Source organism: Cryptomeria japonica, chromosome 8 (assembly GCF_030272615.1).
Source record: "Cryptomeria japonica chromosome 8, Sugi_1.0, whole genome shotgun sequence".
Classification (NCBI taxonomy): Eukaryota; Viridiplantae; Streptophyta; class Pinopsida; order Cupressales; family Cupressaceae; genus Cryptomeria; species Cryptomeria japonica.
In genome coordinates this window covers 183,471-327,649 of record NC_081412.1, presented here as the reverse complement: position 1 = coordinate 327,649, position 144,179 = coordinate 183,471, and the positions used below count along the sequence as shown (strand labels likewise).

General features: G+C 38.5%; 1 protein-coding gene across 1 annotated transcript; it reads left to right on the top strand.

Annotated features, from left to right (window-relative positions):
* Nucleotides 1–34,804: 34,804 nt before the first annotated feature.
* On the top strand, nucleotides 34,805–106,591 carry LOC131053013 (homologous-pairing protein 2 homolog). The gene is made up of 6 exons (XM_057987634.2): nucleotides 34,805–34,943; nucleotides 37,610–37,635; nucleotides 104,485–104,752; nucleotides 104,895–104,965; nucleotides 105,503–105,691; nucleotides 105,769–106,591. Exons 1-6 carry the CDS (start codon nucleotides 34,916–34,918, stop codon nucleotides 105,859–105,861), a joined length of 675 nt encoding a protein of 224 aa, XP_057843617.1. The 5' UTR covers nucleotides 34,805–34,915; the 3' UTR covers nucleotides 105,862–106,591.
* Nucleotides 106,592–144,179: the final 37,588 nt, after the last annotated feature.

Sequence of the window (144,179 nt, the reverse complement as noted above, 5' to 3'; positions counted from 1 at the left end):
ATTCCTCTAGGATGCACTCTGGTAACAATCTTAAAAGGTGTTTTCTGGTACTTCTATTCACTGAATTGTTATAGGCAAACTCTGCTTGTGCAAGGATCAAATCCCAACTTCCAATTTTATCTCCCACTAAACATCTCAACAAGCTTCCCAAAGTTAACTACTTCTGTCTAACCATCATTTTGTGGATGAAAAGTATAACTGAAATTCAAATCTATCTTTATCTTCTTCCAAAGTGTTCTCCAAAAATAGCCAACAAACTTAGTGTCTCTTTTCAAAACTATGCTCTTAGGCAATCCATGCAATCTCACCACTTCCTTGAAAAATAGGTTTGCTACATGCAATGCATCTGATGTCTTCTTACAAGGTATGAAATGAGCCATCTTCGAGAATCTATCCACGACCACAAATACAGAATCATTCCCTTTCGATGTCTTAGGCAATCCCAGTACAAAATCCATGCTTATATCCTCCCAAGATCTTACCAGTACAATTAAAGGTTTATACAATCCCACATTCTGACTACTACCTTTTTCAACTTGACAAACTCTACAACTCTACACATCTCTCTTAACATCCTTATGAATCTAGGGCCAAAAGTATTGCTCACTCACCAATGCAACTGTTTTATCGATGCCAAAATATCCAGCTAAACCTCCACTATGCTTCTCTTTGATTGGGTTCTCTCTCATGGAACTCTTGGGTATGCGTAATTGAACTCCCTTGAATAACATCCCATCTTGAATGAAATAATCCAACCATTTACTCCTATCAATCATAACTGGTTCTCTACATGATTTCCAAGATTCAACAAAATCTGGGTCTTCATCATACAAGGCCTTCAAATCTTCAAAGCCTAATACTGTCACTCTCATTTTTGTCAGCAAATTCCTTCTCCTACTCAATGCATCAACAACTTTGTTAGATTTCCCACTTCTATGCTTCAACATAAAGGTGTAACTTTGCAATAATTCTACTATGCATAACTGAACTCCCTTGAATAACATCCCATCCTGAATGAAATAATCTAACCATTTACTCCTATCAACCATAATCGGTTCTCCACATGCTTTCCAAGGTTCAACAAAATCCGGGTCTTCATCATACAAGGCCTTCAAATTTTTAAAACCTAATATCGTCACTCTCATTTCTGTCAGCAAATTCCTTCTCCTACTCAATGCATCAACAACTTTGTTAGATTTCCCACTTCTATGCTTCAACATAAAGGTGTAACTCTACGAGAATTCTACCCATCTCATATGTCTCTGGTTCAACTTACTTTGACTGTTCAAATACTGCAAAGCTTGATGATCTGTATACAATACAAACTCCTTAGGCAACAAGTAGTGTCTCCATTTCTTCAAGGCTTGAACTATGGCATAAAATTCTTGATCATACATTGAATATCTCTTTCGGGCATCATTCAATTTCTCACTAAAATATGCTACCGCTCTCCCTTCTTGACACAAAACTGCTCCTATTGCTATTCCACTTGCATCACAACCCACTTAGAATACCTTATTGAAATCCGATAAAGCTAACACAGGTTGCTGAGTCACTTTATGCTTCAATAATTCAAAACTTTTGTTTGCTCTGGTGGTCCACTTTAATTCCTTCTGATCTCTCCTCACGGTCTCAGTCATAGGGTTACAAAGTGAACTGAAATTCTTGATAAACTTCTGGTAAAAACTAGCCAATCCATGAAATGATCTTACCTCTCCAATGCTTTCCGGTGTAGCCCACTCAACAATTGCTTTCACTTTCTCAGGGTCCATCTTCAAACCATCCTCAGATATCACAGAGCCCAAATAGACTAACTCATCCTTCATGAAAGTACACTTCTTGATATCGGTCAACAACTTTTCTTCTCTCAACCTCTGTAAAATTTGTCTTAGCCACAACAAATGCTCCTCTTTTGTTCTACTAAAAATCAGAATGTCATCCAAATACACAATAACAAACTTACCCAAGAATTTCTTCAATTCCTCATTCATCAACCTCATGAAAGTACTCGGTGCATTAGTCAATCCAAAAGGCATCACCAACCATTTGTCTTAAATGTTGTTTTTCTCGCATCACCTTCTTTGATCCTGATCATATGATATCCACTCTTCAAATCTATCTTTGTAAAGTATTTTGCTCCACTCAAACTGTCCATTATGTCATCCATCGTAGGCAAAGGAAACCAATATTTTATTGTGATCTTTTTTATTGCTCTTGAATCAGTACACATACTCTATTCTCTATTCTTCTTAGGTGTTAATACTGCCCACACTGCACAAGGGCTCAGACTCTCCCTGATCAACTCTTTTCTTAACAACTCCTGCACTTGCCTATTTAGTTCTTCATTCTCTGCCAATGTCAACCGGTGTGCAACTTTGTTAGGCAAACTAGCTTTGGAAACCAAGTCCATGCAATGACTAATACTTCTAACATGTGGCAATCCATCAAGTACATGATCTGAAATGGTGTCCTCGTATTCTGTTAGCAAATCTCTTATCTTTGTCGGGTGTCCTCCTTCCGGTTCCTGTCTCTCAGTCTTCTTAGGAATTATGGCAAAACACACATTCTCATGTCTCAATCCATCCATGAATTTCTTTCCATCCACTAAACAGATTATGGTATTTGTACAGAATTCACCCTTTAAAGGTTCCTCCAAAGGTAACAAGGTTTGCTTCATCCCATTGGCCACAATAGTGCATGTGTTCTTCCTTCCATCACGTACTGCATGTCTACCAAACTGCCAAGGTCTTCCCAAAAAAAGATGACAAATATCCATAGGCATAATATCACACAAAACTTCATTATGATTCCCAATTTTCAATTTTACCAAACACTGTTCACTTACTAACAACTTATGTTCATCCTGAATCCATGCTTTTTGGTAAGGCTTAGGGTGTTTCAATCTCTCCAATTTCAACTTATTCACCATCTCTTCTGAAACAAGATTATTTAAACTACCACTATCAATAACAACTTTACAACACTTACCAGATACCTTACATCTAGTCTTGAACAGGTTCTTCCTCTACAAGGGTTCTTCATCTCTTCTCGTATGACACAAAGCTCTCCTCATCATCAACAGTTCTCCATCTTCCAGTTTATTGTTTGATCCGGTGGGGTTTTCTTCTACCACTGTTGCCCTTATGGTAGCCTTTGTCTTATTACATTCAAATGCGGGGTATCCTTCTCCCCCACACTTAAAGTAAGTTCCTCTAAATTTTCTCTTGTCTTGTCTTCCAAAGTTCTCATTTCGGTAACCATTCAATTCTCTCCTTCGATAGAAGTTTCTATCATCCTTCCGGTATGAATTAGCCTCTCTGCTCACTGCATTGTCCTTGTTCTGATCTATGTTAGTTCCTCTTCCTCTGGTATATCCTCTTCCTCCTTGAAATCTTCCTCCGGTAAACCTTCCACCTCTACCTCTTTGTCTCTGCTCATGTCTTTTGTTCAATTTCTCTTCAAGCTTTAGTGCATATTGGTAAGCCTCTTCAACACTCTCCAATTTGATCATACTAAGCTCATCTTGTATAGACCTCCACAACCGGTTCACATATCTTTCAATTTGTTCAACTTCATCATCAACATGTTCGGATCTGATGTTCAACTTGTAAAATGCTTCGGTGTATTTCTTCACACTAGATTCCTTTTGTCTCAAATTCTGCAACTTTTAGAACAAATCCACTTGATAATTCGTTGGGACAAACTTTGATTTTAACTTAGTAATCATCCTATCCCATGTCTTAATCTTCTCTTTACCTCTTCTTCGTCTATCAACTTGCAAATGCTCCCACCAAAGAGATGCATGACCTTTCAACTGGGTACAGGCAGATTTTACCTTCCTCTCTTCTGTAGTGCTTTCAAAATCAAAATACTTTTGCATCTTTGAGTTACAGTCCATCAATTCACCTGAATCTAACTTCCCATCATATTCTGGTGGGGTAAAACGAGGTTTAGTGTTCACCCTACTCAAAACCCTTAAAAACCTTTCTTCATCTGGATCAACTGCTGATAGGTTCGCTTGTTCTGTTGGGGATTCTTCTCCTTCGTCTTCACTTACATCTTCAATATGTCGGTCTCTTCTCTGGGTTGTCTCCACGGCTTCTAACCGGGCTGCTATTCCTTGCAACATCTGCATCGCAGCAGGGTCTGCATTCCCACGCTCTCCACAATTCCTAGTTTTTTAAGCCATTGATTCGCGCTAATCCTCTGCAATTGCAAGTCATATCCACAATCCATGTTTTCCCCGTAGGGTGTCAGGTTAAGACATTGCATAAATGACAGAAGTACACAGAATATATGGAACTCACAAGTGTTCTATTGATTCATGATAAGCCAGTACATACAATGATAGCAATATGTTCGACTACAATATGTCCAAAGACTGGAAATAGATACAATATAAAGGAGTCTGGTCAGTTACCCGGTACCAATTGACGACAATTGACGGGTTAACTGCCAATGTTAACACAATTTACCTTAATGCTTAATTACCCGACAACATCATCCCCCCCAAAAAGAAACGTCATCTCCGGATGACAGACAACCAAAATGGGAATGATGTACAAGCAAAACTAAAACCCCAAAACAACAAATTACTGGGAAGGAGGTAGAGATGGTGTCCCTGATGGTCCCATGGATGAGGAAGAGGATAACTGCTCCTAGAGCTGCAACACCTGCTCTGTGCAGTGGCGAAGATCCCTCTTAGCCACCAGCTGGCGCTCCTGAGACCGTTGCACTCTGAATATGACCTCCATCAGCTCGGTATGCTTCTTATCCAGGTCTGCCCTCGTACTACTCAAACTGGCCTCCAACAAAGCCCTATCTGCCACCCGTGTGGCTAAGGCTGCTGCTAACTCGGCGCGGACACAAGCCAACTCCTCCTCCATACTCCCTGTTTGAGCTCTCTACTGAGCCAACTCCAACTCTAGTGTCTCCCTAGTGATATCTGCCTCCTGTTGAGCATGACGATGTGCCAAATGACTATCTCATATGGTTTGCTCGATCCTCCTGAGTAGGCTTTCCACCCGACTCTTTCCAGTCTGTCTAGGGTGCTGCCATTCCTCCAACATCACAGGAAGATCCATGCGAGGCCATTATCTATCAACAAAGCACCGCTGAAAATCCTCAACAACTCCTCCGGTAGCAAATGCCAGGAGACCCTCCAACGCTGGTTGTCCTAGGGTCCCTTCCTCCATCAAGGCCAAAAGTCTGTGTGCCTCACTCACTACTGCTGCCAAAAACTGAGTCAAGGCAGTGGGTTGGTTCTCTGTAGAACCAGGCATCAGAATGTCTACCTATGGAACTGTATCCTTCACACCACCCATGTGTTGGAGTAGGTCCATAGGTTCCCCCCATGCACGCATCTCATGAGGAGAGTCATTGCCCTCTAAATCAACCACCTCTTGATGGTGAGGTGTGGCGGGCAGGGGTCCTACTAGGGCTCTTGGTGGCGTTGAGTATTGCTCCAACCATGAGTCTATATCATCTCCCTCAATGTCACCCCTGTCTAACCTGATCTCTCCACCTCCACCATCCATTGGTTGTACCACTGGCTCTGTACTAATAAGGGTTGTATCCCTCAGCTGAACTACACTGCTGCTAGGGACCGATGAAATCTGGCCGAGGGAGGGACGAGGATGCAATTGGCCAAACCCCGACATAGGGATTGCTGATATGGCTCCCACTGTCACTCCTGCTGATGGTAATGGTGTCACGGTCCCATATGTAGTCAACACAGCGGGTGCATATACTAGCCTCCCCGTCTGAACACTTGTAGGTCGAACCACTCTTCCTCCTGGCAGTCCCCGCATCCCCTTCGGTATCTGGTCGAGGGCAACCATACCACCTATGCCTTCTTCCGCACCTAACTTTGGATATGGTACCTCCGTGTGTGAGAGGTGAAATCCGATATCACCACCCTAACATCGAGAAGATGTCTCCTCCGACTCCACTCGTGAACTACTCTCGGTGGCCGAATCCGACTCGCTAGCAGAGACTACCTGAATCTGGGGCTCCTGCTTTCTGCTAGATGGTGCATCCCCTGTGTGTGTATCCAAATGAGTCCAGTAAAAAATGGAGGGCGCGATAGGGTCAGTTGTCCCGCAGCTGCCACCCTCGCCTTTCTTTTGGCACCTGTATACGGATTGCGTCCAGGAATAACCCAATGGCATGGTGGGGCATATAGAATGCCTTGTGCTTTAGTGTGAGGAACTCATGAATGCGGTCTGACAACACAGTAGCCTAGTTGTACACCATCCCATTCCGGAGCCCGTTCATCAATGCAATCATCGACACTGTTGTGTCGGAGGCCCTACTGGCTCCTATGAGATGACTCTTCATCAAGTCGAGCAAGCACTGCCATGCACCAGGTACTATGTAAGATTTTTTTAGTCCTCGCCCCTTGGGTGTCGTAATCATGTCCCACTCTGCTCTGGTCAGGTCATCCTGACATATTTGTTGTAGCAGCTAATTTTTCCTCTCGGCGGACATCTTCATCGCATGCTTGTCCACCTTCTTCCCTTCGTCAGGAATGCCAAAAACCCTAGCAAAGTCATCCAGAGCAAAAGACACGGTGACGTCTGTGTGCTGGTACTTGAATGAGGAGGTGCGCAACTCATCATTGTACGATTTTATCATCATGCGCAAGCAAGGCTCAAAATCCCAAACGGTGAATATCAGCATCTGAATGGCCCAATGCACCTATGCCCTTCCTAACTGTGTTTTCACCAAAATGTAATCTGGGGACTGCACCTCCAACCACCGTTGCCTACACACATTGTTGTTCAACCCCTCAAAAGTGATTGTCTGTTGTGACTTTCGGCTGCCTTTCTTTCTTGCCTGTATCCGGTACAACAACCTTCCCTTTATCCATAGGACAGTCTGTAGACGGTTTCTTGGTTGTCTTCTTTGAATCCTGTAGTCTCCTCCTCCAATCCAGAGTTTTCAACTACCTGGCGCTAGATGCCATCAAATGATTTTTTTTAAAAAAAATTCTACCAAACTTATATCTTTCCTCTCTAGGGCAACTTCACATGTTCTTTCTTCCGATTGCGATCTCTTATTCCCCTTGTCTCAATGGTACTTGTTGCAATCCCCTTGCGTCTGTATGACTTGGCCCTGTGTGCCTTGTATGCTTCGACTTTTAGTTTGCTTCTATGGTTCGTACGACTAGTATTTTACTTCTCGAAAAAATTGTTTTCCTCTGGCACCCCCGAATCCGTATGAACTTTTTCTTGACTATGGCAGCCCCTTGGTTCATACGAAATTTGTCACACCAAATCTGATTACTGGCGAAGGTCGTACAGACTTTGCATCTAAATTTCGTACAGAATTTTGGTTCTCCACTGTCCATACAGAAATCTTTGGCACTGTTGCCAAAAACTTTTGTACGGTTTTGTTCCTCTCCTTGCCACTTTAATTTCATACGGACTTTCCCTTCACTATTTTTGATTTCCTTACGGAAGGGTTGTCTCCCCGTCGTACCAGATTCCATATGCAATTCATTTTTCCTTGATACGTATGGGCCTCTGCCTATAAAATGTATGAATTCTTTCCTTTGTTGGCACTCCTTCCTGTACTCTAATTTCCATACGAATTTTTCCTCTGAGATTCGGGGAGTGTTATTTATTGACCGTACGATATTTCTTTTACTTGTGGAATCCGTACGGATCTCTGTCTTTTAGTTTCGTACGAGCTTACTATGAACGAGTCCCCCTTAATTCTTCGACACTTTAAAAAAACCCTTAAAAAACATTCTTTTAAATTTTTCCAACTTGTAAAATTTCCTTTTTTTTTGCTCGCCACTTGCCAATTTCCCTTCATTTTCACAAAAATAATAAAGACAAGTTCCTACAAAAAATAATGAAAACGGTGTGCGCCATGAAGTTTCGTGTGGTTCTGGAGGTTGTAAATTGGCATTGGCAATGAGGGGTGCTGCCCCTCGACCCCGCAAGGGGCGCTGCCCCTTGACCCTGCTGGGGTGTTGGCATCAAACCTCCGTTTGATTTGGTAGGTACACTACAAGTTGGGCGATTTTTTTTATTTATTTATTGTTTCTTACTTGTGCCTGGCTAAGTCCTTCTCGCTCATGGTACACCTTCAATTTAGAGCCATTCACTGTGTCCTGCACCTCCTGCCCGTCCAGTGTCCACAGCTTGATCGCCCCATTCGCGCCGACCTCGTGAACTTTGAAAGGGCCCAACCACTTTATTGTGATTTTTTCGAGCTTGATCTCGTTGCACCCATTAAACTTTAATACAAGTTGCCCTGGGGTAAACCGCATTCTTCACAAATGCTTGTCGTGCCAACTCTTCTGCCTTTATTGTGTCGTCTCTGTCGCCCATTGAGCCATCATCTATCGCTCGTTCAAAGCGTACGGTCTCTCTCTCAGGCTTTCCATGTCGCCAAGTTGATTATCGATGGCGATTCGGAGACTCGGCACATGAATTCAACTGGCACCACGGGTTCTTGTCCATACATTAGCTAGAAGGGAGTTTGTCCTGTAGTTACCTTATAAGTCGTTCAGTATGCCCAAAGTACCGATGGTAGGCACTCCTCCCAATCATCCTTCTCCACTCCGCAAGACTTATAAATCACCGACATGATTATTTTATTGGTCGCCTCGGCCTGCCCATTCGCCCGTGGATAGTAGGGGCTTGATAAGGAGTGGAAGATTTTGAATTCCGTTGTTAGCAATTGGATTATATGATTTACAAAATGTCCTCCTCTGTCACTCGTCAGTTGGATTGGAATCCCATATCGCATAATGATTTGTTCATAGATAAATTTTGCTGTATTGATTGTCGAGTTGTCCGGCAAAGCTTGTGCCTCGACCCACTTGGTCAAGTATTCTATCGCCACTACAATGTATCTGCACCGTCGGGCTCTACTTGGTTTTAATGGTCCGATGAAATCTAGTCCCCATCTCTCAAACAGTTCCCAGGCATTCGATGGGTTGAGGGGCATAAAACCCCTCTTCAATGGTTGTCCAACCCGTTGGTATGTATCACAGCTCGTCACCCACTCTCTAACGTCATTATGTAATGTCGGCCACCTCAGTCCTGCCAACAAAACTTTCCTGGCCGTGGTGTCGGGCCTCATGTGCCCACCTGCGGGCCCTTCATGTGCTTCCCTTAGGAGACCCTGAATTTCCTCTTCCAAGACGCATCGTCGTAGGACTTGGTCGGGTCCCATTTTGTACAAGAGGCCATTAATGAGTTGGAATGTTCTGCTCCTTAGTACCAGTTTCCTTCTTTCTCCTGGTGGCATCTCCCTCGGAAATCGTGATGTCGACAAGTATTCCCCCACGCTTGTGTACCAAGCGGGGAGAACGACGATGCGAAATAAGTGAGTGTCTAGAAAATCTTCATTCACTCCTTCGGCTGGTTCTCCTGACTGGATTCTCGATAGCTGGTTAGCTATCACATGGCTCTTCTTGGGTCTTACAATAATGTTGAGTGTAAACTCCTGGAGCAGTAGCAGCTATCGACTGATTCGTCCTTGGATAACTAGCTTGTTTACTAGGTACATCAACGCCTGGTGGTCCACATAAAATGTGAACGGGGTGACCAGTAAGTAATGTTGAAATTTCTGGATGGAGTACACCATCCCGAGGCCTTCCCTCTCTATGGTGCTATAATTTTTCTTTGCCTTCAACAGGAGTCTACTTGCAAAGTAGACTGGGTGATCTAGCCCGTGATCGCCAACCTGCGCCAGTGTGGCCTCTATGGCGAAATTGGATGCGTCAATGTGTATGTGGAACTCTTTGTCCCAGTCAGGATATGTCAGGATTGGTGCACCCACCAACCGTGACTTCAGTTCTTGGAAGGCCTCTTCCTGAGTCGTCCCCCATGCGTACTGTTCACCTCTCCTCGTCAGCTTGTCCAGAGGGTAGGATACTTGAGCAAATTTTTTGATAAACCGCCTGTAATACTCTATGTGTCCTAGGAAGGATTTGACTTCCGTGGCATCTGCTGGTGCCTCCATTTCCACTATCACCTGAATCTTGTTTGGGTCAGTCTTGAGTCCATCCTTACACACTGTGTGTCCTAACAGCTTCCCTTGAGGCACCATGAATCTGCATTTTTGGGGATTGAGTGCTAGGCGGGCTTGCCTGCATCTCTCCATGCATTTGCCAAGTGCAACCGGATGTGCATCCTAGTTATTGTAGATGGACCAGTCGTCAAGGAACACCCTGAATTTCCCTACTGACATCTTGTCAAATATGTGAAGGATTATCAGTTGGAATGTCATTGGCGCATTCCATAACCCGAACGACATTCAGTTATATGTGTACACATCATTTTCCACTATGAAGGTCATTTTTAATTTGTCCTCTTTGACAATGGATATCTGGTTATACCCAGAAAATCCATCCATAAATGAATAAATTTCATGACCGACCACTTCCTCCAAGATGTTATTCGTAAATGGTATTGGAAATGGGTCCTTTATGGTGACCACGTTAAGGCATCTGAAATCCACATAGATTTGGATCTGGTTTGCCTCCTTTTTAAGGGATATCACTATGGGCGATACCCACTCGCTGGTCTTCACTTTGAAAATAATCTCGGCTTCGAGCATACACTCGATTTCATCATTCACTCTCGCATCATAGTTTTTATTCATTTTGTACGGCCTCTTTCGTCCATGTATGACCATAGGTACGAGTGAAATTTGGTGTACGCACAGTTCTGGCGACACCCCTTTGAGGTCCTTGTACATCCAGGTGAATACATCCTTGTATTCCATGAATATTTTAAATGCGGTGGCTTTCAGGATTGGATTCCAGTCGTCGCCAACGAGGATGTTCCTTGGCTCTGCTTTCGTGCTGAGGTTTGTAGGTTTTACGGACTCTTCGTATCAGATTGGTTTCGTCATGTCAAACCTATGTGCTGGTGTCTCGTTGACAGGAGCATCCCCTTCCGTGTATTCCCTATACGCTGGCGAAAATTCATTTTTGTCCAGCTCCTCGTGAACCTCCAACATGTTGCACCCATACAACAACTCGTAGTCTTCCATTTGCCAGTGGAAGAGCACATTAAGGGAATCGGTCTCATCTTCCAAACATCCTTGGATTCCCAGGACGCCTTCCTCATCCGGTTCCCTTTCGTACTTTCCTTCGTCAACTCCGCCCTCACCGTCCGATTTCGATTTCGACGCAAGTTCTTCACTCATGAGTTGTGTTTTCAGGTCGATAATAAATTTTCACCCGACTTTCTCCATGGACAATGTGTTACGCTTCGAGTTGTGATTCGCTCTGGCACCAACCACCCTCTGCCAAGAATGGCATTGTATCCTTTCTCGGTGAGCGAAATCACCATGAAGTCGAGGACAAATGGTTGTGTCCCGATGGTCACTTGTTGCGCCATGAGCGTTCTAAGAGGTTTGATACCATGTTGATCCGCTCCCAGTAAGTTGAAGGTTGACAACCATAGTGTTGGCTTGCCAAGCTTCTTCCAGGTTTCTTTCGAAAGCACATTCACTCCCAACCTGTTGTTGATAATGGTGTCAATCAAAATGGTGCCAAGTATTCCCATTTCTACCACCACCGGGTGTCGACCACTATATAGTGTCAACACCAATGGGTCTGTTGGTGTTTTGCCAAGAACGTCTGTATTCTGGGTCACTCGACTCTGTGGGGTTACTTGCACCGTACGTAATTGTAGCATCGTTTCCAAGAGGTCCTTCATCTTCACAGGTACTTCAATCTGCAGCATTTGATTCAGGATATTTTCCTCAGCCTCAGAGCGGAAAGTACTTGTCGCTTTCTGAGTGTTCCATTGTGCCAACATTTCCTTCACCTCCAGCGCCCGCTGCTTCTCTGTGCGGGGGTTTGGGTATGTGGCCTTCTTTGCTTGTGACCGTGTGATTGCCAATACCCATTCCTCCGTCCTATCAATGTTGAGCAAGTTCACTCCCGACTTTGGGCAAGTTCCATCATCGTGGTCTCCAGGCCCACACCATTTGCATAGTTTTTATGGAGTTTCTTCTAAGGTGAATTCTCTGGCAAAGTGGCCCCATTGATTGTAGGCTCGGCACTGGATCATTGGTCATCCCTTCACATCATATTGGATCCAACCCCTATTATTATCATTATTATTGGTCTTCCCCCCTTGCCGGTTGTTCCGGTATCCGCCAGATGATGCATTATTATTGGCGGTTTGCGAAGTTCCAGCGGTCGGCTGCTCTTGCATGAAGAGAAATTGTTGGCTCCTGGTTTTTATATTGTAGGGACATTCCTTTGTCAAATGTCTGACAATCTGACAAATGTCGCAAAAAGCCTTCTTGGGGCAGGACCCCTTAGTGTGTTTGTCACTCCTACAGTCCGTACACCACACGTCGTTTTCTTCAGTCTTACTTGTACTCCCCTTCATGGCTTTGAATTATTTCAGCATTCGTTCCATGTCCTTTTGGAGCACGTGCACATTTTTGCTCGATTCACCACCGTTGCTGCTTTCCCCGTCAGAGTCTTCATCATCGTCGGATGAGTATTTATTACTTTTTTTCTTCTTTGACATTTTGTGTTCGCTCTCGAGGTCCATCACCCTATTATAGGCGTCGTTATATGATGTCGGGGTACAATTTTCATCTTCTTTCGTAGGAAGGATTTCAACCCTTCAACGAACCATCGTTTCTTCAACCCATCTGCAGGTTGGCTTTCCATTTTACCCAGTAGTTCTTTTAGCCTCTGGCTGTATGCCCGTATTGTCTCCTTAGGATCTTGTTTGGTACTGTATATCTCGGCTACAATTTCATTGTCATCACGGAGCAACCGAAACTCCTCCTTGAATTCCTTTTGTAGATTGGCCCATGTGGCCACTTTTTGCTTGTCAACATCGAAGTACCAATCTATGGCAACTCTGTGTAATGTGGCTGGGAACTGTTGTACCCACTCATCCTGGTCCGTCACTCCATTAGCGGACCAAATAGTTTCACATGTATGATAGTGTCGTACGAGGTCTTCCTTGTCGTCCCCTATGAACTTTGGCAATTTTTGTTTACTTGTCATCCCACCGCTGGTTCTTGCTCCTCTAATGCCTTGTGTGCTTGTACCTGGTGATCCTTTGCCTCTGCCTCTTGCACCGAACCCTCCACTCATGGGTCCTCCGGAGAAGGTTGGTGACCCCAAACTGAACAAATTGCCTCCCGTACAATACCCTTGTGTTCCCTTGGCACCTTCGGTCGTACTGTCACCTTCGGTCGTCTCCCTCTGGTTGTCCTCCGAAATGGACAAGTTCTTTAGTAGGTCTCTGGTAGCGTCGATCAGGTTTAGATTTTGCCTTGTTTGTTCCACCAACTCTTCGCGATTTCTTATCCTATGGTGGTATTCTAGCGAACTGTAGAGATCTCCTTCAACACCCTCCGTGACTTCTTCTAGGTTCCCTTCGGGCGACCCTACAACAGTGTAGAGAGTGTAATTATCTGTGTCTATCCCTGCCTCCGCAACCTTCGTGACACCTCTTGGGTTCCCTTCGAGCAACCCCTTGGTCGGTTGTTCGTCGACAAGCTTCCTTAGCCTACGCCTTCATTCTATTTGTTGTTTGAGATTCAATGCTCTTTGTGCCACTTCCCATTCGTCACTTTGTATCTTTTTATTTTTGTCTTTATTTAGTATATTAGGCATAAATCACTTTCGTACACAGCAAGCACATACCATGTACACAACCAAACAAAAAAACTTTTATTACTTCATCCCTCGTACATAATGTATGTCACTGACATACTCATTACAATGGGGGTGTTATTATTTATTCTCACTGACCGTTAGAGTTCATGTATTGTGCTCCTCTTCTTGGCACTCCCTAAATTCTCATAAAATTTGTTGTCGTCGGTTCTCTCGGTATATGTCTTCCCTTCGGTTCTAGATAGCCAAAAATCCTTGTGCCAAAAGGTTAGGCAGTTGGCTCATCAATCGATTCACGGCGGGGCTTACTTCGAGCGAACTCTACGCAGCATCTTCTGGGACATCTTCGGCGGTGGCTTCCCTTCATACGTGTGCTTCGATTGCTGCCTGTAGGATGCAGGAGAAATCCTTCGTGAGTGTCTTTTCCCCCTCGAACAATTCATCGGGTTCTCTCTCAGGGTCACTCGTTCCTTCTGGTAATGGTTGTCCCATTATCCGTGTGCCATGTAGTATGTCCTTTATCCGTGTGCCATGTAGTACGTCCTTTTCCTGTTGCTCCCAGGTTTTTACTTAGGCAACGATGCCAAATATTTTCCCTGTAGGGTGTCAGGTTAAGACATTGCATAAATGACAGAAGTACACAGAATATATGGAACTCACAAGTGTTCTATTGATTCATGATAAGCCAATACATACAATGATAGCAATATGCTCGACTACAATATGTCCAAAGACTGGAAACAGATTCAATATAAAGGAGTCTGGTTAGTTACCCGGTACCAACTGCTGACAACCGACGGGTTAACTGCCGATGTTAACACAATTTACCTTAATGCTTAATTACCCAACAACAATCCGCCACCCTACAACAAAATTTAGGACACACAACCTCTAGAATGAAACTTCACTCCGATACCATTTGAAGTAGTCACCGGTGAGGAGGGACCTCAGGGGGATCAGTTCAAACCGATTAGCAAGAGTAAACACAATGGAAACACACAGATACGATGGAGGCAATGCAAAACAAATATTTTTTATTACATGAAATTAAATTACATCCAACCGGTAACAACCGGGTTACAACATACCACCAGCACACAAGCCTGGTAGAATAGGTCACACCGGGACCTTGAATCGAAAGATCTATCTTCTAGGCACGGTCTATCTATCTAATACTTCTTGATTTTGAATTGATTACATTCTTGAGCATGATTATATATATATATATATATATATATATATATATATATATATATATATATATATATATATATATATATATATATATATATATATATCCAAAGGATCTAGTCGGCCCAAAAAGGGATCAAAGCCCAAAGAACAAGACCTAATGTGCAAAATGAATAAGGTTGGCTTCCGCCAAGAGATTACTTTGAAAAATCCAAAGGATGAAATATAGAAGGTTGGCCACACGCCAAGCAACATCGAGATCAACGCCCAAGGCTCCGCAAGCTTCGAAATGGGTTTCGTTAGATCACCAAAATAGGTCTCAGGCAACCGATAACAAAGGAACAACCGGGAACAAGAAACTATCCAGGAAACTGATAGCGATATCTTGTTGGAAAGTGATCCAAATGAGATGCAGACTGAAGGAAAGAAAGATGATCAAGTCTTCAAGTAGAATCCAACTCCACAAGATCCGGTGAGCCAAAACCAGGACACAAAGAAAGGAAAAATGAAATTGCAAACAAAACATAAAGGAAATGTTTTGGTTGATGCAAGATTGTTGTGAACCGGGGATGCTCCTGCTTCAGCATCTTTGAAAGCACTTTGCATAATGCCCAGCTTAAGAGTAATAAGACTCCTAAGTTCACTAACTCTCCCAATTATTTTCTCTTGGTCATGGTTCAGGCTCCTGATTTTCTCAAGTAGAGATATTACCCGATTCTCATGACTTGGTGCACGAGCACCTAATGCAAAATGGGGTCAATAATGCAAATAAGGGTCTAATAGTGTTTTCAATTTATATCATGTTATAAGTGTTGGATTATTGGGGGAGATTGTTCGATTTAGTTGATCATTGTTACTGCTAGGATATGTTGTTGTCATTGATGTCAACATATGACTGTGATCTATTCTAGTGAGTTTGGGAAGATTTTTTGATCCGGTTTTATAGTCTGGTTTTGTTGATCACTATTTTGCAGAATCAAGTATTTCCTCCAATATATTCCAGCATGATCAGATCTTGTGCTGAGACTTTGGGATATTGTCTTGGATGATTTTGTGAATCTTCATTTTAGACTGTTCATGATTAGGTGCTTCTCAAGTTATCTTTCCTCGTGACAGTTGATGATTGGTTGTGTTCTTAAGTTTCTAGATGTTGATTGATGAAGATTTAAAAAGTGGTGTTGGTGCAATTGTTCCAGACGATTCTAATGTGTTTACTGGTGTTTCCTAGTCATGTCTTATTTGTTTTGGCAATCTGCATTGATCGTTGTGCGAGTTTTGGTGATTTTTATGAACCGGTGATGATTTTCGTGTTATGCGATATTTTTGGTGGTGAAATGTGTTGCGGTTGGTCTTAGCGGGATTTTCAGTGGATGTGATCATTTGGGAATTTGAATTAGGTCCATTCTATGTAATGTAAATCATAATATTGGTCTGGTGGTCGATCTTTGTATTGTGCAATGTAATTTTTGTAATTGTAAGATGAGTGTTGAGGGTTTAGCCGACCTTGTTATCAAGGTTGATGATTTGTATATATAGGTGAGATGCTTATGTAATTTGTGTGTCGGTATTGTGTCTGCATTATCAAAGAGATGAATGTGCGAACAAGGATATATCATTCAGCGAGGTGTTGAGGTGAGTTTGGTGTTGTAGAGCAGACAATTTTGCTTAACCAGAACTATCATCGGGCATTTGTAGATGCTATCATTGAGTTCATTCCTTCCGAATTGTAGTTTGATTCATATTGTAATTCAGTGAGACTTCTCTGAGGGTTGTAGCCTTCTGGGAAAATATAATTTGAGAAGTGAGCTCTAGGCAGTGTGCCTGTATGCATGTACATTCCCCATTGTAATATTTTTACATACTACTACAGAGTATCATCTTACTGTGGGTAGGTTCCTACAATGGTTTTTCCCTTAACTGGGTTTTCCACATAAAAAATATTGGTGTTGTGTGTTGTGATGTTAATTTGGTTATCTGAGTATTGTTGTAGTTTATCAATTCTTGTTTTAAAGTTTAATTTTCTAGATCTGGCGAAGACTGATTCACCCCCTCCCTCTCAGTCTTCCTCCTTGATTGCTGCTAACAATTGGTGTCAGAGCCAAATCCTCTAGTAGAGGTTTAATTGCTTGAGGAGATCTGGGATGGCAACTCAAGGTATTCTTTTCAAGAAGGACAGTCTGAGGTTTGATGGAAGCAACTATACAGTATGGAAGAGCTGGATGGAAGTGCACTTGAAATGTCTTGGAGAGGATTACAGGAAGATCACTAAGAATGTCTATGTTGTTCCTCATAATGGACCATCTACTCCTGATGGGACCAAGGAAGCTAAATTTAACATCAAAGTGAAGGAAGCATTCCTTAGTGCCATGATTGATTCTGAGATGACAAATGTAATGGGAATTCAGACCGCACATGAGATCTGGGAGAAGTTTGAAATACTGTATGAAGGTGATAGTCAAGTGAAAGTTGCAGAGTTTGAAAGGAAAGTATGAAACATTGAAGATGGGAGATGGTGAGAACATACACTCATACATGGCTAAGGTAAATGAACTTGTCCTTGGTATCAGATGTGCCAGTGGAAAGATTAAGGAAGATGAGATTGTTGCTAAGGTGTTGAGATATTTGTCTGGTGCTTACAAACATAAGGTTGCCGCCATTGATGAGATCCAAAGTGTGACCACAATAACAAGAGACACGTTGGTTGGGAAACTTGTTGCATTTGAGTTGAGCGAATTTGGAGAATCACATGGAAAGTCTGAGACAACATTTAAAGCATCAGTATTTGTGTTTGGTATGCAAAAACATGATCTTGATGAGTGTAGGATATCTAGATATGAAAGAGAATTAAGAGAGATAGCAGAGAAAGAAATAGAACTTGATGAGCTTGAAGCATTGATTGCCTAGAGATTGCCTAAAGGTGACAGTAAGTATGATGGAAAGTTGCCTTTGAAATGTTTCTCTTGTAATAAGATAGGACATTTTGCTTCTAGATGCTCGAAGAGAATGGCTAAGTATGACAGACATGATAAATTTGATAAGCATGATAGAAATGATAGATATGAGAAGTATGAAAAGTATGATAAGCCCGAAAAGTCTAATCAGAAGTTTAGGAACCAGAGGAATTGTTATTATGTTGCAGATGAAGGTGTTACAGATGATAAATCAGAAGGAGATGAACTTGCGTTTATTGCCATTAAAGAGGATAGACCTATACCTAGTGATTTCGCTAGCTGTTATATTGAAGAGAGAGCATTGGGTGCTAAGGTAGAAGAGAAAGATGAATGGGTGATTGACACCGGTTGTTCACATCATATGACCAGTGATAAAATAAAATTTGCAAGCTTGGAAAGGTATGATGGTGGAATAGTTAGATTTGGAGATGACAAAGCCTGTGTAATCTATGGGAGAGTTTCTATTTCCTTTGATGGTAAGCATAACACTAATGATGTCTTGTATGTTGAAGGTTTGAAGCATAATATTTTGAGTGTTGGACAGATAGTTGATAAAGGTTATGACTTACAATTCAAGAATGGTAAATGCAAGATCTCAAATGCCTCTGGTATAGATATTGCATCTGGGACTAAGATTGAAGGTAACATTTTTCATTTGAATGTTGGTGATAAAAGTTGTTTGATTGCTAAGATAGATGAGAGTTGGTTGTGGCATAGGAGAATGTGTCATGTAAGCTTTGATTCATTGATCAATATCAGTTCTACGCAAGCTGTTAGAGATTTGCCTAAGATTGTAAAACCTGTTGATCTGGTATGTAAGAAATTTCAGTTGGGTAAGCAAACAAGGATTTATTTCAAGAACAAACAATATACATCTGATGGACTGCTAGATCTTGTGCATATTGACCTGTGTCGACCTACAAATATTAGAAGTGTGCAAGGTGATAGATACTTTATGCTGCTAATTGATGATTATTCCAGGATGATGTGGGTTGTCTTTTTGAAGGAGAAATCAGAATCATTTGAGAAATTCAAGATATTCAAAGCAAAAGTTAAAACTGAGTCCGGATTGAAGCTAAAGTGTCTGAGATCTGATATAAGTGGAGAATTATGTTCAGATGAGTTCAACTCATTTTGTGAGATGCATGGAATCAAAAGACAACTATCTAATCCTAGGACCCCACAACATAATGGAGTTGTTGAAAGGAAGAACCGTACTGTTTTGGATGTAGCAAGAGCCATGTTGATTAAAGGAAATCTTCCGAAGGTCTACTGGAGAGAAGCTATTAGCACTACAGTCTATACATTTAATAGAGCTCATATCAAAGGTGATATCGGTAAGACCCCTTACGAGCTTTGGTTTGCTCATATTCCTACCAGTGTGAAATATTTCAAAGTTTTTGGTGGCAAATGTTATATCAAGAGAGATGAAGATATTGGAAAGTTTGATGCTATAAGTGATGAAGGCATCTTTCTAAGATATTCTACAAAGAGAAAAGCCTACTGATGCTATAATAAGAGACTAAGAAGGATGGTTGAAAGTGCAAAGGTGAGAGTGGATGAGAACCTTGGGAAGGAGATCAGAGCTTATGATGATGGTCAACATGTTGTTTTAGCTCCTATTCAACCTGAAGATCCTAAGTAGAATGATCTGGTAGAGACTTTTAATCCAAATGTTGTTGTTGCTGGTGATGATGTGCAGGAACCTGAAGATCGGAATATTCAGAAGACTGTAAGGTATGTAAGATTGAATCATTCTGAGAATTAGATCATTGGTGAGAAGAATAAAGGTGTGATGACTAGAAGAAGGTTAGTTGCAAAAGAAGTATGTTTAATTTCCAAAGTTGAACCTAAAGATGTTGCTAAATCCTACAAATATGAAAATTGGATGAGAGCTATGGAAGAAGAGTTGGATCAAATTGAAAAGAACGACACTTGGGAACTTGTGCCTAGACCTAAGGTTAAAAATGTTATTGGTACTAAATGGGTATTCAGAAATAAATTGAATGAAGCTAGTGAAGTGGTTAGAAATAAAGCTAGAATGGTTTGCAAAGGATATTCACAACAAGAAGGGATTGATTATGAGGAAAATTTTGCTTTGGTTGCCAGAATTGAAGCTGTTAGACCATGCTTTCTTATGTTGCTTATAAAGATTTCAAGGTATATCAAATGGATGTCAAATATGCATTTTTGAATGGTGATCTAGAAGAAGAAGTTTACATTGAACATCCTGATGGATTTTCATTGTCGGATGATGGATACATGGTATGCAAGTTGAAGAAAGCACTTTATGGATTAAAACAAGCTCCTAGAGGCTAGTATGCTAGATTAGACAAATATTTGTTAAAATTGGGATTTTCTAAAGGTGTTGCTAATAGTAATCTTGTACTTTAAAATTGAAAATGATAACATTTTGATTGTTGAAGTCTTTGTTGATGACATTATTTTTGGCCGTGATGATGATACGAGTATGAAGTTCATCAGTGATATGCGAAAAGAATTTATGATGTCTATGATTGGTGAGATAAAAAAATTATTAGGTTTGCAGATTGCACAGACAAAGAAAGGTATATTCATATCACAAACTAAGTATGTGAAGGAATTGCTGAAGAAGTTTGGATTAGATGACTCCAAACCGGTTGGAACTCCTATGGTGACTGGTTGTAAAATGTCTAAAAATGATGAATCTCCTAAAGCTAATCAGAGCTTGTATATATCTATGGTTGGTGGACTGTTATATCTCACTCAGACTAGGCCTGACATTATGCATGTCATATGTATGGCTTCTAGATATCAAGTCGATCCAAAGGAAAGTCATGTCATTGTTGTTAAAAGGTTATTCAAATATTTAAAGGGAACTGAGGATCATGGTTTATGGTATCTAAATAATGATGATTTCATGTTGTGTGCCTACACTGATGCAGACTGGGTTGGTGATGTAGATGACCGGAAGAGTACTACCGATGGAGCATTCTTTTTAGGTAAGAAGTTGGTCTCATGGGCTAGTAAGAAACAAGATTCAATGTCTCTATCTACTGGTGAAGTTGAGTACATTGTTGCTGCTAGTAATTGCACTCAGATCGTTTGGATGAAGCAAATGTTGAAAGATTTTAGAATTATTTATAATGAACCTACTATCATTTACTATGATAATCCCAGTGCTATAAACATGTCAAAAAATCCGACGCAAAATTCAAAGACTAAGCATATATCAATCAAATATAACTACTTGAGAGAGCAAGTCACTGAACAGAAGGTGAAGCTAGAATATGTATCTACAAAGGAATAACTTGTTGATATTTCTACTAAGCCTTTTCTTGTAGATACATTTGTCTATTTGAGAGACAAGTTAGGGGTATCCACCCCTTCTGATGAGAACTAGATGCATTGAGTTGCATCGATTCGGTGGAATTCCAAGTCTTTTTCTTTTATCTAGGATTGATGAGTTGGTGTTGCTCCTCTGCTGGAGTAGTCTGTTGATTTGGTTGTATGTCAAAGGGGGAGAGAGATTCATGTTTTTGGAGAGAGTCATATCTTTGACATTGTTGTCAAAGGGGGGGAGATATCATGTGAAAAACTGCTTTATCTATATTGATCTTAGGGGGAGTTTGTTGATGATATCTTCTTTCTTTGCATTGACTGTTTTTCACATTCATATGTTGCCATCAATGCCAAAGGGGGAGATTGTTGGATTTAGTTGATCATTGATGTTGCTAGGATAATTTTGTTGTCATTGATGTCAACATATTCATGTGATCTATTCCGATGAGTTTGGGAAGATGTTTTGATCTAGTTTTATAGTTTGGTTTTGTTGATCACTGTTTTGCAGAATCTGATATTTCCTCCGGTATATTCTGGTATGATCAGATCTTGTGGTGATAATTTAGGATATTATCTTGGATGATCTTGTGAATCTTCATTTTAGATGGTTCGTGATTAGGTGCTTCGCAAGTTATCTTTCCTCGTGACAGTTGCTGATTGGTTGTGTTCTTGAGCTTCTAGATGTTGATCGATGAAGATTTGAAAAGTGGTGTTGGTGTAGCTGTTCCAAATGATTCTAACATGTTTGATGGTGTATCCTAGTCATGTCCTATTTGTTTTGGTGACCCACATTGATTGTTGTGCAAGTTTTGGTGATTTTTATGAATTGGTGATGATTTTTCATGTTATGCGATATTTATGGTGTTGAAGCATGTTGCGGTTGGTCTTAGTGGAATTTTCGGTGGATGTGATCATTTGGGAATTTGAATTAGGTCCATTCTATGTAATGTAAATCATAATATTGGTCTGATGGTCGATCTTTGTATCATGCAATGTAATTTTTGTAATTGTAAGATGAGGGTTGAGGGTTTAGCCGACCTTGTTATCAAGGTTGATGACCTGTATATATAGGTGAGATGCTTATGTAATTTGTGTGTCGGTATTGTGTCTGCATTATCAAAGATGTGAATGTGCGAACAAGGATATATTATTCAATGAGGTGTTTGGGTGAGTTTGGTGTTGTAGAGTAGACAATTGTGCTTAACCAAAACTATCATCGGTAATTTGTAGATACTATCATTGTAGTTCATTCCTTCTGGATTGTAGTTTGAATCATATTGTAAGTCAGTGAGACTTCCCTGAGGGTTGTATCCTTCTAGGCAAATATCTTTTGAGCAGTGAGCTCTAGGCAGTGTGCCTAAATGCATGTGCATTCCCCATTGTAATATTTTCACATACCACTGCAGAGTATCATCTTACGGTGGGTAGGTTCCTACCATGGTTTTTCCCTTAACTAGGTTTTCCATGTCAAAAATCTTGGTGTTGTGCTGTTAATTTGGTTATTTGAGTATTGTTGCAGTTTATCAGTTCTTGTTTTAAAGTTTAATTTTCTAGATTCGGGGAAGACTGATTCACCACCCCCCCACCTCTCAGTCTTCCTCCTTGATCAATCCTAAAAATAAGTTAATGTTATGACCATTTTTGGTGATTTTGTGTCATGTAGAGTAAATTTTTATCAAATATTTAAATTTTGTTAAAATGTTGTAAAAAGTTGCTTAAGCAACTTTACAACTTTTGGAAGTTGAAGAGTCACGAGTTGTGAATAGGTGATTGAGTGGTTGGAAGGTGGAAAAATAGTTGGTAAATATTTTAAATAGTATATATAAACCTTGTATGGTCAAATTTTTGGAGGGGGGTTGGAGTTTGAAGATCAAGTCATAAAATAAACTTCATTTTCTTACATTTTTCCAAAATTTACTCTATTGCAACGAATTGTTTGTTATTTTAAGAACTGATAAAGGATTGAATCCAATTGGAGATGATAATTACATTAATATAGTTTCTTTTCCTTTTTTTTTGAGTAATTTTATTGAGATTTGCAAAAGATATGGCCATTTTGGCGAGTGCAGGTCTGAACCCTGTCTAGTGTTCCCAATCTTGGAAAAAATGCCATAACTCTTTATTTAACCATTGGATCTTCACAAAACTTCTAGGAAAGGTATATAAATAAGTTATATAAAACTCCACTGAATCGAGTTTGTTAATTATGGGTTAAGAAAAAGTTACGAGTGATTGTTTGTCTGATTTCTTCATGAATTTCAAAAGTTTAGACCAAATTGCAGAAGTACAGTCATTATTGGAGAGGTTTGGTCCACAAAAACCCTACCTAGTTTTTGGATATGTTTTAAATAAGCCAAATGGGTACTCAAATATTTTTTTACAATTGGTATATGAGGTTTTATTCAAAATTTATGATTGACAGTCTGAAATGGAAGGGTTACAAGCTTCTAGGACAGGTTATGTGAAAATTGTAACAATTAGAGGAATCCATGTTTGTGGGAGTTTATAAGGTGTTGAAATTATTTGTTTTGAAGGACATAAAGTTTTTCTTAAATTATATTGAGTCTTGTGAACATTAAATCCCTCATTTTCTATTTGTAACCTATAGGGAAAGGTGTCTTTGTGAAGAGAAAACATGAAGTTTTGAAGTGTGTCTATTTGCTGAATATTTGAACCCCACCTATCTTACATCAAATTGGTATCAGAGCTCAGAAGTTATGGGAAAGAGATTTTGGTATTTGTTTTTTGTGTTTGTGCAGGTTGAGAAGAGAACCTGGTTGCCAGAAGACCAGGTAGAGAAGAGAAAGATCTAGGCGAGGCAAAGACAAAGTGGAAGCAAGGTTAACGGGACTTGCTTGAAGAAATGTATTTTTTGAGGAGGTTCTTGCAAGGTGAGGATTCATAAGAGGATAAGAAAAAGAAGAGACAAAAAGAAAAAGGGAGGAAGAGGAAAGAGCAAATGATGAGGCAAAAAGAGTTTGAGGAAGAGGAAAGAGGAAATGACGAAGCAAAAAGAGTTTGAGGAAGAGATAAGAGAAATAAGGCAAGCTATGGAGCAAATGAGAAAATACATAGAAGAATTGGACAAAAGAATTGAGATGCAGCAGCAAAGCTGGCATTTGAAATTTTAAAAGAAAGTTGTGTGGCCTATTCAAAGGCTAATTAAACAAAGAAGACAAACAAGGACAACAATAATAAAGGAGGTAAGCAATGGAAGGGTGTATACCGAGAACTAATTTGGAATCATCAAGAATTGAAGAAGTTAGAAAGGATAAGGTAGATATAGTTGTGGATGAATCCCTATGTCATTTTCAGTTGTTCGAGTCTAATGATCAAATTGAACAAGATTTTGTTGTTGAGGTTGATGATCAGGATGTTGATGTTGTTGATAAAGTTGTTGTTGATCAGTTTGGAATAAAAATTACATAGATGTTAATGTTGAAATTGGTATTGATACTCAAGTTGTTGAAGGAGAGTTGTAGACCAAAAGGTTTATGTTAGGTGTTGTTATGTTGCAGGGATCACCAAGGGAGTATGAGAAGCAAAGTAAAGAATGCATTGTTTGTATTGGTACTGAACAATTTGTTTTGGTAAATGAAGTTGTTATTGTCCAAGTGTAGGTATTCAGAGATGCAAATTGGATGAATTTATTTCCATTTGAAAGGCCTAAATATCTTAGCAAGAAGATGGGAAGACCCAAGATCAAGATGAAATCGGTCATGAAGGGCAGCAAGGTAGGTGGGTACCAAGTTTGAATGGATAAGATGAAGCCAAAGGTTAAGATGGACATCAAAGAGGAGCATTCAAAGATGAATACCTATTACTTCATTCACTCCAAGAAGACTTGGAGATTTCATTTGGTCGGGTGTACGGTGCAGAAGTACCTAATGCAAAATTGGGTCAATAATGAAAGTAAGGGCCTAATAGTATGTTTTCAATCCATATCAAACTACATAAGCAGATTTTGAGGAAGATAAAAACTGATTTCATGAGTACAAGACGTAAAGAACTAATTTATCTTGGTAAGAATAATCTCAATTCCTTTTGGATAGAACTCCAACCTAGAAACAAACAAACTAAAAATAAATTTTCAGATGCACAATGGTTTGAATATGCAAGACAACTCTATGAATAGAAACTAGAGGTTGTCCCTCCTCTCGTGGTCAACACAACAACACAACATTTTACCGTGTAAGAGGTGGAGATGGGTATTAAGAAGTTGGGGGCTGGTAAAGCAAAGGATTTGGCTGAACTTCGAGCAAAACATTTAATATGGGGGGTGAGATTTCTTGTACCTCACATAACAAGAATATTCAACAACATGGGTTGAAGAAAATGATAAGCGTGCAAAAGGACAAGCAGGTTTTAGGCCAAAACACTCCATAGTTGACCATGGCATCAGTTTGAGGCATTTTAATTGAAAGGTTTGGGAGAACGGGGAAGAAGCCTTTTGTTGTTTTGTTGACTTCAAGAAGGCATTTGACATGGCCCCTAGGGATAAACTACGATAAAGAATGGAAGAACTTGAGATTCCTTTGTATCTTAAGGCGATTGTCCATAGGCTTTGTGATGAGGTTAAAGTTAAATAAGAACTTCAACTGGCATCTCAAAAAGTTTTTGGAGTGACATTGGTGTTAAACAAGGTTGCCCCTTATCCCCTACTCTTTTTGGTCTCCATATTGACAAGCTCGAGGAATGGCTAAATTCTCAAGGTGGTGATGGGGTTCATTTAGGGGAGTTTGTAATAAGACTTCTTTATGTCGATGACCTTATCTTAATTGCAAATTTTTCTCAAGGGTTGCAAGAACACTTATTCGCACTTGAAGGCTTTTGTAATGTTGTGGGGATGCAAGTTAATATTAGCAAGACTAAAATCATGATTTTCTCTAACAAAAGAAAGCCAAGTCAGCATAAGTTCTACTTCGGAGGCAATATTCTTGAAGAATTCAAGGCATACAAATATCTTGGATTTGACTTTAACAACAAGCTAAGCTGGGAATGTTGTAGAAATAAGAGAACTTTAGGCGTTTGTATATGCTCTCTAAAACATATGTAGAGAGGTGAAACTTTGGGATTGGAAAACTACTTAGGTTCTTTTGGGGTTTTCTTGTGATTCTAGTGTTGGAATCCAAGAAATTTTAGAGGGAGGGGTGAATTAGTGTTCTATCGGAATGATCAATTTCAACTTTATTAAAACATGCATTCACCAAACGGTATACCGATACATATAAGATTGAAAGATGTAAAGAAACCAATAAACCAATCACACAAATGGATACCATGACACAAATAATTATACATGGAAAACCTCAAAGAGGAAAAACCACGGTGGGATTTATGACCCACGATATCAATCCACTGGCCATATGAAGAGATATTACAAAATACAGGGGCTTGCACATGCAAGAAGGCTTACAGCTTAGAGAGCACTACTCAATCACAAAAGGAGCCTCACTAACTACATACAAATCCAAAGAAATGATTGAACTGCAATGATGACATCTTCTATGCGTGAATACAGTTCTGGTTAAGCTTTGTCTGTTCCGGTCTGAAACCCTAAACCCTTTACTAGATTAACCTCTTACATAAATATCCTAACATACATGATCTCTCTCTCGTATCTCACATTACATTCCATTACATGCATCTCCTATATATCAAAATGATCTAATCAACTAACCTATATACCCTTTACAAACCATCATGTCTTATGTCGACTTACAAAGATAATTACAATATGAATATACATGTCGGCTCAATAACATAAATACATGAATATCAAAATCAATTGCCGATGTCGGATCTCCCAAATGACGTCGGCCTCCAATATAGATAACCTGAATATAAACCATGTCGGCTTGCATTGCCGATAACCAAAGAATTCCTCGTGATGGTGCCGGTGTCAATGAAGTACCTATCGATATGCTACTAAACCAAAATATGAAGCCGAAAGATGTTGTCATGTTGCCATCAATGCCAACATATTGAAACCAACCAAACGAGTGTCAATTGCCAACAATATCCCCCTTTGGCATTGATGGCAACACTCATATGAAAAATGATCATGGTTTCCATCTGTCGGCTTCATCCGGAGCTTGCTCCCCTTGATCTGAATATCCATCTGAACAAATACTCCATACTTTCATATCTCCTAAATATTTTTCACCTATACTCCCCCTTTGACATCAATGCCAAAAATACCCCAAAAACGGGACGAAGAATGAAAGACTATACAATGAATGTCCCAAAATACCTTACCAGAGCTGAATATATTTGAAATTTTTTGGATAGGCCTCCTCCAAAAGCTCCAGATAAGTATCCCAACTTGATTTGAAAGTGTCAGAAATAGATACAAGTCCATTTAGCATGTGGGCACATGACTCCTTCTCATTGAGCTCTGTTGGTGTGGGCTTACCAACCATATCAATACACTCCTTCTTATGTACACTTAATGAATCCAATCGGGGACTTACCAGTCCTCTAAGACCTCTGCCTCTCCTTATAATTTTATCTTTATCCGTCTCAAGAGCAGAAACTTGAGCTTCCAAAACCAAAATCTGACCATCAATAGATGTAGTCAAAGAATGTGAACCATCAAAAGAATTGACTATATCTACGATCTTCTCCTGAATATCCTTAATCCTTTTATCTAAATCAGTTGTAAGTAAACCTGTGTTACAACATACTCTATAAATATTAGTACACTTCCTCGAAGCATTATCTATCAACTTCAATTTATCATTGATTTCTTTTTTCTCCGACTTAATCATCTGATCAAAAGTTGCTCTCTTTGCCTATGTAAACGTCTCCAATGCCTGTCGGTTTGATATCTGCTATAGAGACTGAAAGTCCTTTGAAATGTGCTCTGTGATGATTTAAAGCTTGCGGATTGTCTCACTTCTTTGTCAAATTTGCACTCTGGGACAAGTCTATGTAAAATAGTGGTAGACTTATCAATAACCCCTTTGTCCATAGACCATTCCTTCATCATTTTCAGAGCAACCATCATCACGAGTTCAGTAGAACTCATCTCAGTAATGCTTTTCTGTTCAACCTGCGAGGTGTCAATTGACAACAATGATGGACTCACTACCGGTTCCCTGCTAGATTCCCCTTTCTTCTCCTTTGATGGTTTAACTTTTATAGCTTCCTCACTTGCATCGGTGGCTTCGCCACTTGGTGCAGTCTTAGTTATTGTCGGTTCCTCCTCGTGAACTGTGTCCTCATCCTTTACATTCTGATCCGGAGGACTATTGTCCTCAACATTAGTAACCTGTACATTTGCAACCTTTACACTCTCTGATTATGTTGATATCTCAACATTTGCCTGTACATTAGTTTCTATCAAGGTCTATGTATCCAATATCTTGATATTTTTCAAAATTGAGGGTGAAGTACCCACAATGCCTTTTCCTTTCCCTTCAAACGGGATGTCTGTAGTGTCTGTCTTAGGTTCCGGTGAAGTATAAAAACCAGAGTTTTCTTCAAAGAACTTAACCCATGCCTTGTGGGTCTCCTTGACTATCTCATTGACCCTACCTAACATAAGATTGATTATTCTATGCTTGTTGTGAAAAATCTTTTTATCTGCAACCTTAAGTGTCTTGTCCATCTCCTTTGGAGTAATAGAAACACAAACATATAACAACTCCTAAATCTTTATATGCTTGTCCTCTTCCATTGCTGATAATCTTTTAGCATATAAAATTTCATATAACTATGCCGGTATTTGGTTTTCAATTTCTAACAAGGCTTTCCTATAAATATCCAAATACAACAAAATTGATTCCTCAACTTCTCTTTGTTCATTATCATCCAAGTGCTCATAATAAAATTGCACATTTTTCAACATGTTATTTTTAGTTATTTCATCTACTAATTCTGCACAAGTCTTGGGTGGAATAATAGTTACATTACCAGATACAAGTGCAGGATCGGTGTCATCCTTCTTCTTTCTTCTTCCAAAACCAGATGGGGTTGAAGGTGTTTCCTTTGGAGCTCGCTTTTGTGCCGGTACCTTGATAGTAACTTTCCTAACCAGTTGCTTCTTTTCTTCTACCTTAGTCTCTTCAGTTTTCTTCCTTAATACCCTTTTGAATGCTAAGGGTGTGTCATCATCAGATCCAGATTATGATGCAATAGAATCAATACATATTTCAAGTTCTTTCCTCTTCTTGTCTTTCTCTGAAAAAAAACATCAATTAATGTTTTGATGTCCTATGAAACGTTTTGAACAAATTTACTTGCCTTGCCCTTCTGCTTCTCCCTCTTCTTCTAGTTAAACTCAGTTTCAACCTCTTGCCTTTTTTGCTTTGCAGTACTGAGGGATTTTTCTGCCTCATCAATAGGTGCATCAATTAGTATCTGTGCATAGCATCTAGAATCTGTGCATCAACTTCATAACCCATCTCTTCAATCCATATCTTCTGGGGCTTTACAACTTCCATCAAAGTTTCATCTTTCTTAACCACAAAGCATATCTCAGTTGAGTATTTCTCAACAATGTGCTTCAAAACCCTTTCCCTGGATTTCATAGCCTTTTGGAATGCCTTAAAGTAACCCCATACATTGTCATCTCGCTGACTACCCAATGTAGCAATGGATTATTTTAGTTGCCTCCCTACCGGGATATCAAATGCCCATTGTCGCTTTCCAAAACTGGGAGTCTCATTGATGAAAAACAACATTAAACATACAATTAGGTATCCATACCAGAATGTTCCTTTCTTCTCTCCCTTGATCTTTCCTAGGTTAGTCAACAATTCATCCAACATCCAACCACATAGATCTAACTTCTCATTTTCACTCATCATCTTATGAGTTGCATAAATGTAGGAGCTAGAAACAAAATTCAGTCAGTTTGATTGTGTTACCTTGTAACCAATGAGCAAGCTTCCGAATCTGATATCTCTGTTGGTAATAGTAGTAATCCTCATTGATCGCTTGTTTGATGTTGCACCGGTGATCTCATTGACCTGATCATTAGAAACCTTCTTTTTTGGATGTTGCCCAATCTGTGACAAGTCGGTGATTGCCCTGATGGCCTCCTTCAAAATCTTATACGGTATGTCCAACTAGATAAATTCTCCATGCACTCTTCTTAGAACATATCTAACAATCTCATCTTCAAATTCTAGAATATCCACAATGCTGGTAAACCCTAGATCCTCAATATGCTGATATTCGGGCTTAATCTTTCTAGAATCTCCCATTAATTCACTCATGTACATGCTCTTAATATCACTCATTCCCAAATCCTCAATATGACTGTGAATGTAAGCTCTGACATCTTCAACATACACGACTCCTTCCAGGACATGGGAAAAAGCGCCAACCGAATCGTCCAAAGTATCAATATGCAAATATTGCTTGAAAATCGGCCTAGGACGGTCCTTGACCTCAACAACAGTAGGATTTGCAATAAACATAGGTACAGATGATGATCCTGCTTCCACGATGAAAGATAAATACCTGTGAATAGCTGTCAGTGAAAACCCTAAAGAACTCATCCGATCGCTGGTGAAATTGCTCAAGATGATATCGATCACATTGAATCGCCTTAGACTTCCTTTGAATCGCTATGAATTGCTCTAAATCAGAAATGAAGTAAATTCAACCTTTTAACCTCCAAGAAACCCTAATCTGTCATTGACATGAATGACTTCCGGTGGAAGATACTGGATTTCAATCAAACATCTCCATTTCGGATAAGCATCTCCAATGTCTGGAACATCTTCCAGAACCTCTTCTCGAGGTATATGCACTATCTTCATGAATTTTGCCTACCCCTAAGGCATCTGCCTCAGTTACCGGATGAGCTTCCTATCGGTGCAGAAGCAACCTCCTCTACCAGTTGAGTAACCGGTGCATTTCCATTTGTTGATTATTCTTCTGACTTCCTGACCCATCTCTGGGTATGATCTTGCCGAATTTCATTAACCTTCTCTTTTCCTTTATCATTTGATCCATCATAGTTAACCGGTGGATTTCTGCTTCTACGAAACTTAGCTATGTGGCCAACCTCATTGCATGCATAACATGTAACATTGTTCTTTTTAATTGCTTTGCTAAAACTGGTATAATTGCTTGACCTGCATTGATTAGTCATATGTCCAAATTTTCCACATGCATAACATTTAACATTCATTCTGCAATCTTTTGTCTTATAACCATACTTATTACATTTAGAACATTGATCGGGAGCATAATTATAGTTTTGATTTTCTCTATTTCTACATTGCCTAGCCATGTGACCAATTTTTTTACAAACAAAACATCTACCATTAAATTTATAAGCATTAAGTTGCCTTACCGATGCCTTATGGTTTTGATCTTCATTAGTAGTACCGAAACTCTGTTCTTCTTCAAATCCAAGTCCACTGGAATCTCCATTTTGCCTTTGTCTTTGCAATAATTCATCAAGCTATGCTGAACTAATCTTGAATTTGTCCTTGTACTCACTTGCAATAGTTAGATCATCTCTCTAAATTATCATTTGTCTCTCAAGTTCTTGTTCATTACTCTCAATATATCATTTTCATGAACCAACTGGGTGCATTCTTCAAATTTGTCTTTCAGATATACAACTAGATTTTCTTCCTTTTTCTTTCGGTCTTCAATCTCCTTTGACATCCTCATAGTTATAGCTTGCATTTCCTTCCTCATGACCATGTTCTCTTGACTCAGCTTCTGACATCTCTCATTAAAGGCATCTTTCTATTCATTATCATTATTCTACAAAAGTTCCTTCCTCCTGACTTGAACAAATGACAGTCTCTCCTGTAGGACAAGAATGAATTCCTGAGCAGAATTCAATTCATCTTGTAACTTCGGGTTCTTCATCCTTTCAACATCATAATCTTCAAGTGCCACCTCAAGTTGCTTTTCCAAACTCATATCCATGGATTCCGGATTCAGGATCTTCCTCAAGCTGTTAAACTTCCGCCGAGGCACAGAACTCTGATACCAATTGTTGAAATCCAAGAACACTGAGAGGGCGGGGGGGGGGCGAATCAGTGTTTTACCATAATGATCAATTTTAACTTTATTAAAACATGCATTCACCAACCAGTATATCGGTACATATAAGATTGAAATAAGTAAAGCAACCAATAAGCCAATCACACAAATGGATACCATAACACAGATAATTATACATGGAAAACCTCGAAGAGGAAAAACCACGGTGGGATTTGTGACCCACAATATCAATCCACTGGCCATATGAAGAGATATTAGAAAATACATAGGGGCCTGCACATGCAGGAAGGCTTATAGCGTAGAGCACACTGCTCAATCAAAAAAGGAGCCCCATTGACTACATACAAATCCAAACTATAATCTAGAGAAATGATTGAACTGCAATGATAATATCTTCTATGCCTGAATACAATTCCGGTTAAGCTATGCATGTTTCGGTATGAAACCCTAAACCCTTTACTGGAATAACCTTTTACATAAATATCCTCACATACATGATCTCTCTCTCATATCTCGCATTACATTCCATCACATACATCACCTATATATCAAAATGATCTAATCAACTGACCTATATACCCTTTACAAACCATCATGCCTTATGTCGGCTTACAAAGATAACTACAATATGAATATACATATCGGCTCAATAACATAAATACATGAATATCAAAATCAATTGTTGATGTCGAATCTCCCAAATGATGTCAGCCTCCAATACCGATAACCTGAATATAAACCATGTCGGCCTGCATTGCCGGTAACCAAAGAATTCCTTCCAACCTGCCGGTGCTGGTGCCGGTGAAGTGTCTGTCGGTACACTACTAAACCAAAATATGAAGCTGGAACATGTTGCCATGTTGCCATCAATGACAACATATTGAAACCAACCAAATGAGTGTCAATTGCCAACATCCAGTTGTGTTATATGGGTGTGAGTTATGGGCTAGTAGCACCCCTATCTCAAAGTGGAAACAAATTGAGAAAATTCAAAAGCTCGTGATCACAAGCAAGTTTAAAATTAAATGCTAAGTTAACTATGATATCTTGTTAAGTGAAGTTGGGGCAATCCGTATTGAAGCAATAGCTATGATGCGTCTCATAGGATATTTAAAAAGAATAAAAAAAATGGAGGCAAGTAGATGGCCTAAGTTGGTTTTTGGATACAACTTGAGCAAAAGAAAAAAGACATGGATGAGACAAAACGTCAAATAGTTGAGTAAATGGAATATTTATTTAAATGCGTCCCATAGGAAAAAAAGAGATTAAGGCTTTTGTTATAGATAAGTTTAACAGGTATATTTGGAGTAAAGAGTTAGGGAGGAGAAAGAGCTATTATATTGAAGAGTTCAATCCAACATATGATCCTTTTCAAAAAGTGTACATACAATCCTGTCTCCCTTGGAGGGCCCAAATCCTTATTGCTCAACTGAGAACTAACTCTCATCAACTTCAATGTGAAACATGACGGTGAAAGAGGCCCAAAGAAATTTGAGAAGAAAGGGTTTGCATCTTTTGTACCTCTAGGGCAGTTGAATCTGAAAGGCACTTCATTTTGGAATGTGATGCCTATAGTGACATTAAGAACAACTATAAAAATGTTTTGACTGCCGACTCTTGATTCAATCTTTGCAATGTGGGGTTTGTTGAGAAATTGGGAGAGCTCATCATCACATTGTATGTAAAAAGAACTGAGATGCAAAAGACAATGATGGCAAGGCTGACTGTCCCATAGATTTTCATTGTTTAACCTCGTGAATGTTAAAAGTTCTTCTTTCTTTCTTTCTTTATTTATTGGAAGACTAAGAAAACACTTTTCGGTTTGCTAGTGGTTCCGATTATCCTTTATGGGTGTAAAGTTTGGGGGAATAGCATGTCGAACCTCAAATGGAGACAAATAGAGAGAATACAAAATCATCCAATCACTAGCAACCTCAAAGTCAATTCAACAGTACCATCTGAGATCCTCTTGGCTGAAGTTGGTATGTACCCTTGAGGCTTCGACGGTCATTCGGTTGCTATGCTACTTAAAAAAGGTGGCAAGTATGGATAAGCACTGTTGGCCCATCTCGATTGTTGATGGAAATTTAAGTCACAGGAAAAAGACTTGGAAGAAACAAAATAACAAGCGGATGAACAAATGGGACATAAATTTGCATGACTGCCCCAACAACAAAGAGGAGATAAAAAAGTGGGTCCTAGAGAAATTTAGGAATGCCATGTGGATAAACCAGGTAGGCAGGAAAAAAATGTACTATATTAAAGAATTCAATCCTACTCGAGCGCATGAGGAAAAATAATATTTGAGATCTGCGATCAACAGTAAGGCCAAAATTCTAATTGCACAATTAAGGACTGGATCTCACCATTTGAGATGTAAAACTGGTAGATGGAAGGTGCCTAAAGAAGAGTGGGAGGAAAGAGCATGCCTGTTTTGCAACAAGAGAATAGTAGAAACAGAATAACATTTCATTATGGAGTGTACAACGTATGAAGACATCCACAACCACTTTGGGAATGAATTAAAAGTAGATAGTCTGTGAACGAGCTTTTTGAAGAGTCAAGACTTCCCAAAACAACATACCTCTTAATCAAAATTCACAAGAGAAGATCCAGCATGAAAAAGAATCTAAAACTGAGATAAGTTGAATTTGTAGATCCCTTAAACCGTTGGGTCTCGTAGACGTCATTAAAACTCATTCATTCATTTATCATAAGGTACGGATCCACCACGTTGAGTTGGTGAAGGCTCAACATGTACAACTAGGAAAACATTATGCGTTTTTCCCGCCAAAAGTAAATATTTATGACCAAAAATATTTGATTCGGCTAACCAGAGCGTTCAACAATGGCACCCAAGGTCGACTCTACCGAGGGTAAATTTCTGCGTCTTTCCAATCTCGCTTAGTTCCTTGAGAGTGCTTGTGCTTGTGGTTGAGTTTTATTTCTTTATCTTTCGTCAACTGAATAATTGATGGAGCATTCCTTCGAGCTCTTTATTCACGAGGGTTTTAGAAGTTGAAATGGTGGCGAGATTCTGTCGTATGGATCTTAGCGTTAAGTCTTTGTTATCGAGAATTGCACAGTCATTCGTCAGAATTTGTATCCCTGTGTCGTCTGTCGATGTATGCTCATTAGGAAAGTCTTATTAAAAATAATTTGTACAAGAAAATGGGTTTCCCGTATTATGCATGAATTTATGTTAGATTTTGTAAATTCATATCATAGAACAAGAAGAGCTGGAAACTGACGACTGAATGCAAACTTCATGCCGAATATATAGATTATAAAATTCCACACGAAGATGGTCATACGAACCTCGCCCATGTTAGTCAATATTTAACTTCAGTAGATGATATGTCACTTTGAGAATCTTTTGAAAGGGTTGATTTCCAAAGGCTTTGGATCAGGAAGAATAGTGATGTTTGTAGCCGTTTATTAGAATACCTTACATCGTTGTGGTTTCTTTTGTCTCGATGAGATATTTTCTATTGCCGAACTTCTTGAGTCACTATTTCTACTGGAAAGTTTCCTGTATTTAGTGGATCAAGATTTTCACAGGTAAAGATTTTGACAACTATATATATATGTGACTGTTTTGATTTCATCTCTTCCAAAGTTTCATGTCTCCTTTGAGACCTGTCTTGACGGAAATAATAGAGCAGATTTCGGGCATCCTTATTTTGTAATTTGGAGCAGTTGCATATTGAACATGTCGAGCTTCAAACTATAACCAACAAACCGTGTTAAGCCAATATTCAACACAAGTTTTAAATTTTTTATGGCAGTCAACAAAAAATTCGGTAGATGTTAGACCTGTTCATTGACATATCCCCCTTCTTTTTCTTTTTCATTTTTCTTGCAAACTCACTGTACTATCAACAAAAAAATGAAGTGCCACGGAATTTACTCAAATAATTTGCTGTATCATGAAAAACATGGCTGGAATTCGCCAGATTTTTTTAATTTTCAGCTGGTGTGATGGTCAAGGCTTAGATGCTTGCACCCATCTTTAAGTATGTCCGAGTTTGAACCTTGTCCATCAGGTTCTCTGACTACCACCACAGATTGTCATTCCTAGCACCTGCTTTCGCAGCGCCTACAAACAGGATAAATTTCCCACTCACTGGGAAATTTCGAACTGTTTGAGTGAATTGGGGTCCACCGCTAGATGATACCTTTCCTGTTTGGGAATGGTAAAAGACCATCACCTCTACGTATCTGTCAAAAAGGTCTTCTCTGCTCTGTAGAAGGTATCTGAACGGGCAGGAGAGGGTTTTATTTCACAAGACCATCCTTCGTAATGCCCTCAAAACTAGATAGCTTTTTGGGCTTTTTTTGGACTAGCAATTTCTAATGAATTGTCTAGTAATTACCCCTAAACAAACCTGGTGAAAACGCTGGAATAAGGTTTTTGTCTTTTAAGGCATTTTCAGTGTGTTTCCTACCGAAATTAATAATGGGAAACCCACGATGAGGAAATAAAAAATGTCAGGCGTGCACATTAAAATCAGGGACGGGAACAAAAATGGATATCAATTTCACAGGACAGTGAGGAAGGAGAACAAGGGCCAAATTTGGGAGAAAGGGAACGATTACCAGACACAAATTCAGAACCAGAATTTAGGGATTTGCTTTCAAAATTGTAATTTTTGAGGTACATTTCTTGAACCATATTTGTAGAGACATAAGTCCTCAAGGTTAGATATTTTACTTTTCATCTCCTGCCTAAAAAAATCTAGATTTAAGGAACTTCAGGATTAGATATATGTACCTAATGCTTGTACAACTTTAAATTTGAGGGACTTCAATCAGAACTACGGGAAAGAATTATAAAAGATGACATAGACAACTTGGGGAATCGGATCAAGAAAAACAATGCACTGATGATATTAAAACAAGGTTGATAATAAAGAACCAAACATGGGTTCTTATTACTCTTGGTGTAAATCACTAGCGGATTCCTTGTCTTCTAGATTTTTTCCAGATGCATCAATTCCTTGTTACCTTACATCCACGCATTCAAATATGCCATCCAAACCATCGTAAAATGAAACATTCCCCAACAATCCTACCAATATTTTTGTTTTACATTGTAACTACTTTGCCTTGTTTCAACATTAGAATTGATTGTGCGTGGATATCGATTCCTTCTTAAATTGTAATTGAATTAGTTAGGAACTTGAATGAATTTTGAAATGCTCATACTCTATTAAAAAAAAAACTTTGATAGTTTCATGGAATTATGCTATGGAGTTGGAATGGTTAATTTCCTGCCTCAAATAGTTGTAAATTGAACCTTAAAAGTATTGGAATTGCATTTTGTGGAAGGTAGCAACGTGTTTGCCATGCTTTCCAAATCAGTCAAAATCATATGAATAATTGTGGTTTCAAATTTAATACGATAATTTTTAGCTTACAAAGATGTATGCATTTAAACGCAGTCTTACTGGAGGATGAACTAAAAGTTAATTACAAGACAGAAGTGCAGTTATTGATCACCATTAGCGTTTCCTAATAGTTCTTTCATGTCTTTTGGCAGCGATTGTCCTGAATTTTGTGAATGAGGTACTCATTTATCTGCTTCTCCTCATTTGTTATCTGTATATTATTTCTAAATAGTAGTTTGCAAATGTAAACTGTTTTTGTGTTCCTGCATTTGCAGAAAAACTGCATTCCTACATATTACAAAATGAAAGTGAAATCAGTTTTTGGAATTGTTTTCCACAGTTTTGGTGTTTCCATTGCAATTTTATTTAATCTGATAATTAAGGATGCTAGGAATATTGCATCATAGAATGCATATGATAACTATTTATTAGGTTTGTTGTAGTTTGTTACATAGGTTAATATAGTGGCTATACGAGTGTTTGTAGGAAGTTAAATTAAAACAACTTGTATATTTAGGAGTCGTTATAGAGTTGTTTCCAATAATATAGGATTTGAAAATTGTATATATATGCAATATGTTATTGAATGAATGCAATGGAGAAAAGAAGAACCATAGTTTCTTGTGTTTAATTTGTGCTGCTACTATTATTTTGCCCAAAATCTCTTTCATGGTATCAGAGCATTGACATTTTTGTGCCTGTGAAGGAGAAGTGAGCAGTTTTGTGATTGTTGTTGGTTATAGAGGGGATACTACGAAATTTCTGTCACCATGTTTGATTGTTGTAGACTGTCGCATAATTTTTTCAAGTATGGAAAATATCAAATGCAACACAGGGAACGTGGAGCGTCATTCTATTTATTGGTATATTGTTTTTTTTTAAATGATTTTTTTTTGTCAATCCATCACAGTTGCAGTAAAAGTGCAATATCTTTCTCATTTGTTAACTAAATTTCAAAATTCAAAATGTTCTGGAAAGAAAAAAAGAGGAATAAAACCCAGAAATTGTTTGAAGAAATTTTCAGTATTGTTTGAGCAGTTCGAAGCAGAAGTTTGACGTGATCAATTTCAAAATCAGCCAGTGGGTATAAAAATGTGCTCAAATCAAAGCTTTGCTGTGGCAAAAAGAGATCAATGAAGAATGAAGTTGCAACTGACAGGATTAATTTGCTTGGAGTAATTGTGATTTTTCTTCTGCAAATTTTGGCAGCCATTATTTAGGATCTGAAGCAATCTGCAAATGTAAAATCCATAAAAGTTGCCGCTAGAGCAGTTGCAGTTTCACCAGCGTGGAGTTGAACATTAAGTCAAGCAAGTATCGATCATAAACATGCAATTTTGTTTTCCTATCATATAATTGTTTAAAATGTGAGTCAATTCATTAATAGTAATTAGTTTATTTTTTAGTCTACTTTTGTAGATTAAGGGTTAATGATAAGTTTTAGATTGAAGTTAAATTGTTATCAGTTTAGTGTCTCAAAAGTGTCATTGAATCAAGTTTTATTATTTCCTTTAAATAAATTCCATTTTCAAAAGTTGTTAATTGTCATGTTAAATTTCTAATAGTGTTGATTATCTCAAGGTGCATTATCGGTGGAATCAAACACATTCAATATTATTTAGGTGAAGTGGGGAAGGATTCATTCTTTCCTCAAAAACTAATGAAATGAGCCAGAAAAAACAAATTTGCTACTCAATTAATTGGAGGATGGAGGCACACGAGATTGGAGGACATTCAACGACCTCTTGTCAATCACTAGTGACGAGACCATAAAATTGCATTTGCGACAAAACTGTTTTAGCCAAAATGACTAAAGTCAAGATCGGTTTCCAAGTGCTAGTGTCTGTCTCATATCATTTGTGATTAGAGTGGCAATGATCTATAATGGTTGCTGCATACGTGACATCGAGGACTTGGTTCTCAAACTTTTTATGTTGTGGTTGGATGTGTATGTCCCCAATCACAATTCTTGGTTGTTTGTGAGTGGATGTGTTTGTCCCCATTTACAAGATGTTGTAACTGATTGGAAGTGTTTATCACCAGTCATAAGATTTGGTGATTATGATTGGATGTGTTTGTCCCCAATCATAATTGTTTTAAGTAGATGTGTATGTTCATGTTCATGACTGATGTTGGATAGACGTGTTTGTCCCTATCCAAACTTGATGTAAATTCTTGAATAGATGTGTTAGTCCCTATCCTTGGTTCCATGGTCCATGTGTTTGTCCCTATCCTTGGATGAAAGTAGAGTGAGCATAACGAGGCTAGTTTCACTACAGCTTCTCATGAGTAGATGTATATGTCCCTGCTCATACCTTATGATGAACTATTGAACGTGGTCACCAAATATTTTTGGTCCACTTGCCCCCATTTGGAGAATGATGCAATATGGGGGGGTGTAAGGTGGTTTGTTAAATAGGTTAATATGGTGGTTACATGAGTGTTTGTAGGAAATTGAGTTAAAACAACTCGTACATTGAGGAGTTGTATAATTTGAAAATCCTATATATATTTAGTATGTTATTGAATGAATGCAATGGATAAAAGAAGAACCATATTTTCTTGTGTTCAATTTTTATTGCTCCTATTATTTTGCTCAAAATCTCTTTCAAAGGAACCACCAAAAATAAATTTTCCATTTAAAGATGCATTCCTTTTAAAAAACGCACTTTCAAAATTTGTGGCCAAGTAAAGAATTTGTGTAGCCACCCAAGCCAATCTATAGGGAGAGTCTTGTAGATTTCTTTTATTCAACAAAGAAACTAGGATCATGGAATGCATTATGCATATAACCTTCTTCCAACTCAATGTATAGGTTTTCTCCAATGCCTTAAGAATGGCCTAGGCATCCATTCGATTATTTGGATGCAATCCCATATAAGTAGAAAAGGAAAAATGGATCGAGCCTTCATTATCTTGATTGATTCCATTGCTCCCTGCTACACTTGGGTTTCCTCGAGTAAGTCCATCAATATTAATCTTAAAAAAACCACTAGGAGGAGCAAACCACTTACTATACCTATCCGCCTTCCTAGAAGATTGCATTCTATGGCTAGGCTGAATCTGTAAGGCAATAGAAAGGGATAACTCCAAGACTTTTGCAATACATACATTTGAAGAAGAAAGATGTTTGTTATTATTGGACTTGGTTTTGGTAGTCACCTTGAGCATGCTCCTAATCTTATGCCATACTTGCATGACTATGCTTTGGCACTCTTGGATGATATGATGGTTTCGCTCTAGCCAAATTTTCCAAAGGATAAAAGAGAAACCAATATCCCATGTAGCTACAAGGAAGGATGTAGAAGTTGGGTGTTGGCCCATGTTAGCCCAAGGGCCAAAACTTTTATAAGGTAGTAGCATGAATATTGTATCTATTCCAGATATTCCATTATAAGCTCTGGATTGCTATACAAAAAGGACATTGAAAGTGAAGTTCTTCACTATTACCATACAGAACACAAATGGAAGGCCCATGTAATCCTTTCTTTTTTATGTTCTCTTGGGCGAGGCATTTATTTTTGTTTAACAACTACATAAATAGGTTACAATTAGGCTAGTCGAATTTATTTCAAATTCTCTTCCATCAAGGAGACTCTATTCCATCCTTTTTGCTACTCTAAAGAATAATAGTGAAGACCAATAGAGTATACTTCTTTAGAATCATTGCCCCAAGCAAGAATATCTTATCGTCCAAAGAACTGCAAGGATGGTGTGCAAGTATAGAAGCAAGAATGCCTTGCTCCTCTGAAGAATTTCCTTTAGGCTAGCTCCAGGATTCCCACTGATGACAAACCAAGGACCTCCCTAGAAGACTAGAGTATTGAAACCAACGACATTGCATTGCCTTGCTGCCAAAAAAAATTCACTCAAAGATTGGAGTTGGAGGAAAGACGAGAATAAGAGGGTGATTATCCCACGAGTTAGTCCAAAACAAAGCATAATTGCCATTATTTACTATCCAAAAAAGCCCTTAATAAGAGATATGCCTCTTTTAATCCCGTTCCAAATAAATCCATCCACAAAATGTCCTCATCTTCTACTCCTCCCAAATACTTAAAATTAAGAATTCTTGCCAAGGTTGATTAGGATTTTTGCACCATTGCCAATATAATTTAGCGGCTTAGTCCTAACTATTGAGAAGTCCAACCTTTCCATCCTCTTTTGGTTGAAAGAATGCCATAGATCAAAACAAAAAATGAAGTTGAAGTCACACAACTCATAACCAAATCAACCCACTCAAAAGAAAGACCATAAACCAATAAAATGCGTTGAAGGAAGGACCACTTGACATCATAGGCCTTAGAGATGCCAATTTAATTAACACGACCTTTACTTTAGAGTTAATATAGTGTGCATAGCTTTAGTTGCTACAACTATACCATCTAAGATCTATCACCCTTTCACAAATAGCTCTTGCTTAGGTGATATCAGGGAAACTAAACACCTTTTTGAGCATTTTGTATTAAGTTTGGTAATTATCTTGTAAGTCACATTACATAGGGTGATAGGATGTTTTTTTTAAGGAATTGGCACCTTCTTTTTGGGGATTGGAGCAAGAAAAGTAGAATAAATGGCTTTGAGCTTTTGCTTGTTTTTTTGTGATTCTCTAACAAACTCTAACAAGTAAATTTTCAAATTTTTCCAAAATTCCTAAAAAAACTCTACAGGAGACCTGTTAGGTCTAGGAGATTTACTTTCTTCATTTGTGATACTATTGTTTCTAGCTCCTCGATGGAAATGGGTTTTAAAAGTATTTTGTTCATACTAAAACCAAGAAAGGAATGCAACCGAGAATGAGTCTTTGTTCGTACATAGCTTGTAGTTCCCACTCTATGAACAAGGAGGAGAAATGCCTAGCAGCATCAATAGAATTATCTTGAAATAAGGTTAATTGATTTCCCTAGGCAAAGATGAGAGAAGCTATAACATTACCACTTTTACATTCCTTCACTAAATAGTGAAAAAAATAAATCCTTATCCCCTTCTTGAAGCCAATCAACTTGGGATTAATGTTTCCAAAAGATCTCACAAAGGTCCCATTCAAACAATTTCTTAGACCATCTAATCTCTTTCAACAACATATCTTTTGTTATTCCCTCCTTTTTAACCTTGAAGGTGATTCTTTTCAACTTATCTCGAATTTGATTTTTAATTTGAAAAATATTTCCAAAAGAGAATCTATTCCTCCTCTTAAGTTGGAATATGACAAATTTGAATCTCTTGAAAGAAGAGTACATAGCTATTCCAAAGAATAGCTTCCCTTCTAACCACCATCCCTCTTTATGTTGGTGGGAATTTGCATCCAAAAGATACGCAAGTTTAAACCTAAAAGGAGGTTTTTTGGAATTTAAGAAAAAGGAGGAAAATTTGATGGGCCAATAATCAAACCCTTTCACCCTAGAATTTAGGAATACTAGTCCAGTTATTCCTACCCAATAATCCAGCACAAGAAAGTTGTCCATCCTTTTAGAAATAGAATCTTTTTTGCACCTTCGATTATTTGAAGTGAATATACCATTGCTTAGCTTCACATCCACCAATTTAAGAAAGGACACATTATCTTTCAACAAGGTAGAAGATGGGCCAAGACAACCAATACCCTCTAATTTTTCATCCAAACTACTTAGAGCATTAAAATCTCCTAGTAGAATCTAAAGGACAGAGGGAACTAAGGAGCCAACAAATCTAATATGGGACCAGAGCAAAATTGTACTCGAAAAATTAGTAAGCGCATAATTTTTGTGAAAAAAAGAGTTTCTCTTGAATGAAAGCATGATGCCACCATCGAAATTGAATTTCTACTCCTTGACCATCAAAATGGTGTGAGCTTACAAGGATCCCATAAACATGTTACTTCACCAGCAGTACCTTGGGAACAATACATTGACATTGGCCTCCTCTCCAAATCTTGGAAGAGACACTAATCATATTCTTCATTGAAAATTTTGTATCCAAAAGAAAGACAACATAAATTAAATCTTGAGTAGCCTTTTGTCAAGGGATGCTACTCATACCCCTAGCTTTCTAAGAGATCACAATCATTTTTGAGGGATACAAAGTGAGTATTTGATGTCTTAATAATACTAGATTCCACTAGACGTTTCCCTATCAACTTCATCTTTCTTTGATCTATTTTCCTTCCAATCTTTGAAATTTTATTAGTTCTCCCTTTCTTAATGTTCTTTTGTTGAAGCCCTAATCGAGGAGGGACCTTCCTTTTGCTATCCTTTTTTGCCCCAGTTTCTTGCAGAGGATCTATTATGGCATTGACTTCATTTGATTTCATTTGAAATTTTGTTGTGTGGACAAAGTTTAATCCTATTACAGGCGATACCTCACCCTCCTATTGTTTCACCGTCTTGTTGTTTGTCAATTTGCTTTGTCTACTTGGCAGTAAGAACATCTCCTTGTCTCGATAACACTTGCTTTTATGAGTTTATATTTATATCAACTAGATTAGGTAAATTACTTGCATCCTTAGAGCGTACTCCTTGGCTAATTGGGATCTTATCTTAGAATCTATTTCACATCCTCAAAGTTTTCTAGAACATCAAATTTGTTATTAAACATCCCTTTAGGAATGTCCTTCTGGTTGACAATTTGTAACCTTCCCCTTAGAAGGGGATTTCATAGGAACGAATCTATTTGCATTTGGCTCTTCATATTGGATTGTTATAATGTGTGGTTTGGAGAATTCTATATATATTGAACCCCAAGTGCACAATTATGATAATTTCTACTCAATTTTTATCAATAAACAATTAGTATTTATTGCTTCTAGATGAAGACTTATTTATAATTTTCAGTTGATATGTTTGATTCTTTCTTAGATATTATGTTTGGAATTTTGCTCAAAGAATTTAGACTCATCTTCAGCTATGGCTAATAAGTTAAATTTAAATTTGTAGTGAATTACAATTAATTGGAATATCTTTGAAAGGTCTCCAAAATTGTACACTAGTTATTGAAAGTAATTCTAAGATTGTCTAAGACATGAAACTTCCATGCAATGTTTGGGTGAGACTGCCTTAGATCTAAATTAGGGGTTTTTGTCCTCTAATTTAGTAATGGAGTTCAAAGCGATTCTAATCTCTAATTCCAAACCTTAAGGGGTTTTGTTGATGTGTCTTTTGTACACGACGAAACACAAAATAAAATACCTAAAGGTACCTTATCCTCTCTTGAACAAAGTTTCCCAATTGCTGAAGATCTCGTTGAAGGATAAGTCGGAGTAAATCCAAGGTTTTGATATGTAGGTTCTCTACATGTGGATAAGCTCTTGCGGTATGATGTGATTTTGCTGGAATCACAAGGGGACTTACATTCGATGACCTGAGCATCTGATTTGCTTTGGATATCACTGGAACGTGGAATTTCACTGGTCCTTGATTTAAAAAGGATAAGGGTTGGAGAAGGATCTAATTCTAACACTAAGAATGTAGGAGCAATGGATGACCTTTGATGAAACTTTAACGAAGTCTTGCTTTGACATGCTAGGATCATCTCCACAAGGTTAGTGAGATCTTCTAAGGAAAGCTTTATGATGTTCAGATCACTGCTACAAGCATAGACACCGTCAGGTTGATGCATATCAATGAAGAAGCGATAATTGAAGTTAAGCTTAATCTGAATGATTCCAGTTGACTACGCAAGGCAAGTTTGCAATCAACAAACCACTAGTAGTATGGATATACAAATTTCACCATTGATCATACAAATTTCTTCCATTCATCTAATAACATGAAATTAAATTTGAGAAGTATAGAGACCATACAAATTGTAGAATCGACACATAGAATTCACCATTCCTTAAATGAAGTTTACATGTCTTTTGCAACAATCTCTTGGCAACAATCTTTGCCTTCCCTTTCTACTCTACTCTAAAGTGCTATCTACTATTGAACTACTAATTATTGACTATATCTCTAACTATTTCCTATTCTTTGACTATTAACTATTAACTATTAACCTTTACAAATGAGGAGCCAGGGCTTTATATAGAGAACCCTTTATAAACAGACGACTTTGATTGACTTGGAATCAATGGCTAGGATTACAAGATAGAAACGCTAATTAGGGTTTGTTACAACAAACTTTTTTAGCCAATGAGAAAATTACATTCCAAGAGTGAGGACCAATAGGAAGCAGGGGTAGGTACACCGAAGTTTGTGCCGCCTCCGATAAATTAGGTACATTGAATTTGGTCATGCTGAAGTGGACCAATCCGATTGGAGGAATGATGACTGGGATGCTACCTTGTCTAACGGTTGTGACTTGGTTGATCCTCCTCTGTCTCTGACGTGATGAATGATGTACTTCCTTTACTCCCATGTGCTTGATGAGGCTTCCTTTTTGTCAAGTCTCCCTTCTTCGGTAGCATACCTCGTCTTGAAGTGCTGGCAAAGCCTTTCTTTGTCATCTTGTGGTTCCTTAGTGTGGCGAAGTGAAGGTTTTGGAGGTAGATGGCAACTCCTAGAACACATGTAGTCCACCTTTATGCCTTTGGAATGTCCTTGATGATGTGGACTAGAACAGGTCGTCCTTGTCTTGGTCTGATCCTCCTCCATCTACAAAACAAACCAAAAGATGATTAAGGGGACATGATATATTTATCCCGATCATAGCATTTCTTACCTTAAATCATCAACAAAAAGGGATTAGAATGAAATTCGCTCAAGATCCTCCCCAGGGACAGGCCCTATAAGAATTTCGCTCTGGACCCTTTGGAAGGGTCAGGAGCGAAATTTGCATTTTAGCTCAAATTTCATCATCTCCTTGCCTTGAACTTCCCTTGACCTTTGAATTGCTTTCTCTTGAAGACATCATTGATTTGACCTCCTAAAAGACCAAAAGAGAGGATTTCGCTTTGGACCTTGGCCAAGGACATGACCTATAAGGAATTTCGCTCTGGACCCTTTGGAAGGGTCATGAGCGAAATTTGCATTTTAGGACAAAATCTTCACATTTTGTGACCACATCTTGCTCAAATGCATGTCTAAGGATGCCTTTAATCTCAATCAACACTAGGCTTGATGCGAAATTGGAGCAAAATAGAGGTTTTAAGAATTTCGCTCTGGACCCTTTGGAAGGGTCAGGAGCGAAATTCACATTCTAGGACAAATTCTATCATTTCTCTACTCCAAAGTGCCTTCCAAGGCAAGCATACACTAGTCTTCTCTCCACCAATGCCTGGGAATCCATCTCTTGACCTTCATCATGAGCAAATTAGGTGAAATTGAGAATTTCGCTCCGGACCCTTTGGAAGGGTCAGGAGCGAAATTCTTGACTTGCTTGTTTTCCTTCACCAAGGTCTATCCTTTTCACTCTCTATACTTGGACTCTCATCTTTGGATCCCTCTCCCATACATGCAACACTTGCTTGATCCTCAAAATGACTAGAAAGGAGAATTTGGCTAAAAATCATGGCCAGGGACAGGACCTATTTAGGATTTCGCTCTAGACCCTTTGGAAGGGTCAAGAGCGAAATCCTTGTCCTAGCTCAAAATCTTGGCCATTGGTGGCCACAATCCATTCCAAGGCATGCCTAGGGGTCCTTCCAAGCTCAATCTACCTTGATCCACACTTAGCTTGACACAAAAATGAAAGGAAAAGGTGGATTTTAAGAATTTCGCTCTGGACCCTTTGGAAGGGTCAGGAGCGAAATTCACCTTCTTGAGCTTATTTCATCATTTGTCTACTTCAATTCACCTCAAAAGGGCAAGGACATATCAATCTATTGCTATCCAGGCCATAAAAACCAAGAACTTGACTTGTTTTGAAAGGGAAATAGGTGCTCTTAAGAATTGCGCTCTGGACCCTTTGGAAGGGTCAGGAGCGAAATTCTCCTTCAAGGCCAAAATCTTGCACATTTGGTGATCACTAGCAACTCAAATCCATGGTTAAGGACATCTCCAATCCTAATTCACCCTAACCCACACTTGGCTTGGCACAAAATTGAGAAAAAAGGGAGGTTTTGGGGAATTTCGCTCTGGACCCTCTGGAAGGGTCAGGAACGAAATCCACATTCTAGGCTTAACTCTTCATCTTTTCAACTCCAATCTTCCTTGCAAGGCAAAAATACACCACTCTACTTGCACCTACGCCATAGGAACCACTGTCTTGACCTCATCCAAGAAGAAAATAGGAGTTTCCAAGAATTTCGCTCTCAGGAGCGAAATTTCTATTTTAGGCCAAAATCTTTCACATTTTCACTTTGAGTCACTCCCCAAGGCAAAAACATGTCAATCCACCTTCCAACATGCCTTAGAAACTAAGAACTTGGCCAAAACAAGGAAGAAAATGAGGTCTATGGGGATTTTCGCTCTGGACCCTTTGGAAGGGTCAGGAGCGAAATCCACATTCTTGGTTGGTTTTCCACTTCCTTCATCCAATTCTCCTTCAAACTTGATCAAATTCAAGCTCCTTTCTCCACATTTAAGTGAATCCACCATCAAACTAGCTCAAGACAAGGTCGTTTTCATCATTTTAGGCAAGATAGGGGGTCAAACTGAGGATTTCGCTCTAGACCTAGGCCAGGGATAGGACCTATAGGGAATTTCGCTCTAGACCCTTTGGAAGGGTCAGGAGCGAAATTCTCCTTTTGGGTTGATTTCTACCACTTCATCGCCTCAAACCTCTTCTCAAAGGCAAATATGCATCAAATCTTCCTCAACCATGCCTCAAAAATCCAAAACTTGGCCATATCAAAGAGCAAAACAGAGGAAAAGTGAATTTCGCTTTGGACCCTTTGGAAGGGTCAGGGGCGAAATTCTCATTTTAGGCTCATTTTCACCTTTTTCCTCCCTTCTTTGGCTTGGATATAGCTTATTAGGCCTCTCCTGATCATCCTCCAGTCCAAGTTAGCATTCACTTCAAGGTTTTGTGAAAAAAAAAGGGTGTCATATGAATTTCGCTCTAGACCCTTTGGAAGGGTCAGGAGCGAAATGCCTCCTTATGCTCAAATCCTGACTTCATTTTCATATTTCTTCACTCCAAATAAGTGTTTTTGCCCTCAATAATGCCTAGGAATGAGTTAGTTCTAAGTTTGGATCAAAGTAGAATGTTCTATAGAGGAATTCGCTCTGGACCCTTTGGAAGGGTCAGGAGTAAAATTGGATTTCGCTTTGGACCCTTTGGAAGGGTCAGGAGCGAAATTTGACATTTTGGTCTCTCCGTCAGGATTCATATATGGAATATAACATTTAAGTATAAGAACTTATACTTTAAGTTATATTCCATATATACTGTCAGGATGTTTGAGAGTGGTTTCAGACCTCCAGGAGTTATAATGCAAAATCTTGTTTTTGGAGGATTCTTCAATTTTAGGATATGATTAATAATTAAGTTGGACACATAACCAATTTGTTAATATGTGAAAGGATGCGATTGAAGACAGATGAAGGGAAACGATTTCAAAGAGACAAGAGACGTGTCTCTTTAGACGCCCTTCATCCTCATATATTAAGACAAGCCAATTCAGTCCAAAGGGGAGGAGAAGAAAAATTATAAAGGAAATAATATAAGACACAATCTGATGGAAACTTGCACTATAAGTCCATGGAAGAAATCAAGCTGTGGAATAGGGAATCACAAAGAAGACATTGCATAAGATCGTTGCCCAATGCAAACACAACTTGCATAGAATTGTCGATAAAATCTAAGGAAGGAGATCCAAAGCATACATTACACAGTAACACATTGGAAAGAGCATCATTCTCTATTCTATTCTGCAGATTGAAACACCTAACTTACATCATTTTCTCACCGTTACATCAGATATAGCAGAGTTGCAGATCAAAGATCATCCTTGCATAAACATCACGGAACATATCAGGAAAAGCAGATATAATTCATCTACACATAACATTGATTGCATTATACCTGGTGTATATCTATATTGATCAAAACCGTCTTGCATACACCTAACTGTCAAATCAGAGATAGCAGTGATATTGACTTCATAGCATCAAATTACAAGTGGAAATCATTGTGTATCAAACCATTCTCGATAAATTATCATTATTTACAAGTATTAATAGTCAAATTGAGGAAAGAATACTCTCGTAATTGATTCTTATAAGTTATATGTTCCTATTTTACAAGTCATAAAATATGGGGACATTACACATGAGCACCATATCACTGTACTCATCCTTGAAATCAATAAACATGAGCCTCTTTGGTAGCTTAGATTGAGGTCTCTTTGGTCTGATCATCCTATCCGAAGTGACAAGATCCATACATCTTCTAGGGCCTTTCTCAAATAATGCCATGACTCTTGTTTTGTTCTATTCAACATCCCATCATAGCAAGGAATACCATATGCTTCTCTAATTGCATCTTCTGAGAGGAATGCAAGAACGACTCCATTAGGTGCCAATATTCTCCTTGTTTGGGGATCATAGCACCTTGCACATTCAACCATCGACTCGTTGCATTGGACTGCCAGCGGGAAGCCTGCTGGTTTATATATTCCATTCTTGACCATGTTCACCACCAAGGTAGATGGCATCTAGGCTCGGGGTCCAAACATTCTCTTCTTGAACTTGATCATATCCAACTGCTCCAAGTTAGTATCTCCAACCTTCTTCCACCTTGATGAAATTTGAGACTCTGGGAAGAAATCTCTAAGCATGGTCCTCATTTGATCCTTCCTTGCACTACCTTCGGTCTTTGATCCTGACATGTTTCTATATGAAGCTCGAAATCAATAAACCTTGGGTTTGGAAATGAATAATGACTGAGAAGGTTTTAAAATCACAAATTCCAGAATTGTTTAAGTTCTGATTTCTACTTATAAATTTTGAATTTAACCCCTAAAATCAGAAATTAACACCTTCAATGTTAATGGAATCATGAAATTCACAATATTCGAATATGAAACTCATCACAAATTAGGCCAAAATCTAACATTCAATACTTGACAGGGTCTGATTTAAATCTGAATTCCAAATGTATGCCTTGAAATTTGATTGATTTCCTTGATCAATACCCGATTTAGGCTTTCATCTTCGATCAGCCTTTTCTTCTTCAATCCAATAATTCGATAATTGCCTTGAAACTCGCCCTTCAATGTTGATAAATTCTGATTTGATTTCGAATTTTGAAGCCTATTCCTTGACTGCAAATTGATCTTTCCTTCAGCTACTGCGAATCTAGATATCTTCCTTTGATGCAAATTTGCTTGGTGATTTTGAAATCAAATTGTGATTAATAGTGCACCTTTTTTTCTTGCTTTATAGGGGTCTTACCTCATCACATATGTGCAAGTTGGCCTTGTATAGGCAAATAAAATTCTTGAATTTGTTTATCTCAGCACTTTCTCACAGCTGACTTGCTTTTCTTATTCCGCAATTTCATTGAAATTCAAACTCAAAAGGGTGGAAATTTGATATGCACAAGGAAGTCTTGATTTTTGACAAGGGTGGGATTTCGACCCCTACAAGGAAACTAGGAAGTTTGCACTTTGCTTTGTAAACTTGGCCGAAAGGGGGGGAAGTTTGACATGCACTAGGAAATTTTTTTCTTCCATGCTTTAAATATTTGTCCAACATTTACCTCCAAGAGTGGAAATTTGAGTGGTAGGAGGAAATTTCCATTCTTCCCTCTCAAACTGCCATTTATTTAACTTAACTCAATTCATCTCCCAAGAGTGGAAAATTGACACCTAGGAGGAAATTAGGAAGTTCCTGGTTTTTCATCCTTTCCTGTTTGATTTCTCTTGCATTGTCCATCAACTTACCTAAAGGGTGGAAAATGGATCCCTAGAAGGAATCTAGGAAGTTTCCCAAAGGGTGGGATTTCGTGGTAAACAAGGAAATTCCACTCTTCATTTTCACTTGTAAATTTTCACTTAGAGTGGAAAGTCGACCCTTAGGAGGAAGATTCCACCTTCACTTCCTTTCCTTCAATTAGACTTGATAATTCACTCAATTTCAAAGGGTAGAAAAACGACCCCTAGGAGAAAACTAGGAAGTTTTCCTTTTTCTTCATTTTTCATTTAACACTTGATCTCTAGGAGTGGAAATTCAACCTCCACAAGAAAGTTAAGATTTTTGACTTGTGAAAGGGTGGAAATTCATGGTCAATGAGGAAATTCCACTCTTTCTTTTCACTTTTACTTGCAAACCTTCTTCAGGAGTGGAAAATCGACCATGACAAGGAAATTTTGTTTTTCACACTGTGCTGAAGCAAACCTTATCACTAAACACTTGATTTCGACTGTAATGTCCCCATTTTTGAGTTCTTTAGCAGTGCAGTTGTCGCTGACTTTCTGGGTTTGTGTCAGCCTGTTCAGGGAGGTAATTTGATGTTACCAAAGAGCTCAGATGGTTTAGAGGAGTCATATGACGCTTTCAGATGTTATTTATAGTAAGTCACCCGATTGGCTTCATTTGTCATTATTCTTCATTGGGGTCACTCCAGTGCGATCAGATTTCAATTCAGATGCTTTTCGACAATTTTTGTCAAATTGGTGCATTAATAGCTTATTTTAAAAGTATTTTACTAAGGTCGCAAAAATTAATTAAAATATTTAAAATGCACAAGTGTGATAGCTCGTCGGAACCGGGGGAAGGAGTTTTAAATCTTGGAAGCATAAAACAGGGACCTTGCACGTCAAATTTTCATTATTTTAATGAAGAGATCATTTTCAAAGCTTAAAAGGAGTTTAATTTATAAAGGGGTTCTTGGGAGACATAAGTTAATGTTTCTTTATGTTTATTAAAGAGACACTTAAGTGGGTGACTAAAAAAGGGAAATAAAATAAAGGAAAAGTTATTTTCCCCACATTGGCAAGGAGGATAGGCAACTTCCAAGATGAAGTTATAAAATGAATTGAAGAGCTCATTCTTCAGTATGCTTGGTTGATTGAAGAAATTACTTATTTAGTTTGGAGGAGATAATCTTCCTGGGGCTTTGAAGATGAAATCCCTCTCAGCTATCAATCTCCATGCTGTTGCAATATACAGTCTGGGGGTTTATTTGGTGCTTGCAAATTAGAGAAGACTATTATGCACAGTGAATGGTGAATAGTGAATTGCTACAGTGGCGTGAATAGCAAACCGCTACAGTAACATGAATAGTAACTTTGCTACAGTAGCATGAACAGTGAACTGCTACAGTGATGTGATCATCTCCAGCAGTATTGAACAGAGGATTGCTGAGCGTTGAAGCATATTGCTTGAGATATCAATTTCTTCCATTTGCCAATATTACAGCTGCCAGGAAAGGGTTCAATCTGAAGGTTTGGGTTTGAAATGAGGAGTGCCAAGGGTTAAGTCTGATCTGCTGTTGGAGACTGAGTATTTCCATTGGTTTATTGCAACTGTAGACTGCCGTACATGTTCAGGACTCCTTGCAGCAGTGCCGTACTGTTTGGGAATCACAACTAGGGTGTTGTGCATGACTGAAGATTGCCATTCGGGTTTTGTGAACCCAATGTAGCTGCTGTAACAGTCATAAAACATATCAAAACTGAATCATATAAGTCTGGAAGTGACTGTGGTCTGCCATGCTAGCATAGAGTGAGCCATAGCAGCAGCTGAGAGCAACCATACAGGTCTGCAATGCAGTGACTGGGTGCCAAATAGTGTTGGAGGTGCAAAGTCAAGGGTTTAGATATGCTGTTGTATTCTCAATAATCTTTATCATGTTGGAGCAGTAAATTGGTATGCAAAACATTGTGTTATTGTTACTTATTAATGGAATCGAAGTAGACATTGGTTGTTAATGATTTCTCAGATTTACTGGTGTTTGAATAATAAATATATCTGCTGTTGTAGCTTCAGTTTTATCAGTAATAGAAATGGTTTATGTGTGCATTGGATCCTATACTGTTATATTCACTTGTGTTCTATCTTAGTGAGTAGCAATAAACAAATATATACATCTGCAAATTGAGAACAAATCAGAAAATCAGTAATCAGCTTGCAAGTAAACTGTTTGACAAAATTACAGTGTGTGGAAGGCACAAAACATTGGTCTAGAACAGGGGGCGTCCTTACATCGACCATCCTACAAAGGGTGGGAAAACAACCCCTAGGAAGAAATTTTGGTTTCACTTACCTTGACCTGGAAAACACAACGACCGACAAAGGCTTTGATAAATCCCTTTAACTCTACTTTTCCAGACTTGACAAAAATCTCTAAACTTGAGCAAACCTAACCTTGGCAATGAACCGTGAACTTCAATCTAGGACCCAAAGAGAACTCCTTCATAAGCCCCAAACCTCAAGATTGCAACCAAAACTGCCAGCCCAAGCAAAAAGAGGGCGTCTCCATTTGCAATGGGGCGATGTGTGTCAAAGTCACAACATCTAGTGACTCTACTGGGGAAATGTTCTCGAAGATTTCAAGAACAAAGCTCATTCCAAACCTAGAATTTTCGATTAATTCTTCTAACGTATCAAGAGACTAGGAAACATACTTAAAATGGAAGAGAAATATCAAATTGTATCAAAATACTTAGTCATTGATTACCTACTCATGTGCAAGTGTATTCATTCCTTCTCACAAGACCATTGTAACCCTTGGAATCCATCATGGCTAGCTACGTGAGTAGTCCAAACTCCAAAAGCATTTTGGATAGAACCTCACTGCCAGCAAGTGTCTAAAGCCCCAATGACGTTATCATTGTAATCTCACAAATATTGCTCCATTGCTAGTCGGGCGTCCATAGCCCGATGGAGTTATTCACATGTTCCCAAAGCCAAAACTTTGATATTTCATTTCATTAACTTTTTTCTTTTTTTTCCCTTTTTCTTTTCTTTTGATATTGCCTTTCTTTTTCACATATTTTCCGCACTTTGGCTTGTAAGCAATGAAGCTTACGTGTGTTCAACAATTACAGTGGTGTTGAAGCAGAATTTAAGATTTTTCACTAGCCATGACTTCACCTAAGAAACCACAATGACTGGGAGTATTTGATTAAATGTGTAAAAATATAATAATCAAGAGATTTTAGTATAAGGATACAATAGGCGATTTCCTTCCATGTCAAGAACAAGTCCTAACCAAGTGATAAAATTAAGAAAAACAATCTCGAATTCTAAAGAACTTCACAAGTATTCATTCAGGAAATGGATTGGACATAACTAGCGAGGCACCAAAGTGAGTCTTAACTACACCACCTTTCTCACAAATGGAGATCCCACAAAACTAAAACTAAAGAAAACCAGAGAGACTCAAAGTGAACTAAACTAAGGCAAACCACCACTAAAACCAACTAACTCTAGGCAAACCAAAACTAAAATTAAAATTGAAAGGAAACTAAATCTAAGAAGAACTCACCTACTCTAGGACAAGACTCAAAAGAGACCTATTCTAACTATATACAAAACAAGCTCCACAAGAAAACTGATGGTTGGAAATAATGTTTGAGGAATTGTCCATTGACCAGCAATGGAACATTCTCTCTAGTTAAGGTCTTCAATTTGAAAGCATTATCTCCCAAAATCTCGGAGATCTGATAGGGACCTTTCCAAAGTTTATCGAATTTATCATGTCCACCTTTCTTTTCATAAGCTTTGTCCCAATACAAAACCAAAATGAGCTTTCACTTTTGCTTGTCTATCGAACTGATGTTTCACAACTCCTTGGTGTTTAGCAAAGTTGTCCAAGGCTCTGTCTCTCTTTTCCTCAAGATTCATCAATTGTGTCAATTGCGTTTGGACCCTATCCTCACACTCTAGGTATTCTTGCATGAATTGCAAGGTTGGGATTTTCAATTGTACCAAGAAGATTGGATCTTGTCCATACACCAAGTGATAAGGAGAAGTTCCTAAGGAATTCTTAGCTTGGGTTCTATCTGCCTAGAGAGCAAATTTCAACTGTGTGCCAATTCTTAGGATTTCTATCTAGCAATTTCTTAATGACACTTGGAGAAAATTTTTGTTTGTGGACTCAACCAAACCATTACCTTGGGGATAATATTTTGACGAAAACTTCAAGTTCATTCCATAGTCAAAGACCCAATGTTTGGTCCTTAATGCGAGGTTGGTAAACTCACGGATAAAACAAGGATTTCCCACATGTACCAACTAGTCATGTAACAAAATGTTCATATATCAAAGCATAAGTAACAATAACAAACTGCTATACCAGAAGAATGATATTTTTACTGAATTTTGAAGAATATGCCAGTACAATACCCTCCTTGTCGAGGTTCCATCCGAATCATATATAGACTTGACGGTTGGCCAAGTTGCCAACCGTCACTAACTACCAACTACCCCACGGGAACCTCTCGGCGACTCAAACATAACCAAACATAAACACCCATCCCAACTACAAACTAACATATGTTATTGACCCCTAACATCAGCCCCCCCAAAAAGTAGTCATCTTCCAGACGACTAAGACAATAGGAGCTGGAATACAAAACAAAAGACTAAGAATGAGAAGGGGAGGAGGCGTCCCTGTAGTGGTCGAAGAGGAAGGTTGTTGCCTTGTGTGGAGTTTGAGGTTCTTCTCTGCTATTAGCTGCCGTTCCCGTGCCTTCTTCACCATGTCTGTGGCTTCCAATAGTTTTTTGTCTTTTTGCTCCATCTGTAAGGTAAGCTCAGCCACTTTTGCTGCCAATACTTGCACCTCCTTCTGCATGCTGCAACGGGCCTCATAAGTAGTCACCTTCGTTTCTAGCTCAACCCTCAGGTTTTTCTCTACTACGGGTAGCAGCGCACGCTTCTCCCCTTCTCCAGTTTTGCTACATACAGCCGTTGGGCCTGCTGCTCTATCTGGCTCTGTCGCATCTGCAGGTACACATCCCAGAAGGATCCTTTCATAGTGCGCAAGGTGGCGCCCAAGGTGCCTACTCCTTCCACCAGTTGCATGCGCGTCCATTCTTGTACCATCTTCGATGTACTACTATTTGGCCACCCCTGCTGATCAAAGTGGCGCCCAAACTTGTCTGCACATCTAGAAGTTGTGAAGTGGCACAGTTTCTCAGCATTGGCGGAGTTGCCGACATCCATCTGCGCAGTCAACTGTGCCATTCCACGTGCTACATTTGAAATCCCCTGTAGCTCCCCAAAGAACCGCTGGAGCGAGCCTGTTGGATCGCTAGGGTTTGGTGGAGTGAGGTGAAGTCCTGCCAGTAGTCCTTCCGACCTGCTTTCCCCAACATTGATGATCTTCGGGCTCTGCCCACCACTTCCTATTGCTCTATTCTTCTCCTCAATAGACATCCCCTCATCCTGATCTGTGATAGGGGTAGTCCTGTCCTGTGTCTGTTTCGGTCCAATGGCCATCGCGTGTGGTGAAGGGGAGGGGGGAGGGTGAGGTGTGAGTGCAAACTGTCCCAGCTACCCATCCAACGATGCATCTATATCCTCATCCGTCAGTGTCTCTAGTGCTGCCAACTCCTCCAGGCCATCTCTCGTCATCGGTACATCCCCTTACTCATCTTTCTTTGCTGGTACCGTAGTAGTACATGTCGTACTAGTACCCGTCGGTACCGTATTAGTACTTGTCGATACCGTACTAGTTCCCGTTGTACTAGTACTGATTCCCTGTACGACTACCTCTTCTTCCCTTGGTACGACCGCCTCCTTAGCTATTTTATTCGGACTATGCTGTACGACCTCTGCCACCGTCCGGTCTGCCATACTGGTACGTTCCGCAGCTGGTACAACTTGTGACTCAAGTACAACTAAACTGATTTGCGGCAGTGACACCCGCCGTTGTGTCGGTGGTTCTCCTTCATTGATTTTCTAGAACAACACCCCTACTGGTCGTACGTCCTCGACCGGACTGACTACTGTAAGTGCTTCTTACGGTACCAAGTGTGCTGAAGAGGATAATTTTGGGGGTGTAAATTTCACCCGCGTGCTCTTCCACTGTGCCCGTAGCCCTCCATGCTGCTCTTCCTCTTCCTCCTCTTCCTGTTGCTACGATTCTGCTTCCCCTTCATCCTCTCTTGCTATGTGTGGTGCCATACAGAACCCCTCATCACCAGTCTCCTGTTCCTCAGTCTCTTCGGCCTCTTCCTTAGAATCTTCGGTGTTGCTGTCATCTTCAACCTCTACGGACACGTCCAACTTCCTCCTCTTTGCCGGCTGGGCGGTGTCACCAAGTGTGTCCAGATGGGCATAATAGTACATGGTCGGCTTATTAGGTTCTACCCTTCCGTGTGGTTCGAAAATCATGAATTCTTTCCGCCAAAAGTTGTCCCTAGTTGTACACTTTGCCACACTTAATCCCATTCATTAACCCTATCATCCAGACGACTATGTTGGATGCACGGCTGGCTCCTGTGAGTTGACTTTTTACCAAGTCCATCAACATTCTCCATTCTTCTGGTGCGATAAAAGCACGCTTCAATCCCCTACTGTCAGACCAAGCGCTCTTCCATTGCTCTTCTGTGAGGTCATCTCTACATACCAAGTCTAGCAACCACTTCTCCTTGGTGAGCTTCTTGGCTGGTTTCGTTGCAGATGCCCCCTTCTCGGGTATACCAAATACCCTCTTGAAATCTTCTACCTTGAAGGAAACTCGTATTGTGCAGCCCTGGAATTGAATGATGGAAACCCTTTCCTGACTGTTGTATCCAGATACCATAGTTCGTAGCATCGACTCAAAATCCTTGATGTTGAATGTTGGCATCTGAATGGCATGGTCTACTTGTGCTTTCCTGAGGGAGCCCTTTATCACATGGTCGGGGGAAGTTTCCTCCCACCAAGTATGGCATTCGCTACCAGTCACGCTCTCAGAGGCTACATTCTCCGCAGTGATTCCCTCCGGATCCTTCTACACTTTTGGCTTGATTTTGGCCTTCTTGCTGTCGCTGGCTGGATCTGTAGCGGTCATGGTTGCACTGCAATTGCTTTGCCCTGTTTTCTTGTCTTTGTTCCGTCCTTGACCGTTATTATAACGGTCTGCAAGTGTGATCCGCCAATTTGTACATATCATTCATTGGACCAACTGCTGTGCTGTACGGATTAGTCCGTACGCCTCCCTTCCCTGATCATACGACCTCTTCAACCTGTGCCAACTCTGCACGAATGGTACGGATTTCAGTACTGATGCTTCCAAACTTTTTATGCAATTCCTCTCGGCACCGGCAAAACGTATGGTCCTCTTTCCTCTGCTTGTACGGTATTCCTTTCCTTTGTTTTGACCACCGTATGCTATAGTACAAACTTCCAACCTCCACGTACGGATTGTAGTGTACGTCGTACGGGTTGCGTGGTGTTTGTTGTATGCCGTACGGATTGCTTGATGGTTGCCGTACGTCGTGATGCGTACCAATTCCCTCGTATGGAATGCAATGCAGTGTTTGTCGTACGACGTGATGTGGATACCGTACGCCGTACGGTGGGACGTCGACACACTGTACTACCTTGCTGTGTTCGACTTACATTGTACGACCTTGCCGTGTTTGCCATACACTGTACAGTGCTCTGCTCTGGGATAGTCGTACGACGTTTTGCTTGGTACCTTGCCCTGTTGTCGTGGTCGCCGTACGTCGTGTCATTCAATGCTTCCTCTTCCGTACGTTGTCGTACAATATGTTTGCTCCGTGTTTTTTTGTTTTGTTTTTGTAGTCGCCGTACGGTGTGTTTGCCTTGGGTTTTTGCACGGATCAATTGGTGTGCACTGCATCCTCTGTTCGTTCGTACCCGCAATCCGTATGATGTATGGGCTCCACTTGCTTGCTATGCGTGTTGGCCGTACAACCCTTTCTGCACTCTCCTTTTCTCCTCTGCAGATTCCGCTTCCAGTATCTGGACATTGCTTGTGTGCTGTGTACAAATGGGCTTTGTAGGGCTTTAAATAATCATTTGATCTTCTCAGGGTTAGGGTTAGGCTCAAATATTTCATTAATTTCTTATAAAACAATTGCCTCTTTATTAATTGTATTTTTTCCTTACTTTGTTCCATTACTCTGCCTTGCACTTTAATTTATTTTCTATACTCGCTAACCCTCGTCTTTTTATCTCTTCCATATACTTTCCTTTTCCCACTTTTAATATCCCGTCTCTTATCAGCTGTTTTAATTCTTTTATTTGATAACACTTTTTAAATGTAACTCTTCGTACCTTCAGTTTACCAAGGTATCTCAGGGTTAGATTGCATCGTTTAGATGGCCCTCTGTGATCCACATAGCAACTTATTGCCTCTATGAATGCTGCTGAATGATCTTTCCACTCCCCTAGTTTCCTCCTTGTTGTTCGGGTACTGGATTTCTTCCTCGCTCTTCCCTTGTCACTAGACCTGTCTTCCTTCCACTTTTTGTTTGATCCTTGGTCGGCGTCCTCATCTCCAATGTTCCTCTTCATTCCTGAGGGGTCATTCTGAGTCTTCAGCTTTATCTCCGAATCGTGCAACCACATACAAACGTGCGGCAACCTCCTGTAGCATTCTTGTGCACAACACGACCCCACATACTCCAGGTCCCATATCTTGTCAACTAACGGAGCGGGTCCCACCCCTTTATATCGCCTGTCAATGTAGCGTCCTCCGTATTGTTGGTACCATTTCACTTTTTCTCCGTCAACCTCCGGTGGTCTCGCGGGGTTAGGGATCACTCGGTATAATGAATTTGGTTTGGCTTCCGATTCGCCTAGCTGGGAGGCGATGATGAATAAGTCTTCTGTTTTCAGCACCTTTTTTAAACAGGGACCTAGGGTTGCCTCGTACTCCTCTAAGTCAAGTTCCGCCTCTAGGTCTACAGGTTCCTCCTCTTTATTTGCACTCTCGGCTTTCCTTTGGGCTTCAACCTCTTCATCGATATCGTATGCTACGTACCCTTCTCAAAGACCTTCATATGGGGCTCGCTTCTTCCAGTGTCCTAAAACCTGTACCCATACAGTTGGCTCCCCAAAATACGCGTTTGTGAGGTGCTTGTGGTTCCTGGGAACCGCAACACCTTCCACCTGCTTTGGCACAAGCCGCTCTTCCATGGCTGCAAAAGACTTTGCCCACTCTTCATCTCTCCAGTAGGGTTCTGCTTTTATCATCGGGTCTTCGTCAACTTCCTTGCTCTGGCCAATGGTCTAGTGCCCTTTTGTAGCGTATCCCAGCATGTTAATCCTGATCACAGGTTTGTTCCGTTCTTTGTAGATTTTCAGCTTTGAACCATTCACTGGGTCCCTGATTAGATTGTTATCCAGAGTAGATAGCTTCACTGCCTCGTTCTTGTCGACCTCTCTAATCTTATAGGGTCCGAGGCAACGAACTTTAAACTTCCTTGGTCGGAGTTCATTCCGGCTGTTATACTTCAAAACCAACTGCCCCGGTCGGAAGTTGACCCGCCGTAGGTGCTTGTCATGCCAACACTTCCAACCATGTTTTGATGGGTCAGGGAAGGATATCGCCCAAGCTTGGGTACAAAAACTAGATACATACCTTTCATACAGCCCCATGACCAAAGGAGATGCTATAAAATTTGCCATACTGCATTTAACCTGAACAACCCATAATTGGTGGCATAACGGTCTCATTACCCTAGGACACAAAAATGTCTCCACCTACAATGAGTTTACCCAAAAGCTCATCAGTCGGTTCGACCAAAAGGACTCCGAATGGTACTTCCAAGAGTTAACACACCTTAAGCAATCAGGAACCATTGAAGACTATATAGACCAATTCCAAAACCTATCAGTAATGGTCCCCGACCTATCCCAGAGAAGGCTTACCTACATGTTTTTAGAAGGCTTGAAAGACTATTAAAATTTTTGTAAAACCCTTGGAACCACAGAATTTAGGAGAGGCCATTAAGAAAACTAGGATGGTCGAATTTAGTGCTCCCAAGAATACCTCAACCAAGACACCCCATAGGAATGAGGGACCCCAGAGGGACCGCTGGGAGAAGCCTTGCCGCTCTTGCAAGAAACCTTGGAGTTTGAATCACCAATGTAAGGAGAGAGAAGAACTCATGGAGAAAGGGTTATGTTTCAAATGCAGGGCTCCATGGGGGAAAGGCCATGAATGTAAAAGAGGACAGTTAAATAACACAGAAGAAATACGGGATGAGGAAAGACACTATAAAAGGGCCAGATTTGAAAACAACGAACCAAGTACCTTGGCAGTCATCACTCAAGGAAGTGAGAATAGATGCTTCAAACTCAAAGGGACTATCAAAGGACATAAAGTAATCACATTAGTTTACACAGGAGCCCCACATGACTTCATTAGCAAACACTTAGCAGCAAAGAGAAGGTTAAAAACCCAAGAGTTTGGAGGGTTTGAAGTGATCATGGGCAACAAAGTCATAGACAGGTGCACTAAAATTATACCTCAATTGGAAGTCACCCTGGGGGGCATACAATTAAAAGGAACTTCTTTGTGGTGAACCTAGAGAATGACATCATTCTGGGCATGCCATGGATAAATTCATTAGGACAATTCACCATGGATAGTCCCAATCGGGAGATATGCTTCCAACATGAAGGGAGGGAGATAACATTAAAGGGAATTCCCCTAAGTTACCGGTACGTCTAGGTTTTCCCCCAAATTCGTCTTGGATTCGGATTCGGATACGATTCGTCTTGGATTTGTCTAGGTTGACTTGCATGAAAGGAAAATGGGTTATTTAAACCCTAAAACAAAAAGAGAAGACGACACGAGCAGACAAAAAACGCATTTTGGATTTGTCTTCGGCAACGCTTGTCTTTGTTTGTCTTTGGCTCACGACAACGGCTCACGGCTCATATCTCACAACGCTCAGGCAACAACTCACAATGCTCAAGCAACAACTCACAACGCTTGGGCGACGGCAGTAGTTTCTTCGTTTGCTCAGGCGACGGAATCTATGGATGCTGTTGCAAACCTTCATCCTTAATAATGGAATATATAAAATAGATTTTTAAAAAGTATTATATATTAACTTAATATATTGTCCTGTAACCTATATATTAGTAGTTATATAATTAGATTACAAATATAAAATAATATAAGTTTTATAAGATATATTTAATATTAATTTATAATTAATATGTTTAATTTTTAATAATGAAATATATAAAATAGTTTATTTTAAAATTATTATACATTATATTAGTATATTGTTCGTAAAACTATATCTTAATAGTTATATAATAAAATTATAAGTTTAAAATAATATTAAATTTATAAAGTATATATTTAATATTAATATATATTTAATATATGTAATTTTTAATATATATAAATATTTTTTTAATTTAGAATTAATATATATAAATTTTAATATACATATTTCTGATTTTTATACCAACGTACCCAGCTCCCTCAATTTTTTTTTGCCGTACCTGCGTACCGTACCCACGTACTCGATTCCGATTCCGATTTAGTAACTTAGGAATTCCCTATGGCTCTCCGAAGATAGTATCATGTAATAAAATGGAGAAAATCCTTAGACATGATCAAGGAGAGTGGGTCTTGGATAAAACTTCAACCGAAGGTCAAATTGTTCAACATGATATACAACCCATCCTTAAGAGACAAAAAAGTCTTCGAAGACATTCCTCCGGGTTTACCCCCAAAAAGGGGATTTGAACATTCCATTGAATTAGAGGAAGGAGCAAAACCCGTCATTACCACTCCTTACCGCCACCCCCACAAATTCAAAGAGGAGATTGAAAAAACCATTAAGGAATTATTAGAAATGGGACACATCCAACCAAGCAGCCAACCCTTTTGCTTCATCAGTAGTATTGGTCAAGAAGAAAGACGAGACGATGAGAATGTGCATAGATTACCGGGCCCTGAATAAAAAGACTATAAAGAACAGATACCCTATTCCAAGAATTGATGAACTAATGGATGAACTACACGGGGCAAGATATTTCTCTAAAATCGATCTAAGGTCAGGATACCATCAGATTAGACTGAGGGAAGAGGATATCCCCAAAACGGCATTCAGATGCCATTATGGACATTTCGAGTTTTTGATTCTACCATTTGGTCTCACTAACGCCTCGGCCACCTTTCAGTCATGCATGAATCATACATTCAGGGAACAGTTGAGGAAATTTCTTCTAATATTCTTTGATGATATACTCATTTACAGCAAGACATGGGGAGAACATCTCCTGCACATTGAAGAGGTATTAAATATTCTTGAGTCTGAATCCTTATATGCTAAAGCCTCCAAGTGCGAATTTGGGATGAGAGAAATCATCTACCTAGGATACAAAATTAGTGAGGCAGGAGTAAGTGTGGATGAGAAAAAAATCAAGGCCATCAAAGAATGGCCCACCCCTAGAACCTTAACACAACTAAGAGGGTTTGTGGGACTATGCAGCTACTATAGACGTTTTGTAATAGGGTTTTCCAAAATAGCAGCACCCCTCACCGACCTAACTAAGAAAGGAGCCTTCACATGGAATGACCAAGCCCAACAGGCCTTTGAACAACTTAAAATAACCATGAGCTCATGTCTAGTATTGGCCATTCCCGACTTCTCTATACCTTTTGAACTACAATGTGATGCATTTGGGGAGGGAATTGGGGCAGTCCTCATGCAAAAGAAACACCCCCTAGCTTTTGAGAGCCGTAAACTTACCGAAGCAAAAAGACACTACTCTATCTATGACAAAGAAATGTTAGCCATAATGCACGTCTTGGCCAAATTTCGACAATACCTCGTCTGTGGGAAGTTTGGGGTGAAAACCGATCATAACAGTCTACGTTTTTTCTTGAGCCAAAGGGACCTTAATGATAGGCAACAAAAATGGGTGAGCAAAATACAAGCCTATGACTTTGATATAGAATATGTAAAAGGGGTGAATAACAGGGCAGCAGATGCATTATCCCGAAGAGCACACCTCAATGCCCTTACCAGCATCTCAAGGGACTGGAAGGAAGAAATCCTTAATGAATATAACCAAGATCCACAAGCAAAGGAAATCTTTGAGGGAAACCTTCCCAATGAAGACTTTAAAGTTAGGGGAGACATCATCTTGGACAAGGGAAGGGTATACTTGACCCCTCAAACCAAATTCAAAAACAAGCTCCTAAAAGAATTCCATGATAACCCCCTGGCAGGACATCAAGGATACTATAAAACTTATAAACACATAAGGGAAAAGTATGCATGGAAAGACCAAAAGAGGGATGTCCAAAAATATGTACAAGAGTGCCTAACTTGTCAACGCAATAAAACCGAACTCACTCACCCAGCCGGATTGCTTCAACCATTACCTATTCCCAAACAGAAGTGGTAGAGCATTTCGATGGACTTCATAACAGGGCTGCCAAAGACACAAGGAAAAGATAGTATTTTTGTGGTGGTAGACAAACTCATGAAGTATGTCCATTTCCTTGCAGTCTCCACCGAATACAAAGCCTACCAAATAGCCGATTTATTCTTCAGGGAAATTTTCAGACTCCATGGATTCCCTCCAAATATTGTTAGTGACAGAGATAGCAAGTTTATTAGCCAATTCTGGCAGGAACTCTTTAGAATGGCAGGAACGGTCTTGACCCCTAGTACTAGTTACCATCCTCAAACTGATGGGCAAACTGAAATAGTGAACAAATGGATAGAGGGCTACCTAAGGAATTATGTTACAGGGCAACAGACGGCCTGGGTCAAGTGGTTACACCTAGGAGAACATTGTTACAACACAACACATCACATGTCAGTAGGGATGAGCCCTTTTCAAGCCCTGTACGACTATGAGGCCACAGGCTTTGGAGAACTAATAAATCAAGAGAGCAAAGTACCAAGAGCACAAGACTTTGTTCAACAGAGTAAGGATATCATGAAGACCTTGAAAGAGAATCTGCAACAAGCCCAAAATCAACAAAAGATTTATGTAGACAGGAAACGTACAGAAAGGACTTTTGAGGCCGAAGATCTGGTGTTTTTAAGGCTACAATCATATAAGCAATCTTCCCTCAAGAAGAATGGGGCTGAAAAATTAAAACCTCGGTTCTATGGACCCTATAAGGTAAGTAGAAGGATTGGGGAAGTAGCTTATGAAATAGAACTCCCCAAAGACAGTAAAATACATAATGTGTTCCATGTCTCCCGACTCAAAAAGGTTCTCGGGCAACACTTGGCTCCTTGCAGTGAACTACCACCCCTTGATGACGAAGGGAAACTCACCTTGTACCCTGAGATCATTCTAGATTCACGGACCATTATCGAATACTTGATTAAATGGAAGAATCTCCCAAAGGAGGATGCTACTTGGGAAAAAGAGGAAGATCTAAAGATGCTTGAGGACAAGCAAAATTGAGACGGAGGGACTGTGATAACCCCTACGGTATCACCAGATGTAAAATTATTTAATAATGTTAATATATATGGATTAATTAAATAAGGTTATTGTAAATAATGATTAAAATGATAATATAAGTAATATATTAAAAATAAAGGAAATATATTTAATATATAAAGAAAAGTGTCATTTAATATTTGATATATTTTAATAAAGAAAAGTGTATTTAATATTTAATATATTTAAAATATATATAATAATAAAGAATTATTTAATATTTAATATATTTTAAATGGCAATGGACAATGTAATATTTAATATATTTTAAACACCCCTATTTAAAGCATAATGTAATTATACTATAACGAGCCCCCCCCGATTACCCTCGCACGAAGTGGTGCGATGGTAATCACAGCCTACCACCGCACCCCTTCATGCGGAAGGGGACCCGTTGAGGGGTACAACCCTTCACGGGGTATAAAGGGGTCAGCAGACCGCAACATGAAGGGGAGGAAGGAGCGGAATGGTAAGGAGAGATTGTGAGCAAAAATAACCACAGATCGGGCACTACTGCTGCAGAACAGGTAAGTAATAAAGTAATTTTTTATACATATGTTAATGCTTACTTACTATATGTATTAATGAATATAAGTAATTAATATTCTAATATATATATATTAATGAATGAGATTTTAATAGATATGTAATGAATGAAATTAATGCATATTTAATATATATATTTTAATAGATATGTAGACATTAATGAATGGTTTTTAGATATTAAGGAATATGTGTAAACCATGTGTAATGAATTTGTGAAAATATATGTTAATGAACGCATATTAATGAATAGTTAAGAATATACGTTAATAAATAAAAGTGAATACATGTTAAGTTAGGACCATGTAAATGTAGATTATGAAATGGAAAATAGTAATAAATGGTAAAATGTAAATGTGATAGTATGATGGAGGCTATAGGGAGGAAACTCTCTTAGCCTAATGGAGGGATTATGATAATCCCTAGTAGGCAGTATATACTGAATATCTATATGCATATATATGGCTTGGTTGACTAAGTTCATCCAAGAAGAGACGGATCTAGCCGGTCCCCTTTGATGGACTTGGATGATGAGATGCATCATCCAAGGCAAGGAATTGACATATGGTCTTCCTTGGATGGCTTGGGTGTAAGACAGGAATCGAATCAACCTTCGATTTCTTGGATGGCTTGGGTGTAAGAAATTACACCCAAGACAAGAATCGAATTAACCTTCGATTTCCAGGATGGCTTGGGTGTAAGTAGTTACATCCAAGACAGGAATCGAATTGGCCTTTGATTTCCTAGATGGCTTGGGTGTAAGAAATTACATCCAAGACAGGGATCAAATTCACCTTCGATTTCCTAGATGGGTTCCAAGAAGGCGAGCTTCACAACCACCTAAGGACATATCTCCGTATGACATTCGTATCCTTTTTTAAGAATTGTGATCAGTGTTAATTAAGTATTTTAAGTTAAATTGCAAGTTAGATTAGTTAAATATATATATATATTTGTTGTATCCTAACAATCTGTTTTGCAGGACAGTGATCTCTACTAGTAGGGACATTACATAGTAGAAGTCTTAAGTCTATTATTTTCTAGATCAATAGCCTGGGCCATAAGAGAATTAGGTCTAACAAGAACATACCCCTTACCTTCTCCATCTCTGTCGGGGTCGAGTGGAGCTGTTGGTTGCAGGAGGAAGGCCGCGTCCAAGTGCACATTGAGCTGATCAATCAGGGCATCTTTGAAGGATTTGTTTGATGGCGGAGAAACTTCACCGCTCGGAGAATGATGTGTCATCTACAAGAAACAAAAGAAAAAGCGACCAACAACAACTAAGGGCATAGCAAAGAGGGACCGTACATGCCTCCAGTAAATGAGGCCCGTCCGGCACTCGTGTCGACGAGAGGCTCGCACACGTGCATAAACCCTAGCACGAGCGAGTTGCAGAGGCTCTGCCTCCCCTTTCTTTCAACCTTCGTTCGTCAAATTAATATTTAGTAATAATAACAAACCTCTTTAGGTTGATATCAAGCCAATATAGTTTCATTTCAGTTTAGTTTGGCTTTCTATATTTCCTTTTGGCAACTACTCTTATAAGTTTCAAATTTGTTAAAAATCAGATAGAAGCCTTAGTATTTATAATATTGTCTACTATTTCCCAATAAATTGTGTCTTTTGATTTATATACATGGAAAGCATTATTACGAGCCTAAGGCAAATGATAGTAGTGTGGAATACTAAGAAAAAAATAGCACATCTCTTAGCCATCCCATGTTAATGTCCTTAAAACATCAAACATAGAAACATACCTCAGAATATGTCATTATTTTAATGTCCTTAACATCTTTTAGAAATATACTTCCATTCAAGGTTGCCTACCTATGATTTGCGTCAGCAACCTGATGAAATCTGGCAAATTTTTGATGGTGAACGTCGTCTCAACAGCTAACACATAGTTGTGTTCTAACAATCAATGAAAAAACCTGCTTAAACAGCAATTTCGCATAGTTTGAGTTTCAAGATAGGTTGGTGGACAGTAAATGCATTTTTTGGGCGATTTTTAATGCGATTTGAACCCTTAAAAATTGTTGAACATAGTTGAAAATCACAGCCGATTAAATTGCCATTTTTTGGGGAAAAAATCATTTTGACTCCGGATCTTTCAGAAATCGTAAAAAATGAGTTTTTTTAAGGATTTATGCTGCTATGAGTCTAACAATTGTATTATCAATATATAATATAATTCATTATTAATCTCAAGATAATCAACTTCACATATACATCTTATAAAATAATATCAAATTGATATAAAGCTGAATCATCATCATAATAGAAACATCCTTTAACAAGTTTTGGCATCATAAACAAACACATCAAAATATAGCATAGTCCAGAGGTTTAAAAAACGGGATGTGACAGAATCAGTCATAAAAATCTTACAACATAGACAAATGCCATAAGATTAGCTTCATAGTGGGGTCCACAAAGTGTGATACCTATCTCCAATTTAAGATTATGTGATCTTAGTCACTTTCCATGTAGGATGCCAACTCACCAAGGTGGGTCCTACAAAATGACATTATAGAATGAGCATATAAATCATAAACATAGGCGTAAATAATAATAAATCATTAAAACTAATGTTAGGATTGCAAAGATTGAGACACCCTAATCCCAACAATTTTCAACATGCAATTGTGTAGTAGCTGTGACAGGTATTTAATGTTGATATAACCAAGTGTGTGACTAGTCTTGTTGAGGTTGTGACATGATTGTAATGTTTATATATGCTTGGTAAAATAAAATGCATTTAGATTGTCAGTTTGTCATCTCAAGAGCTTGACCTTGTTGTAAATTCTATTCTTGATCAATTTAGTCTTAGGCATCAATTCTTGCATGTCTTATCTTGTTTTGTGTTCTATATTCAGTTAGTTGTATGTTCATGAGAAGTAATTAAATGCAGGGTTTTTGTTTGTATGTGAATGTCTCCATAGTTGATTGAATTTATTGAAGAGGTAGCATGCTATGTTTACCTCTGAAGTTACATTTGCTAAACTGCCGATATGTCTGGAAGTGCTACCTGCATAACCTAGTTTATGGTCAATGCTTGTATGCATAATTCTCATGATAGGGAAACGATCTGGTTGCTCAGTTGGATCAAGGCACCGGTTTACAATTGTTCCTTTGCTGCCCTACCATCATTGATATCCACTTAAAATTGTATTCATTTCTGTTCAGTAATAGTTTCTGCCTTGCTCTTGAGCATAATGCAGTTTTAGAACTGCTGTAAAATCTTAGGAGAGCTTGTAATGAAGTCACATTTTCAGAGGGTTGTGCTTACAAGTGTCCCGCTCATCATTGTAACCCATTGCTTTTGCAATAAGTATCGTTAGAGAGCCAGTGTCATATAGATGTCTAGAGTGTTACATGTTTCTCATCCATTATTGTATATGTATGCGTGTTATATGTCTACTTGTCACGAGGTTTGAATGTCTATTCGTGGCTGCCATTAGGAAATGGTAAACAAAGCCTTCTTATTTCTTTATTTCTCTTTAATTGTCTTGTAGAAAGACCTCAAGGATCACCCTCCTAGGTTTTGTAGAGCTTGAAGAAGAAGAGGAGAAGCTCTACTTCGTTGAATTGGCCTAAAGTCGTCCTCTCCTTATTGATGTTTCCTTTTCTTTGCTTGAGATATCTTATTCCCCTTGTCTAAATTGAGTGGTAGTTCTAAAGGAGAGGGCATACAATTTTGAGAGTCAACAGACCCTTCTTGTACTTTGGTTTGCTAGGGTTTTTTTATTTTTGATCCCAAGCATGTTTGAATTTATTTTTCTAAAGCAGTCTTGTGGTTCTTATAGGATCCCCATTTTGGAGTTTTATTATCTTGCACTTTTATTCAAGCTAAGTTTTCAACAAAAGCAACTCACATTGGTTTCTCGATTTTCAATTAGAAGTATGTCATCCAATTTATTTGCTGAACTTGGGGCGTGTGTGGTGTTATATTCCCTTCTTTTGGTCTCTAAGGCTTACCCTCTCGAGGGTCACCGATTTTCCTCCTATTGGCTTTTGACCTAGGAGAGCCCACTTCTCTCATCTATCTTACTTGGATGTCATATTTGTAAGTTGCTTAAAAACCATATCTATAAGTATTTGAAGGGTTCCTTAATTTATTACTTGTCCATTTGTCCCCCTAATGTCATAAGAAGACATATTTCCAATAGACATCAAATTATACTTTTGGATATTGTTAATGGGCTCAACAACAAAGTTTTTGCTCTTGCAAGATTAATGACCAATTTATAAGGGTTTTTAATTAGAGATTTCTTTGATTCATTTTATTCGTCTTGATCTATTAGGGCAATTATGGACCATTATGGGAATAAGATGCCCTAAACAAAGTGGCAAAATTAGGAGCTTCCAATGTTTATAGCCTTAGGGGTCTATTTGGCAAGCTAAGGGTTGGGCTATCTAGCGAACTAGTTGCTATTAACAATAAAGTCTAGGATATGCATCTAACCACAATGTGTTTGCTCGTTCCTTAGGACCTAGAGTATTCAAGTATTTACTTGATTAACTAAACAATATTTGTTTAATTATTGAAGTTCCCTTTATCTCTTTTACACTTAAGCTAACTTTAGGTGCATAATAAGTAATTCTTTTATTAATTATTATGTGCAAACCTAGGGTTTTCCCTTTTAGGGTTTCTTGACCTATTAAAGGTTAAGTTCATTCTTTCATTGTATGAAGAAGAAGGTTTTTTACATTACACATTTTGTGAATATTGAGCTCTCTCTTTTGAGCATATTTTCTGTGTATTTCTTTCTTCTGTGATTTGCTTCCTTGTTTCTCCTTGTAACAGGTTTTTCAGCTTGCAGAGATCATTTGGGCTCATGCGGTGTTGTATTTTCTCAACTCCAACATGGTATTTGAGCTTCAGATCTGCAGCTATCTGTTCTTGTTTTGAGAATTTCTGCATTGGAAGTAGATCTGGGGTTTCAGAAGCTTTTTATTTATGCACCTAGGGATAGACTTTTTTTTTTTTTCTGATCACTTTGGGCTTAAACGGACCTCACCATCGTGCTCAGAAGGCTCGAAAACCTCTATGGTCATATAAAACTTGACTTTTTTTGGTTCTTGAGCCTCTGAGAGTATTTTTTCTCCAGATCCAGGCCGTACGGCCTTGGCACGTAGTTAGAGAAAAAAAATTTTCAATTTTTTTTTTTGCCTTTTTACGGCATGCAGGCCGGATTTTGATTTTTCCCCAAAAAAAAAAAAAAAAAAGGTGAAATTTTTTTTTTTATTTTATTTATTTTTTTTTTTGGGTTTTTGGTTTTTGCACCAAGTGCAGGTTTTGTACCTTGTCGTCGGTCTGACAGTCTGGCCCTGGACTGTCAGACCGGGCCCGACCGTTGCCAACCCCACCTTCTCGGGCCCCGTTGGCGCCCTTCCGACCCCCACCGGCGTCGGCCTCCCTGCGGCCCCCGCCACTGCTGCTGCAACGCCTGCTAGCCGTTGCCTGGCCCAGACCCCGCCGCTCGCTGCACCTTGGCCCCGCCACGCCCACCGCTGGCACCTCGGCGTCGCCGCCTTCAACGCTCTCTGGCACTGCAGCTCCCCAGCGTTGTCGCCTTCAACGACCTTTGGCCCCGTCGCTACCCGTCGGACCCTGCACCGCCCGACCCTTGCTGCCGTCGGGCTCGCTGGACGCCCTGGCTCTGCCGCCACCAGAACGTCGCTCACTTGCCTCCTCCACCCGAACAACCACCAAACTACCCCTTCCTCTTGTTTTGAAGGGGGGTTTGGTTTTTTGGTCATATCTTGGGCATACGGAGTCGTTTTTTCGAAAACGAATAGGCGTCGGAAAACTGGTTCCGAGCCGGACCTCGTCATGTTGGTATTTTTTTTCCAATTTTGTTGTTTGACGGTGTTTTTTTTCAGTCAAAGTGAGGTCTCTTTTTTACACTCCGAGAGCCATAGAATGAACATCTGAACTCCGTTTTTCGAAAAGTTTATATTTTTGGAAAGTGTGCTGTGTACTTTCCAGCCATATGAGTTTTATTTCCAGATTCTACTCCATGCATATTTTATTCAGTTTTCTGCTTTTCAACACTCTGGTGGATATCGTGGTTGTTTCAGGTCCTGGGATCTCTTCTCTGAGTAGGGTGTCTCTTTTTTGGTTCTCCTTTTTATTTCCAGTCTTCTTATCATTGTAGCATTGTATTTATGCAAACGCACTGAGATAAAGTGCTATCATGCATTGTTTACTTGGGATCTTGCACATCTTGTGCCTTATTGTACATGCACTACTTTTAAAGTGCCATGAGGGGGTTGATGTTTGCCTTGTTTGCCATCTGCCTTTGTCTAATGAGTGTTCCTTCTGCGACATTCGCCTCATGCTGTGTGTCAAGTGAGTGTTCCTTCCACGACACTGTGTACTGTCTCAGCATCTTTGATGTTCCTCGTTTTTCGTTGTGCAGTTCTTGTTTGGCTGTTCTTTTTAGTGTACCTATCCCTCTCCCTCTTCAACATTATGGCGAGGTTTGTCCTGTTGGTTCTAATGCTTCCGTGGTTTGATTGATCAACTCTTCAGGCTTTGGTGTTTTCATGGCATCTATATCTTCGATTTCAGTTGTTTGCCTTGTTTGCCTTCTGGTTCGAGTAGTGTCATCTGAGGGCACTCATACAGATTACAGTCTTCTCTACCTGGTCATGTTCTATTTCAAAGGAGGTTCTTCAGATCAGCAGTTATTTTTCGACAGAGTTTGCAGGTTCTTCATGCTTCAGTGGTGTTCTTTTCCATCTCTTTTTGGAGTAGAGTTTTTTCCCACGCGGTTTTCTCTATTTCTCCAGTTCATAGAGATTTCATTGTATTTAGGTACCTGATCAGGCCTTGTTGCCGGGACCCATCTTTATTGCTTTTAGTAGCTGTTCTAGGTTTTAGCTTCTCCCTAAGTCTAGCTTAAGGGGGGTGTTAGAGTATTCAGGTATTTACTTGATTAATTAAACAATATTTGTTTAATTATTTAAGTTCCCTTTATCTCTTTTACACTTAAGCTAAGTTAAGGTGCATAATAATTAATTCTTTTATTAATTATTATGTGCAAACCTAGGGTTTTCCCTTCTAGGGTTTCTTGACCTATTAAAGGTTAAGTTCATTCTTTTCATTGTATGAAGAAGAAGGTTTTTTACATTACACATTTTGTGAATATTGAGCTCTCTCTTTTGAGCATATTTTTTTGTGTATTTCTTTCTTCTGTGATTTGCTTCCTTGCTTCTCTTTGTAACAGGTTTTTTAGCTTGCAGAGATCATTTGGGCTCCTGTGGTGTTGTATTTTCTCAACTCCAACACTATACAATTGGGTACTTGCATGAAAAGGCAAGTGGAACAAATGATGTATAAGGGGCCTCTTGTCACAGTCTAGAGGCCTATTGCACCCCAACAAACCTTTAGATCTATGGGTGAGACCAATTTTGAAATATTAACTTAAACTAGGATAGGAGGCATGCCAATGTTTTTTTTAAGTATTTTCTGTTGCTTTTCTTTTCTTTTTTGATGTTTTACTTTTTTTAAAATTTTTTTCGAATGTTTTCAACTTCCATATGAATCTAAAAGGCCAACAATGGATTTGTAAATGAATCACCAAGAGAGCTTACACCTAATTTTCATAGAGGAGAACATATAGACCATGATCTTTAGATTCTTCTAAACTTGCTCCTTACCAAAGTATGTGATCATAGTTCTGATCTACATGTGCCTCGAGCGGTGAAATGGGAGCAGGAAAAAAGGGATTATGAAGATTCAAATGGGGATGGTATGATGGTACAATGATGACATGCTAGTAATTGGCCAATAGAAGGGAGATTTATTTCAAAAGTGACTAGGAAAAATGGGATGTATGTGAATATAAGTGTTCAGATGGTGTGTATAAATGTGGGGGTGAACCCAAACATATTGTAAGGATGGAGAAAAGTGATTAATAAAGGTAATTGATGGTAAGTGTAGACGTATGGTAGGGCTAGTGCATGCAAAATTACATAGATAAACTCAAGAGGGAGAATATAAAAAATCATCCTAGGATATTGTTGACGTGTTTTTTATGACAACATCCAACACAAAATAAAGTTGCCTAACGGTCACTTCACTCTCTCTTGATCAAAGTACGATTGTATGCTAAGATTGTAGTAAGTTCAAACAATCGACTCCAAGGTTCCTTTATGCTACGGACGTGACTCAGTTGGTGGATGTGATATGCTGGTAATCCAGGGGGACTTACGCTTGGATCGTTCTTTCACCTCTTTGATGTGGCTGTAACTTTATCATCGGATATGGCAATTTTGCGATGCTTCTGCTTCAAATAAACTGAATTGGGATGAACTGAAATTAAAGGGGAAAGGGTTAGAAGGATCTAAATCTACTCCTAAGGGCAGTGATATCAAGAGATAGTGCTCTAGTGGACAAACTCCAAATAAACCAAGCTTTGCTTCGCCAAGATTAACTACAGCTCTGCAAGAACTGGTGCAATCTTCTGAGGATGTTGAAGGATTTTCACATTGAGAAAGTGCATTTGAATACCCAACATGATGCAATCCAAACGACTATTCACAATCGAACTTAGCATAAATTTGGGGTTTCAGGCTAACTTTGCACTGCATCTTATAATCAACAAGATGTAAAAAGTATGAACCGTGGAAATTCATCAAACACCATTACATTCTTCATTGAAATCAAAGCACTTTATCTAACAACTGAGAAAATAAAATTCTACTATAAGTGAGGAAGGTGAAACCATGCAAGTTTTGAAAAAATAACTTAAGTGGACACCATCAGAGAACAACGTTTCACTGTTATTATCTCAAAAACTTATCGCAACAATTTCATACAAATCTCCCCCGCTTACAAATGAAGGGGTCACCCCTTTATATAGGCTCCAAGCCTTGGCTATATGCAAACCCTAGTTAGGGTTCTCCCTAAAAGATTCCCACACATGATGCAACAAGGTGGGAATATTCATTAAATGTCCACTTTTCCCATTTACATTAAATTACATTCCTGCCAAAAATGGCATCCATTTGTGCGTTAAATGCACTATTTCCTTTCAAATTCACCCAATACATCATAAATGCAATAAATATTCCTCCATGCAAAATTGCCCATGATGCCATAAATGCACCATCATCTCCGCATGCGACGGTTGCATGCAAAAGGAATCTGCCGTAATGCCTTAAATGTGGCGGCTGCATGCAAAAGATGCTCCATTAATTCATCATGCATTGACCTAGTGCCACTTGGTGAGAAAATCCTTGGAGAGAGAAAACTTTATCCAGGAAGCATTTTCTTGAAATTTTGAATTTTCCTTGTTCTAGAGGAAATTTTTCATCAATTTTCAACATCTCCTATTTTTTAGGGATTTTTCCAAATTAGGGTTCTAGGGTCCAAGAGAGAGAAAATCCTCTCACTTTGCCAAATCTGATTTTTTTTGAAATTCGGACGAGTTTTGATGCCTGAAAATGGATTTTTCAAAATTTTCTTGGGGGGGGGGGTGGAATTTCTTTTTCAATTTTTCTTTGACTCCAATTTTCCATGCCATGGAATTTGATCTTCAAACTTGGGCGTGGAATTCACCTTGAGGAGGAATTTTTCAATTTCATTGACTCCCCATATCCAACGCTCTTCCTTTCTTCTTGGGCGCTAATTCACCCTCATGGAGGAATTTGGATCTTGAACACTTTTCCATGCCCCCCTTCACCTAGTGCTCCACTTGGACTTGGGCGGAATTTCTTGCTTGAGGAGGAACTTTCCCTTTGCCAACCTTTCCTTGCCTCCTTGGTTTTGGCGCCCAACACTTGACTTGGGTAGAATTTTCATAGCATGGAGGAAACTGTGCCTAGGAGGAAATTCCATCACCTTCTCTGTTTGAGCGCTCACTTTATACCCTGGGCACCATTTCACCTTCATGGAGGAATTTTATCTTTGCTCACATTTTCCTTGGCCTCTTGGTTTTGGCACCCTATGCTTGATTTGGGCATTAAAACCCCATGGTGAAGGATTTTTTAATTTTTTTAATTTTCCTTGGTGCCTTGGATTTGGCACCCACACTTGCACCTGGGCGCTAAAATACTATTATGGAGGAATTTTGACCTGTGAAACTTTTCTTGCATACCTCTTGTTTGGCGCCCTTGCATCTGTCTTGGGCGGTTTTTCTATTGAGTGGGGGAATTTTGACTTTTGCCAACTTTCCTTGGCACCTTCATTTTGGCGCCCATCTTTGCACTTGGGCGCATTTTAGGCAAGGTGGAGGAATTCTATCCTTGTCAATGTTTCCTTGCACCTTTGGTTTTGGCGCTCCACATCGCAACTTGGGCTCTGATTTGCTTGAGTCATGGAATTTTGAGATTTTTAGTTTTTCCATGGCACCTTGGATTTGGCTCTCTTCTCTTGACTAGGGCGGTATTTTGGCATGGTCAAGGAATTTTCAATCTTTTCAACTTTTCTTGACTCCCTCATTTCAGTGCCCATACCTGACCTTGGGTGCAAATTCTCCTTGAGCAAGGAATTTGACTTGCTTATTTCCAGACAGTCGATTTTGAACATTTTTGGATCAAGATGCCATATCTGGAATTGAGGAGCTTTTCTTGCCAGACTTAGAAGATTTTCGTGCTTTCCACTTCTGGAATGGATGTCCATACTTAACCATTTTTTGATCCATTAGCTTGCTTTTTGACTTTCTAGTGTTTGCCTGCTAAGACCCTGCCAACATAGACTTCCCAAAAATAGAAAGTGTTTCAAATTGTCAGAGTTAGGGCAAAACAGGACGTAGGGAAGCTTACTAAAACTAGTAAGTTTGATTTTCGGCAAAATTAGACCAATCAAGGAGGCAGCGAAATCCCTAAAAAATAGGAACTCTCTAAAAATAGAAAGTTGCTCAGAATTCGCTCAAATTTCATGTGCATGTTCCTTAAAGGGCCCCGATTCCAATGCAACATTCAGTTTTTCCAAAACCCAAAAGGAAAGGCCTCAAATCCAAGTCCGAAGGATGAAACCCTAAAATAGACAAAACAGGGTCCAGACTTAGCCAAATTTGCTTAAACAAGCTGCAGACTTGATCAAATTGTAATGTCCCCACTTCTCTAGTTGCTATCTAGATGTGTAAATTCACCTGTCACCCATCTCCACAGGTAAAGTTTAGAGTATGGAGATGATTGGTTAGCCAAATGGGACCAATACTTAGTCATTTTCTTGCTTTGGTGGACTTAATAATATGACTTTATAATATAAAGTTATAAAACTCACTTTTTCTAAAAATTGAAAAAAGTTAATTTAAAAGTGTTTTAATAAGACTTTATAATTCACCCCATGGCACATCTTCGTAGGTGAAAAGTAACTTTTAAAAAGTGACCAAATTTAATGACAAGCTGACCCTTTACCCATCGAACTTATGGAGGGAGAAAAGATTCCATTGGAATCTTCTGTTGATGCTTCTAGGGATTGAATTACGTTTTGAAGGCTAAAAGGAGGTTGTACATGCAAGATGGGCATTATGTTATTTGGAAATTTTCATTCTTCTTCTCTGCAATATTCTGCCATAACAGGTAAAACAGTTTGGAGGCCAAATTGGAGACAAAACCCTTCAATTTTAGGCAGGTTGGACGATACCCCAGCCATTAATCCTTCTTCAACACTCGGGAAAGATCAATTTTCACGCCATTCAAGGGTCAAATCATGTGATAATTTTGTATCAGATTGCACGGTTAGTAATGACAATCAGATTTGAGCAATTTGGTGACACTTTTCAACAAGTTTAATGCACATTCAAGTCAGCCGTACCATTCCTAGGTCAGCCGTACCATTTTCAGCATCCTGGGATTGCAAATAAATAAATAAGAAGGGTTTTGGAGCAGCTCTTGCTTGTGAAATTATTGTCAGGGAATGACTAAGGCAGATTTGTGGTCAATTTGGTGAAACCCCAGCTCATTTGGATGATATCAGCAAATTAGAGGGGAAAAGGAAGCAATTTTGGTGATCTCTCCTGACAAGATTTCAGAATAAGCTCCAAATCAGCCATTCTTCCATTAAATTGTTTTTGGTAATTATTGTTATGAAGAATAAAGGCCATTGGAGCTGTTGATGCACATTGGAAGCTCCTGTAGCAGAAATTACATTCAATAAAGTCAATAAAGAAGCCCTCTAGGCAAGGCGTTGGACCCCTGGTAGGCCAACTTGGCATGTTAGTGTTGAAATTCATTTATTCTTGGTATTTGTTAGTTGCTGTTAATAAATCAGACCTTCTGAAAATTAATTTCAGTAGTTGTAAGTTGTTTCTATATTGCTTTCCAAAATTGCATTAATCACTCTTCATTCAAAAACTTCAAAAACGCATAAAAACCAAAAATTACAACGCTGATCAAAGATTCAGTTGAGACAAACCAAATCAGATTGTGCCAATATACCAGTTGGCATCTTTCACAAATTGACCCCCAAACATTTGCAAACTGAGAGGACTGACGAGATTGCCACAGAAAGACCCAAAAAACCAAAACTAGAAGACCGAGAGGGCCTAAAAAGTAGGGGGTCCCCATTTGCAATGGGGCGATGTGTGAAAACGTCACAACAGATACCAAAATGGAATTAAAGCTATGTTACCCCAAGTTTTTGAGACGAGGATGGTAGGGGATGGGGGAATGTGTTTTCGAGACAACGATTTTTTTCGCTAATTTTGGGGACGACTATTTAGAAATAGGGAAAATTAAAATATATAGGGAAATTTAAAATATTAATATAAAAACATGGATAAAGCATGCACATATACATTATAGAACCTTAACATATAAGAATGTTCAGAATTTGTATGCCATTTTTTTTGTTATTTAAGAGTCAAAGTCAAATGGCTTATAGAATTCACTATCAATGCAGAATTTATAGAGATGTTTGAAAAAAAACCCGGGGACGCATCCCCAAGTAATGTAGAATTAAAGTGATGAAACCCGAGAGGGAAAGTTAATGATTTTCCAAGGGGGAGAAAATGAAAATAATGTAGTGATAAACTCAAGAGAAATGGTAGAAAATATATTTGATGAAACTAAAATGGAACGATGGTGAATAAATCTAATGAGTCCTCAATATGGTGTATTAAGAACACGTTTTTAGTCCCTTTTTCCTACTTGTTAGGACCCCTTATTATCATTCCTTCATCCATTTAACCTCAAAATGGTCACGCTACTCATTTAATTTCTTGAGATTATCGATAGGGTAGAACTAACATTTGGATAATGATTTGTATAGGTTGAAATTATTGATTGTTTCCATAAGTATTCACTTCCTGTAGCATTTTGCAGCTTTGTGTAGGATCTTTCATGGGTGGCCATTTTGAAGTAATATCACTTAACAAAGATTCAACAATATTATGATTGTCCACAGGAGAGCTAATAAAGCATATTTATGTAGCTAGAATAAGATGGGATCAATCTTTCGCTTTTGTAGGTGTTGTAGTTGTAATGTCAAAAATTGCATATGTTGCAATTTGGCACTACAAATTGTACCTATTTTAGCATCCATTCTCGTAGTATGTTTTAGGATTCATTTTAGCCCATCTCATAGCCTTTTTCTTAATCTGTATGCCATAGCCTTTTTCTTAATTTGCATGCCAAGTTTTATTTTTGTCTGTGTACTTGTCTTTCATACGTTTTTTTGATGTTTTCATGCCAATTTTGTAATTTGTGCTGTTTTTTGTAATTTTGAATACTGTCCATTTTAGGATGAAAGCACAGTTGCACAGATGTCATCATGGTCATAGTTTCTTCTAGTAGTTGTGCAGCCATACAAACATTCATTAACAGCCAAAATAGTGTTGTTTCAAATTCCTTTTGGGTTGAAATCATTGCATGCCTAGATCTTGTTGAGTTCCCAACAACCCTCTCTTGATTCGCTTGGCTGAAATGGCATTTTGCATGATTGGCAATTTTCAAATTGGATTCTCTTGGGTTTTCATACTCTTTATTGGTTTTTGGTTTTTATCTTCTACATTTTCTTTTAATCATGAACTTCACAATACTCTTTCTATAACATTGTTGTTATGTGAAGCATTGTTATTTGACCTCCCTTGCATTCTTGTTATCTTCCATCATAAAGATTCTTGAGCTTGTAGGTTTCGTGAGATTTTCCATTGTTGACAAATTACTTTCTTGGAGAGCCATTCTTCCTAGGCAAAGGCAACTTCTCTTCACCAAGTTTTGTAGACTTCTCTTTGTGAGCTCCTTAAACTAGGTGACATTGCCCTTGTTATTGGAAGCTTTTCATCTATTTTGGGTCCTCTATTTTATTTTAAGTTTTTTATTTATTTTGCTTTTTATCTAAGTGTTTAAAAGTACTTTTAATGACATCCAAAGGCTCCTTTTTTGAACTACATTTTGATAGTGTAAAAAGCACTTCTTAAATATTGCATAGGATAAAAATAATAGTTTAAGTTGCCCTTTTGAAAATAAAGTGATCGGGCCCACTTAAAATATTATTATTTTTTATTTCTCTTGCTCTATCCTTTAGCTTATAGGAAAAGGGGATAGGCTAGAGGTCTTCTCCATGGATTTAGCCCTAAAAAGGGGACATGACAGATGAGTAAGACCCTATCACTCACTTGAATGTATATGGGGAAGAAAAATTATAACTTGTTTTTGATATTAAAAGCAGCCAAAACTAGGGGGCTGACCTAGTTACAGTCACATTAATAGCAGAAGAACAACTGTTAGTAGAAAAACAAAAATGCCACAGCCTCCTACAACTTTCCTCTATCAAAAACCTTAAACATACTAACCATATTAACAGAGTTTAACAGAGTCATAGTAAACAGTAAGATATGCCGCGCAGGGCTAAAGATAACCAAGTTCGAGATTAACTAGCAAAGATTATAATTATGTTCATAACTAAAAACACTAAGGCCACAAGGGCCATCCAAAAAATACAAAAACCACCAAGTAGCAAACATCCTTATTTCTTTTTGCCATGACTGAGCTTGGGCAGGAGCCTCCTAGCCCATTCTTTGGTGAGAAATTTAAAGAGGTCTTTGTAGTCCTCTTCCTCCTTCTGTTTCCCTTTCTGGGTGTTCTCCTGCAAAAGACAAAGGGTGGTCATAGAGTTGTGCGTGACTTTCAACGCGAATCTTGTGACCTCATGGAGCCTAATTTCAATGAATTCCGCTCTGCTAACAATTTCTTGCATTTTCTCATTCAGGGCATCCACTTTCTTTTCCAATTCCAGCAGCTTGTCATCCGCTTCCTCCTTGATACTGCTAGCTTCCTCCACAATAACCATTTTCTCGATCTTAAGGGTAGGAGTCGAAGAATTGGCTTGAGAATTGGGGTCAACAGTCGGGTGCACAGAGTTGTTAGGGCATTCAGAGACACGGGTTGTACTTTCAGGATGAGGTGCCGAGGTGGAGTGGGACGGGGCCACTTTGCCAGAGGGTTTGGTATCGTCTCCCACATTCTCAGAATCACCCGTGTCATGGGATGAGGAGGGGTCCTTTAAGGGTTTATCTTTTTCAGGGGGTTTGGATGGCAGTCTTGTTGATGGATAGCTTCGGTCGGATCCTACAGGGCCGACTTTGCCATCAAATGTGTGAAGGGCCTTTCGGCCTTACACATTTAATATGCTCGATCTAGAAGAGACGTGTTAATGTAACCGTTTTTGTGAAAGACGTATTAGTTATGCTATAACCGATTCCTATTCAAGAGATGTGTTGGTTAATAAGAAGCTGACCCTTGGAGGAGTTGCCTTGATTGAAGGCACACTTGATCGGGTACATATATGTTTTTTGTATTCCTCTCCAAAGACACGACTATATACACTCATCCAGCAGATCGAAGAATATATACTTCAGCATATTGTGTATTACCTAGCAGATCGAATAAACATTCTTCAGCAGATCGCATTCCTTGATTCGCATATCATTATCATTCAGCAGTTCGTGTTATTATATAGCAGATCGGTATCTCTCTCTCACATACCAGCAGATCGTATATATCATCTGTAGTAGTTTGTGTTCTATCTCCAGCAGTTCGGAATCTCCTTCTGCATATCGTGGTTGATGTTCAACAGATTGTCAACTTAGTCAGCAAGTCGTGATCTAGATTGAATCTGCTTATTGTATAGCTTCAAAGTGTGAAGCCTTTGTAAAGACATTTGCTAATACATTACAAGAGATTAATTGCTGGGTTTTTTTTTCACCGTCAAGAGGAAGGTTTTCCCAGGATATATTCTGTGCATTTATGTTTGATTTACTGTCTATCTAATCTGATCATAAAATTTAACATGGTATCAGAGCCACGATGAAAGAAGATTGCGATCAGATTTTCTCCAACTTCTAAGTATTCTCTCCTCTCTCTCTCTCTCCTTCGAGTAGTATCTCTAAGTCTCGAAAATGGTGAACGGTCTTAAAGTCGAAGATAGGCTTGAAGGCGCATCTAACTTCACCTCATGGAAGTTTAGAGTGCTCATTGCACTTGAAGAAAATGATCTTCAATTCGTGGAGGAAAAGGATTTATCCGAACTTGAAGATCATGAGGAGAAGCTTCAATTCAAGAAAAATGCCATCAAAGCAAAGAAGATATTAACCGACTCCGTGAGGGATCACTTGGTGCCTCTCATCTCCAAGATGACAACTGCGAGAGATATGTTCAAGACCTTGGAAGATTTATACAAGAGTAACAACGTGAGTAGGGCTCTTGCCTTGAGGCAGCAACTCCACCAAGTCAAGATGGCAAAGGGAGATTCAGTCATCTCCTACTTCATGAAAATTTCAGAATTGAGAGATCAACTAATCGCAATTGGAGATCAAGTGATTGATAAAGACCTTGTCATGCTAGCCTTGAATGGCCTTCCTCATTTATGGGAGCCATTTATCCAAAGCATAAGTGGAAGATCCAAATTACCTAAGTTTGATCGACTCCGTGCAGATTGTATTCAAGAAGAATCAAGATTGACTGCTAGGGGAATTATCAAGAGTTCTCAAAATGAAGATACACATGTTCTTGCCACTCAATCTACCAAGAAACGTAAGAATTGGAAGAAGGGCAACTTCAAAAGGAATAGAAATCTGAAATCAGATTCTGCACCTGATTCTAGGAAGAAGAAAGATCTCTCTCGCATCCAGTGTTTTAGGTGTGACAAGTTTGGTCACTTTGCAAAGGATTGTTTGACAAGACCAAATCATCGAGGAGCAAACATCAATGAAGTCTCATCTTAGAAGGAGGTTGAAGATAACTCCAATGGTTTTCTTTTCATATCAGCATTATCAAGCAATGTTCCTACGGACAGTGATACCTGGTTAATTGATAGTGGAGTCTCTCGACATATCACTTGTTATCGGGAGCACCTTTCTGATTTAGTGGAGGAGTCAAATCTTCAAGTTATCATTGGAGATGATGCACGCTATTTAGTAAGAGGGTTTGGTGCGACATCTCTAAACCTCAAATCTGGAATTTCTCTACATCTAAGTGATGTGTTGTTTGTGCTGGGGATCAAGAGAAACCTTGTGTCTATTTCAGCCTTGGAGTATAAAGGATATCAAATTGCATTTTCTGAAGGAAGAGTTATTGCTTGGCCTAAGAACTCCAACATCAAGACTGCTCGTGTGATCGGAAATCGACATGAGAGTTTGTATAAATTCTCCACTCCTCCAGTGCAAGCTCTTCTTCATGATTCTTCTAGTTCCAGTGAACTTTGGCACAAAAGACTTGGACATCTTCAGTTCAGCGCTCTTCCATCATTGGAGAAGATGATAGAAGGTATTCCTAAACTTAATCATGTACATGATGGTACTTGTAAAGGTTGTGCTATGGGTAAAAATATGAAGAGTCCTTTTCATAGCAGTGAAAGTAGGTCTAAAGAAATACTAGATCTTGTACATTCAGATTTATGTGGTCCAATGTCAATCCCATCCCTAAGTGGATGTTTGTATTATGTAACTTTCATAGATGATTACTCTAGGAAGACTTGGATTTATTTCTTAAGGTCTAAAGAGTCTGATGAAGTCCTAGGTAGGTTTAAAGAGTTTAAAGTTCTTGTAGAAAATTTATCTGGGAAGAAAATTAAAACTTTAAGGTCTAACAATGAAGGCGAGTACACCTTGGGTAGCTTTCGTGATTTCTGTATTGAGGCAGGGATCAAGAGGGAGTTTTGTGTCCCTTACAACCCTAAAAAAAATGGGGTTGCAAAAAGGAAGAACGGATCTATTGTTGAAGTTGCAAAAGCTATGATTCATGATCAAGACCTTTAGACTTTTCTATGGGTAGAAGCCTCTAGAACAACAATGTATGTTTAGAACAGATGTCCTCATCGGATATTACAAAATATGACTCCCGAAGAAGCCTTTTCAAGGATCAAACTTGATATCAGTCACCTGAGAATCTTTGGTTGTCCTGTGTATGTTCATATTCCCAAGGACAAGAGGACCAAGTTGGAACCTTCTGGCAAGAGAAGGATATTTGTGGGCTACAGTGAAACCCCCAAAGCCTACCGTATTTACATTCTTGGTCAGAAGCAAATAGAAGTAAGCAGGGATGTCACATTTGAGGAAGATGTTGCATTCAGGAAATCTAAGGGTTCTTGCATGGAGATGGATGATGAAAATCATGAGACTCCTCAAGACATGGATGTTGATCATACTCCTAAGATTCAGAGGGAGTCTACAAAACCTGATATGAATGATGATCCAATTGAACTTTTGGATCCCACTGATGGGCCTAGAAATATTATTGTGACTTGAAAGAGACCTCTTTGGGCAAGAAACACTATGCGGGAAGCAGAACAATTTGCCGCTCCTAGAGGCACGTTCAGAGAAAGTAAAAGACCTCAAAGATTCTCTAGCTATGTTGCATTGATGTGTAATTTTATTGAGTCTGAGCCTTCCAGTGTAGAGGAAGCCTCAAAACAACAGGTTTGGAAAGATGCAATGGATGAGCCGTATCAATCCATTCTCAATAATGATGTGTGGGATATTGTGCCTAGACCGAAAGGGAAGTCTATTGTATCTTCCAAGTGGTTGTACAAGATTAAGCATGCAGCTGATGGTAGCATTGAAAAGTACAAGGCTAGATTTGTGGCTTGTGGTTTCTCTCAACAAGAGGGAATAGACTATGAAGAGACATTTGCTCCTATTGCTCGCTATACTTCCATTAGAACCATCTTTTCCATTGCAACAACTAAGGGATGGAAGTTACATCAGATGGATGTGAAGACAACTTTTCTCAATGGTGTGATTGAAGAAGAGGCCTACATCGAGCAACCTGAGGGGTTCGTGATTCATGGGAAAGAGTCTCATGTGTGTAAATTGAAGAAAGCCCTATATGGTCTTAAACAGGCTCCTCAGGCTTGGTATGAAAGAATTGACAGATATTTAGTGGGTTTGGGTTTCTGCAAGAATGATGCTGATCCAAACCTTTACTTCAAGGTATTCAATGGTGATATGTTGATCTTGGTACTTTATGTTGATGACCTATTTGTCACAGGAGAACATCTCATTGATAGATGCAAGGAGTTGACTTCCGAATTCGAAATGGACTTAGGACTCATGCACTTCTTTCTAGGGTTGGAAGTTTGGTAGAGGCCCAATGAGATCATCCTAAGTCAGGGAAAATACACCATCGATATCTTGAAGAGATTTGGAATGACAAATTGTAAATCTATGTCCACACCAATGGAAACTAACTTGAAGAAATTGAGGGAAGTTGCAGCTAGTTCAGATCTTGTGGACCCTACTATGTATATGCAGTTGATTGGGTCCTTGATGTATCTGGTTAACACTAGACTAAATATTTGCTATGTAGTGAGTGCACTTAGCCAGTTCATGAGTGAACTTAGCCAGTTACATCTAGTTGTAGCCAAGCATATCTTGAGATACTTGCGTGGCACAGTTGGATATGGCTTGAAATACTCTTCCAGTGTGGACCTGATACTTGAAGGATATTCTGATTCTGATTGGGCGGGGAGTGTTACTAATCGGAAGAGCACCTCTGGTTGTTTCTTCAGCTTGGGATCTGCTATGATTTCTTGGTGTAGCAGGAAGCAGTCTTCAGTAGCTCTGAGCACTGCAGAGGCAGAGGCAGAATACATTGCAGCATGTGTGGCAACTCGTGAAGCAGTGTGGTTTCGTAAGCTCCTTGCAGGATTGTTTGGACAATCATTGGAGCCTACTACCATTCATTGTGATAACCAAAGTTGTGTGAAGCTTTCAGTCAATCTAGTATTCCATGACAGAACAAAGCATAATGAGATTCAGTACCACTATATCAGAGATATGGTACAAAGGAATGTTGTTCAATTGAGATACATTTGTACTAAGGAACAGATGGCTGACATTCTCACTAAGCCTCTTGCGAAAGTGAAGTTTGTGCATTTTCGAGACAAGCTTGGAGTTGTGGAGAATAAAGCCCTTGTTGAGAGGGAGTCTTAGCATCAGTAATTACTTGATATGTATTACAATGCATTCTTCTCTGTGAGAGAAGTTTGAGGTTTCAACCCTTGTTATGCATTTTTCTTTGTGAGAGAAGTTTGAGGTATCAGACCTTGTTGTGCATTCTTCTCTGTGAGAGAAGTTTGAGGTTCTAGCCCTTGTTCCACCCTCTGCGAGTAGGTATGGTGGATGTCATGTGAGAGACTCCATGACTTGGCATTTGTGCTTATTCACCCTCTGGGAGTAGCCATGGTGGATGTCACTATGTGACTCGGATATCGAGAAGGATTCCTCCCTAGCTAAGAGGGAGTGTTGATGGATAGCTTCGTTTAGATCCCACAGGGCTGACTTTGCCATCAAATGTGTGAAGGGCCTTTCGGCCTTACACATTTAATATGCCTGATCTAGAAGAGACATGTTAATGTAACCGTTTTTGTGAAAGACGTATTAGTTATACTATAACCGATTCCTCTTCAAGAGATGTGTTGGTTAATAAGAAGCCGACCCTTGGAGGAGTTGCGTTGATTGAAGGCACACTTGATCGGGTACATATATGTTGTTTGTATTCCTCTCCAAAGACACGACTATATACACTCATCCAGCAGATCAAATAATATATACTTCAGCATATTGTGTATTACCTAGCAGATCAAATAAACATTCTTTAGCAGATCACATTCCTTGATTCGCATATCATTATCATTCAGCAGTTTGTGTTATTATATAACAGATTGGTATCTCTCTCTCACATACCAGCAAATCGTATATATCATCTGTAGCAGTTTGTGTTCTATCTCCAGCAGTTCGGAATCTCCTTCTGCATATCGTGGTTGATGTTCAACAGATTGTCAACTTAGTCAGCAAGTCGTGATCTAGATTGAATCTACTTATTGTATAGCTTCAAAGTGTGAAGCCTTTGTAAAGACATTTGCTAATACATTACAAGAGATTAATTGCTGGGTTTTTTTTTCACCTTCAAGAGGAAGGTTTTCCTAGGATATATTTTGTGCATTTATGTTTGATTTACTGTCTATCTAATCTGATCATAAAATTTAACAAGTCTCACATAGCGACAGGGGGTGTTAGCTTCACCAGTGATCTCCACATCAAAGTCAATTTGCTGAATCTTCACCTTCTTGGGTTCAAAGGGTTTAGAGTCCTCCGAGTGGCAGGCACGTTTTTTGCTTATCTTGTTGGAGGAGCCAGGTTCAAGCAAAAGAGTAGGGTTTTTTTCAGGATTAGCAGTGGCCATGGGCGGGGATTGACTTTCAAGCACATTTTGAACAAAAATCGTGTGGGGAGGTGTTGTGACCATTTCACACATCGCCCCATTGCAAATGGGGACCCTTGCTTTTTGCTTTTTAGGGTTTGTTTTCTTGGTCTTTTAGGGTTTTGTCGGTTAGCTTTTGCGTTTCGAGTGTCGCCAAGGGGATCACCTGGATAACAGGTTCTGCTTGAGTTAGGTCAAGTTGGTAAGTGATGAAGTTTGGAAACTGAAAAACCTCCAAAAACTAGATTTTGCAATATAACTCTTGGAGGTTTGAAACCACTCTCAAACATCCTGAAAGTATATATGGAATATAACTTAAAGTATAAGCACTTATACTTAAATGTTATATTCCATAAAATTATCCTGATGGAGAGTTCAAAAAGTCAAATTTCGCTCTTGACCCTCAGAGAAGGCCCACAACGAAAAGTCGCTCTTGACCCTCAGAGAAGGCCCACAGCGAAAAATCGCTCTTGACCCTCAGAGAGGGCCCACAACGAGATTTTGATTTCCTTCATTTTGCAATAAAAAGAGACCAAGTTTTGATCGCGAAGGGGAAATAAATGACTTTATCCACCCGCCTGAAGAAGTTTTGACTTGAAATAATGGAGGACCTTGTTGAAAATAGAAAAATCGCTACTGACCCTCAGAGAGGGCCCACAGCGAGAAATCTTATAAGGGTCATTGCTAGCCTTATTTGGTCGACTTAAGATGTCAAAAGCATGGTGAAGGATAGAATGAGCATAATGAAGTATCTAGACTTGATCAAAGATGATAAATTGAAGGAGTTTTGCCCAGGAAAGGAAAAATCGCTTCGGACCCTCAAAGAGGGCCCATAGTGATTTTCTTTGTGTGCACATTTTTGGACCTTTCTTGGACATGAATTTTTATTCATAGCAAAGAACAAGATGATATCTCTCTTGGCAAAGTGATTTTTAGATGAAAAGTGAAACATTTTGGTCCAGGTAGCAAAAATCGCTCCTGACCCTCAGAGAGGGTCCACAGCGAGATTTTCAAATATGCATTATTCTTGCAAGATCAAAGTGATTTTATGATTGGAGGGGATGAAGGAAAGCATGTTCTATCCGTTGAATATAACTTGGAGGATCAACACAAGGAGAAATCAACCCAAAATGAAAAAATCGCTCCTGACCCTCACTGAAGGCCCACAACGAGAAATCGCTCCGGACCCTCAGAGAGGGCCCACAGCGAGAAACCTAAAATGGGAAATTCTCACCCAAGTTTGAGGAAAACTAAGGTTAGGCATGGGTTAGAAACGATGTTTGAAAAGCCTTGAAGTGAAAAGAAATTGTTGAGAATCAATATTTTGAAGGCAATTACAAAAATTGCTCCGGACCCTCAGAGGGCCCATAGCGATTTTCTAGTTTTCTCTCCTTTGTTTGAAGAATTGAGACAAAATCTTGCTTGGATAGGAGGAGGACGTGATATGTTATGCCTTGGAGGTGATTTGAAGACTAAAAGATAAAGGAATTTGCCTAGAACCAAAAAATCGCTTCGGACCCTCACTGAAGGCCCACAGCGAGATTTTCAAAAAACGCATGTTTTCTTCAAAATGGTGCTAAGGCAAGGTTAGGATAAGGGGAAGAAACCTCCAAAAGCGTGATGAATATTATTTTGCCTTTGAAACTTGATGATTTTGGTCAGAAAATGAAAAGTCGCTTCGGACCCTCAGTGAAGGCCCACAACAAAAAATCGCTCCGGACCCTCAAAGAGGGCCCATAGCGATATTGTTGAAAATCCTCATTTTACCTTGCAACAACAAGGCAAATTTGGATGGAGTGGATAAAAGAAGGATGTTGCTTAATGACGAATGAAGCTTCAATGAAAAATGATGAAGAATCAAGCCTAAAATAAAAGAGTCGCTCTTGACCCTCAGAGAGGGCCCATAGCGATTTTTCAGGATCCTCTCCTTTGTTTGAGGAATTGAGACCAAATCTTGTGTGGATAGGAAGAAGAGATGATATTTTATGTCTTGGAAGCAATTTGGAATCCAAAAGATGAAGGATTAAGAGCAAGATTGAAAAATCGCTCCTGACCTTCACTGAAGGTCCAGGGCGAAATTGGTGATATCCTTCATTTTTACGTTATTGAGTGTTGATATTCCTTAAAATTCACCAAGTTGCTAACTTTGAGGCCTTTGGAAAGGCTAAATCAAATTCGCATTAAATTAAAAACATTTTAATTTAATAAATTAATTTTTAGGCCTTGAAATAATAAAAATTCCACTTTGGAGGCATTAAAATTAATTTTCAAATTTTAAATGAAGCTGAGCGCTCAAATACATTTATTTGCTTTTACAAGCAAGTCGGCCTTCTTTTGAGGGGGATTTTATTTCATTTTCATTTCCCTTTTGGCAAGTCGGCCTTGGAGGGAATCAAGGTGAGCGCTCTATATATGGGTGATGCTTTGTTCAAGTTTAATCATTCATTCATCCTTTCCTAAGTGCGAAATTGGAGAGCTATTTGAGGAGCCAAATCCAGAGGTTGAAGTGCGAATTGGAGGAGCGAAATCTAGCTAGAGTGGAGCGAATTTCTACTAAGTGTTGAAGATCAAAGAGGGTGGAGTCTATTCTTTTGAAGCTAGAGGAGGCGCAATTCATCCAAGGGAGAATTTTGATTTAAATTTTGCCTAGCAAAATCCATTTTTTTGCATCATTTCTTAGAGTTTAATACTCAAGAGGAGGTATGGCGAAACTATCCTAGCACCCTTGTTTAAGGTTTGATTTTTGGACATTTGTTTTGCAAAAATCTAAGTATTGCATGGTTAATTAGGAAATGATAACTCAAGATTTATCATGAAGTTTCCTAATTAAAATCTTAAATCTTCCTTTTAAGTTTAATTTCTACACTTCAAGATATATTACTAATTGTGAAATGTTGTGTAGGTATCAAGATGGCGACTCCAAAGGCAGGAGTATCTACAAGTCGGTAGGCTCTCATCCAAGAAGATCCGGTCCAGGACAAAGATGATCTCCTCCAGTCTAGCATCGACAAGACGACCTTCTTCGGTCAAGTATCATCAAGAATGACTTCTTCCAATCCAGCGTTCCAAGGCGAGGTACATCATCACCCTGCACATCAAAGACAAAAGAAGTCAGAGCAAGGGTTCGTTGAAGTAGATAGTTTCAGAAGAGTTAATTAAAGCTAGCTTCTCAGCAACATCAAATTGGCATCAACCAAGTGTCAGAAGAGGTGGCATCCCAGTCATCACTTCTCCAGTTGGTCCACCTTAGCATGTCCAGATTCAATGTACCTAACTCATGGGAGGTGGCACAAACTTCGATGTACCTACCCCAGCTATCTATTGGTCGAATTTTCTAGAGAAGACGTGTCCAATTAATACAATTTTATCATTGGTCAAGCATTAAATGTTATGTAATGGTTGTAACAAACCCTAATTAGGGTTTTTCATTGTTGAATCTTGGCCATTGATCTCAAATTGATCGTAGCCATCGAATTGTATTGTGGGCACTATATAAGCCCCGACTCTTCATTTGTAAAGGATGATAGAATAGAGTTAGAGAGAAGTTAGTGAATAGAGAGTAGTTAGAAGGTGAAATTCGTATATCCATACTACTAGTAGTTTGTTGATTGCAGACTTGCCTTGTGTAGTCAACTGGAATCATTCAGCTTAAGCTTAACTTCAATTGTCGCTTCTTCATTGATATGCATCAGCCTGATGGTGTCCATGCCTGTAGTGATGATTTGAACATCATAAAGCTTTCCTTCGAAGATCGCACTAACCTTGTGGAGATGGTCCTAGGATGTCAAAACAAGACTTAGTTAGAATTTCATCAAAGATCATTCATTGCTCTTACATTCTTAGTGTTAGGATTAGATCCTTTCCTTGCCCTCGTCTTTTTTCCTTTTTTTCAAATCTAAGGCAGTAAAATCCTGTGTTCCAGCAGTATTCAAAGCAAATCAGAAGTTTAGTCGACAAGTGTGAGTCCCCTTGTGATTCCAGCAAAATCACATCATACCACAAAGAGCTTATCCACATGTAGAGATCCTACAGCAAAGAACCTTGAAGTCACCCTGATTGATCCTTTTCGCTATATCTTCAGCATTCAGAGGCTTTACTCAAGAGAGGATAAGGTACCCTTGGGTATTTTATTCTGTGTTTGATAGTGTACAAAATACACGTCAACAGGAGGGCACTAAGCCAGGTGGAAATTATACAGGCAAAGGATAAGACCTTGATGGAGAATAGTATAATCCTTATTTTTCTTCTTTGCTTCAGCAACATCTTTCACATTTGCAGCCATAGAGTGTAGTAGAAAAAACAGAATAGAAATAAGATCCCTATTCCTAAGATGATTGAGAAAAGGGAGATGGTAGTAGTAGAAAACCCTATACTGCCCTTCGAGGGTAAAATATTTCATAACAATGTAGCACACCTCATCCCACGGTGGTGGAAGCTCCTCACGATTGAACCCACTAGCCCGCTTCACAGGGTTCTCACCATCCCGGAAGAATTGATTCAGACTAGTGGTGTTCGAGATACGACTTTGCTTTTTCCATTTTCGGCCCTCCATGGAAAGGCCCGTGGCCTGAGTTATAACCTCGTCATTCATTTCAAACGAAATGCCACCCATAGTGACCCTTCTATCCGCCCAGGAAGCCACAAACTGTTTAGATAGTCTCTCATCATTACCTTTCATATTCTCCATGAATTTATCTATCCCTCCTTCCGTGCACACAAACCAAACCGCTGGCTTGGCTTTGAAATCATCTGTCTTATCCGGTTCAAGTCTCAGTCTGTCACCCCCCATATCCACTTCCTCCAGTTTAACGGTAGTAGTGAGAAGCAAGGAAATGGAAATGCAGAGTTGTTCAAGAGCCAAAGAAGAGTCTAGAAATAGACCCAACAAATTTCAAAATAAGGCAGTGCAATAATCGATTATTGCAAGTTGTGTTTAAACAAATCTCCCAAGCCCGAGATCTATTCCACTCATGTGAACCATCAATCCGCCCAGTGTTGCTTAGGCGAGACAGGTTGTTGCCTTCGCCACCAATGTCATTCGTTCGGATGATTAAAAAAATATTACCTTTCCCGATATCGGTATTCCGCAAGGAAATAAAATCATTATCCAACCCCCTTGATTTATTTTGGGAATAATGACTAGGCCATATACCGCCACGTGGCATATCCATCCCGCAATTGGCGGGCTCAGACTTCAAATTCAAAATTTGAAAATTTATAATCATCATCAGATTACAAATGGTTAAGAGGTAAAGCAGAGGGGGAAAAAACGTTATTAGCACTTAATCTTCTCTCTCAAGGATCTCCTTGGTGGCCATTGGTAGCGGATCAACATTCCTCCAACATCGTAAGCCTTCTTGCAGCATGTCGTAAGCAGCCATGGAGTCAGCAGTCGCATTCCCTTCTCTGTAAATATGGCGGATAGTGAAAGTGTCAAGGTTAGCTAAGAGCATTCTGATATCCCTCAATATCGCTTCCACTTTTCAACCTGCAACACTCCTTCCAGTGACAACCTCCACAATTATTTTTGAATCACTTTCAATTTCAAGTTGTTTGATACCTATAGCAATGACGAACTTCATTCCCCATAAAAGGGCCATTCCCTCGGCTTGCTTGACAATATGGTTCCTCAAGCTTCCAGTGTAGGTGGCAATAAGATCACCCTGATGATCTCTTATAACACCACCTCCGGCTTGCCAATTATTGTGGGCTGCCCCATCAAAGTTCAATTTGTGCCATGAGGGACTTGGGGCTTTCCATTTGGTCATTTTTTTGTTGATCTTTTTTGTATTGTTGAACAACTTAAACTCTGGGGGGAGTTTCCAATGTTCAACAACCCTCCAGTCAGTCAGGTTAGGGGGGTTTTCCATTGAGTCACCAAGATATTGTTCATGATCATCTTGAAACAGCTATTAAAAACATTGTCTGGGGAGCTTTCAGCATCTCTAAAGATTCTGTTATTTCTTTCTTTCCAAATACTCTAGCACATATGAGGAGGGATCTGCTTCCACAATTGTATAACCAGGGGGTGGTGAGAAGGTGATGACCATCCATCCACAAACTGGTGTATGTCACCATGGAAAACCCATTGGAGGCCACATTTTCAAGGATAATGGTCCACAAGTGTCTAACGAAAGGGCAGTGGATAAAAAGATGGTTGATCGATTCCTCCTCAGATTTATAGAGGATACACCTGTTAGGTAATTGGAAGCCCCTTCTCCTTAAGTTATCCCGAGTCAATGCTTTTCCATGCATGAGAGTCCACTAGAAAAAATAAATTTTTGGTATAAGTTGTGGGTTCGAAATCTTTTTCCAGCATTCCGTATCCCCATTGAATCTCAAAAGTTGACTGTAAGTAGACTTGACTGAGAAATCCCTAGATTTAGTCCCCTTCCAGATGAATTTATCCTCATGGAAAGACAAAGGTATCCGCTTTGTGTGCATGAGGGTCTGAAGGTCCAGAGCTTTAGGCAAGAGGTCAGGCCAATCCATGAAGATCAAAGAGATGTTTTTCCACTTTCCTCTTCTCGGCACAATGTAGTCAGCAATATAATCACCAAATTGGTCCTTTAGGATGTACATTAATTGGCAGAAGTGTGTTTCTACCAAAGGTTTATCTTCCAGCCACGTATCCTCCCAAAATCTGATCTTTCTTCCATTTCCAAGTTGCCACTTCAGTCCCTCTCTGATAATAGGTCTAAGCTTGAGTATGTTGTTCCATAATTTGGCAATTAAGGCCTTGTTCAAGGTAATTATCTTTCTAATACCTAGACCACCCATAGTCTTAGGCAAGCAAACAGTATCCCAATTAACCAGTGAGAGGCGTTTCTTTTCTTCCATACCAGTCCAGAGGAAGATTCTTTGAATCTTCTCAAGCTTCTCCCCCATAGAACCTAAGATTTTGAATAGGGAAAGGAAATAAACAAGGATACCTTGAAGTGAGGCAGCAAGAAGCTGGAGCTTCCCCGCGCTACTGAGGAATTTACCCTTCTAACCCGCGAGTTTCTTCTGTATTCTTTCAATGATAGTATTCTAGAAAGCCGGAGTCATCTCTTTGATAGTAAGAGGGAGACCTAGGTAAGTCCTAGGTAAATTGGCAGAATGGCACCCAAGAATATTAAGAATTTTAGTCTGCAGGTCAATAGGGGTGTTGAAAAAGTAAAGACTACTTTTATTATAGTTAATACATTGACCTGAAGCAAAGGCATATTCAGTAAGCAGGTTCTTCCAGTGTTTAGCTTCTATCATAGAGGATTTACCAAACAAGAAGGTGTCATCCACAAATTGCTGGATCATAGAAGGGGGGATAGTAGAAGCAGCTTTGATTCCTTGTATTCTCCCATTGACCACCAAATTCAGAAAATTTCTGCCCAAAACCTCTGCAATCATAATAAAAAGATAGGGGGACAGGAGGTCCCCTTGCCTGATACATTTTTCAGCTTTGAAGCAACCCCTAGGAACCCCATTGACCAAGACAGAGAACTGAACCGTAGACACACACTCCCGGATCATATCAACAATTTTGGGATTAAAGCCAAGTTTTGAGAGAGTTTTAAATAGGAAACACCAATTGACTTTATCATAAGCTTTTGAGACGTCCAGTTTAAAAGCCATACCTGGGGATCTGCTCTTGTCCATGGAATGAATAATTTCATGATTGGCAACAGCCGCATCCAAGATTTGACGACTTGGGACGAAGCCTTTTTGAGAAGGGCTGATAAACTTGGGAAGAAGTGGTTTGATTCTATTCAATAAGACCTTAGAAATGATCTTATAAATAGTATTGCAGAGACTTATAGGCCAAGAAACCCATCATGCATTTAGGGTCCGGAGAGTTGGGAACAAGAATAATGTAGGTGCTGTTTAACTTTTTCAACAATTAACCAGTCCTAAAGAAATCCTTCACAATGTTGTAACTTGCATGAAATTGTAATTTTTGATGATGATTTTGAATTATCAAGTGATTTGCACCATATTATCGGCTGTTGTATTTGCATGTTTATGTGATATTGTACTCCTTTTAATTTCATATCTAATAGAATACATTACTTAGTGTTCTACAAAACAAATTCATATGTTTTGTAACTGTATTTTGCATGAAGTTTATGTTTTTTAATGAATTTAAGTATATATTTTTTAAGTTATTTGTTTTGTCAAGCTGGTGATTCCAAGTCAAATTCTGATCTTCTAAGTTTTGCTGAGTTGTGTTGACGTGTCTAAAATAGCATTGCTGCAAACTCCATATGGCCAACGCAGAATAGAATAGCCAATTGATTATCCTACTCTCTTGAGATAAGGAAGTCTCTAATGCTGTTTTCTAAGTTTGATCAAAGGAGACTACCTCAAGGTTTCTTTTGTCAGGTCTTGACTGCGGGATTTTTTCAGTGGCTTGATGTGTTTATGCTAGAAACACAAGGGGGACTTACGTTGAACTGACAATTTATAGATAAGTTCCCTGGAACTTTTACGGTCTTTCTATCGGATGATATCGGTTAATTTGATACTGTTTTGATAGGACTACAGATTTTTTGAATAAAAAGGGGAAAAAGGAGGGAAGGATAGAGAGGGAGAGAGAGACATGAACTGTAAATTCTAACTAAGATAGCAAATGCAGTCAAGTAGACAAACACCTCCAGGAAACTAGATTAAACATCACCAGCTACTTAAACACAATGTTTGCATAAATCCAGTGCAATCTTCGAAGGAGAAACTAGATTTTCATATTATCAAGTACGATATTAGAACTTCTACATTCATAGTATGTATTTGATAACCAAACTAAGCATGAAAAAGTCCAGACTAACCATGCGGAGAGAAAGGCAATCAGCCGTTCCCTAATGGTGTGGATTGCAAGGATTCTATCAGATGTTTGATTGAAAAATGCTATGTAAAATAAATAGACATAACTGAAAGATTTCTAAATTAAGTGAAGAAGGAGACCATGCACTCACAAGGAAACTTGAAAACAGTCTTAATTCTTTGCATTAATTCCTGTAAATTTCTCCAGAGCTTTCGCAACAATCCAAGAACTTCTTACAAAAAGAGGGAAAACCAGTCCCTTAAATAGGTTTCAAAAAGGATGAATGGCCTAGATTTAATTTAAACAAGTGGCCCAGATTCATCCCTAAAGTATGGCTGCCCATACCCATAAATGGGAGGCAAATATCAACCACCACCCCAAAATGGGCAATAACTACCCAAAAAGGGATAATTACAACAATTTGAAATAATCCAAAAAGGTGCATCAAATAAAGCTTTACATTTGTTGACCAAAAGTCATCTGTCACCTTTTTTGTGCAAAAGTGCACTTTTAAGATTTGGAGGGAAAAAAACACTTTTGAGAAATTACTTTCTCTATTTCGGTCTCACACTCCTTTTCTAGAAATTGATCCTCGCCATGCAGGTATTCCCGCCATAAATCACGACCTGCTGCCCGTTCCTCGCGAACGTATTCCTGGAATTTGATACACAATTGGAAGAGCAGATTGAATGGAGGCATGGGAGGATGGCGAATTTTGTATTGCATGCCTTCGAGATACTGGTCCACGTGCTTTAAACTGTCCTTCCAGCTGGAGCGATTATGCTCAAAGCATAATATGTTTGAATGGAACTGACCAACAAAACTCAAGTCCTTAGTGGAATGCGAAATCTTATCTGTCCCCAATCTTTCTTCCCAGTTTGGCTGGATTGCATTATTGGACAAGTCGTTTATCCATCCCGAAACCATTGATCGGAGGATGGTCTTACCTAGTTCTTGCATGTTTCCCAGAATTACTTCACATGCGTTACTTTCTTTATCAATAATTTCTTTGGTGTCGTTCTTCATGGTGATGGTCCAGTACAACTCCTTAAGAACACTGACGCTGTGAGGATCTAGGATGGCGGACAATGTGGGAATTTGCGCGTGTCCAGAAAAGAGCTCTCATGAGGGGAAGGGTAGTGGCTGCCACTTCGTGCATGTGAAGGGATTCCTTCTTTACCTCCAATAATTTGACTAGAGTGAGCTCTCGATGGAGGGCCATTTCTTTTACTTCCTTAAGGATCTGCTGTCCCTTTTTCTTGATGTCTTGCATCCATTCCCTGATGGCTTTTGCGGTGTCCCGTACTCCTTCAAATTTAGTTGTGGTCCTTTGTGCCAACGCTGTCGGGGGAATATGGGATTCGGAGGGATTGTGCAATGGCCTTAGGAGTTGATCAATGTATCCTTCGGCTTGCTCAGCACGGGCCCGATACATGTCCTTTTCCGCTGTGATCTCTTCGAGCTGCCTTAGTATATTCTGCACTGAATCCTTAAATTCTTCTTTTTCTTGCTCTTTTGTAGCTCGTCCGATGGGGACAGTTGTGATGCTATAATCTGCCAGTGTTATCTGATCTGCTGGCTTGTCTACGGGTGGGGTGGCAATATGAAGAGTGCGGTTCCTTTGTTCGTCTTTGGTCACTCTAGAATATGCCTTGGGCTTTTTCTTCCCCTTAGCTTTTGCTTGATCTATACGCGAGAAGATATCCTCTAGATCAATGGGTGGTTTGGTGGCGGCCTTGCGCTGGGCTCTGGCAATCAGCCACTCTTGAGGCACTATTTGGGTTGATGATAAGGTCAAGTCAGCATTCTGTTCTCTAACGTTCTCAACCGTCTGACCACAGATTCGCAGCTGCCCTGCCACCGAAGGAGTGAAGGAGGTGTGAAGCTCTTTGCTTGGAGCTGAATTCTCCCCTATTTCGCTGAACAACTGCCTGACATCTTCATGTGAAGGTCGTTCTTCAGCTCTTTCGAGCTCATGAGTCTCATCTACCCTTTGTTCTCCTTCGATGGTGGAGTCATCTTTGGCTGTATTGTGGAGCAGCAACTCGTGACAGCTCTGTTGAGTAGGTTCATGCACCTTGACCCCCTGGGTGGATGGAATTTCTCCTTCTTCTATTTGGTTACCCAGTTCGGTCAACTCGAGGGCTCTTAGCTCAGTGTCTAGCACATTAGGCGCAGGAGGATCATTGGCTTCAAATGCATCGATGTCGCTCTGGGAAGGCGGAGCAGGTATACAATCCAATTCTACAGCATCGTCGGACGAACTGGGATCTTTTGAAGATGAAGTGACCTCTGGCCTCTTTATAGGAATCTTCTCCCTTCTTGTTCTTTTGGATGTCCGAGTCCCTCTGTAAGCCTTAGCCTTCTTTCTTTTCTCTGGTTTCTCAGTTCCTTCCCGAGGTGCACTAGATGTTCCTTCATCTTCTGAAGACTGAGAATCAAGGCCGCCCATTAAGTGGTAAGTGAACTGGACTCCCTCATGGATTAGCCTTTCGATCTGTTGATGCAACCACTGATCTGTGTACCTTGCTGGGGCTGCCATGATTGCCTCGAAATCTGTGATTGGGTCCTGGGACCAATCAACGCTGGCAAGAGATGCCTTACTGCTTCAAATTCTCGGACTTGGAGGCAATTCCCTGAGTCTGTGAGTTGATCTGGGACTCGACGATATTCAAAGAGTCGCATCTGCTGCACACTCAGTCTAGAATATTCCCGTCGCCTGACCTCGTAGTCATTAGAGCAATTCTTCCAATAGTCTTCAACTGGCTCCTTTGCTCTGTACCTTCAACCATAGGCTCTTTTTGCCAGATTATCATGATCGAAGTATTTTCTTGGAAAATGGTCTTGTAGGCCATAAGAGGCCAGCTCTGCAAGGGACTCCTCTGCTAGGGTAGGGGACTTCAAGTGGACATGATGGTTGCCTATGATCATAGGAAATGTGAATCCAGCCTGCTTGCTTTCTCGGAGTAAGATTTTGGCCGGGTGTGACTGCCTTGCAACCTCCATAAGAATTACTTTGTCGGTTGGATATCGTGGAAGTTGGAGGGGAGCACCATCAAAGCTAGCTATTCGGATGTAGGAAAACCTTGGGAACTGAATGAACCAGGCTCCATACCTCTGCACTAAAGTAGTAGCTTGCTCTGAGAGCCTTATGTGCAGTCCTCCTTGCATCAACCTGACCAGGCGCATTGTGAAGGCGTCATTGACGCGTTCATATTGACCAACTGCATAAGCCGGGCTGTTCTTTTCCCTCTGAGCTATATCTTGGTAGTGCAGCTGCAGGTAACAATCATAGACTTTCACCTGACCGGGCCCATTCCCGATTTCACCTTTCATTATCAATCCTGGCAGTGGCTCGTTCTTGGCGAACATATAGACCAAATAAGAGGTCATGGTGAAGTATTTCTTCGTTTCGAGCTGAATCAACTGAGTGTGGATGTTATCGCTTATGATCTGGGCCCAGTCAAACTTAGACTTTCTGGCGAAGACCTGCTCTGTAAAATAGAACATCCACTCTTCAAAGTAGCTGGACTTAGGAAGTCCCATGACTCGGCTGAGTAAGGTGACCATATTCCCATGTTCATTATGAAAATCACTCCTGGGGGTTTTTTTCACAATTATGGTGCTTGAAGGCCTTTTCTCCGTGAACCATTCTTCGTTGATCAGTGCCTTGCATCGGGCCGGATTCATATCATATGCCCCTTGTGCTTCGTCTATGGTTGTAGTTGTGGGATTGTTTGGAAAGGGGATGTCAAATGCATCACCAATGGCCTCAGGGGAGAAGTCGGCGATAGTCATATTCTCCAGGAGCACTAGTCTGGAATTCGGTTCTTAATGCCGAGCAACCTCTACTACTAATTCATAGTTCTGTATCGCTGGAGGAAAACCCGCCGCTTGGGCGATGCCACTTTCCACCATCTGCCTAGGCCTGCCATATGCGTTGGGTGAGAAGATCTGATTCTTGAAGTCTTGAATATCGATATGGCCAAGGTCGGTATCACCAATGTTGTCCCAGACGCTCTGAACTTTCGACTCCCTCAATCCTCCCCTCTGATATTGATACTTCATCCTTTCAACCTTACGCATGATATCTGATTTGGATGCTTGTGAGGTCTCGGCTGCAGCTGGCGTTTTTGATGACTCCATCGCCAATTTAGGCATTTATCCTGCACATCTGGATGCGGATTACGAGGTGATACAAGAAAAGTAATGCGGGTTAGATAGCAAAATGCTCCAGCATGCCGGGATTAATTTAGATTTAGATTGGACATGGGGCGACGTTTCTAGCTAAAAAGGGGCTTGATCAATTTTAACCACAGCATTCATGAAGATTTTTGATTGCGCATTTATACTTAACATTTTCTGGATTTTAGACCAATTTTAAACAGAGACAAAGCATGAAAATTTTCCCAAGTTTGCAAATGCGATTTCTGGCTAAACAGTAGGAGTGAATTCTAAATTTCGAGTGCTTTGAATAACGTTTTATGAAAGAGATGCAGATTTCAAGAATTCAAGCATTTTGATGAAATTTCACGCATTTGTCTATTTGATTTAAGCATTTTCAGATGATCATATGCGACAAAGCGTACTTACCTGATGGGAGCGGATGGCGAGAGATTACCCGACCTTGCCGCGTGAAATGAACGGACGATCCTGCAAAGTTTTGAATTCCAACGGTTATCTCTTTGATTTAAATTTTCTCGATTGTTGGACAAAAGAGAATTTATCATTTTCAAATGGTTTTACCCTGGGTAATTGGCAATCTGAATTTAAATGATCAGGAGGAGTTGATGCAGCGTTTTACCTCCTTATTTTCGGACCTTGGAGAGTTTGGAGACCCCTTCGAAATTTAAATTTTGCCTTCCATTCAATCCCAAGGGCGAATTTCAGACCAATAACGTTCTCTCTTTTGTTTCAGCAAATTTCGCGTTTCACATTTCGCGATTTTCAGGCTTCTGGCAAATTTCGGAGCACTTGGGTTTTGGCGAACTGAAGTTTTCGGAGGACTTGCATTGTTTGCAAGTAAACTTCGGACTTATGGGGTGATTCTACAAATTTCGGAGCATTTGGATGTTTTCGCTACCTTAGAGATATTTCGGATTCCAACGATTTCGTAAAAACTTCAGACCCTTTAAACGCTATTTGCAAGCTATGCCAACCCTTTTAACTATGCCATCCTTCGCGATTTTCGCGACTTCTGGAGTTCAATGCCTTGCCCGAAACTTTGGACCTTGGGGCGTTTTGCGATTTTCGGAGCATCCAAGCGTTTTGCAAGCAAAAACTTCGGAGTGTTTGAATTAATTTATACTCTTTCCATGATTGGGAATACTTCAGAGCATTCGCCCTATTTCGCAAATAAAACTTCGGACCTTGGCCCCCCTCTTGCAAGTGATAACACTTTCACTCTTTCTAATTTTCGCTCCCAGGTCCGAAAATGAGGACTTCAAGATTTCAAATGATTTTCGGACCTTAAAGCATTTTTCGCGATTTTGCCATTATCTCACATTTCGGAGCTAGGGTCCGAAAATAGGCTCCAAGTGTTTTTCGGACCTCAAGGCCCTTTTGAAACATTTTGCGTTTTTACATTTTTATCCCAAGGGTCCGAAAATGAGGATTTAATGCGATTTCGGACCTCGCGTCACTTTTTTGAACTCGCTACTCTTTCCATTTACCCTCCCAGGGTCCGAAAATGTATGTCTAAGGCGGATTTCGGACCTAAAGGGTCTTTTTGCAAAATTTAACGCTTTTTACTCTCTCAACTTTCGTCCCTAGGGTCCGAATTTGAGATTGTTTAGTGATTTTTTCGGGGCTCACACAAATTTCGCAAACTTTAAAGGCAACTTTGGACCTAAACGCTACTTTGCAACTCTTCACGTTTTTTAGACTTCGCCCTAGGGTCTGAAAATGGACATTTCAAGGGGTTTTTCGGACCTTAAAGGTCTTTTGCAAGATTCTACGTTTTCGCATTCTCCAGTTTTCGCTCCAAGGTCCGAATTTGAGCATTTCAAGTGAATTTCGGACCTGGAGCTACCTTTTGCAACATTTAAAAGCATTTTACATTATCTTCGGATCAAATGGGAAACATCAAATTTTGAAATTTTTGTCCCAAAGTCTGAAATTCGGCCCCTTGGGCGATTTTAGTAACTTTTAACCCTTTTGGCCTCTGGGTCCGAAATTCGGCCCATAAGGCAATTTAGAAAACTTACGTAAAACATCGGACCTCAGGCCAGTTTTCGCCAGATTTTACAAATTTAGATTTTGGAGGCATTGGACTCCCAAGGCATTCAGGCAAGTTTCGCGGCTTCAGCATTTTGGTCAGGGAGCTTGACCCTTCATCATCAGGTGAAAATCATCCTTCATTCAAATCCTACGAACATTCGCGGGGATAAACCTTATGCAATCCGCCTCGTAGCTCTTGTGTGAAGAAACGGCGACTTTGGTCTTCGTGCGACCTTTAGGCGCATTGCTCTTGTTTGGCAGGCTTCGCTAATTCCTACTACCTTATGCCTACCCAAGGCAATTTTTAAAACTTCGAACAAACTCTCGGCATTCACGCACGAGGGCTAGACTAGCCGGGAGGATTCATCGGCTCATTTCTCTGACATCATCACTTTACGGATCAGTCGCGGACTCGCTCGAAAAGACGCGAGACACTGCGTGAAACTCAGCAGGGCAAAGACGAAAAGCTCAAAACAGGGAGGGGGACCTTGTCGGCGACAGGGAGCGTGTGCAACTCACAACAAGTTGTAAGTTTTAAACTATGGTTTTTGAGCTTCTTGTATGAGCATTACTTGTATTGTGTCCATATACCCTTAAGGGAGTCATTATAAAAACATACATTTATCTTGTTCTCATCCTTGCATGTTGAGATTGAGAGTTGTGCACATCTGCAGCAGGTTTGTAGAGCCATTGCAAGTGCAGGACATTGTAAAACGGCCTTGTGCAGAAGTAGGATTGTATTACTGTACAGAGCTAGTACAAGAGAAGGAAAACAGCCTTACTTTTTCTGGGTTTCTTCCCAAATTAGTTAATCCAGGGTAACTTTTTGTGCTCTGTTCTGTCCTGAGTTGTAAGTTTGAAAACTATGGTTTTTTGGCTTCTTGTATGAGAATTAGTTGTTGTATAGTGTAAATATATCCTTAAGGGAGTCATTATATTATTATAAAGACATTTGCTTATCTGTTTTCATCTTTTTATGTCGATATTGAGAGTTTCTTGTTTGAAATGTGTTCTAAAGAGTTGTGTGCATCCACAGCAAGTCGGAGAGCTCTTGCAAGTGCAGGACACTGTAAAACAGCCTTGTTCAACAGTGGGATTGTTATATTGCAGAGCTAGTGCAAGAGAAGGAAACAGCCCTTCTCTTCTTGGGTTTCTTCTCAAATTAGGATCTCCAGCGTAACCTGTGTTAGTTGCAACTCATGCACAGTCATCTCTTTCACTTATAATATATTACAAACTTAAGCACAGGTTCACTGTTTTTGAATGTGTATTCGTAGGAGATTAGTCATATGTTCAAGAAGGTTTCATTAAGAATTGATTGAGATCTGTGTTGGTAAATTAATTAGGATTTCTGTGCTAATTACAAATCTAGAGATCTGCATATATAAATTTTTGCCTCTTAATTAATAGATGTACATTATTTCAAACACATCACTCTTTTATCTTCATCTATATAAAAACTCAGAAACTCATATTTGATCAATATTTATGCTAGTAGACAGCAGTAACTTGTATCTATTTGTTCCTAAATTGGAAATTCAAGGAGTCTTTGAATTCTTTGAATAATAATAAGACTAACATATTTCTTATTCTGTAGCAAAATAGGCCCTTAAATTCCCAAAATGCTGCAGATGCCTTGCAAAAGTATGGTCTCAAGAAGACAGCAGTGCAAAAAGCATTAGACACCTTGGCAGAAAGTGCACAGATTTCTTTCAAAGAATATGGTAAGCAGAAAATCTACATTGCCAGGCAAGACCAATTCAGTATTCCCGACACTAATGAACTGGACCAGATGAAGAGAGAAAATGGAGAACTCCAAAAGCTGTTGGAAGCTGAAAAGAATGCAATAAATGAGGTTGAATCAGGTGTGTATATGGGCAGGGTTGGCTTTTCTGTAATTATTGAATGATAGGATTCTTGAAGACTATTTAGAAGGTCATCAAGTTTCAAATTTATCTGCAATAAGAGAGATCAAACAATAGCAACCACAGGATGTTCTTCTTGCAGAAATTCGGGCTTTGGAATCAAACCTAACCTTGGAGCAGATCAGAGAAAAGGAAATAGAACTAAGGGATGAGGTAAATTCTGATTGCGTACAAAGATAACACCTTTTAGCATCGGATTAAGAGTCATAATTTCCATTGTTTGTGGATGTTTTCAAGATTCATCCCAGCACGTTGATTTCTCTGTATTGTCCAAGTCTAGCAAATTTATCTAACCTTTTTGCTTCCAATAGCTTGATACCAAGGCTACGTGGTATATAGCTTGCCAGCCAGTTAAGCCAATGCATATATCTAACACATGATTTTGTTATGATTTTTTCATTAGGGAAAAAATAAGTTGGTGTATGAGATCCATTTGAGCAGCCCATAAGAGTTTTGTTTTTCAATTTCAGTCGTATTTTTTTTCTAAAATTGGTACTCCAAAACCTTTCATCTCATGACCAATTAAGTAGCCAACTGTGACTTGCTAATACGTTTATACCTGGAGCATCAAAGAGTTCGTAATCTTCTCATAATATGACTAAGTGTGAATTTGAATGAGTTCCCAGAATCATGAGTGTATTAATACTTTATAAATGTTGATTTGAATATAATTATTTGTGTAATTGTCAGGTGTGCGCGATGGAGTCAAAATTGAGTATATTGCGGGAGGGAACTGTATTGGTCAAACCAGAGGAGCGCAAGAAAGTCCAAGATACGTACAATGAAAAAATCAACCAGTGGAGAAGGCGGCAAAGAGCTTTCAAGGAGCTTTGGGGTACCATCACAGAGAATATGCCAAAAGATTTGAAGGAATTCAAGGTACTTCAAAGACATTATAGTTGTGGTTGTGCTTATTTCAAAAGTCTATATAATTCAATCTGTTGGTTGTTTCTCAGGAAGAGCTTGGGATTGAAACTGATGAGGATGTTGGAGTAAGTTTTAAGGCTTACAGTGAGTATACTAGCAATAAAAGTTCTAGAAGGATTTAGAGCACAGTTGTCTATGTGCACCTTCAACTTCGCAAGAATCTTAGTTATACGATGTTAGAATAAAGTAATTGGATCCGAGAATAAAAGCGGGGAGCATGTATAGAATCTAAGTTTTTTATGCAGTGTCCATAGTTGTTTATATCAATACCACAGCGTTCTAACATGACAATCAAGTGTCAAAAAAATGATTTTTTTACTTTGCATTTCTGAGGCTAAAGAAGTCGGTGTTAGTAAACACCCATTTTTAAGATTCAGAACTTTTGAATCTTAAAATATTGTCCTAGTAGTGCGTACTTGTTGGTTTTAATGCCATAATGCTTCTCACACTTGCAAATTGTTTTTGGATACTGAGTCATGGAAAGCTGGGAATGTAACCATGTAAGATTTTGGATCTGCCGGTTCATTAATTTGTTTGACATAAAGAGAGATAATTTTGTTGAAGCATAGTTAGAGCTTGGAGACGTGAATACCAGAAAAAGGAAGCATTTACATGCAGAATATAATTGAAATAAATACACTATAGAATATATATTTTAGGCCATTCAGTTGCAGATGAACATTACTTAGACAAGATCATGCAAGGTTGACATAGTTATGGTTGAGCTCAATATCTACTGGATAGCTCACTACTTAAGGTGGAAAATGTTCTAAACAATGATCTCTTTGTTCTCTTTGTTGGAGAATTAATGTTTACCTTTTGTAATAAAATCATCTTAATGATTTACTGTTAGTATTAAAATGTTTAATTAGTTGGGAGTTAATTTTTCCTAGGGAAATTTGGGAAAGTTGTATGGAAATATGGGAATGCGATACTTTATAAACATTTCTCATAATGCATTATGAGAACTTCAAAGCATTAATATTAACTTAGATTTTGATGTTATCTACGAAACAAGGGTATGGTTTTGCAATATTTGTGCCTGCAATTTTTTTTGAAGAGATTAATTTTCATTGCTGTTGCACACACCATGGTTTTGTCGATTGTGTATGCCCCCAAAATTAGATGCACAGTATCAAAGCATCATTGTGATTCTGTTCTTGTATGAATATCTATAAATTATTCTTGTTCGCTAAGATATCTATATCAATGTACCCTGGACAAAACATTTTGGCCACATTGTTTTGCGTATTGGTAGAATAATCTGTTTGCAATAATTGGGAGTTTGAGATGCCACCTCATCAAAGGCATTTTTGTTTGATCTCGTATGGTGCATGTTGGTTAATTTTGTGTTATAATTAAAATGGTGGGTTCTCCATAAATTAAAATAAAGTATTAAAGTATTGCTAAGGGGTGTAGCATGGTTCAAAATCATACAATTATTTTTATAATGTGAAGTTGAAAGGTTTGGAAGGGACACTATATTGTATTGATTGGAGTGATAAGGAAAATTTTGTCATATTGTGAAAATTGACAACTTTATATCCTAAGATGTTTAGTTTGATTATGTCATTAAATGTTTATATTCTTAAAGCTATCTATGCTATGCTTACTAGTGATTTTAGATTTTAACATATTTGTGCTATTGGAGAGTCTAATGATGCATTTGTCATTAAGGAATTATGCAAGTCATAGAGGGGGTTGGAGCAATCTTATCATCTTGAGCTAGCTTCTCGTTGAGAGATGATACTTTGCATGAGAAGCACTAATTTGCACATTAAATTTTTTATCTGGACAATAATGATTTAGTTTTGCATTATTTGTCCATGCAATTTTCAACATCCTTGGCTAATATAGTAAATGTATAAGTTGCTTCTTATTTTGGATTTGGAGTACCTTGAAATGTTATTTGTGAACCCTTTATTATATTTGGTAATTGATTTCAATAAGAATTTGTAGTTGGATTTGAGGGCATTACGAAGACATTACAATAGTTGAAGACCCTTAAATTTAGATTATTAGAATTTTTCTTTGGATAATGTGAACCTTATTTGTCAATAATAGTCATTAGAAATTAAAACTTAGAGAAATTGCAATTATATGCCTTTTGATTGTCAAGATTAAAGGACATTTTAAATTTGGATACTCTGATCGTTCATTAAAAATAAAAATTTGAATCTTTTTCAACTAAATATAAAAAATAAACACAAATAACAAAATGCATTATGTTTGAACAAATTATAATGGTAATCAATTTGATTTTGTGTTTGTAATATCATTGTGGGTGTATGACAGTTATTGTTATGTTCAACTTTTTTGTTATCAATATTTTGAATGAATATTTGGTATATTATGTAGAGTTTGACTAGTAATTACATGGCACATGACTTTTTTTGGGGGCAATTATACATTTATATTAGTGGAAAAATCCTATTAACTTTTTTAAAAGTTGCATAATGAAGGGGATGACTAATGGAGGTGTGAGTAGAAGCGAGTGTGGGAACAAGAGGACTTGCATAGGTAGTAAAGGAGATATGAATTTGCAAAGGGTGGGAACGAGTGAGACAAATTAAGGGGATGATGAAGATGGCAACGAAGAGCTGGTTAATGAACTGTGCAACTTGTATGTCGATAATCAAGATAATTTCCTTTTGATGCCATGGTTGGAGGCTCAAAGGAATGTGATTGGCTTTGACAAGGAGGATGTATCGCTCTTGGATTTGTGGATGGAGACACAGGAATGTTTCTTTGGCATGCTCATCTTTTGTAATACCAATTTTGTCTAGCTTTGGGTTGTGCAACCTTGGACCTCAAGAAATGATCTCTACTTCCCTCTCCCATTAGTCTTATGGTGTTGGTGTGGCGACTATCCCTTCGACCCCTCTTGCTACTCTTGTTTGGGCTCCTAGGGTTTTAGAGGAATATTGTGTCATGCAGGTTTGCACATTAAAATATATAGGTGGCCCACGATTATAGTTAGGTTATGTTTGTGTTGTGGATGTTGTGAGTGTTGACAAGGGTGAATGCCTTAGGGTTTCTACTGAGGTGAGTATGCTAGTTGCTAATATTAGTAAGGTGTCATAACTAAGGACATTGAGATAGAATTATGTTAGAAAAACATAGTGTCATGAGAGGTGGCTTAGGGAGGGTTTCAAGAAAAACTTTGGTTGGGTTGATTATAGGGATTGGTAGGAGCATTGGTTTGTTAGAGGTGTGAGATTTAGAGGTTGTTGATCTCTAAAGATGATGCTTGAGAGATACAACCTTGGAAAGTTTTGTAATTGTAGGACTATATGTGCTTTATAGAATGACTTTTGGGAGTTTAGAAGCCGATTCTTCACTTTAATGGGGGTAGGAAAAGTGAGAAAGGAAAGAAAAGCATAAAGATACTAAACTAAGGTGATTCACTAGACTTTCATAATATTTTTCCCCATCACATAGCATAATGCAATTTCACTTTAACTAACTTCTACAAAAGTTTGAAAGGGTATTACACATGATCCAAAATTCTATATACATTTGATATAACTAAAACTATAAAAGCATAACAAGAATAGTTAGTAATTGTAATCTCTTGAAGAAAGACATAGAGCACCAAATTTATTAGTTAAATGGAGATAAAACACACCATAGAGGTGAATCATGCACATTATTATGTGTATGATCTTTATTTTGTGACATAATAAATGCCAAGGTTCGAGAATTACAGAGGCAATGACTATAATCTTTCTAAGTCTTCTATAATGAAAAGTGATAAACCCCTAATACAAGGTTTTTTCTTGCTTAAATAGAACATCCCTCCCTCTAATAGAAAAGATTCCACAATCCTCTCACTTGTGGATCATTATCATGGAAATCGTTGATGTGATGAGAAAATTTAACTACTGTAAGATTGATACTAAGCTACCACAAAACTTGCAAAATCCTACAAAGTATCCAAATCATCAATGAAACAAATAAAATAAGTAAACTAAACAGTAAACCTTCACATATGTCCCATTGTGTCCTATCAACTTCTGATCTTGTGATGATTGCTCTCAGAATGCACTGGTGTTTGCTTCAAGACGACAAAAGATGAATGGACTATTGCGGTATGCGAAATGCAATGAAACTGCAATGTAACTATGGTGAGGATAGTGCAAATGAAATGTATGAAACTACTATGATAATTTGCTAAAGCCAAAGGCACACTTTCGAAATGCTCTATTTGCTGGAGTGCTAGAATGCTTGAATGCTTGATTGCTATAATGGTGACTAGCCTCAAATGTTGGAAAAAGGCTTCCTTTTATAGATTTTCCATGGCTGAAATCCAAGGTGGCAAAGATCAATGGTTGAGAGTGAATCTTGAGAGAATAAATGACTGAGAAGAATTGGTTGAGATGTGAGAGATAAAAGGGGAAGATGTTCCTCCTATGATGACAAGTTGGAGGACAAGGTGGAAGGAGATCACACATGGCATCGTACTCACCTTGACCAGAGATGAAGACTCCAAAGATATAGGATGGTTGGGGAGAATATAGATTTCCCATGACATGACGAAGTCAACAATCTAGGGAGGGTGGAGAAGATTTAGGCTTCCTATGACAAGTTGACAATGATTCCTCCTATTTCCTATAGTCCCTCTCACATCCCTACACCCTCTAGGATGTAGGGATGTGAGAGGGACTATAGGAAATAGGAGGATACATAAGTGTCCTCATCCTATTGACTAGGGATGATGTTGAGGAGAATTGAGAATTAAATATTAATAACATTTAATTTGTTTAGCCACTTGGTGATGAGATTGCATGATGACATGAAAGAGGATATGATGTGGATTTAGAATTGAAGACTTAGGTTAGATGATTGACTAAATAATTTGGAATTATTTAATGAAGATAGACTTTAGAATAATTATGACAAATTATAATTAAATAATAAATTAATTTACAGGAATAAGACCAGTGAATCAATTAAATAAATTTTTCAGTTTATTTATTGATAGAAGAATAAAACCATTAAATAAATAATTAACATTTATTTAATTATCTCTAGTCATTTTTAGGTGTATACAGTTGCAACAGTTTGATTGGGTGATTGTGTTGGCTTCTTCCTGGGTGATTGTTTAGATCATTTTGGGCTTTAAAACTCTTATGACTTGCGCTATGCTAACACCGACATGTGGAGCGATACAAGTGCAACTGCATGAAATGTAAGGTCCTGCTTGACTCTTCTTTGGTGGTGTGTAAAGCCGCCATCTAGCACCCCAACGCGACATACTGAGAGTCTAAATTTGTACCGGGGAGAACATGCACGACACTGACACGTGGAGGCCTCCATGCAACTCTTTGAACTCAAGCATGAAGGGGCCTTGCAAAACTTAGAAGATGAAGCTAGAAGAAAAGAGAAAGCTACATAGCAATGTGAGACTTGATAAAAAATGTAAAGCCTTATTAAAACTTTATCAAAATACCTTACAAAAATGGTTGTGGTAGATATAGTCTACAACTTTTGGTGTCTCCTTAGGGACCTCTGCCTGTAGAGGTAAGAACTCAAAATCTCTGGTTTGCAACCAAAACTTGGAAAACAAGAGGAAATTTGTGCAAAATCATAATTTTGGGAGTGTTGTGTTGCAAATATAGGTTTGTGTTGTCATTGGTGTCAAACTTGTTGGTCTGGATGCGGTTTGGTACAATGCGGTGCTACAAATTGATGAAATGAAATGAGAACTCTAACTATGTGCTTATTTAGTTGTCATGCATGTGTGTGAAGACTCGCTAAAGGATTCTCTAGAATACATAGTATGATGTCTGGTGAAGATTCTGTAACTATGGTGATAAGTCTCGCGGTCCAGTGATGTCATCTTGTTGGTTCAAGTGTATAACTTGCATACTCTAACATAGTTTGATATTGTGTAGTGAGTGTTGGTTGGAGTTGAAGGTGTGTAGATATATGGAACTCACATGAAGGATTTCTAAATAGCATAACATATTATTTTATGAAGTTTGTGGAGCTCTATTGGCGATCTTCATGGTTTGTAGTTGTGTTTCATAGAAGTGTGAGTGTTTTGGTGAGCAATCTGTTTGATTGGCTTTTGATCTATCTGTGATGGATGTGTATTAGATGATTATACAATTGAAGTATGATGGTTGTGATTTCATATTTTTCAAATTGTAAATGTTCAAGTGTTGCCCAGTTGAAGACATGTTGGTCTATGTTCTGGATAATGCAATAATAGTAAGATGGTATAGAAGGTTTTTTGATTTAGTTTATGACAGAGAAGTTACAAATGATTATACAATTGTAGTATGGTGTTGGTGGATGTAATATCTTATCACATTTCAACTTTCAGGTGGTCAAGTGGTCTGCAATTGAAGCTACTTATATCTGAGTTTTGTTTGGTGTTGATGCAATGCAGTAGTATGGATGAATGTATTGCATTCCTTAGTCCTCAATTGGATGGATTGTTGTGGATCACAATTTTGGTGTCCCAGATGTTTCTTGTTACCTATTTGGTTGTCCACAAGTATTGTTTGTGCTCTGGATTGGATATTGATTTAGTTGTGTTGGTGTAAGTTAATTGTTTCATCTTTTGGGTAGACTCATGTTTTTTCGTCCACGTGGTAGTGTGTGGTTGTATGGGAGCTATTTTGGGAGTATTTTGGAAGGCGTGTTGAATTGGTGTGATCCTTCACACATTTCATTTCCCTTTCACATTTTCCTTGGAGATTGTTTTGGGCCGATGGTTATGTATGAACATGTTACATCTTATTAGATAGACCTAATGGATGTTATTGAGGTTGCAGTTAATATTTAAAGGACATAATTATTGTATGTATGAGATGTGTATGGTGTGCGAAGTCATTGTGATATAGTTCAAAGGTTCGAATGTGTAGAAAAGCAGAGATGAAGACTGTTTTAGATGTGTACTAAATTGAGACTGTTATCAACATTCTGATATATGCTTTTTCTATAGTTCAATCTTATTGATATCATGTATTAGAAGAATTGTACCTTGCCTTAAGAAGTGATCTTCAGTGTATGCAAGTAACAACTGTATCTTGCCCCAAGGTTGTGCGACTTAGCTTGCAATTCATCTTCCAGAGTAGTGAGCTTTGTGGCCTTTGACCTAAACTTTGTAATCAATATAATATATATTGAGTTTGATTCTCATTGTGGTTTTTCCACATAAAAATATTAGTGTCCATGTGTGTTTGGTTTAGTGATTTCAATTATTTATCTTCATGCATATGATTGATGAAATAAATGATTAAGTAAGAAGTTAAATCTAATCAAATTTTTAGTATATGTTGGTTCACCCTCACCCTCTCAACATTTGTTAGTGTTCAACAATTAGTATAAGAGATTGGTTCTTTGAGAAGCAGTTTGACCACTAAAGTAGATTCGAGATTTAAACACTATGTTTGAAGAAAATAATATGGATCCAAATGAGTGGGATTTTGAAGTTGTTGTTGATATGGAAGGAGAAATAAGATATTCCGGGCGGATCTGGATAAAATTAGAAATAAATGCAAGAAAGTAGAAGAAAAGATTGCCTATCCGAGAAAGCTACTTGTTGAAGGAAGAAAGATTATGGATTATCTAGAAATGAAACTAAATGACAAGATAGAAGAATGTACAAGACTTGGAAAGGAAGTGAATATGCTAAAGAAGGAATTGAAGGATGCAAAAAAGAAGATCGACAAAGGATTGAAGCTTTAAGGTGGTAGTTAAGTACTTGATGTGATGTTGACTGATAAAAAATAAAACAAAGACAAAGGCAGACTTGGTTTTGATGAAGGCGAAAGTTCTAAAGTTCCAAGCAAAGAAGATAAAGGAAAGGAAAATGTCAACGATTAATTGATGAACAATAATGATGATCAACAAGGTTTTGATTCGGTTTGGAATAAGAATTCAGAAAGACTCCTCTTGCTCAAACTAGGTACCCGTCTACTTTCAATGGTAACTATTTTTCATGAACAAGTTTGGACATAGAGCTAGTGAATGTAGAAATCAGATTAGATCTCAATCGTTTAATGGTCAATGTTACAATTGTAATAAGTTTAGACATAAGACACATGAATGCAAAAGTAGGATGAATTGGAATGGATATGGAAATACCAATTATGGCAGAAATGTTCAATATTTTAGTGGATATTGTTATTGTTGTAACATGTATGGGCACAAGGTTGTTGAATGCAGGTCTAATTTTAGAAGGAATGGAAATGGTTTGCAACAATGTTTGGTATGATACAATTGTAACAAATTTAGACATATTGCCAAATTCTCCAAAGGAAGAAATGGGAAAATGGACCAGAAAAGAAGATTGATGTTAATGTTGAAATGAAGAAGATGCAAAAGATGTGGGTAAAGAAATTTGATGGAAATGTGGAGGAAAATATTGAGGATGGGTCCACACCTACTCTTGGTGCTGATTCCTCTTTCGACAACTACATAGATATGCACTATTTGAGGGGGAGAATTGAATGTAGATCTTGTGTGTCTCTTACAGTTAGGACGTTGAGTTTCTTTCAGAATGGAAGAGGTTAGGAATGCATTTCTAGAGGATAGTAGATGGTTTCTTTGATCCAAAGCGTTGTTTGTAAAAATGGCAAAACAAAGTTTCAACTTTTGTGTGTTGTATTGATAAAACGCAATCCATTCAGTGAATTCAGGTTGTTGACTATCACATGTAGAACTCTTCAATTGTTGAGGTTGAGGTTCTTTCTCTTCTTCAAAACTTTCAGAAATACTTGAGCTCTCCTCATCATTAGGTCCAACAAGAATGTGCATTTCATTTTTAATCAAAGTAGGTGGTACTTGAATTACCTCCTTTTTCTATTTCTCTTCCTTCTTTGGTTGCAAATTAATGGTTGAAGGTTTCAATTCTTAGAAATCACACTTCTGCTATAGAGAACCTTTTGTTGGCAAGAGACACTATATCGATAGAGGTTAGTGCGTGAGAAATGTTTTGGGGTTGTCATTGATGGCAACTCTGATCAGAAATCACATTCGGTATATGCAAAATTAATCTACCAGAAGTTTGATATCCATTTTGCTTCAATCTGGAAGGTGGAATATAGTATGCGGCAGAGTATGAGTACATTGAGTAGAAATCAATTTTTGGTTGTATACTTTTGGTTGCGGTGGAAGAGTTAGGTGATTGGATGTTCGAGACAACTTAATTCACAATCCTAGCATCCGATATTGATTCTCATGCAAGATAGAAGATCCGATATCCGGTATTTCAGGAAGAACATGGTTATTTTGGTGAAGCGTGTTATGCAGAATCTTTGGGATGATTTTGCTGATTGGTTTTGAGTTCGAGGTGATTGAACCGACATATGTGAAGCATATTATCAATTTGTTTAGGTTCGCATATGGATTTGTAATCGGATTGAGCCGACTTATTGTTACACGTTTCATGTTTTGCAAATATTTTGAAGCCGACATATTGGTGACTTAATCAAGTGGTGCAGATATATAAGGTTGATCTATTTGATCATTTTATGTATGGATCATGATGTGCGAAGAGTGTATGAGTGTCTGAGCGCAGTTTAACATGTGCCATCTTTGATTTAGTGCTTTGGTGTATGACAGAGCAACATGACAGAGGAGGTTATTAGAACAGTGAAGTCAGTCACTTTGCACTTAACCAGAACTTCATTTTGGCATTTGTAGATGCTACTTACCAGTTCAAACATTCTTGTTATCATTTGTAATCATTTGTAGGACAATGAGTCCTCTGGGGTTGTAGTCCTCTTTTGTAATTGAGTAGTGAGCTCTACGTAGTGTGCCTGAATGCATGTGGATTCCCCTCTTGTAATATTATTATTCCTGATCATAGTATTATAATATTGTGGGTCTCAATTCCACCGTGGTTTTTCCCTTTTCGGGTTTCCACATAAAAATTTCAGTGTTATGGTTTTGTGCTTGTTTGCATTTAATTTTTGCACTTTGCTTTTATTTATTTGCATTTGGTGGTTTAAGAATCAACTTAAGAAAGTTGTTAATTGTAGAACACCAATTCACCGTCCCTCTCAGTGTTCATTGATTCCAACAATTGGTATCAGAGCCTAGTTCCTCTGAGGAAGCCTAACAACTTGAGGAAGATCCGGGAGAGTGAATCAATGGACTCTGGTTTGTAGAAACAACTTATTGTGGCACTTGAAGACCTAGATGCAACAAGGAAAGAAGCAAGTATCTTAAGAAGAAATCTGAGTGATGCTGAAAATTTCATTTTCATTGAAGAACAAGTGAACACATCCAGAGAGAAGAGAAAGGAGTCGATGGAAAAACTCAAGGAAAAAGAAGAACAAAGCATTGATGATCAAGTTCTGAAAGACAAGATAGATGAATGTGAAAAAATTGCTACAAATAATGTAGTCCTAAAAAATGAAATGCAATCCATTATGATGAAGCTAACAAAGTAGATTGAAGACAAGAAGAAGAATGAAGAAAGTTTGATTCAACCATTGAAGGATAGATCTGATGAATGTTGTAGATTGAATCATGAAAATGATCTAAATTGATACAGTCCCAAAATAATGAGCAAGATCTTGAAAGACAGATCATAATTCTGAGAGATGAACTTACCACTGCTAATGAGTACAAAGAAAAATTCAATGCTAGCTCAGCTAAGCTGGATGAGATGCTAAAAAGTAAGAAGAATAAAGTTGATATGGGAGGATTTGGATTTGAGAAAGGAGAAAGATCAAGATCTAGTCAAAGCAATCATCAGAAGAACAAGAGATCTCTAGTAAGATAGCCTAATGCTTATAAATTCAATGGTAAATGCTTTGCAATGCAGAAATAGAACTAATCAGAGTAATTCATCATTCTCCAGACAATGTTTCAATTACAATAAATATGATCATAAGTCAGTTGAATGTAGAAGTATGGTAAATAGGATAATTGTGAGATGCTATGCTTGTGGAGGATTTTGACATATTGCTAACAAATGTAGATCAAGAGGAAATCAAGTTAATTCCAGACCTAATCAAACAAACAACATTGTTTGCTATGATTGCAACAAATTCGGTCACATTGAATTTTTTTGTAGAAGCAAGAATATGAGCAAGAATGCTCCGACAGACAAGAGCAAAGTAGATGAAAAAGGGAAAAGCAAAGGTTGAAGAGATCAAAGAGCAACTGAAGAAGATGCGGGTTAAAAAGGATGATTCACATGCAGTAAATGGGTCCACACTTGATTCCGGTGATGGAACCTCATCCAGTAACTAAGGCATTTGGCCTTAGGGGGAAGCTCTTTATGTTGATCCTTAAAACCCCCTATCTGATATCTATAACCGACTGCGAAAGGTTGCAGATTATTGTAGATGGTTGTGTAGATGATCCTGAGAGATATCCAGAAGATTTCATGCCGATTTGATGCTTTGGTACAATATTCATGAGATACAAAGCATCTGAGAGAAATTTAGGGTTGAGATTTTATTGCACCTTAAAGTTAGGTATTTGAAGGATAAAAAGGAATTTTAACATTCATTTCTCACATTGTGTTCGAAGATAAAGAGCAGAAGAGTGTGGCGAAGAAGATTGCGTAGCTAAACCAGAGCTTGAAAAGATTCGATGAAGATTTCTTGCATTCGATTGAAGACAAAAAGGTATTTTCTGAGTTCGAGCTATTTGTTCATAACCTTGAATTCGATAATGTCATCATCTGGTGTGGCAAATCCATTGGTTGTTGAGATAAATGATAGGGCAAGAATTATGTTTAAGAAACACCCATTCAAATCGATGGAAAATGATCTGAATGAAGCATTTTCATATGTTCTGTATGGGTTATTGCACGTTGAAGATATTAGGGCATACATCCATTGCAATAGTGAGGAGCTCAGAAATGCTTAAATCCTATCTCTGTACACCAAGCACATGATGGATAGCATGGGGAATCTGAAACCTGATTTCAAATCTCTGCAGAATAAGGGTTTCATTTAGTTTGTGAACTTTACAGTTTTTTATGAATCCGAATGGGTTAGGTACATTTTGAGCAGTGCCCATGATGAATTCATATGGCTTGATAAACCATACAAGATCACCAAGAATGCAATACAAGTGGTGGCATATTTAAATGCAACCAGTGAAAATTCCTAGTCTAAAAAATGTGAAGAACACGACAATGACAGAGGTAACCGGTTCCCAACATGATAGAAGATCAATGACAATCAGTGACATTGTTGAGTATGATGCCAGATTTGTATCCATGGTGACAACATACAATGCATATCAATCTAGCAGGGAAAACTCAGTCCTCAGTACGACCATTTATGATGCTTATCAAATTTGTAAGGAGAATAAATTGTATGATCTTTGTGGAGTAGGGTAAGTGCACCAAGATGGTGAGCAAAAAGGGGGTATAAGTGGCCACTTTTTTTTAAAAAAATAGGTAAACCTGATCTTCAAAGAGATATTTGAAGGTCATGCACTCAAAACTAGGAGTTGAGAAAAGAATAAGAATTGTAGTACTCTGAATCTAGTTTCTAAAATATTAAAGTTTTTAAAAATTGGATAAGATTAAGAGGGTCAAACCTCTCGCGCACGAAAAAATGTTCCTGATTTTTTTAGAAAAACATAACATAGTTGTTTTCATTTGCTACACAAAATATATAGTTAGATTTAGTATTTTGCAAAACCCTTTGGTAGGATGATAGGTAAGAGCGAGATCTAGTAGTTGTGTATTTTTTTGTAATCTTCCGTTGAGTATTTTTTTTTATGATTGTTTGAAGTGATTGCATCTTGAAAATTTGGTACTTGTTCGTATGCTGGGCATAACTTGCATCAAAATAATAAAAAATGCAAACTTCTTTTTTTAAAAGTGTATAGAATATAGTGTAGAACAATAATATGTAATTTATTTTGAATTTGGTCAAGTATATCAAAATTTATTAAAAAAAAGGTAAACATATGTTTGTTAGGACTATCAAGGCACTGGTAAAGAAAATTAAAGTTTACTATGCTAATGTTGTCCAAAAAAAGAAAAATTATATGGTTTAAAAATTGAGAAGACGTGTGAGATTGTGGTGGTAATTTTAGAGATACCCACTTGATCATTTGTAAACCCGATGATGACGAAGTCGAGAAATCATGTAGGAAGCTGAAAAAACATGTAAAGGGACAAAAAATGGGCTTGCAAGCCTTAGGGTCATTTTCCATCCTTCTTACCAAGCCAAAACCCGCACGGGTTTTGAAAAATAAAAAGTACTGTTCACAGTTCTACATAACCTGTACGAGTTATGTAGAACTAAAACCATTATTTTGTGTTTCACAAAACCCGTACGGGTTATGAAGACATAATAATGTATGCTTGTAAACTTAGCATTTACTACACATATGTATAGACATACATATATATTATGTGTTTATGTATGTATATATGCATATCTATAGTTATATATACATATATTTACATAGATATATGTATATATGTTTGTATACATGCATGTTTCTCTTCTTTTCCTCTCTCTCTCTCATCTTCCTTCCCCATCACCGTCTCTATCTATTCTAAGACCTAATTATCCTCCTTGAGTTCTATCTCATCTCTCTTCCCCTCGCACTTCTCTCTCTGTCGAGTCTCTCACCCTTTTCTCCTTCTCATTCTCTCTCTACCTCATGTCTATCACCCTCTCCTCCTTCTCCTACTCTCTCTCCCTATCCCTCTCTCTCTCTCTCATTATCATATCTTATTCTCACCCTCCCCCTTCTCTCTCTTTCTATCCCCCTCCCTCTCCCTTTCCCCCCTCTCCCTCCCCCTCTTGTTATCTTATCCTATTCTCTTTGTCTCTGTCTTTGTGTCTGTCTCTCCCTCCTATTCTCTCTGTGAGATTTTGCCAAGATCAAGAGCTCAATGAAAAGTACAATAGAGAGACAAAATAGATGATAGGAATAAACTGTATTCTATCAAGATGAAAATACTAATCAATTGGATCATCAAACGTTACATACAATGAATATGAGCTTGCTTATATAGGCGAGGCTATATGGATTTGTGAGCACACAATCATGACATGTGGCTCAATAAGAAACAAGGGTAGGTAGGAAATAGGTGTGGTAGGTAGGAGAAACAATATAATATTCCACATGAGGTGGATCACCCACCCAATGTGGAATGTAACAACAAGATAAGACCACAAAAGGTGGAAATTCTCCTACACACACTATCCCAATGTGGCACAAACACCCAAGTGTCTTAGACCCAAATTACTATGAAATGCATTATCTTAAGTAAACTTAAGTAAGGTGTAATAATATCCAACATTAATAATTAATTACACCAACACTCTCTCTCTCCCTCCCCCTCTCTTTATCCTATTCCCCCTATCTCCGTCCTCCCTCTCCCTCTCCCCCAATTTGCTCTCTCTCTCTCTCTCTCTCTCTTAATCCTAATCACACACACACACTCTCTCTCTCTATCTCTCTCCTCACTTCCTATTTGGTTTCTAGTTCTACATAACTCGTATGGGTTATGCAGAACTAAGGCCAAAATTTCCTCAAACCTCGTATGGGCTTCTAAAATATATAATGTACGGGTTTTGAGGAAATTTTTGTTTTTTTAATTATTTTTACCAAGCCTAGCATGTTTTTGAATTTTCAGAACATGCAAGGGTTATGAAAAATTTCATTTTTTTTGCATGTGGCTGCTTTTGCGTCCTCCATCTTGGTGCACTTACCCAGTACTTATGAGGGAGATTATGAGCAATCTAAAGAAGATAAAGCAGGATAAGAAGCAATTTTTTAAAGTTTGGTACTTTGATTATCTATCTAGTCTTCTATTTCATGAAGGAGATCCCCAATGTAGGCAAAATTCAATGGGCATATGACAAACCGGTGGCAGTGTAAATCAAGGAAGCCTTACAAGGATTAGGAGATGCACAAGCACATAAAACTATCCTGTGGGGTTATTTCAAATCCTTCCAAGGCATGATGCAGAGTAGGGAAAGGATCCTGAAGAAGAGTAGAGAAAATAATGAGGACACCATATGCTTCATGGCGGAAATTGACCAATGGCTAATGGAAGTTGTTGAACCAAGGACAATGTGGATCATCCCAATGAGGTATGAAGTTGATGAAAATACTCTTGATGTGTATGCTCAACATCTTTTAAGTAAGCTAGTGGATGAAAAGGAAGAAAGATTTGGGACTTACAAGGAGAAAAGTTTAATCTTTCACTCCCAATTCACCAAGCCCAAAATGCAGAAGAGAGTGAGGAAAGAAGTAGAGCAGCTTGCTGAAGACATGGGAATTACAAAGGAAGCAATCCGTACAACCCGAGAGAAGAACATCTTAAAAGAGGAGGAAATGGTCAAACCCAAGACCAAACTGTCCTCTACTCCTCCTAAGTCAAGGCAAACCAAGTCAGCACCTTCCTCCAGTGCTCAAAAGCTTGTTCCTCCACCAAAGCCTTAATCCAAATCATTTGGTGGAGCATAGAAAAGGAAGAAAGGTGTGGTAGACACTACACAAGAAGAGATCAAATATGATGAAGCAGTGAGGGAAGTTAAGAAGACTGCTACTTCTACCAGGGTAGTCAAGAAGCCACCATCCGGTGAAGGTCGACCAAGCAAAAAGCCATGAGTTAGAGTTGAGCAATCTGGAAGACCTCGACCTAGCAAGAAGCCCAAATTTGAGCTTGATGAAGATTTGAAGTCTGGAAAACTTGAAGGTAACTACACTATTGTGCCCCCCATCACATTAAGTCAGATAGTTGATATAGTAGTAAAGGAAGGGAATTTGAAACATATATCAGAATGGTATGAGAATTATGATGAAAATGGTAAAACAACACTAAAAGAAGTCATTGTAGAATATATGATTGTATATAATAAAGCCCTGATAGAATTATCATCAATGATTCCAAAGGGTCTATATGAAATTTTGGATGCTAGAAGGCATACAAGTACTCTAGAAGATGAGAGCATGAAAGAGTATGTATTGGTTAATTCATGCTTTGTAATTTCTAAGAGTGAAGTAGACAGACTTCTTAAGATTGCAAAGAGCAGATTTAGAAGAAAAACCAGAGTTAATAAGATCATGTTTGGAAAGGTTGATGAAGTAGCTGAGGAAACATAAGCAATTTTAAAACAAGTTTTGGAAGAAAACAAGTATGCCATAAATCCGGTGAAAGTTGACACCCATCTGGAAGTACATACATGGGATGATATCTTCGCTATGAGTGAACAAATGAACAAGATGTAGTTGGAGACGATACTGTTGATAATCAGAAGGTTACATACTCCGGTTAAGTTGATCAGAGTCCTCTAGTAACAAATGTTGAATCAGAGAAGACAACTGAGGAGGTTGGTAATGAAAAGGGAGAGGCTGCAAAGAAGGGAGAAGATGCAGAGGAGGCAAAGAAGGAGAAGGGTGGAGATAAGATTGAACAAGTTCCAATGACAAGAGACACCATGGACAAGGGCAAGCAAATTATCAGTGACACATATCTCACCAAAGGGCCTATCGATTTGAACTCACTATCTCCTATCCAAGCACTCAATCTTGCAACACTTGCACATGCCAAAGCTAGTGAAGATTTATTGAAGTATCACTCCGAGGATAAAGAGCTCATATCCATGGCTACAAGTGTGTTGGAGAAAATTCTACCATGTTTTAAGCAAGATACTGTAGACTCACCCTCCGGTAAGTTGAGGACCATGCTAAAATCAGTAGATTCTCATTTTGTATCTTTAGAGAAAGCTATCGAAGGAAAGGTTCTTAGACAATTCAATGCTATGCGGTTAAAAACGGTTTGAAAATGGTTGAAGGTGATAGGGCTAGTTTGACTGTCGATTTGAAGGCCATTCAAGAGGCATTGGATGAAGGTGATAAGATTTACAAGTCATGTCTTCTTTTGCCGAAGTTCACAATTAAGATTGATAAGAAGATCAAAGAACGCGAAGGGCAATTAGCCTATATTTCTCAATCCTTTACCTCCCAATCAGTTTTTCCCAGCAATCTTGAAGCATAGGTGATGACTCTACTTCACAAAATCAAGAGCCTTAATCAGGAAAAAGATAGAGTGGTTGGTAGAGTGGGAAAACCAAGGAACTTAATCACTCCCTGGTTGGATACCTTGCTTAGCAGTCAACAGGATGCTATGAATGCTTTGAATAAGAGTGTTCCTTTAGATCTTAGAGGAGCAGAGATGCATGCCTATCTGTTTAGTGCTCTTATCAATATTTTGGAGAACCTTAAGAAAGGTTGGGATGATCACCTGCAGTCCTTGAAGACCATTTTTGCAGACATTTTTAAATTTCTGTAAGTTATTGAGTATACCCTTATACATAAATTTTGGTGGATACCTACCTTTTCCATTAATGTTAAAGGGGGAGAGAGAGGAATGAAAAATGATGTATATTCACAGGAGGAGCTTGTTGAGTTGTTGAGTTGTTACATTTTTGTAGTTTTGAAGTTTTGTAGTGTATGACAATGTCATTTTTCATCAAGTGTTGCCATCAATGCCAAAGGGGGAGATTATTTGCAAGAGACAATGTACTGGTAGAGGTAAGTGCATGAGGAATGTTTTGGGGTTGTCATTGATGGCAACTCTGATAAGAAATCACATCCGGTATAAGCATAATTGTTCTATCCGAAGTTTGATATCTATTTTGCTTAAGTCTGGAAGGTGGAATACAATATGCAACAGAGTATGAGTACATTGAGAAGAAATCAATTTTGGTTGTGGTGGAAGAGTTAGGTGATTGGATTTTCGAGACAACTTAATTTGCAATCCTAGCCTCCGATATTGATTATCATGCAAGATAGAAGATCCGGTATCCGATATTTCAGAAAGAACAAGGTCATTTTGGTGAAGTGTGTTATGTAGAATCTTTGGGATGATTTTGGTGATTGGTTTTGAGTTCAAGGTGATTGAGACATGTGTGAAGCATATTATCAATTTGTATAGGTTCACATATGGATTTGTAATTGGATTGAGTCAACTTATTGTTACACGTTTCATGTTTTGTAAATATTTTGAAGCCAACATATTGGTGATTTAATCAAGTGGTGCAGATATATAACTTGGCTCATCTATTTGATCATTTTATGTATGGATCATGATGTGCGAAGAGTGTATGAGCGTATGAGCATAATTTCACATTCTCTATCTTTGATTTAGTGCTTTGATGTATGACAGAGCAACAAAATAGAGCAGGTTATCAGAACAGTGAAGTCAGTCACTTTGCGCTTAATCGAAATTGCATTTTGGCATTTGTAGGTGGTACTTATCAGTTCAAACATTGTTGTTATCATTTGTAGGACAATGAGTCCTCCAAGGTTGTAGCCATCTTTTTTAATTGAGTAGTGAGCTCTAGGCAGTGTGCTTGAATGCATGTGCATTCCCCTCTTGTAATATTATTATACTCCTGATCACAGTATTATAATATTGTGGGTCTCAATCCCAATGTGGTTTTTCCCTTTCTAGGTTACCATGTAAAAATTTCAGTGTTATATTTTTGTGCTTGTTTACTTTTAGTTTCTGCACTTTGCTTTTATTTGTTTGCATCCAGTGGTTTAATAATCAATTTCAGAAAGTTGTTATTGCAGAACACTGATTCACCCCCCTCTCAATGTTCATTGATTCCAACACCTTCTCTATTTTTGGATTCCAAAGCTTGCAATCTTTCACAGTAACACCTTAGTCTATGAAGATATACTTAACCACCTTGTTCTCCGATTTAGATCTTTTTTCCCTTAACACATGTGCATATGCCTCACAACCAAAGACTTTAAGATGTCTCATTGAGGGATTCTTACCAGACCACACCTCCATGGGCGTCCTTTCAACTAGCACCAAATTAGGTGATTTGTTAACCAAATAACATGCAGTGGCTACAACTTCAACCCATAACTTCTATTCAAGACCATCACCACTTAACATTCTCCTATCCCTCTTCGTCAATATTTTGTTCATCCTTTATGCAACTCCGTTTTGTTGTGGGGTGTATGGAGTTGTCTTGAGTCTCTCAATCTCATGGTCCTTACAAAACCTCTCAAACTTCTCCAAACAAAACTCAACACCGTTGTCAATCCTCAAACACTAATTTTTTATACTAGTTTGATTTTCAACCAAGGATTTGAATTTCTAAAATTGATTAAAAACTTTAGAATTACTAGTGAGAAAATACACAAATGTCCTTCTACTATAGTCATTTATGAAAGAGATAAAATACATAGATCTAGTTATTGAAGGAACATTAACAAGACCAAACACATTTGAATGAATATAATCTAAAACCCCAAAATACTTATGAGAACTAGAATCAAAAGAAACCTAGTGTTGTTTACCATAAAAAAAATATTCACAAAAGTCGAACTTGAAATTACAATCATCAAGGCCTTCAACAAGGCTATTATTTTTTAGGGCTCTAAGATCCTTCTCACCAACATGGCCAAGTCTCTGGTGCCATAACATTGTCTTCTCCACTAGGAGCTTTATCTCCAAAGCATTTGCACCCTTAGGTACCCATAAAGCACAACCATCACATGTAGAAACAATAGTCTTCTTATGCTTTATTTGATGATAATGATGAAGAATCGAAAGCCCTTTTCTTGGAATTTATTGAAACATTATTGCACTAAATCGTGCATGCATCTGACTTATATAAGGTGTCAATCCAAACACCCTTAACAAGCACCATAGATCCTCTTGTAATTTTTCATCCACCAGTCGAGAAAACAACTTGCACACACACACAACTTAGTTTGTGAGGAATCAAGGGCAATGACTCCAAATAAAAAATTGAACATTATTTAATAAAGGATTCAACTATTATTTTGGTATGTAAACTAAGCTTTGTAAATCACCAAAAAGGGCTTGATAAATAAGTGGTTGTGTAACTTGTTAAATATCATTAGATTGTAATTTTCCCTTCGTTGGATAATAAAAAAAAAGTGGACAATTGTTTCTCTGTGGATTTAGCCCACATTCGGTGAACCATGTTAAATATGTGTGTTATTGTGGATTGTTATTTTTGCCTCTTTTATTCTACATTATATTTAATACTATTTATTGCTTCAATCTGCCAAAATCCTAACAATTACAAGGGTATGCAATTTAATACGTTATAATTCCAATTGATTAACTTCAACTTGTATCAACCCTTTGTCTATATGATCTTATATTATATGTTTCAATGCAATTTATCCATCTTTAGAATTTCCATGAATATGATGATAGGCAAATAATCATTTAACCCTATGTTATCTACAAGCTCAAACATTTCAAATTGGCTTAGTAAGAGTAAAGCAATAAATTGGTGTTCAAATATGATGTGTGAAGGCTCCTCCAATCTAGTGAACTAATAAAATTTCTTTAGGTCAATGTGCTCATGATGGTCTTGACTACAAAAAGCAATAGCTATATTCTCACAACTCCCATTTTCAAAATATATTAATGGCACCTCATGAAAATGAGAAGTGTTAAAACACTATGACATAAAAAAGGATGTTCAAAGAAGGTATTACCACATTTGTACATACTAGCCCATAAATCTAAAAATGAATGATAAAAGCTGCAAAACATTTATCCGTTGATATTTGGAAGTAAATCATCAATAAATAAACATTAAATATCACGATCCTATTAACATGTTACCCCAATATTTTTGCTCATGCCTAAAGCCTCACAATCAACTAAAAACTAGCTATTGCTAATGTTTTAATGTTGAAAGTGTTGGTCACATTTGTTCAAACTTTCGAGGACCCTCCTGGACATCCCCTACTTGCTAGTCACAAAAAAATCATTATTTTTCAAATTCTATGAAAGATGACACAAAATCCTTTTGTAGAGATAATTTTCACCTCCTTTTCGATAAAATGACCACTTTTTATGGCCAAACTCCATGTCAGCTGGGAGATTTTAATTCTTTTACTTTTGGGTTACTCATATGCCCAAACAATTAAATCCCAAGTTTTATGTGTCCTTTGCAAAAATGATTTTTGGGTTATGCTCTACTTGGCTCATTTATTCTACAGTTAACATTTCATAAGAAACGAAGCCCTCAGTAAAAATTTATGTAGGGTTTTCAATGGCATCCCAAAGGAACAATTGCCATTGAACTTGAACTATTGAACCTTTTCAAAAAGTTCAAAGTTCGGGTTCAAGTTCAAAGTTTGAGTTCAACCAGAGCGGGTTGTATCACAACTTTAGTTTTTATGAGTGTTAGGTCTTTACATTTTTTTGTCATTTGAACTTGAACTTTGAACCTTCTTTGGTTCAAGGTTCAAAGGTTCAATGCGCAGCCAAATATGAAGACAAGGTGATAAATGAAGCATATTGTGGGCAAAGTCTATAATTTTGAACCTTTTGATTGAACCCCACAAGTTCAAGGTTCACAGGTTCAATGTGCAGGAAAATGGAAAGCTAACACAATCAATGAAGCATATGGGTGCAGTTTGTGTTTTTGAACCTTCTGATTGAACCTCGCAGGTTCAAGGTTCAAGGTTCAAGCCTCGCAGGTTCAAGGTTCAAGGTTCAAGCCTTGCAGGTTCAAGGCTCAAGATCTGCAGGTTCAACGTTTAAGGTTCGATTTCAGAGGTTCAAATTTAGAGTTCAGAGATTCATCAGATGCGGGTTCAGAGTGTGTGAGTTCAAAATTCAGAAACTTCAAAAGTCCAATAACATTGGCATGTATATTGTTTGTAGTTCTCAATGCAACCTATAACCACAAATTTTCTGAGACAAAAAATTAGTCTCGGTGCGGCGGGCATTATTGGAGTTGAGAAAATACAACACCACAGGAGCCCAAATGATCTCTGCAAGCTGAAAAACCTGTTACAAGGAGAAGCAAGGAAGCAAATCACAGAAGAAAGAAATACAGAGAAAATATGCTCAAAAAGAGAGAGCTCAATATTCACAAAAATGTGTAATGTAAAAAACCTTCTTCTTACAATGAAAAGAATGAACTCAACCTTTAATAGGTCAAGAAACCCTAAAAGGGAAAACCTAGGTTTGCACATAATAATTAATAAAAGAATTAATTATTATGGACCTAAAGTTAGCTTAAGTGTAAAAGAGATAAAGGGAACTTAAATAATTAAACAAATATTGTTTAATTAATCAAGTAAATACCCAAATACTCTAACACCCCCCCTTAAGCTAGACTTAGGGAGAAGCTAAAACCTAGAACAGCTATTGAAAGCAGGAAAGATGGGTCCCGACAACAAGGCCTGATCAGGTACCCAAATACAATGAAATCTCTATGAACTAGAGAAATAGAGAAAACCACGTGGGAACAAAACTCTACTCCAAAGAGAGATGGAAAAGAACACCACCGAAGCATGAAGAACCTGCAAACTCTATTGAAGAATAACTGCTGATCTGAAGAACCTCCACTGAAATACAACATGACCAGGTAGAGAAGACTGTAATCTACATGAGTGCCCTCAAATGACACTGCTCGAATTAGAAGGCAAATAAGGCAAACAACTGAAATCGAAGATACAAATGGCATGAAAATACCAAAGCCTGAAGAGCTGATCAATCGAACCACGGAAGCATTAGAACCAACAGGAGAAACCTCCCCATAATGTTGAAGAGGGAGAGGGACATGAACATTGAAAAGAACGACCAAGAAGAACTACATGACGAAGAACCAGGAACATCAAAGGTGCTGAGAAAAGTACATGGTGTCATGGAAGGAACACTCACTTGACACACATCATGAGGCAAATGTCATAGAAGGAACACTCACTGGACAAAGGAAGATGGCAAACAACAGGCAAACATCAACCCCCTCATGACACTTTATTAGTAGTGCATGTACAACAAGGCACAAGATGTGCAAGATTCCAAGTAAACAATGCATGATGGCACTTTATCTCAGTGCGTTTGCATAATGACAATGCTACAATGATAAGAAGGCTTAAAATAAAAACGAGAACCAAAAGAGAGACATCCTACCTAGAGAAGAGATCCTAGGACCTGAAACAACCAACATATCCACCAGAGTGCTAAAAAGAAAAAAACTGAATAAAATATGCACGAAGAAGAATCTGGAAATAAAACTCATATGGCTAGAAAGTAAACAGCACACACTTTCCAAAAATATAAAGTTTTCAAAAAACGGAGTTTGGATGCTCATTCTACGTCCCTAGGAGTGCAAAAAAGAGACCTCACTTCAACTAAAAAAAAATAGTCAAACAACAAAATTAGAAAAAATTACCAATATGACAAGGTATGGCTCAGAACCAGCTTTTCGAGGCCTATTCGTTTTCAAAAAAATGACTCCGTATGCCCAAGATATGACCAAAAAACCAAACCCCCCTTCAAAACAAGAGGAAGGGGTAGTCTGGTGGCTCTGGCGGGCGAATGTGGCCAGGGAGCGACACTCTGGTGGCTGGAGGGTGGTGCCCTGGTGGAGCTCTGGTGGCCGGGGATTGCAACGATGACAGACAGTGTCGGGCGGAGCAGCTGGGCCGCAGGCGGGCGACGGGGCCGGGAGAGGCAACGACTGGCGATGGGGCCGGGAGAGGCAGCGGCTAGTGGCGGGCCGAGAGCTGAGTGCGGTGGCAGGGCCGGGAGAGAGCAGGGCCACCGGGGCCGGAAGGAGCTACCAGAAGCAGGGGTTGGAACGGTGCCGATGGCGGCTGTACGAGGCCTGCAGCATGGCAGGGGCCGCATGGTACCTTGTGTACAGTGGGAACCCCCCCCAAACAACTTTTTTTTTTTAAACTTGATTTTCACCATGGTGTTTGATTTTTTGATTTTTTTTCTCGATCTGCGTGCTAGGGCTGTACGGCTTGGATCTGAGAAAAAAAAACTCCCAGAGGCTCAGGAACCAAAATAGGTCAAATTTTATATGACCATAGGGGTTTTTTGAATAAACATGTATGCTCTTCTCAATGTGCACTTTGATCTTCCAATAAATTAATCTTAGACTTTCATTCAATTTAAACCATTCACACAACTTGTCACTCCTCTACATTATTTGCTCCCAAATGTTTTCTTGTATATACTGCGTTGTATTTTTCATATTATCTTTCAATTTGTCCTCCAAAGTTTTAATTTTATCATTTGCATTCTGTAGGTCTTCTTTCATTTGTGCACATTTTTTTTTTCTTCCTCTACTTCCTCTTGCAACAAACTCATAACTTTTGTATAATTTTTGTGAGCTGGCTCCTTCATCATCAATTTTTTTTTTCTAGTTTTAGCTAGTTTTTCCCTCAATTCCTTCAACTCTGCCTCCATCTTTTCCTTCTCTGCAATTTCTATTGCAGAGCCCAATTTTTTTATCCTTTTCTATAAATCATTGCACTTGTTATCTGTTGCTTTCCTCTTTGATTTGTCATTTGCTAGGTCTTCCTGTAACTTTTTTATTTGTTTCTCCAACTTATTTTTTTCTCTCTCCACCTTTAGTAGTAAAGTGTAGACCAGTTCATTAGTCTTTTTTGACACACTAATTTTGTCCACATTTTGTACTTTGGAAAAATCCATTTGTAGGGTGCTAACTTGAAATTCAGAGGGATCTATCTAACTATGTGGTGGATTTTTATCTTTATTTGGGGGCATAACAACCATGAACTCCATCATATCTTTATGTGCGTCATATGTTGGAAATATCCCATTCATTGCAGGTTGTTCCTCTAAAAGTTCAGCAAGGGCAACACTCTGTAATGCTCTCTTTTTTTCTTTATTTGCATTTGTTGTGCATTCAAATTTTTCATAGTAATCATGTAATTGAAAATATGGACTTGCTGAAGAAATTGATGAAAGGTGAAATAGTAGAGGCTCCAGTTCCACCTATTCATGTGGTTTTAACTAATGCATTATGAGGAGTACCAATAGCCATTCCTGATCCTGTCCCACTATCACTTGCATGTCTAGTTTTTTTAGTCTTTTGAGGGATCTATTCTGAAGCTGTAAATGATAGTTTTGTAGTAGTAGTGGCATTTGATATAGGATTCTGAATAGTATGAGTATCTACCACTAGTGGCCTCTTGCAAGAGATATTTTGTTGTTGCACTTGTCCAACACCAAGACAACTAGTATCAGTAGTAGTACCCATGCAAACCCCACCAGTCGCAGTGGCACTTGACTGAATACTAATAGGAATACTATCCTCAGATTCACCACCAGTGGTAGTGGCACTTTATTCACCACCAATAGGACTGACATAACAAATGCAGGTGGAGTTGGAGGGTAATGAGTAGTACCTTTCTGTGATGAATCTGACGAATCAAGTCCAATGACTGGTTTAATAGAAGATTTTGATTTTGAATCTGATGGAAGTTGTGCCTCAAGTGAAAACCAAATGCCTTCTCCCATGGGACCTAGACCACCACCTTCAAAACCCATTTTTTCCAGAATGTTTGCCGCTTTGCTATATTTTTCTTTCATGGACTAATTGAGTCCACCAAATATTGCAGGGACTATAGTAGTTGTTGGAGTGGCCTCAACCTCATACTCATTTTCATCATTACTCTTGTCATATGCTATTGTGAGATGCTCCATATGCCACAATTTGCTAAACTCTTCATCCTAGTCGATGGACTCAAATTCTGCACTGGTCTTTGGTTCACCAAGATTCTTCCTCATTTTCCAAAAATCATTTGGTTTGGTTTGAGTCCAAAATTTGTCTTTACATTCTTGTAGAATTATTTTGGGAATAGATTTGTTAAATGGATTAGTAGATTTTGGTAGAAATTGTAGGACCTCCTATTTTGGATGATCTACTCTTTTGTCCGCTGTGTGTGCAATGCCATAATTTGTGATGACAAATCTTCTGTTGAAATGTTATTGTCAATGATAATTTTCTCCATCTCTTTTTTTACCTCATCCTAGGAGTCCATGTTTCTAAGCTTTTCTAGCAATGGTTTAATTTCATGTTGACATAACCTTTCAGACTTCCCATTTTTCTTAAGCCTTGCTTGAACTACACTGATTGGATCAACTGCCAGAGACCCTCATCACCAAAACTAAAAACTGTCAAAAAATCATGTGCCACATTGAATGATTTTCTCTCAAATGCGAACCCTCCACATGAGAAAGGAAAGGAAGGAAATATGCTCTTCTTTTGATGACCATGGAAGAGCCTATATGTGCTCTCCAACTATCGTACATATTCCAATGCAAATACCCTGAGTTGTCACATGTATTGGAAGTTTGTAGGGTTTTACAACTGATCTGTAGAACCTTAACACAATGTATTCATCCATGAAGAACTAGTCAACCAATTGTATTTGACTTCCAAGTTGAATTCAATCTCTACAAGACCCAAGAAATCTAGGCATTGGAGTGCTTGTAATTACATAAAACATTGGTGCCAAAAAGAAGTCTACAAAATGGTTGTAGTTTTTTATGGTATCATCCATCCTTATCTTAGGTGTCCATTCATATATTGGACACTCTATTATGTTCTGAGTCTTCTCATCAATCTTATAGTTCACAATGTGAAGGTTGTTGGTCTCGAATAATGCACGATACTTGGATAAAAGAAGATAGCACAAGTAGGACGAGAACCTAAATGTCTTACAATAACCTTTTTTTATCATTAGTAATTGTTTTTGTGTGGTTTTAACAATGTGCTCAACAAAATTATTGTTATTATAAGGATCTAATAACTACTGAGAGGGGGGGCGGTGAATCAGTAGTTAAACATCTCTGATAATACTTCAAAAATAGTATTGGTAACTACTCAAATAGTCCTTTAAACTGATTTATCAAACCATTCACGTAAGTGTTCATCAAGATACAAATAAAGTAATGATATCAAATCCACACATCAACAATGCATCACCACATGAACACAAATGGGAAAAACCACGGTGGGAATTAACACCTAGAAAATATTTTCACTCTTTCAGAATGCGCCTGGTTAAAGGCCTAGCCTGATTAGGAGTTTTGCAATATGCCCGGTTAAGAGCAAACCCTGTTAGGAGTCACCCAGTGAAGGGATTTTACCTTAGCCCTGGTAGGAGCTCTACCCTGTTAGGAGTAACCTTGCTAGAGGATTTTAAACTCAAGTTAATGAGCCACCCAGTCAAGGGATTTACAAATAAGACTTGTTAGGATCTACCTAGTTAAGGGATTTCAATATTGCTGTAACTGTTAGGGAACAAAGGGCAAATGATCTGATCACAACACTCCTTTCTTTCTAGTATAGATCCTTTTTAGCTCAACTTTTCTACACACATGCAGACACTCAAATCTGGTTCAACATACTCTTCTTCTCAAATCATCGACACAAAATCTCTTCTCAAACTCGACCTAAATACACTTTTCAACTAGGTCTATTACATAACCCTAACCACATTCAAAATATAAAGAATTTACAATAAGTGCGACAAAAAAATCCATCAAAATACATTACAGATTATAACAACAAATTTCAAGACAATTTCCATCATTGAATGATCACCTCTCATCACTGCACATCGATTTGATAAGCAATCAAACCCTTGTCACATTTTGCTAAGCCCATCATTGTTTTCTGAGAAATATGATGCTTGTACGCGCTCAAACATCATCTTATCATTACACATGATTTCTGACACGTCATTACTAAGTTTTGAACATGATAAGACCCACCGCCAAACTAAAAATCATTATTGGTTATAGATTTGTTATTGATATACATTCTTCTTCACAGAGTTCATGATAGTAAAACATAACTCACTTAATACATTGAGTTTGTTGATGCGGTGAGGAACATAAATGCATGTTCATGTCTTCAACACTCCTATAAAATTGCAACATCTAACTCTTCACCAATCGTCTATACTAGTATCTTGATCATCACATTGTTCTTGTTTACCGGTCTACAACAACTTAGCAGTTTTGTTGTCTAACACATTCCTCTATCGGTTAGGCTTTACCGATAGGCCTAGATGACTTAGATGACTCAAAAAACATGGTTGTCATCAATGACAACACAAATAAAGTCATCAAACACCTTAAAACTATATCATCATCATCTAGCCAACAATTATATCTTACTAGTTGACTTAGACAATGGATATTAAAAATCATTTCAAGAAGGCTAGCACCCACTTCCCTATCGTTTTCAAATCGCAGGCAAAATGTCAGCAAGGAAATAGTATCCTGAACCCATGGAAAAAAATGGTTATAATCATAAGGAGGCTTATGATTTTGATCCAATGGAGTACAACACACTATTAGAGCTCTGATAAATGAATCTTTATGACTTGGATCGAGACTCTCATATTTATCTGCCATCTTTCCTAGGTAAATGTGGACATTTGAGTTTTGTGCTTCAAACTCTAGGATCAACAAACGAGCAAATTCTCCCTCGATTATGGATAGAATTTCCTCTTTTGTATTTTTATTGACAATTTCTTTTTTATCTTCATCATAATTTTTGGTGTAGATCATGACAAATCCAGGGCAAGGGAATACTTTAGGTAACACCATGCTTCCCAATCTAGCATCCCATGATGCAATTTTATTTGTTTTGTTTTAATATTGTGTTGAAAACAATAAATTTTGCCCTATTTGGATCTCCTGCCTTATTAGACAATGCTTATCTAATTTCTATGATACACTTTTTACTATGGATAGCAGGGTCATAAATACTATAGTATTCATCAGTGAAACCTACTGTTTTAACCAGTTTGGTTAGGTATTTTTTTATTCACTTTGCTTTTTGTTGAACTACTACTTTTTGGTTACCCCATCACTATTACTGTTAATGGTTCAAAATAATGCTAGATACAAGCTTGAAAATGCTAACCCTCAAATTGAACCATGAGATTAAAAAAAATAAAAAACGTAGGATGTAGATTTTCTAGATTTTACTCAAAATTTCTCAATCTAGTAGTCATTTCTGAATCTCCCTGGATTTACCGGTTTGTCTAAGAAATGAAATACGATTATGAGTCACTTATTTTGAAAACACTGAAAAGTTTAAAAGTAATATGTAAGAGGCAAAATTTCTAGAATCGTGTTGTAATTTTATAAATTATTATTCATATCTATTCGTCACTGAAGGAAAAAACATTCATTGCTTTAGTCTAAATTCTGAGGACAGTGGACACATCACCATACACGAGTCACTTTTTCTGGATTATTTTTGAAGTCTTTTTAATCCTTTTCAACTTCCGCCCGAAATAAAACTTATTAGACTTAATTATAGTTAATTAACTATAAAACGTTCAATTCCGGGTGAAGTTCTCAAAAATGTGTTTACTTCCCCACATTCGGCTTGAAATCCACCCTAAGTCATTGATCTATGTGTAGTCTCATAAAATTGGGACCATGCAATTTTCAACCACATTTGGGTCTTCACATTGGCGAAACGAATCCCTAAGCCTGATTGGAGACTCGATACATGCTCACACTACCTAAAGCTTGCATTTCATCGCACCTCACACTCTCCTTTGTTGCTTCCTATCTTGAATTAGGGTAGGACAAGGGTGTGGCGCCCTTGTCCTTGCCCTATTTTTGGCCTCCTCCATTCAAACTTTGCATTGGGCTTTGCTTTTTGGAAGCAGGAAAAGTTTCCCTATGTCGGCTTGTGACAAAAAATCAGTCAATTAACCCTAATTGATGAATATATAAGATGCATTCCTCTCTCCTATTGGCATAAGATAAGTTGGATAAGCGAAAGTAAGGCAAACAAGCATTATCATCATTCAAGCATTGAGCATTCTCAAATCTCCTTTCAAGGCTAGGTGTTGCATTCAAGTCAAGGATTCAACCATTGAAGAGGATATCTCTTGTGACATACAATTATACATATCCTTCAAAAAAATCTATCAACATTTCAATTGCATCCTCCCTTGAGGTGAATTCCATTTCAGACATTTACTTTCATTACTTGCAAGTACTTTTCATCATTTGGTTAATTCCAAAATCGGGGTTTGACTTGAAGGCAAACTCCCAATCCAACAACATTTCCTCTCTTTTCTATGTGTAGGTTGCAGGTGCACAAGTGTATTTGCAGATTCAGACTCTATTCTTAGAGGTAGAAAAACCCTTTTCGCTGCATGAATTTTTCGGAGGATCGAGTGCACTTTCAACACGGTCCTAAAAACTTTCACCCAAATTTGTAGGGGAGCTTTGTCTCAACATTTTACTACTACCTCAAGGTGCACAGCTTCATCCCGCACTTCTATCTCAACTTATAATCATTTATTTGTCACTTTTACACTTAGTCTTAAATTGCGTAATTCAACCTATTGCATTCTAAAAGAGGGGTTACTTTCACTTTCTAAATTCATCATCAATTCACTTGGCATTCGACCTCTTGAGATTGGATCTAGTAAATTCCCCCCTCTCTTTTACATGTAATGTGTGTGTGTGAGAGGTTGAAGAGAATATTTTGTGATACTTTCACTCCTTTCCTTGAGGAGAGAAAAGATTTCCTCTTGACTTCTCCATCACCCTTTTTCACCACATTACATTTTGGTGAACCTGACGTCTTACATGCTTGACATTTCAAATCATTGCATATTTTTCATTTACAAGTTTAATTTTCTTGCAAAATTATACAACTTAGTGGTTAGTTCAATCAAAACCCTAGTTTTCAAAAAAAATGGAATTGAACTTGTGTCTTGTAAAAATTGCTATCTATTGTTTCAGATCTGAAAATTTATTTTCTTGTAAAATTCAATTTCATCATTGTCTTATTCAAATTGTAAATCAAATTCACAAAATTAAGAGGTTAATTATCGAAACCCTAATTTTTAAAAATCAATTTGAACTTGTGCAAAACTTGAATTTACATTTAATTTTTAGATTTAAGAATATTTTCAGATTTGTCTTCTTGCTTAAAATTCAAATTTTCAATTTCCCTCCCTTTTTCAAATTTCAAAATTTTAAAATTAAGTGGTTAGGTCCTAAGACCCTAATTTTCAAAATTAATTGGATTTTGTGCAACATTCAATCTATTTCAATCTATTTCAGTTTTCTAAACATTCCTCAAGGTGGCCCTATCCATTAGGTTTGACCTTTTTCAAATTTGCAATTCAACTTCTTGTCATTTTCAAAACCCTATTAGGGTCCTATTTTCACATTCAAACCTCAATTTCGCCTATCTAAACTTCATAAAATCAACTAATTTTTTGGGGTTAGCTTTAAAATCATCGTAACTTTCATCCCTGAAAATTTCTGAAAAAGTTGGGAGGATCGTGTGCACTTTCAACATGGTCCCTGGCTTTTTTCCCGAAATTTTGGGAGACTGTTATGATTGTATTTAATTTCTTAAATCCATAAAATTGGCTGATTTTATCGAATTTTTCTCTCTCTAAAATAAAAAATTCTTCGCAATTTCAATATCACAACTTTCAAGGAAAATTTTGAAATTAAGTGGTTAATTCTAATCTGCCCTGAGTTTAAAAATTCAAATTTTAACAAAAATAATTTTGAAATTAAGTGGTATTTAATTGGCCCTAATTTTAAATCTCAATTTATTAAATTCTTTTGGAAATTGTGTCATTTCTGTTTCAACAAAGTTCAAATTCTATAATCATAAATTCCTTGAATTTTGCATTATTCAGTTTTGTAAACTTTGCTCCCAAAATTCAAAATTCAAATTTCAAATTCAAATTTTCCCTCTAGTGCATGATTTTTACTACTATTAGTCCTTCCTACACTATCGTCGTTAGATGAAGCATTAGAATTAAGGCTTCCCAAGGTTTAATTCTTGAGGAGATGGAGCCTAATTTGGGTGACTTTTTCAATGAGGATAATGCTAATTCTTCTCATCCTCATAATAACCCTATCTACCCAATTGATGATTCCAATGATGAAGAAGAAGCTTTAACTAGAGTTTCCATAGATCAACTTTCAAAATTGGATAATCAATTTGACAATTTTCAATAATGGATGTCCCAAGAATACCCTAATAGTGAAGCTTTTCCATTAATTGAAGGCCTAAAGTGCATGATTCAAAGTGATAAGAATGGAATTGATATATTGTGTGGCATCACTCATATTTTTTATTCTAATGTCATGCCTATAAAGAGTTGTGCTGAGAACTTAGGTTATTCACAACTTTCTACACAAATCAATCATTCTATTCCTTTGACCATTGCGATGGCTAGTATTCCTACTTTCACTTCAAACATCATGGCTACATTAACTCAACATGTCATACCTACAACCATTATTCATGGGGGAAATACCTCTTCTTCAATAAGCCCTTCATCCTTACCCATGCCCTCAATAAGTATTCCCCTTGTATCTCACCCAATCAATGTGATGCAAGGGGGCAATTCATCCAATCATTTTATTCCTCCTTTTAGTGTCCCATTTCCTAGTCAATCATCTCCTATTCCTAATTGCCATAGTATTCCCCCACCCTATTCTCAATCAATGCCTTATTTTAAGAACATAACACCACCTTCTCAATCAAACATGTCTAACATGAATTAATAATCTTGCTCAAACTATGTCATCATTGCAACAACAAATCGCTTCTATGAGTCAATCCAAGTTTAGTATGCCCACATTTGACGTTGCGAGCCCACTTTCTCTTGATATTGTTAGAGTCATCCCTCCTAAAAATGTTGAAGTCCCTCAATTGGAACTCTATAATGGAAAAGGTGATCCTTTAACACATGTCAAGACATTCCAAACTTTGTGTACCGACTTTGCTTATGATCAAAGATTGCTTGCTAAATTATTTACTAAAACATTGAGAGATAAGGCTTTACAATGGTATTTCTCTTTGCCTTCTTATTCTATTACTTCTTTTCAACAATTAGCAAATGCTTTTATTCAACAATTTTAAAACAACATAAGTCCTAAGATCACTTTGACTGATTTAATGCATTGTAAACAAGGTGTTAAAGAAAAAGTGACTGATTGCATTGGTAGATATAAGCATTTGTGCTCTCAAATTTCTTTTCAAGTGTCCAATAATGATATTCAAAGAATTTTCATTTCTAATTTGCAAAAAGATATTAGAGAAAAACTTCTCGTTTCTGAGTTTACTTCCTTTCAGCAGTTGTGCGCAACACTACCCAATTATCAACTGACTGTGAGTCAACTGGAGCAATCCACTCCTATGGCTCTGAGTGATAAGGGTGATAGTGGTCAACAACCATTTGTGAAGTTCAAACGTAGCAAAGGAGTCATCAAATTCAATGACAATATCAACAACAACAATGTGAATGCTACAACAAGTGTGCCTCCTATTTCTATGTTTTTAAAAGAGAAAAACAATTTACTCCTTTGAATGAATCTTTACATAGCATTATGTCTTATTCGTTACAAAGAAATGTTATCACACTTCCTCCAATAAAACCAGTTGACCCTTCTAAGGAAGCCTCACCTTACTTTAATAATAATTCTTTTTGTCAATTTCATCATCAACCTGGTAATGACACTGAGAAGTGTTTTGCATTAAAAAGTAAGATTCAAGATTTGACTGATAATAATACTATATCTGTGGCATGTGTGAATGATAAGGGAAACAATCAGTAGCCCCTCCTAATCAAAATCTTAAGATTTTTATTGATCCTTTACCTTCTCATATGTCTAACGTGATTGAGATGAAACATACCTATTTATCTCCTTCTAACATGACTACTACGGTTCAAAATTGTTGGCATTATGGATGAATTGATTATGTGTTGCATTGATGTTTTGTCATTGATGTTAACACTAGTTGTTATGGATGGTTACCAGTAGAAGATCTAGTGTTACCGACAGAAGAGACTATCTGTTGAACATTTTCGACATGTTTGGATCAGTGAAGTATATTTGATTTCATGTGTTATATTCTCCATGAGCATGTTTTGGTCCATTGGTATTGGCTTGGTAATTGGATGTTATCATACACTCTGGTAAACCCTTACCAACACTGGTTTAAGGCTTTATCGACAAAGCTTTCATTGAGGAATTGTGATAGGATGCACAATTGGTGTTGGTGCAGCTTCTTCATGGATTTCAAGATGCCGAATATGTTCATTGATCATGCTTCAATTGCTTGAAGACTTTCCTTTGGCATGGTGGACCCAGAATAGGTCCGGTACCTATCTAGGTTATGGACCGGTATTATGCTAGCGTGTACTCTACACGTTATCGAGATGCTTCGAGATGTTTTATGGATTTGTTATTATTGTTTTGGTCTTAAGCCGACATGGCATATTATTGTAAATGGAATTATGTAATGATCTTATTGTAATATATTTAGGTGGCTGACCTAATTGGTTTAGGCCTTAGGGTTTGTATAAATAAGAGGTAGAAACTCTTTGTAAAGTATCATGGTTATTGGAAAGGTCGTGGTCAAGGAATGTAATATGCGAATATTGTAATATCATTTAGGAAGAGGTTTTGGTCGATCATTGGTGATCGAATTGGATTCAGAAGAGGATTTAGTCCTTCAACACTAAGCTTAACCAAGACTATAATCAGGCATGGTAGATGCCATTTCCAACAGTTCACTCTATTGGATTGTTGTCTATTTATCTTGAGAAGGTTGTATCCTCTCTGTAGTCAGTGAGACTCTTTTGTAATGAGCAGTACGCTCTAGGCAGTGTGCCTTCATGCAAGTGCAGGCCCCTCATTGTAACACATACTTTCTGCAGAACTATCATCTAACTATGGGTAGGCTTCCCACCATGGTTTTTCCCTTTCCAGGTTTTCCACATACAAATCACGGTGTTATGTGGTATGGTTGTTTTGCATTGATTATCTGGTTAAGTTGTTAAGTTGTTTTGTTTACCAGTATCTATTCCTACCGACATCTGTCTGTGCTGTACCAATACTTAATTTCTTTAAGGTCATATTGTGGATTAAAAGTTATAATCTGTTAACAACTAATTCACCCCCCCTCTCAGTTGTTCACTGCTTATCCTAACAAAAATTTGGTGAATATGGTAGAGAAACAAAGAAAACCTAAGGATCTATGTATCACATTTGACCCTAGTGAGACCATTAGAGCACCTAATGGGCATTTATACATAGTTGCAAAGATTCAAGAAATGCCTTGTCTTGGTGTGCTTATCGATCCCTCTTGCATAGTTAATATCATCACTGAGGAGTATCTTTTCATTTTACGTTTGCATAAACCAATCTATGATGACACTTATGTGGTTGTTAAGTTATTTGATGGATTCTCTTGTCCTACCATTGGTTCTATCACACTTCCTATTGAGGTTCACACTAAATCTATGGATGTCAACTTTGTTATCATTCCTTCCTCTGAGCAATTCTATGTGAATTTGTGCTATCCTTGGCTATCTTCCATGAAGGCTATTGCTCCTCCAATCCATAAATGTTTGATGATTTCCCCACAATGGAGAAATCAGAACTATTAACCATAGCTTATTTTGACCAGTTGAAAGAAGCCCAGGTGTTCCTATTGATTTCTTTTGGCCTAAACAATTTTAATATCTTTCGTTGAGAAGCGATGCTCTCTTTCAATCTTATCAAAAGTGGAAGAAAGATATGATCCTATCCTTAAGCCAACTTATAAATCCAAAACTTGATATTCCCATCCTTCTTGAAGATGAGGTTCTTCCCTTGATAGAAGATTCCCAACCTATTCCTATGGATGAAACTATGCCTTCTCCTATGAATAACAATAACATTCTTCCTAAGGTTAGACCTATACCGCCTCCTCATGATAGACTTGGTCTCCTTCCTACACCAAACATTCCTCCTTTATATGGTACAGTTCTGCCTCCTTGCTCTTATAGAGAGAAGAGACCTGCCTCTTCTCTTGTTCAATCTAAGAGACCTCAAAATAAACCTCCAAATACCAAATATGAGAATATTATTCCTTTAAAAAATATTCCTTCTTTTATAAATATTCTTCCTTCTTCTAAGCCTTTTGGTAAGACTCAGCGGAATCGTTGTGCGAGAGACCGCCGACGAAAGCATCGTGCTCAAGCTCGTGAAGTTGTTCCTCAAAATATTAAATCTCCTAAAAAACAAACAATTGACATGATTCCCTTTTCTCCTAAACAAGATGTTGAACCTACATCTCCAAATCATAAGTTGCAAAAAACATGTGATGCTTTTACTTCCATTCGTGTTTGCACTCCTCTTCTATAAATCTTGATGAAAGAATAGGTGAAAATATTATTCATGATGTCAATACAACTCCTAATGCTTTTGATAGTGACTATGAATATGTTGACGTGGACAAACATTTATCTGTAGAGTTTTCAAAAGCCTTAATCCTAGCTCCTAGAAATGAACAAAGTGACTTAGCACATGAGGATAGTCCTTGTTTGGATCTTGTGATAGATCCATCTGTTGTGCTTGATGTCGCTCCTCTGACATGTTTCCCACCTTCCTGAAATAGTGATCAACAAGATCGGGATGTGGATGACGTGCTAGATTAGCTTCATTAGAACCATAGATCCTCTACCTCTCTCTCTTTTCTTACTCTTTTGTGACCATTATTCTATATGTATCCCTGTTCTTCTATGTTCCCTAGTAATGTCTACTTGAGGACGATGCAAAGCATTGAGATCTCTTTTGGTCTCTTTCATGTTGACTCAAAAGACACCTTATATTCCCTTTCTTCCAAGGTAGTTTCCTTTCTTTGAGGAATTACAACTATTCTATGCATATATATATGATATACATGAGTTATCATACAACATACTGACCTCGAGGAAAGCAAAACTACCTCATGATTTATGTTTGTGTTTTCGTTGGGTTTATTCCTCAATTGGGGGCTAAATCCTTGCAATAGCTCTCTCTCTCTCTCTCTCTCTCTCTCTCTCTCTCTCTCTCTCTCTTTCTCTCTCTTGGGTGTATCCTACCTTCAAGCAATTGCTCCCGATAAGGCATGTGCGATCGCTTTAACGTCAGGGCATACACTCCACTCATATTTTCCTTCTTGATACTCAAAGTTACCTAGTGAACTTGGCTTTACTTTGTAATTTTTGGTATCCTTGCTTTTCATGACTTATAGTGAGGGAAAAATTGCTACAGGCAGTCATGGTCCTTCCCTCTTGATCTTCCCTTTTACTTTGTCAATTGATGTCGTAAGATCCTTAGTCCACTGGGGGATTGGTGTATCTATCCTCCTTAACATGGTGAAAGTCTTTCAATCTTCTATCCTTGTACTTTACTGAAAGTATGGGCATACACTTATGCTCCCGCTAAAGTGGGGGTGAAATGTAGCATTGTAAAATTATGACCTTGCAATTTTCAACCACATTTGGGTCTCCACATTGGTGAAATGAATCCCTAAGCCTGATTGGAGACCTGAGACATGCTCACACTACCTGAAGCTTGCATGTCCTCACACCCCACACTCTCCTTTGCTTCTTCCTGTCCTGAATTAGGGCAGAAAAGGGGCGTGGTGCCCTTGTCCTTGCTCTATTTTAGCCCCCCTCCATTCAAACTTTGCATTGGGCTTAGCATTTTTGAAGCAGGAAAAGTTTTCCTATGTCGATCTGTGACGAAAAATCAGTCAATTAACCCTAATTAATGAATATAAAATATGCATTCCTCTCTCCTATTGGCATAAGATAAATTGGATAAGCGAAAGTAAGGTGAACAAGCATTATCGTCATTCAAGCATTCTTTTCAAGCATTGAACATTCTCAAGTCTCCTTTCAAGGCTAGGTGTTGCATTCAAGTCAAGAATTCAACCATTAAAGAGGAGATCTCTTGTGACATACAATTCTACATATCCTTCAAACAATTCTATCAACATTTCAATTGCATCCTCTCTTGAGGTGAATTCCATTTTAGTCATTTAATTTCATTACTTGCAAGTACTTTTCAGAATTTGTTTGACCTAAAGGAAAACCCCCAATCCCAACAACATTTCCTCTCTTTTTTGTGTGTAGGTTGCAGGTGCACAACTGTATTTGTAGTTTCAAACTCCATTCTTAGAGGCGGAAAAACCCTTTTCGACACACAGTTTTTCGGAGGACCATGTGCACTTTCAACATGACAACTTTCGCCCAAATTTGCAGGGGAGTTTCGTCTTGATATTTTACTACTAATTCTAGGTGCACAACTTCATCCCACACTTCTATCTCAACTTATAATCATTTCTTTATTGCTTTTACACTTAGTCTTAAATCGCATAATTCAACCTATTGCATTCTAAAAGAGAGGTTGCTTTCACTTTCTAAATTCATTGTCAATTCACTTAGCATTCAACCTCTTGAGATTAGATCTAGTGAATTCTCCCCCCTCTTTTAAATTTAATGTGTGTGTGAGAGGTTGAAGAGAATCTTTTGCGAAACTTTCACTCCTTTTCTTGAGGAGAGAAAAGATTTCCTCTTGACTTCTCCATTACCCTTTTTCACCACATTACACTGTGCTCATCCAAAAAACGATGGTATATGTTGTCAGTTGTCATGGGTCCCAGGACTTTTTCGATTTTCGGCCACGTCACCAAACACGAGTCACTTTCCAGACTGTTTTTGAAGTCTTTTTAATCCTTTTCAACTTCCAGTTGAAATAGAGCTTTTTAGACTTAATTGTAGTTAATTAAATGTAAAACGTTCAATTCCTGGGGAAATTCTCAAAAATGTGTTTACTTCCTACATTCGGGTCAAAATCCAC

Coding starts and splice junctions, on each gene's coding strand:
- LOC131053013 (XM_057987634.2), top strand. CDS start 34,916: ATGGCACCCAAGGTCGACTCTACCGAGG. Junction 37,636..104,484: donor TCCTGAATTTTGTGAATGAG/GTACTCATTTAT, acceptor CTTATTCTGTAG/CAAAATAGGCCCTTAAATTC. Junction 105,692..105,768: donor AAGATTTGAAGGAATTCAAG/GTACTTCAAAGA, acceptor GTTGTTTCTCAG/GAAGAGCTTGGGATTGAAAC.